The sequence below is a fragment of the Nyctibius grandis genome, chromosome 7 (genome assembly GCF_013368605.1).
Source record: "Nyctibius grandis isolate bNycGra1 chromosome 7, bNycGra1.pri, whole genome shotgun sequence".
Lineage (NCBI taxonomy): Eukaryota > Metazoa > Chordata > Aves > Nyctibiiformes > Nyctibiidae > Nyctibius > Nyctibius grandis.
The window spans coordinates 9239128-9383306 of record NC_090664.1 but is presented as its reverse complement, the minus strand read 5'-3'; the positions used below and the strand labels follow the sequence as shown (position 1 = coordinate 9383306).

Genomic DNA, 144179 nt, shown 5'->3' with positions numbered 1-144179 from the left:
CCAGTGAGAGTGTGCGCCACATCAGTTAACATAGGTCATGAGGGTTAGGTCTTAAGCTGTTGTGACTGAAGGTTTTCCTCCCCATCTAACCCATACATCAGATTAGTGAAGCCATTTAAAATTACTCTCAGTCACAAAAGAGAACAGTAATCGGGGCACTTTAGTCTCCAAATCCAAATGAGTACGTCTGAGATGGAGCTCACCCCTCATACGGCGGTCGGGATCTTGCTAATCAAGATGGGTTAATGGAAAAATTAGTTTGGACTGCTTGTGAGTTAATCCACAGCAAAAATCTAAATTAGCTGTCTGGGTACAGAGAGCATTAGGATATTTTATAAACCTTTAAACTGCTCATGCAGTTCATGTATTATTCTGCATTTTAAATCAGTCTCATGCAAATCAGCCCCACGGGAGGAAAAAGAGTTAGTTCGATCCTGATTTCTAACCTGCAGTTTTGCTTAAATTGTGTTTTTCCGGCACTGATTTACAGTCCTGGAGTATAATTCTATAAGCAGAACCTCAGGTGGACTAAAACAACATGGTGGTTATGGCTAGGGGAGTACCGTAATTCGGATCTGCCTCCACTTACGCTGCAGTAAAGGAAGAACTATTTTTGTCCTTTCATTTTGCTTTGTTGGGTGGACTTCAGCCTGCAGAGGAAGTAGATCTACAGGTAAAAAGAGATAGTTTGGAGCTCCCTGAATATATTTCTGTTAAAGCATAAACGTGTTCATACTTTCAAAGTGTTTTTTAATGTCTGTCTGCCTAACTCTGATCTGTAGTGGTTTTCGTGCAAGTGGCTGTGTGCCTCGTTATGAACATCTTGATGGTTTCTCAGCTCTAATTTCTCTCTCAGTTAACCAGCGTTGTTACCTGGATCAATTACCGTAAGGCCCATGATCAGACATGTGCCTGCACGTGTGCACGCTGACTTCTCAGTGTATCTCAGCCATAACTGAAAATTAGCCACACATACATGGAAAAATTAATCCGATGAGCGAGTCCTCTTTCTTCTTTTCCCTTGTGCTCCTTAAAGACCTTAATTAATCTCAGTGGAGAAAAAATAATAATCAACACTTAAACAATGAGTTTTCACTTAAGACCCAGGGGGGATATTTTTTAAGCAGCTCATGGTGGTTTAGTCATGTGCAACTCATTTGAACTCAGTGAGAGCTGCATGCCTAGAACTATGCAAAGCAGTTTGCCATTTGTACATACAGCAGTGTATAAACATTAAGTGTGAATGCTGTCTGCTTTCAGGTAGTTTTTCATCCCACATCTTGCACATGAAGAGGCACCAGTTCTGCTGAGATGTTTAGATGGGAAGATGTCAGAAATTACAGTGTTTTACTGCTGGCAGCTTCGCAGACAGAACACAAATCTGATAGTTTCTGTGAAAATTTTCACGTCTGACTCAGTATCTTTTCCTTTGTCTATTAACTTACCTATAAACTCTTCTAACTCTACGCAAGTAGTGTCGTCAGTTTCTTGATTTCTTGGGTGCCTCAAGCATAAGTGGCTCCGCTTAATGTGGCCTCAAAGTACTGTATTTAATTCATGTCCTGTTACTCTGCCCAAGAGTGCTCTGGATTTCAGTGACTGGTTCTCATTTAGACCATCAGTCTAGGCTAGGTCAGCATTTTGATTCAGGTTAGGAAGATACTTTTGAAGGGAATCTCCTGCCTGTCCCCACTTACTGCACTTTGGTTCACATCAGGGAGCTTTCTCAGTGTGCAGCATTTGATCCCCGTGGATGAAACTAGGCTGGAATCTGCACCCTGGGAACACACTGATGTACCCCAGCTGCTGATGGGTGCTAGACCTAATCAGAAGTAGCCCCCCTGAAACACATACAGTGTAGACATTGGGTCCTGAGCACCTCCTGCTCCACTCTAGAGCTCCCCACCTATTCCACCACACTATTTGCTAATGTGGGTGTTGGCTCTTGCTTCTGGAGTCCTCTAGTGCTCTCAGTCAGATTGGATTGTCTCAATGTTCTCCACTCTTAGTCAGCATTTCTGGATGAGATAGGTGACTCCAAACCAGTGGCAGTTTCAAGCTTCATGGCCACACCAAACCCATTATCATTCCATAGCAAAAACTTTGCTGCTGTAAGATTTATTACATATATATGCATAAGGCGAAATGCAGATCAGAATTTTACCTTTGGAACTGGGTTGGCAAGAGAATTAATGAACGAATGTGCAGCTCTTACTGACACTGGATACCTAATTCAAAGGTCATCCTGCCCGTGTTAAAATCATAATTACCAGCAAGAGAGAAAAACTTATCCATTTAGCTCATGTTACATTTATTTTAATTTGCTTATTTCTCAGTTTTCATGCGCTATCAGATTTCGAGTCCGCTGTTGTCAGGTGTAATCACTTCAGAAGACTTGGTCAGAAGAACCAAATTACGAAATTTTCAAAATCACTCTTGATATGGTTCTTCAAATCCTTTTGCCTGTGATAGGAAATGCAGTTAGGTTAACTTGGTAAATGGTCGAAATAATTGAATAAAATCCTACTTTGAGTGTAGAATACAGAGGTTCAAAGCAAATGGTTTCAAATTCGACGATTAAAATAGAAATGCTATATAATGGGTCTTGAAGGAACAGGAAAAGAATTTCCTTTCATTGTGGTGAAATGCTGAGTTCTTTCAACTTCCCTTCCAGCGATTCTGATTTTTTCATCATTTTATGTTTTAAACCACAATTTAGATTTAATACTATGCCAAATGAGATAATTTATCTTTGTCTGACTGCATATTTCTACTTATCTACTTAACAGATTTCTACCAGCTCTGTCAACCATAAACACGACTCTACCCTTATACAGATTTGTTTCAGTGCTTGTGGCTGTGTGATTACCTCTCCCATCTTTGCTCCTGTAAGCTTTCTTTCATACATAATGGATTACAGCTCAGTCATGACTTCTCAAAAAAAATTTTTTTTGTATGCACCTGATTATGCTGTTGGGAATATAGCATCCCTTCATAATCAGCAAATGTGTTTCAAGGATACAGCAAAACTGCTACCCTAAAATACTTTCCACTGATACTGTGCTTAAGTACCTTACAACACAGAGTGTCCAATTAGCAGTTATTTTTTTGTGATATAAATAAACAAGCATAGTATTTTGCATATTCTCAAGTTGTGTAAATATACATGAAATGGATCGCTTAGGCAGGTCCTGTTTTCCCCCGCCTTGCTCCCACTCAGCATGTGTTTAACATTGCACCTCTGGAAGTGGTTCCAGCTGGTCTTAATCTTATTCCATGTTTCTCACGTGTACTTCAAACTATTTATGCTAGTATCTACACTGGTAAATTAAGCACGCCTGAGAACAATCCTGAGAGCTGATGCCAACTGGCATGAAGAAGTGGGCTGCTGAGGCTTACTGACATCTCTAGGCTGGGAAACTCTCCCAGCCTGCAGAAGAGGGTGGCTGGGTCCCCACTGTGCTCGGCAGCAGTTTGGTAGCCCCACTGGAGCAGCGCCAGTCCTACACCTGGGAACCCTTTCACTTTTGGATAACATGGACAATTGCAGCCCAGGACCTGGGGATCTTCCTGAGTCTTACTTAATTAACTAGTATAGGCATAGCTTTATTCAATGTTTGTGTGCTGTTTGCCAAGGAACTTAGTAAGTTCAAGTCCGTAAGTCAGATTTGCAGTTTAAGATTCACGTTTCTGTGAGATGGTAAGGTTTCACAGCGTTTCTGAAAGAAACTTGTAAAATTTTTCATGCTGCCTAGTTATCATGAGAGGGGAAAAGTGCTAATGGTGTAAAGGGGATAGAAGTGAGATGAGATTTTGCATGGCTGTTCTGTGGAGCACTCTAATACTCAGCAACCTCAGAAACATTAGACTTGGAGATCAGCATCAGTGCTCTGTGGTAGAAAATGGTTACGGAATTACTCCTTTTAGTTGACTTACAGTGCTAAGTTTCTGTGGAAATGCACTTCATAGGACCCAGCATGAAAGATCAAGAAAAATTTCTGGCTTTGTACCAGAATCAAGGAATAAAGAGAAATGGACCTATAATAAACCTCAGTGATTGCTGTTACAGAGTTCTGTTTGCTGTTTTCTATTGCAGTGTTATGATTGACTTTGATATTGAATTAGTGGACAGTAAGAGAGCTCGATGTAACAGTTTTTGTCTCTTGGATGGGGGGTTTGTACTGAGATAATGAAGAAAGTAAAAGTGTTACTTTCACTCAGTCTGCTTGAGGAATGGTTTTAGTTGCCAAATCATTCTTATCTCCAGTAGGGAAAGGAAAAAAAGTCTTTAAACATCCATCAGAATATATGGCAAATAGTCCTCCCTTGCAAATCAATTATTTTAACACAATGCATTTTTTAGAAATAGTTTCCATTGGTTAACAGTATGTAGCGAGCCAGAAAGTTCTGACTCATTTTTTTGCAATGATGTATTGTAATAAGGCTTATTCCTGTTTGAAGTTAATATATGTCAACTGACATTTATTTAATTTAGGCAAAAGAATTGCAACAACAGCAATAGGTTGTATTCTGTTGTGTTGCATTTTTGGTCCACTGAAAAAGATGGTAACAGGAGCTGGTGGTGTTTTTTGCTGAATAAAGAAAAAAAAATGCCGATCAGTTACTGACTGGCTCATCTCTTTTGGATGCTATCACCTGTGTTCATCATCTTCCCATAATGAACAAGATCAGCTGAGAAAGATGGAGAATGTTTCTGCAATGAAATAAAAGTGAGGAGATCAGTTAATGTTCTGCTGTTAAACATCCTCTCGATAGGGAGCCTCTGGCTCAGTTCAAGATAATAGACAATGAAGCTCTAAGACAGGAGCAATTTAAATTACATTTTAATCAACTCTCAGGAGGGAAGGCAGCATTATGTGAAACCATTAATAGAAAAACAGCAATGTTTCTTACTCTGTCATTTGTGTGCATTATGCCTGAACAATCTGATGAATTAACAGATTATCTCCTAATTCATTCAAACACACTTCTGTGATGCTTTGCAAAAATCCAACCCTGCCTTCATGATGCCTTTTCAGAGCAGTAACATCAGATAACCAGAGTCTCTGATCGAGTTCCGTTGCATTTAAAATCTGATAGAGGGGTGAGGGTTAAGGCAGCGTAAATGTAGGAGGCAATGTTGTTCTCACTGCTGCATTGTGCCTTTGAACAGAGACATTTTGGCTTCCTTAGACTTTTACGCACCCTGTCAATGTTGCTGGAAAGACCTATAATCTGTGCCCACACTAGAGACTTGGCCCAGAGCCCAATGAGTAGGCTGTGCTTTCATATAGCTTGTTCTTTTTCCAGAAGGCAAACTCAATCAGCAAAACACACCAAACGTAAAAATTATTTAGTGTGAGGTATCACTGACAGAGACGAAATAGCAAGTACGCTGTGTTAATCCCACTTCCCAGGCTGTAAATGGAAACTGCTGATTATGAGCAGCAAATCAATTTGCTAACTATGGCTCTAAAAATAAGGTGTGCTGCAAATAGAAAATTAATGGGAAATGGATAATGTTGAATGGATTGATCAATGGAAATGTAAGAGAAGACAAATGATGTGTAACTTTACTTTTCCCTTGGCTAATCAACTTCACGCCCATATGTACCCAATAAAGGGAGAGGGAGAGATCCCATTAATAAAAATTACACAACCAAGCTGAACACTGCTCCTCCACAACCCTGAGGAATTAGTGCAGGAAAGAGAAAAAATGTTTTACATGAAAAAGCTTGTATTGCTGAGAGTCTTGGTTTAGCTGAGATAGATCCGCCGTGTGCCTTACATTATCCCCAGACCCACCAGTCTGTAGTGAGGAGATACTGGGAAAGGGCACAAATGTAGGCAGGGGCATTACTTGAGGGAGAAGGGGTGATGTCTAAGGAGCTTACACTGAGCTAGAGGAAGAGCTAGAGAGCTGGGTCTGTTTAGCCTGGAGAAGAGAAGACTGAGAGGGGATCTTATCAACACTTACAAATACCTTAGGGGCGGGTGTTGAGAGGATGGGGCCAAACTCTTCTCAGTGGTGCCCAGTGACAGGACAAGGGGCAATAGGCACAAGCTGAAACATGGGAAGTTCCATCTGAATATGAGGAGGAACTTCTTTACTTTGAGGGTGCCAGAGCACTGGAACAGGCTGCCCAGGGAGGCTGTGGAGTCTCCTTCTCTGGAGATATTCAAAACCCACCTGGACGTGACCCTGTGCAACGTGCTCTAGGTGAACCTGCTTTGGCAGGGGGTTGGACTAGATGATCTCCAGAGGTCCCTTCCAACCCTTAACTATTCTGTGATTCTGTGATTCTGTGAAGTATTAAAGGGTGACCTGTTTAATTGCTCATTGCCATTACTGGGTTTAATTTGCAATGGTGACCATGATCATGGTTTCACCTCCCATGCTATCCCAGTGACTGATTTGGAATTACTTAGGGTGAAAGAAAGTGAAGAACTTTGCCTCTTAAGGTTGGGCAATGTTAGTGAAATTTGTAGGAAACAAAGCAAAAGTAGAACGCCTCAGCTCAGAGATGCAGTTGTGCTGCAACCCAGATTAGTCTGAATGTCTGCAGTTGTATGGTCTTGTTTTGAGTTCCCTCCTCCTCCTTCTAGAGGGGGAACAGCTGGGTGACTCATGACCTCTTCTGGGAGTCAAGCAAATATGTCTGCATGGGGCTCCAATGCTACTCTTGTGCTCTTTGAGAGCTCATGTCTCTACATCACGCTATGTCATGTCTCTGTTCCTAATCCGAAAACCGCAGCAGTGTTTCTCATTCTCCCCAAGCATGGGATGGCAGAAAGTCCAGATAGAATCTACTCTTTTTGGAGCAAAGGTCTATTTTTCAGATAGATAGTTTTCTTTCATAACAATGGGGTTTTTGAACATATTTTTCATTGAAAACGTTGATTTAATAGGTAGTAAACTGTACTAATCTCTATAAAACTGAAAACACTAAAGACATTCAAATTTTTGGAAAAAAGGGAGAAATCTGGGGGACGTTTGTCTTCAAGCAATTCACAACTAAATCGTTTTTTTTGTTTTGACATTTGAAGATCCCTAAAGTCTAGTTGCTTTTTTCCTTTTTAAATGGAAAAAAAACCCCCACATTTTATGCAAAGACAATTCAAAGCCAGTCCTCCATTTCTTTCAGGAAATATTTACCAACTTCTGACCAGGAGTTCCTCTGATCAGGAAGTTCAGGATTAAGTCCAGCACAGAGTGAGGTCCTGCCAATGTGGATGCCAGTGCTGTCTTCTGTAGGCTGCTCCAGGCACTCCAGCCACTCTGGGCAGCTGACTGTCTTTTTGCAGACCAAAGATTTTGCCAGCCCTCTCCCCAAAGCAGGCATGTCCTGGTGAAGGCTTGTTGGCTTTATGCCACTGACTGCAGTCATCACTGTGTAACTTCATGTTAAGATCATTCTGTTTTCATGAAGCGGGTCCAATCCCAATGCCATCATGGCAGGTCCCATCCCACGGCCATCACGGCTTTGCACAGGCTTTCCACCGCCAGGTATATTTATCAGTGGCCAGAATCCTTTGGCAGAACAACATGTCTTCACCATGTCCCTTAATCTTGCTTGTGGTGGTAATAAGATGTGCGAGGCTTAAAAAGCAGTAATTGTCTTTCCAATAAATATTTAATTGTCCTACATGCAGAACCAGTTTATGATTAATCCGTAATTGTTTTGGGGTGCTGAGGTATATTCTGAGGAGAGATATTTGTTTATTTGTTTGTTTGTTTGTTTTCCTAAGCATGAATGAATATAATAAACACAGTCACCAGTCTGCAAAAGGTCAGTGTTGATAACCAGCACAGTGAGAGATCCAGCTGAGATCAAATCCAACTTGCATCTAATGCCATCAGTTTTCATGGGGCTTCACTTGGTTACTTGGGGAACAGAGGGAGAACTGGGGAGGGGAAGGTCTGAGATGGAGATCCAGTTATGTGCATGAGATGAATGGGTGACCTTACAGATGATATGTGCAGTTGAACAAACCAGACAGCACTTAAACAAAAACCTGAATGATTTTGGAAGCTCTCCCTAGGAGTGATGCTTTGAGAGGGTATATAAGTCAAATGACCGTGACTGTCCTCTTCATCTGGCTCTAAAAGCTAAGCAACCTTCAGGTTCCCGCATCAGAAGGTGACCATACTCATCTGACATTTGTGTTGCATGAAGTGTCTGTGTTATTGCCAGCGTCTGGATATAGAGAGCTTTTAATCTGGCATGGCATGTCATCCCAAGGAGAACACTGCGCCTGAATCTTCAAAGATGCTCGTCTCATCGGCTTCCAGTTGTGTTTATTGGCAACCTGCAGCGTGTTGCCATGCAGCTGGTATGCAAGCTGAGAACACAAACAGCATAGTTGGGAGACGACACACACTGCTCCCAAAAAGAAAAAAAAAGTCTGAAATGCAGCAGCAGCAGAAAAACACACGTTTTGATGAGAATTCCATATGGAAACAAAGCAAAACAGAGAACCAGTCTCCCAAATTATTATTTTTGTGGCAAACCTTCCCTCTTTCCTGATGCTTCCTCTTCAACAAACTTCAACTGTAATTCCTCACCACTGACTAAGGTGTTTGGCAACCTACAGGCACTGGTCTAGCCTGCAGATGGCCTTTTTGGATGCCGCCGTCCTGCAAGGAAGGGGTGCCAGGACCACCTTTGCTTTGCCGTTACTAATAGAGGCAGCTCTAGTAGTCCTATAGCTCTAAGGCAGCAGCATCCATCAGCTCAGGGCTTTGGCCAGGACACCCCAGCCATGCTCTGCATACACAGCAATGAACATTAGAGCACAGGCTACTGTTTTGAGAGCAACGCCAAAGGTGCATGTTTTCTTTTCTAGATGTCATGACAGTAGTTCATGAGAACTGGATTTTGCTCCAGCAGATACAGCCTGCTGACACTGAAAGCACTGCCTGTTTCTTTCCACGAATTGCATGCAAACTACTCAATCTGCTTTACTCTCCTGCTTCCCTCTGTCTGCTAAGGACTGCAAATTAGGTGCATGCCAGGAAAATAGACAGAGGTCATATTTTAATTTCATCTTTCCAGAGAGACCGGCGTGTCAGAAAAGAACAGGAGGTCAAAGGCAACCTTTGCCCCCTCCAGTGTGCTTCAACCTCCTTGACTTCAGAGATGGCTTTTCTCGTCACTGCTTGGCCTTTCCTTTACTATGTCAGCATCTTCTGCATCCCTTGGCCAAGCATGTCTTACAATCGTCTTAAGCTCTGCTTTGTGAAGGCGGGGTATTGTCAGTGCTCCGTGTCCAGATGAAAAAAGTACTGGCGGAGGGTCTGACTGAAGTGAGTGCCACAGCCTTCCCGCTGGAACAGGCTTGGGCTCTCCTTTTGTAAAACCAGATGTCAAGGATCAGACATGTGAAAAGGCGAGCAGTTGTAATTTAGTAAATAAAATAAGTGGATATCAGATCCCCAGATGGAGTCATTGCAGTCCTAAGTGCTTGAAAATCATTAGTCAGGCTCCGAGAAATCCTGAGATTGGCTTAAATAATATGAGATTAGAAAATGCATTTGGGGTTCATTTAGTTGCCTTTCGATATTAAGGTTATTAGACATTGGAATGGGCTGCCCAGGGAGGTGGTGGAGTCACCATCTCTGGATGTGTTTAAGAAAAGACTGGACATGGCACTTAGTGCCATGGTCTAGTTGACAGGGTGGTGTCAGGGCAATGGTTGGACTCGATGATCCCTGAGGTCTCTTCCAACCTGGTTGATTCTGTGTGATTCTGTGTGATATTGAAGCACTAAAGGCTCACATGGGTTAGAAACATATTTTTATTAAAAGGTGAAGCAGAGCTTTTCAGTGGGGCTGCTTCTGTGTTTGAAGAAAGTCACAAAACATGGCAGGAATCCCTGAAACAGTTCCCCAAGTTTTCGATCTGGGAAGGAGAGCAGCATCAGCTTTCAATGGGTAAGCACCTGGCTCCCCTAAATCCACAGGCAGCTGCTCCAGATGTACACCTGAGCGTGCAAGACCAGAGTCAGAGTAGACTTCTGCTGACAAAAAATGGTACAAAAAATTTAAAATTAATCTTTTCTTTGTTTACCTTCCAATTCCTTCACATCCCTCTTCGTTTTCTATGTCAGGCAGCAAAGCACAGGACAAAAAAATGAGGAGTATTATATAATGAATTTGACATTCATACATTTGGGGTCATGTTTTTTGCAGTAAAGATGAATCTTTCTTGTCAACTCCATTTATATGTTGGCGTGAAGATCCCATATGAAGATGAGGATTTTCTTCTGAGATATTCACATGTCTTCGAGAAGGATAAAATCTGTTAATTGATGTAATCCCTAGTAGTGGCACTGAGGTACATTTTGATGAGCGCAATCTGAGAATTTTAAAAAAATCTGTTTCTTCCTTATTGATGCAAACTCATTATAACTAAATGCACAGCAGTTTTAATTAAATTGTCAGTGTAGTGACAGTGATGTTGAGAAGGTGGTTGCACAGTCATTCCTTTTTAATGATGTCGCTTCTTGGTAATTGGGGTAATTCCAGATTTATGAGGATTAGAAGAGCCATATACCCTAAATTCTTTCTTGGAGGTTCTTGTAAGAGGCTGAAAGTATTGTGTCATTGCAGTGAAACCAGAGGCAGGGTAATGACAGATAGATAATTCTCCCTTTCTGAAATCATGTCTTGTGTCTTCTGGAACATTTTCACATCTATTATATGTGCAGCTAGAGAGAGCTCAGGCTGCCCGTGGATTCAGAGACTACACTAGCACGGAGATGATGGAAGAGTGTTTCTGAAGTAAAAACGGGGTGCTGCCTTCAATGGTGAGACAGCGTCCTACAGTAAAACCTTGCCTGCTTTTTAAATGGGACTGATGATTTGGGGTACTTCAATCTAAAACATCGTGAAGGTTGGGGAGTATGTTTTTAGAGGACAGGTAGTAGCAGCCTGTTCAAAATCAGAATGCTGTGACATTTCTGACATTGATGCTCAGAAATGGAGGCATCTGTAGCCAGAAGAGGAGTCAGTAGATGTGCCTGGCAAGCTCGCTTCCTTTTATTCGCCACATTTTGCTTCACAGGCCGTAGTCTCTTTGCGTACAGAACTTCTGTTCAGCGTGTACGCTTGTGCAGGCCAGCGGAGGAGGCGAAGCAGTGACGATGCCGTGTGCTCCTGCCTGTAGCCCCACCGCCGGTGCCTGCCCCAGGCAGGGTTAGCTCAGTGTTGCTATCCCCCACGTGCCAAGCTCAGTGCTGCCTGCCCACACCAACAGGATTTTCATTAATAGCCATACAGTGTGTGGCTCATTGCTTCTCCTTTAAACAGCAGCATGTAATTAAAGCTGGTAGAAAGCAAGCCTTGAAACAGGAGCTGAGAAATGAGGTCTCTGGGTAGGATGAGAGGGAATGGCCAGTGCTGTGGCTCTGTCTTGCATAGCGGGGGACACCACACACTTAACCCAAGCCCTGACATCTCCTGGCTCCATCTGTGGTTTGAATAACAGCTTTTTCATACATCAGAGTGAAGGAACAAGGTATAGCTGTATAGCTGTCATTCTTGTTCCTCAAGTGCCTGTCCCTCCTGCACGGGGGGACAGATCACCATGCACTCACCACAACATGCACTGAATTACTTTATAACTACTGCCTGCCTTTTCACATGTCCAATTCTTGACATCTGTTTTTACAAAACCAGACAAAGTCACACCCTAACTATCTGGATGGTAACACATTCACACGCTGAAATTGTCAGCTCACGTAAAATTTCCACTGATCCCAATGCAACTCTTATTTGGGGGATTGAGGGTTTAATTCCTCAACGTAATAAACACCTGCCATAGCAGGTGGAAGCCGTGAGAGCCAGGCGCTGTGCTGGGAAGCCCTGGGCTGCAAGCGATGGCAGCACAGCCCTTCCCAGCCACACCGGGGCTGAGGCCGCATCCAGCGTGGCTGGAGCTGAGCAGGAGTGCTGGCGTCTTCCACCAGCCCTGCACTGGGGCATGTTTTATCCACCGGGCCAGTTAGCTGATGAGTACAGACATCCTTTCAACGAAAATCTCATTCGCTCAAGAATGCCTCACGTTTCTAAAGGGAAATGCATAAATGAAAATATAAACAGCGAGCAGAAAGTGGTGATTAATGTCCGGCGCACACGTGCAGCATCGCTGATAATGTTGCCTGGTAACAGAGGAAGGGATGGCAGAGCCCTGCCAGGAGCCAGCGGCAGCCTGCGAGTCCTCTTCAAGGCTGAGCTTTTGCCCAGGGGAAAGAGAGAGCCCCACAGAGAGCGCTCTCCTCCTTAGCGACCCCCATATACAGACATACGTGCATGCATACATGCATACATACATTTCTTTTGGGGCTGCAAAATGCCATCCTGAATAAATAAATACACGCCGTCTCTTCTCATCTCGTACCAGACACCTGTGTTTTGCTGTGAGGTGCTTACAAAGGCCTTTGAATAACAGTACGTTGCAGCGAGGAAAATTTTCACATCCTGTTCCTTTGATCATGACGGCATGGTGAGAAGGAAGCAGACTGTCTTCATTTCTGTAACTAGGTAGGGTGCCCAACTTGACAAGGAAAAACAGTTCTTACCCTGCCAATTTGCTTTTTATGACCTAAAGAACATTAGAACAATTTATGCATTTGTAAGTGTGTGAGAAACAGGCTTGAAAACAAAAATGGCAAAGTCCTCAAGAATCAGCATTTTTTTTCACTCCTTAGCATATTCCATTATATGAAATTATAATCTGTTTCCCTTAGTTTTCTTTAGTGTGTTTTCCACAGTTATAAGGCTGTGGAAAACAGCATTTTGGGTTCCTCCTGCAGTACATGAAACTGTTAGATAAAATTTGTATTCAGTCAATAAGCAAAAATATTATTGCAGCAACTACTAAAGTCACAAAAATATACACTCCTACATATACACTCCTGGCAGGCCCCAGCAAAGATTTTTGGTTCAGCCACTCTCAGTCCTACCCGGTGCTGAGAACTCGAAGCCCAGGATGGAGTCCACCCACAAACAACATGCATGGTCAAGTGAAATGTGCGCTCGGAAACAAAATTTCCATCTCGTAAGGACAGAACTAATTGTATTAGGCCTTCTAATGCTGAGACAAGTCAGTCAGATTGTATATGGTTCTCATCAGCCCTCCCAGAGTTCAGAATAATCTTTATCTGCAGCTGAGTGGCACCCTAAAAGGATGTGCATTTTCTTTTCTTTCAAAACCATCTTGTGAATTCAGATAAATTCCTTCCTGCCAGAGATGTGGCTGAAAGTGCTGGTGGCCAGCACGAACTTGTGGGAGCCATGTACATATGCATCTGTATAGACTGATGTTTGTTTGCAATTCATTCAAGAAATAGTTTGTGTCTCTCAGTAACTCCTAAATGTTTTATTAAAATGTTGATGGCATTGGCTGGAAATGAAAGGATTTTTTATTTATAAAAAGCCTGTAAGTAATAACCAGTTCATGCAAAGTAAACCGTGCAACTGCAGTAAAGCCTGAAGACCTTTTTTAGCATCTACCTCTAGCTATTTCTTAGAGTGTAGAAGACTGGAATTAAGAAAACCTATTAAACAATTGAATGCCAGCTTTTACAGTATCTGTAATCTAATAAAAGATTAACCCCTCACAGCAGATCTATATATGTTGCCAGTAGAAGGTTTGTGACTGAGCCGTTAGAAGTGTCACTGTCATCACAGGCTAATGACTAGATAAATAAAACAAGCTTATCATAAAAGAGTTTCAGAAGGCTTTTTTATGGTAATAAAAATTAATTGCCTACAATCAAAAGTGAAAATATGAGTACCCAAGGGAGATCCATTATTTGAAGGGAATCATAAAAATTGTTTGGAGAATTAAGAAGTTACAGCACATACAATGTGATGATACCTTTAACCACAATCATAGTATCCTATGAAAAGGACAAATACCAGCTTTGTTTTTAAATTATGGCAGCACTAATTGAGGACAATAAAGAATAAAAATGTAATCTTTTAAAGGCACTTCCAATTTATAGGCTGCATTATTCAGAGGGCAAGTGCTGAATCCACTGAAAACAGTTTCATGTTTAAATTCCTGACCCATACAACTTTGCAGGAATGATATGCAGCCCCAGGTCTAATTACTTGCGGTACACGGGATCGATGGATTTTCTGTTCTTGGGATTATCACAGGAGCAATGAATAGGGCATTTCTGAGCAAGAGACCTAGTGAAATATTACCTGGCGCATTGAGTAGCCATGAGATTGGAGGGAAGGTTAGATACCCTGAAAGGTATTTCTGCAGCTCTGAAGCCATGAAATTGAACAGCAGCCAACCCCTTTAAAAGACTGCGCAGTAATGAACTATAAAAAGGCGGGTAGTTCAGAGAAATACTGCTTTATAAACAGTAGGAGAGAGAGTTTGGCTAGCAGACAAACTCCTTCCAGCATCATGATGAAGCACACATCATCTTCCTGCTGGGATGCTGCCCATTAGCATCAATCCAAACCACAGTGCTTTGGGTCTTCCAAAGGAGCCTTTTACGCTAATGACATTAACAAATATAAATTCAGATTGCACCTTTGAACCTTATATGGATTCTTTGTGTGTTTTATTATTACTAAACACAACTATAATCACAGTACCAACATATCTGAAGGGGGCAGTAAAGTTAGGACCTGGAAATACAGCACATTTCCACAAACTGGTGTCAGGTCGATCATCCGATCTTAGTGGGAGCTTCAAGCCGTGGCAGTTGGGTTGCTGTTAATAATGCAAAATATAGCTCCATGACTCCATACACTGAGGAAGAAAATGTAACCAGCAAAACCTGTTTATTTTCCCCTTCTCTATTTGCTGTGGTCCTACTGTAGTGTTTTTTCCAAAGAAGAGCTGCGATTGCCACACAAAACACATGACAATGTTGACAGCTGTAAGGAAATGATTTGGTGGAGGTTGTTGTGAATGATATCCTCTCTCGTTCTCAATGTAGAGCACAACCTGGTTTGGTAGGGTTTCTCTCTGACCACCTGCTCACTTTGAACGTTTTCTGATGATGATCTAGCAGACTAAATGCCACAATATGAAGCAGGTTGAGCCATGGCAGCCATGGGGGAGTGACAGAGAAAAACAGGTAAGCACAGCAGGATGGACTTATGTATCATCTGGCTTCAGGAGTTTTCTGTTACCTGGGTTTTCTCATTTTCTCCAAATTACTTCTGCTGGGGAGGGATTAACCCCCTGGAAATCAGTGCACTTTTGTAAGGTGCTAGAATACATATTAACATACTTAACTTTAGATGTTCACATTTGATGATCTCTGTCTAGGAACTCGCATTTTGAATTGGGGTGGGAGAAAACTTATGGAAAAGTTCATTTTTCTTTTGCATAAAATCTAATACATTTCTGATTTTGGCTATTTTGTTAGAACTGTGCTCTTTGGTCCAAATTTTTCCGTCATTGTACATCAAAACATTAGTTCCTAGGAGCTGAATTTGGTCTGGAAAAGGGATGAGTCAGCGAATTAAGAAGTAGGAAAATTTTTCTGTAACATATTTCATCCTGAGCATTGAGAAGTGTGTAACCTTTATAATGCCGAATTTAGAAGCACGTAGACCCTGTTTGCCTCTGTTTTACCCATGGTTGGTCCAGCTTATTTTGATTAGCCAGGGATCATTCAGATAATCCTTTAAAAGTTTGTCCAGTTTCATCAGTCTTTGTGAGCCTAGTGGGCCCACCTATTTGGTTTGGAAAGCACCAAAATCAGATCCTTAGCAGATCTCCAGTATGGTTTTGTTTCTCAGGAGCTCAAAATTCTCACAGATAGAAGAGTTTATCTACTGATGGCTAAGGTATGGTTTCACCTTAGTGGAATATTTGACTCAGAGTTTTGGCTATTCCAGTTCTTCCTGGATGCTGTTATCTGCAGCACCACTTAATCTGGAATATAAACCTGATGGTGACCTTCTGTGCAGCTATTAATTTCATTTACCTTACAGCTGCACTCTCAAGTGCCCGTGATTTTATGGCATACTAGAGGAAAAATGGCTCATGAGGATCTTGGGTTCCCAAATCTTGGTGTTCACTTGTATGTCAAAGCTGTTGAAACTGGAAAGTTTCTCATATTTTGTACGTATCCATGTTCCATATACCCCCACCACCTATAGCATAATAACAAGAACAAGATGTGGTCCTAGAAACTGACAAAAATGCAAACCTCAAAGCTGCCAAATTAAGTAAATTTGTACGAGAAGCAGTGAAAGCATCTGCAGTCTGAATCTCATGAATTTCATAAGGAAGAGAATTCCACCAAATTGGGGCCAGGCACATTCCAGATGGCACAGATGGTTTAGCAAGCGACAGATTGGAAACAGAACCCAAATTATGAGCGAGTACATAAACAGAAATCAAAACTTCTCCAATAGGTAGGAGTCGAAGTCTGAAGGGTCTTCAGAAACAATAATAACATGTTAATTTTAAGCCGCAAAAGGTAGCCAAGTGCAGTGCCTGAATAAAGATGGAAGATGACAAGTTGTGAGAAGAGCGCGCAACTTTTCAGTAGCTGCCAAGTTTGGAGTAGATTCTCAACAAAACAGAGGGGCAGAAAATGGCCCTCCAAATGCAGCTATAATCCAACCTGGAAACTGCAGATAAACAAGTCAAGATTTCGTTAACTGGCGCATTGCAAAACTGGTCTGAAAGCTGGATGGAAAAAATGACACTGTTATGTCTTTTTCTAATCAAAATGTAATTTTGACTGACTTGTATGAGAGCCAATTTATAGATGGGTGAAAATGTGCAAATCATAAAAACAGTAAGTACCCACGACCATATGAAGAAAATGTGTGAAACCAATAGGAACGATGAAAGAAGAATCAAAGATAAGAATATTTCAATATCAATAAGGGAGGGAAGGAAATCACAGCAAAGCTAACCCTCAAAACAGCATATGGGGAAAAGTGAGAGGAAACTTAGCTCAGAGTTAAACAAAGACTGATTATTTTATACTCCAGTAACACAAGCCACCATATGTGCTATCTTGAAATTTAAGACAGCAGAAAATTTTAATTAATAGAATAATAATGCTAAGTACATTGTAGGGGCAGTATAAGAACTTAATGAGTGTGAAAATACTGATTATAGTTTGTATGTGTATATGTACATATGTGTGCACATACATATTTATACACACAGACATGTAATATGGCACGTAATATGCATGCATAAAATTTTACAGCTGCAAAGGTCTCCCACTCCCTTTAAGCCATTGGTAATAAAGCTTCCAAACAGCCATCCTCTTGGTGACAATGCTGTCACCCATTACTGATGAATCCCTGGATATTAAACACAGGCTATGGTCCTTACTCATGTGTGTGAATTGGTTTTGTGACCCAGTGAAGGATTTCTGTAGAGTCAGAGTGATGGGGAACATGCGGTGGAGCTGGCATGCTCTCTCTTAATGCCTCCTAGACTTTTCCTGGCGTTATGGACAAGGAGTATTTTGCTGGGAAAAGGTAATAATAATAAAAGCAGTGTGGTTTGGTCTTTCAGGCATGATCAGCTCTTCCACGTGGTCCTTTTGCAGAGGGGCTATGGGCATACTCTCTCTTCCTGCTCTTTTTTATGGAGCTGAATGTGTTGCACCTCCTAGAGCCACCAACAGCCACATACCATGAAGAGGCTGGAGCACTTCAGCAGCTCTGCTGTGTCCCACTATGCACATGTACATTCCCCTTCGATTTTCAGGGTTGCAGAGTGTCATTTAATCTGATTGATAGGTTTTGTTTATGCTTTTATCTGGCCAAGTGCACTAAATGCACATCCCTGGGAGCCAGGTCAAGCTCTGGATTTGTTCTGGAGACACGGTTTGGTGGAACTGTCTTACAGCAAGAGTTACTCCATAGTATGTTGGTGCAAAGCTGTATCATAGCTCTTCTGTCACCCAGTGTCAGAAAACCATTTTTTCGAAGAGAGTATGTGTAGCCTATGAAGAGACCATAAAATGTCTGTTTGAGAAAATTAAGTGGGAAAAATAAGCATATTTAAGATGAGCAGTTTTGCCTGCTGGCCAGGCACGTCACCTCTTTTTTTCATCTTTTCATCTGGTCTATTTGCAACGCCATCTCTGTACTGCCTCCCTCGTTTCTTATTTTCTTGTCAGTCTCTGCCCTACTCCTTGCCCCACTGCCTTTCTGAATTTCTTTGATATTCAGATCGGCTCAAATATGCTCTCAGATCAAGCAGCGAAAAAAAAAAAAAGCAGTAATTTAAGTCACAAAGGCCCGTGCACATTATAAATCCCAGACAGGCGCTAGAGGTTTCTCTCCATATCTGCCTGCCTCCCCTCCAAACATCACCAGAATGTTTTCGGGGTCTGATACCGCCAGTCTCCTCTATTTTTCCTGAATAAGGGAGAAAAATCCCCCATGGGGAACACAGAGACCCCAAAGCCTCTTGTCTCCTCTGATGTGCAGCACGTGCCAATTGCACAGGAAGGAGGAGAGGGATCATTGCTGGGAGGGGAAACATGCGCTTTGCTCCTTGGGCGTAGGCAGCAAGCCTGAAGCTTAATGAATCAGCGGCTTTCATCTGAAGAGGGGTTCATGCAACGTCCTTAATTGGATTTCTCTGAAGAACTGTAGGTCCTAGATCATCATCTAGAAGGGGAAGGCAATATATGGTGTCGCTTAAAGGGAAGGCAAGGCACTGGGTTTGCGACAGGGCTACAGCCCGTCAGCACCAGCGTTGTGTGACAACTGCGATGTGACAGCGGGCACATCACACAGGGCCCGCCTCAGTGGCTGCATCTCAGGCACAGCAGGAGACCCTATTAAAAATATGAGAAAACTGCCAGCCTTCCTGCAAAAACACAGCCTCCTGTGCAACAATTCGTCCTACCCCAAAGGGATGGCAGTGTCACTGGGGGAAATCTGTATTCCCACCTCACTCCCCTATCTCTTGAGCTTGCTAAAGTCATGCTGTCCATCTTTGGGCCATGCAGGGCTCACCCCACTAACCCCATTGTCTCCACAGTGCACCTTATGTGGATGCTGGGGGTGCTGGCAGCTGGTCCCCTGGGAGCACCTGGCCGTGCCGTAGAGCCTGGTTTAGGGCTACCCCAGGGAGCAAACAACTGATTGCTAATTAAGCGTGGCTTTAGGCTGTGGTCAGTACACTTTTGAGAAGATGATTAAAGGAAAAATGCATTGGCATGTTCTCTGTTTAGAAAAAAATGTTTAAAATCTCCATGTCCCACCATCTGGGGAGGTGGTGATGTTCTTTCACTAGAGGCTTGTGACAACATGCAATGGGCTCTCACTAAGCAAGAAGAGGCAGACACCGAGAAGTTTTCCTGTTGGCTGGGAATTGCCCTGCAATTCCTGGGACGACCATATTTTGCTCCCATTGGAGCTGCTGTTGACTTCCAAGGAAGCAAAGAGACAAACTGGGGTTCTGTGTGTACAAAAGGGTGTTTTTGCCGGCACCGGCTTTGTCAGAAACCGAAAAGCGTCGTCACACCAGGAGCAGATTATCTCACCTGTCCTTTTTTTATTATTATTATTCCCTCTGCTATGACTGTTAATTTATTTAAGTAATTTTGTTCTTTCCCTTTCCCAATTCCACTTCAGATGCTTGATCCTGCCTAATACTTTATCTCTGACCTCGCAGTCTGTTACCATGGAAATTTGGCTTTGTAACCTCGCTGATGGTTTATGGAGAAGACAAAAGATAGACTGGGTAGGAAATGAACCTTCATTTGCTAAAAGGGCAAGACCATGATTGTGGCTGTAGTGCTACCAAGCCCGAGGAAGCCACTGGAAGCCAAGTCCCAACTCTGATTTTGCCACACAATGCCTGGGATCGGGCTCTGGCCCGGCTTGTGTGTGACAGCACCGGGAAAGGGGTATAACTGGCAGCCCAGTGCTGGAAGAGGGGGTTCAGTCTATGCCTTTGCCCAAAATGGGTGGTCACGTCTCGGTGGATTGCAGACGGTTGCCATAATTTCATCATCATACGGGCCCCTGCTGTGAGCCAGGGCTGCTTGGGCTCCAGTGGTCTATACTGCTGCAAATTCAGTCCTTGATTTACCCGAGCCAAAGCACAGAAAGCCCCCTGAAATACTTGCATTTCAGTAGAAGTTCTTAAAGAAATCTGACAAGAAAAGGCTCTCTATTAGCAAAGCAAGGCTAGATGTCCGTTTAGTATTTTGGCTTATTGCACCTGATGTTTGCTGTAGGAAATTGTGAATGGTATCCCTTGGCCTGCTTGCCCCCAAGGGATTACGCGATGATTTCAGTGGGTTTCCAAGAGGGTGGGTGCGCAGTGCTGCTACCCCTGCGCAGTATGCTGCACGTGTTGCTGAGGGAGCGTGGATCCAGCCAGGCACAGAGACGTGCAGCACTTTGCTGATCAGCCCCTGAGATCCTCACAGCATCCAGGATGCTGTTTGACATTTCGGTAGAATCTAAAGACTCGCAGCATGTGCCCAGAGCACCGTATTGATGTCACTTTGCTGGATGTGAGCCAAGCATCCAAAGGGCAATGAGTTGGCTGACAATCACATTGCATCCTAGTCTCTCCATATGACAGAGCTTTCCATTCCTGTTCATGATGCTGCCACATTTTTTCTCTGAGGGCAAATGTGAATTAAGCAGAGCAGCAGAAGAGAAAGAGACTAGTCAGCATTCATCAGGGAAAAAAAAAATCTGTGGTGAAAAACAGTAATACTAGTGATGATAAACATAAGGAGCAACTACCACCACTGCAGGATCCAGTCTGCTGGGTCTGATAAAACTTTGAGGCCTGAGAACCCCAATAAGCAATGGGAGTGCTGGAAAATTAATAACCAAATGAGGATCAAGAAGCCTTGGGGTGGCAGGGACTTCCATATCCAAACGAGCAAAAAGAAGGGGGAACCGCCATATCACCAAGAGGTGGGGCCTCTTTGCAGAGGGAAGATGAGAGCTGCAGCAGCTGGAGAAAGTGCAGCTGGATGCAGGCAGCATTTACCAGCTGGCTTAGCATCCAGCCCTACTGAAGGGCAGAGCAGTCCTCATGCCATGGAGTTACTTGAGTTCCCAGCACAATTTCATCCTCTTGCCAAGGATTAGAGCAGTGCGGGGCCACTGCCATTCTGTGGGGACAGAGTAGGGCCCAGGTGCTTGTACAAAATGAGAGCCAAACTAAGGGTTTTATCTAAAGCCACTTTAGATTGGTGGAAACCCTTCCTTTGATGGCAGTGGCCTCAGGATCAGACCCTGAATGTTTGCATCTTGCCTTGAACAAACCTGAATCTTTTTTAACGTGGGGTCATCCATGTTATCCTAAGAATGTGCCAGTATTCCCAGCCCTGAAATGAACTCTGCTTTCCTTCTGCCTGGTGGTTTCCTTCCCCAAGATAACCACATCTTATGAGGAGCGGCTGAGGGTTTGTTTAGTCTGGAGAAAAGGAGGCCAAGGGGAGACCTTATGGCTCTCTACAGCTACCTGAAAAGAGGTTGTAGCGAGATGGGTGTCAGTCTCAAGTAACACGTGATAGGATGAGAGAAAACAGTCTCAAGTTGTGCCAGGGGAGGTTTAGTTGAATACTAGGAAAAATTTCTTCACTGAAAGGGTTATCAAATATTGGAACAGGCTGCCCAGGGAAGTGATTGAGTCACCATCCTTCAAGGTATTTAAAAGACATGTAGATGTGGTGCTTAGGGACATGGTTTAGTGGTGGACTTGGCAGTGCTAGGTTAACGGTTGGACTTGATGATCTTCAATGTCCTTTCCAACCAAAACGATTCTGTGATTCTTATCATGGAGGTGTCACCAAGGTCCTTTTCCGCTGTGATTTGTGCAGGCATGGAGGGATGGCTCTGCAGGAGTCTCCAGCCGCGCCTGCTTCTTCTGGGTTTGCAGGGGCTGAATTTGGTGGTGTTGCCCTGAGCTCTATGGGGCAAGGGCTCCCAGTTGCTACGTGCCTGTACTGGCCTTAGGCTCATGGAAACTTGCTCCTGGCTGCTTTTTCCAATTTCTTGGTCACAGCTTGGTCTCACGAACAAGGCAAGCAGAGCATAGGGAAGGAAGAGGGCTGTGATGCACTCACCCCGTCCAATTTCTTTATTGAACGGACGACATTAACCGGCTATTGAATCAGGCATTGTATTTTAATGGAGAATATAGTAACATTGCTCATGCAATACATTGCTCATGCCGTACATTTCCCATCACCAGTCTGAAATAGAAAACTGATTGATATGATCAGTATTTGACTGGCAAAGCTGTAATATCACTAGCCGAACCAGAAGCACTTTCAGCTCAGTGGCAGAGTCCTTTCTTAATGTAGCTATACAATCCTTCAAAAATATTTGCACTGGATTTATTTCCAGTTGGATCTAAATCCTGCAGCAAACTCTAGATTTATTACCTCCATCGTGTGTAAAATACCTTCTTTATACCTCACATCAGCTTCCTTTCAAACCAGATGGTACTTACAGTTTATGGCATACCACATTACAGTCATTTACCATCATACATATTGTGTTCTTCCATGGCTTTAAATGTTAAAGGACACCTTTCTGCCCTGTTTGAAAGGAGGGGGAGAGCAGAAAACCCATGTATTAGCAAAATTGCTGTCATTTATTTCATCACATCAAGGCAAGCATGGTTGAAATAACCAATCCATTTGAAGAGAGGTGATATACATCATTCATTATTTGCTGCTTGCTATGGCACGCCACTGGCTCAGCACATATAGACTTACGGATTTGATACATGGAAAGCTATAATGAATGTGCAGTTGTGATGAGCAAAATTAGTGCTAATATTTACTGCTCTACAGCAAGTGCTATGTATCAACTGTTTCCCCCTCCCTTCCTATTTGCCCCCCTCTGTACATGCAGGCAAATGTTCCATCTATTTAATTTCCATCCCAGCTATCACTCAGTAGCAAGCTAGTCAGCTGGGGCTCGTATCCTTTAGCAGAACAGAAATAGAACAGAAACCTGAGGGAGATTGGTTTGCCATGCCGCTGTGCCCTTGTGTCTTGGGCTGCTGTTGTGCCTGTGTGTGAGGGCAGCTGCAGAAAGATGCTGGCTGTGTACTTCTCTCTCCACCAAATATTTTAATCCAAATATATTGAATCAACTGGAGGATGTCTGGCTGTGCAAAGCAACAGTGAAATTTGGCACCAAATGTTTTGAACTATTGTAAAAATATATCTTATACTGATGTATATATATTATACTGTTTATATTTATTTCTATATATCTAGATAGATATAAACCAGTATATGTAGTAGGTAGGTAGGTAGGTAGATAGACAGACAGACAGATACGTCAGTGTATCCTTAAAAAGCCAGCTGGTTACAGCATCCTGTAATGAGTCCCTCTATTTAAGCTCCTGCCTCATTCATTGCAGGGTCAGAGCAGGACATAGGCAGGCTGGATCAGCTGTGTCCTGCCCCGCTTTGGGCGGGAGGAGGCCAGAACACCATGGGGACAAAACAGACCCTGTATGTCACCTCCCAGGAGTTGCAGACAGCCCTTCTTCAGCTTCACAAGAAGGCTCCTTTGGCAACTCCTGAAAAGACAGGGGTGGGCAAGGCAACAGGTCTATGTCAAGGTTTGGGTGGCTTTCCTTGTGTGTCTTGATGTTTCTTTGCATGCAGCCTCTGAGGTTCCATTTGAAGAAAAACAGAAACGTCTCTGTGATGTCCAAGCCTAGCTCTTCACAGTTGCTTATTGACACAGTGGGGCACGCTCGAGGTTTGGTTTTATAGTTTCTGGACTGATTAACCACATGTTCAGGAAGTGAATCCATAGAACAAATTAACCCCAAGTGATGCATCAGTACCCCCTACGCTGCAGACATCATTCCTGTGTTCTTATTTTTGCTGTATGGACAGCAAGAGCACATTCTAGGACTGCTGAGTCCAGGCCAGGACATGCTACTCATGCACATTCTGGGCAGTTGAGCCTACACTAAATCACCTGCCCATTGGAAAGCGTCACGTGCCTGCTAAATTTAACTCATTTCGTATGAAGTACAACTAAGTCTTACATATTCTCTGCTGGGATATATCACACAGCTCTGATGACTGCCTGTCTCTTCTGCTTCTCCCTGAGATCTATCTGATCTTCTTTCGTACTTTAAAAAACTCCTTTTTTTTTTTTTTTTTCATAAAAAAGACCTTCCTCATCCCCTGTCCTCTAACTCCCTGGGCAAGACTGTGTCTGCTTTTTTTTAAATTGTTGCTACTATTGCATTATATAATTATTTTCAGAGTTTGTAATGTTTTTTTAATCAAATTGCTCTGTCTTTCTGAATGCTGATTTGCAGATGCTTTACAAATACCATTATTCTATTATTTTTAAATAGGAATGCTGTATGTTCACTGAAAGTCTGAGTGCTAAACCTCCTATTAATTTGTCTTTCCAACTCACAGCATTCCCACATCAGCCATAGTAGCTAAATGGGAGTTGCATACATGCACCTTGGGGAGCAAAGCCCCATAAATATGCATACACTGTAACTAATTTCTGAAGAGGAACAGCTTCACTATTACATTTAATTTCTCAAAACAACCAAAAGATAATGGATCAGAATCTGCTCTTGGCTCTGCTTCTGTAACCCCTGTGACTTCAGTGCATTGCAGGTGCCTTGTGGAAAGGCAGATCCCACTCCTTGTGTCTTGTTAGGTCCTGATCACCATCAGAGCATTAGGGCAAGACAACTTGGCAGGGTATCCTGATGGCACAGGAGGACTACGCAAGCTTTTTGTTGTAGAAGCATGAAGTGAAAATGGCAGAGTAGACACCTGAGTCCTTGAGAAGCTGCTGTCTTCTGCCCACAGCGCTTGCCCTTGATCACCATAAAAAAAAAACATGTTTCAGCATCTCAGCATCCCCCCTTTCTGATGATCTAGATATGGGCATTTCCATCTCACTATTTCTATATTTGCCAGGAGAGCTTGATCAGGAGCAAAACAAGTCATTCATGGCTCACTAGAGCAGTGAGTGGTTGCATTTTTTGACAGCGTGACAACTGAGTAATAACATGTTTTCACATGGTGGCCCCACGTGATGTCCTCGGTGTCTGCATGCTGTACTAGAGATTCCCTGTCCCAGGGAATGACATGCGAAACAGGGTAGTTACATGGTATTTCATAACCACTGCCTTTGGCTAAAGATGTGCATGCAGTTAGGCTGGTCATAAGGTTTTCAAGTGCAAATAATTTTTAGCAAAAAAGGGACAACTAGAACTAAAACAGCTTTTCTTGTCAGTCTGTGTATCTTATATGCAACAAAGCAAGTTGGTTTTTAAGCACCAAACTCAAATTCCTCCTTGAAACCTCCATTATGAGCATTTGGAGTTGGGGCTTTTGCTTCCAGTGGCTCAAATTTTTTAAAATCTACTTTGCTCTTATCAAAGCTGCAGAAGACAAGCACGGATGCAAGTGTTCATCAGAAAATGGATGGCCAACTACAATGTCCCTGCAATGCCTAACGCAGTGAGGGCCCCTCACGCAATCGACATGTCTTGATGTGAAAGCCATAAATATATCGTATGATGATAAAAGCCCTGGGCAGGCTTTGCGAGCAGCAGCGTGGAGTCCTGCTTGCATGGTTCTGGCTGTGGTCTGGGCTGTGAGGCTGAACTTGAAAGATGGGGCTGCCAAAGCAGGCGGGGAGCAAGGATCTGGCTGAAGTCTTGCAGATGTTCCCGATAGTCATCGTGGCATCGTTCCTGTCTGCCAGACATAAGAAACAGATTAAAATTACCCTAAACAGCCTATGATTATCTGATGCTAAGAGCAAAAATGTCTCTTCTAGGAAAGAAGAAAGCCACAGTCCCACTCAGGAGCATGTAGACTCTTACAAAGCTAATTTATGATGGAGGCATGGGAATTGCTAACTACTCCTGTGGAAACAAACCACCGTTACGGCTTCGGATCGATTTTGTTTCCAGGCTTATCCCAATTTTCCACTTGTTTCTAATTTTCTCTAGAAAGCTCCTTGAGGGGTGGCAGTGTACTTTTCAGACTTGGCCTCAGCCTAAAGGTGAATATTTCGAGAACTCTCAGCAAAATCAGCCTGGCTGTTTTTATGATATGTGGGCGTGAAGAGAAACCAGCTATTCCTATTTGTTCCGGTTGCAGCTCCTCTGCCCTCATAACTCAAGAACAGCTGATGCTAGGAAATTTGAACTTAGCTTGTTTTATAGACCTCAGTGATGAAGGAGAAAACAGTTCATGTCTGAAGAAAATCAATTCAGTATTTCCAGAGTTGGCAGCAATTAGAGTCGAAGGCCAAATTTTGCTTGGAAATACAGCAGTGTGGCCGCACTGAAATGCCAGTCCGAGGGCAGAACTCATTTTGGCACATTTTGTACATATTCATGAAGAAATTTGTTTTTCCTAGAATGTTAAACAGAGGTCAAAAGGAGGAATGTCAGATTTATTCTCCACGAAAGGCCCAGTTCCAGCTCTGATGCCAATCCATGGGCTGAAGTATAAATAATGTGCATTCAGCATGGAGTAAATATCTCAGCCATGTCAATGGGAGGTTTGTGCAATGATCAGAAATAGGATCTGGCCATGTATAGCAATTAACCTTTGCAGATAACATTATTTATTCTGGACACATTTCTTGTATCCAGTATCGCTTGGTAAGAAAATATGCATACTCTGCCATTTTCCATTTTTATTTTTCCATGTTCCCCTTTTCCTTCCTCTGTCTTTCTCCCTACTCCCTGTCTTAGGACATCTCCTTTGTCCTTCCTTCTTCTTTTCTTTCCTTACAGCTGTGCTCTAAGCCTGCTATCTGCAGGCGTCTCCCTAATATCTTCCCTATTCCAGGGAGTGAGTTAAAGAGTTAATGCTGCCATTTAAGTGTAAGTTTTGGGCTTCAGTTTGACATGTTGGTGACAGTAGAAAGAGACAAACTTTCATTTTTTAGAAGCCCAGAACACAAGTGTAGATTACATCTCATCAAAATGTTGTGGGATCAAACACGTAAATCCATTGAGGAGGTTTGAACCAGGCTTGGGTTTTTTTTGTTGGGTGAATTTTGTTGTTTCTGTCAAGCTGCACCCTTGCGTGAAATTCCACATAATTTCCACACAAAATTCCACCAAATCTGCCCCGTCATCTTCAAATAAGCTGTTTGACCCAAGAGAAATCACTGTAAGTGTAAATGGTTAAAGGGAGTAGACATGTTAGAACCCTTTAAACCCACAGCATGTTCACAGAAAGTGGATTTTTCCAGTCCCTGCCCGTTATCAGATTGTCACGTGCTATATCAGGCAAACTGCAGATGAACAGCAGTTATGAAATCAAGTCTTCCTACTCCTAAACCATCACAAGAAGCCTCCACAAATGGCCCGGCCATCCCCTGACATCTCTTGATGCAATTCTCTGCTTGGTCCGACAGCCGCATGCTTCAGCAAGGCCCTCTGGGTCTAGCTGAGGTCAATGTGTCAACCAGGGTTCCCGTCTGCCCAGTTCAAGATGACTTTACCTCTTGTGAATTGGAGTCAGAGCGCTCAATCCTTATGCCTGAGCTGAGCTTTAGTCATTGTGACATACATTTAGAGTTAAGCAAATGCGATTATGGCTTCACTTTGCATGAGCAGGCATCCTTTTAAATGGATTTTATCTTCATAAGCTGTATGCCGTGCGTACATGGTAGGAGATTTTGCCATATGCTGAGATGATGCCTCCATGTGAGATGATTTTGCCCAGGGTCTATAAGAGAGTAACAGGGAGACTCACAGGTCTGGATTTGTATCTCCTCTCCAATGGAGACCATGCTGTGTGGACACTTCAGACCACCTCAGTGTGCTCCATCTGATCCATGCTACTGTCTTTCTTGGACAGCCTGTGTCAGTAGTTTTTTCTAACTTCCGACAAATGAAAGACCTTGATGTGTTTACTGGAAGAGAAGCCTAGACCTAAACTATGAAAGATGGCATTTTTTCTAATCTGTTTATCAATAAAAAGAGGAACAAAAAATAAACACAAAATATATATGTGTATGTTAATTAGAAATAACACTGATACGCCCAGCCTTATTCCCCCACAACTGATGCTATAGCATGCCTGTGTCTGTGGGTACACGGAAGGGATGGTTTGTCAGTCCAGAGATTTCAGCTTTGGACAAGAAGACTCTTCAGCATAATCATACGCACATCACGGACAGACATGTAAATGTACACTGCCAGGCGTCTGCTAGGGGTGGATTTGCATAACTGCCATCAGCAACTCTTATTCTGTGGAGGGTGAGTTTGATCATATTCATGCCTGTGAATGAATGAATGAATGGGTGATTCATTTTTTTAACAGAGATTACAATTGGTTATTTTGTCCTACCATCTAAAAATATTATTCCGTTTCTCCCTTCCCTTTCTGTCCTCCTTTTCCTCCTCCCCCTTGCAATCAGCGTGTTTGTTTAAGGCTAGTAGCTCTACAGTTCTGTCTCAGGAGGGCCATGTAGGGAGAATCACGCATTGACATGATCCTGTTAATGAACTGTGCCACCATGATGAGGCTGGAGCTTTGGAGGGGTTGCTCTGCACTGCTGGCTTTAAGTGTGTGGTGAAAAATACAGTGCGCTTGGCCTTGCAGCTTTCCAGGTACAGAGCCAGCCTCAGGAGGGCTCCAAGTTGGCAGTGCTTTTTGGGTTTCAGTAGGGACAAAAGAATCACATGAGCTGAGGGTCCTTTGCTCTAAAGTGCCTACAAGTTGGTCAAGAACGTGTGTTGCCTGGGCCAGGAATCAAAAACAAAGGGCTAGGTGGGGCCTGCTCACCCCACAAATCCTGCTGCAGGAAAAGCCAAACAAACCTCTTCCATCCATCCATCCATCCATCCATGCTTCCATCCATCCATCCATGTGGCCGGAGAGCTGTGATCCACTGTCTCTTTACCTCCATCTTTTGTGGAAAAGTTAATGCCCTGTAGAGTTAAAAAGCCTCTATGGAATCACACAGGACAAGTTTTAGCCTGTTGTAGAAAAAGATCTGTATCTTTACTAAAACTTAAAGGATTTTAAAGAACAATTTCTACAGCAACCTGCTGTTTTCATCCCTGCTAAGATTTCCCTGTGATTTTTCTCCCAGGCCCGCATATGGGCAGCATGGCAGCAAGTAGGAAAATCCTGATGCTATGTGCATCTGATGCCCGGCCCCAGAACTTGTGATGCCCTCTCTTCCTCACTAGCCCATTGTGCTGGAGCCACAAAGGGAGCAGCCACAAAGGGAGCAAGGTTCAAAATGTTTCCCTTTCAAGCAGCAGCGAAGCAGAGCAGCTCTCTGCAAAGTGACTCAGCCTGCCTTGGGCACGTCTCTCCTGTGGCCCTTCCAGAAACCAAGAGGCAGAGCTTTCCAGCTTCACCCGTCCCTGTCCCACACTCACATCAAGGTCTATATAGACAGTGCAATAGACCTGTTAAGATAACTCGGTGCTATATGGATAGTCCTCTTAGGTCAGAGGGGTCTTGTTGAGGGAGGTCGTGCTCTCCCTGTGCCTCCACAGCCACTCTATAGGTGACTGGGCAATAAAGAATCAGTGAAAATTATCTGCTCAGATTAAAGCTTGGTGACAGTTGTTTTGTTTTCCAACAATTCCACATAATTTTTCTTTTTTAAAAAAAATATTTCTTTTGTTTTCAGAGATCATTTTTAAAATATCTCATAAGAATTGTTGTCATCATATCCACTTTCTAGTCATGCTCTGCTGACAGCGGGTGCTCCAGTGGTTTAAGGGTGTTTGTGTCCATCCACTCCTGAGACCCTACTGAGTGAGCAGATAACGAGCACTTTCTCTGCTTTGGTTCAGAGCTGAGCCTTACATTGCTCCTTCTGCTCCTGACTTCTGGAAATATCACATCTGGACTGACTCCAAATCTGAAAGTTTTAGCCCAGTTAAATAATTATTGTGACAGTTATGTGTCTCTTAAAACCACAGGCTTATTAGGGAACCATAATTTTGGTCGGTGCCTTAAGTACATTCTTGCCTTTTACCATCTTTTCAGTCCTTTCTAAGCTATTCCACGTACGTTTTTAACATGTGCCAAAGATTTTACATATTAAAAAAAAAAAAAAGAGAAGGTTTGGGAGCAGCACTGGATAAGTTAGGTAACATGATGTAATTTCAAGGAATAAGTCTGGATATATATTTTTCCCCCTGCATGGTGAGTGCCACGTAGCTTGGAAGATCAGTTACTGCCTTGGACACATGCATGGTAGCTAGATGATTTTTCAAGAGACATGGTTAAAAAAAAGAAGTAGCCAAGCCTGAGCCCAGTGCAAGGAGTTATACAGCCTTTGACTTCAGTTATTTACTAAACCCAAAGATGAATCTGACTGTAGGAATTAAAAATGTGTCAGAAAAAAACCCTGTAAAGCTTCCAAGGCACTGCTGATAAATATGAAACGTTTGTGTCTTGCTAAATGTATTTTTTCATAATTACCACTGTATGGATTTGTATTGTTAAAAGCCCTAACAGTGAGTCTCCTGTGATGGATGCGCTATAGAACAGGACTAATTGGAAGCATTAATTTAGACAGAGGCAGGAGGTGACATGGAGCTCTGAATAAGAGATGCTTTATATTGCCATAGCAAGTACAAAGTAATTTGCAAGCTCAGATCACACCACCTTCACAAACGAATTCTTACAAACTGTTTCTGTGTCATTTTTTCCTCTTTTTGTTTTATTTCTCTCCTGGTAGATATCTCAGACCCAAGGTCATCTTAAAGAAACAGTTGTAATGCAATAGAAACGTTGCTGTAGGTGCTGCTGTGTTTCTGGCCATGTAATTGACAGTGAATGAGCATGCAGGGGCAGCTCCCAGCAGGGACACTTTTGAATAAATAGACACTAAATAAGCACAGCGGAATGGGAGAGTAATGTATCTGCATAAAAAGCTGCATGCTCTACATCCCCTCAAAAGTCTGCTGTGGTTTAGGCCTGAACGGCAGAGGTACGCATCGATTTTTCTGCTGCCTCTGCTTTATCTGCCTGCTCCCACCCTGGTCGCGGTTCAGTGAAGTGTTGATCATGTGTGACGCTTCTGGCACGTGGGTGATGCCACCGACGTCAGATGGAAGCGGCTCTCGCTCCAGTGTCTTGCTGAGGCAGCGCCCAAAACAAGCAGTCAGATTCTGACTGCTTCAAAATACAACCTTAGGTGGGTTTCTTGTTGTCTCAGGCATTTCAGCCACTGACCTTAGTGCATGACATATAACTTGGTTTTAGCTACTATATACGAGTTACTGTTTGTGAATAATCTTGGGCCAAGCAGCTGTTTTCCACACCTTTGGTATGCAAGTACTGGAGTTTTATTTTAATATCGTATTTGGCTGAAACACTGGTTTCCAACAAACCAGGTAAGGGGAGGAATTAAGGACCCAAGCGGTGGTGGTACTGGGGTGTCATGATGGCTGCAGGTGGCCCACCCAGCACCTAGATTTGAAGAGAACAAAAGATAAGCCTCTCCGCTCCTTTGACTACTCCTTCTAGTTCTCAATTGCCGTTCATCTTCAGATTGTTTCTTATCGCTCATTTGGCATCATTGATCTTCAGCTCCCAACTGTGTTTTACTTCCGCTGGTTGCTTTAGTGTTTCCTATGTTCTCCTCTCAGAGTCATTTGTATGATGAATAATCTTACTAATTGCAGAGGAGTTGTCCTGGATTTACCCCGGTGCAGCAGAAGTCCCCATTTGTCCCAGTGGACTTCTCCTGACACTGCTATCAATGGTCATGGAACTGACCCCTCAAGCAAGCCTTCTGTTATTTATTTCCATCCCGTCCTTTCAACTCATATTGAATGGGGCTGAAACTCAGCACTTTACCTTAAAATTATGTCCTCTGTAGAATGCTTCTTGATACTCCTTCCTCTCGATGTCCTGACCTTTACTAAGGCTGTTGCTAATATATTCTCTTAACCATGGTAGTTAATGCAAAGACTAATGTTCTCCTGCAGCTTTAACGCTGATATGCCACACTTAGTGCTCTGGCTCCAAACAGAATTGCTTTCCAATATTGCACTTTACTGTGGGAATAATTTTACTGCTCGGGTACAATGACAGCTGAGAATGCTTAAAAAGAGAGAGAGAGGAAAGGGAAAATGTAATAAGGCAAAAGTGTGACAACAAGACACTTATGTCAGTATTATCATAGAATTTCATGGGAATGTAACATCTGACTGCCACACAGCTCTTGCAGCATCTGTCTGTTGAGGACCCAGAGAGATGTTTAATTGCAGTTCATTCAAAGTGCTTGAACAGAAAGTTCTTCATTTGTCATTAGCTCTGCTGTGCCCTAGTTTCAAGGTTATGTTTTGTATATTAATAAATTAAGTCCAGACCAAGGAAAGCCTGGATCAGAGCAGTGTAAGCAGTAAAAACATGTTATTAGCTATTTCAGAGATGAGTTTGTCTTTCCAAATGCACCACTGGGTACAATTGCACTTGCATCGTTTCTGAAGAAACAACCCACAGCTGTGTTTGAAGTTAGTTGCCAATGCGTCAGGAAATCTCAAGCCCTCCCTGGGACACAGGCAATCACACATATTAAGGGCAGTGCAGCAAAGCCAGGTGCTACCACTGAGGCAGGCACTGAAATTACCAAAAATCGAATGTTCCTGTTACATGGCTGGCATTTCTGCACTTCTATCAGAAAAAATCAATAGCCTTCAAGAGCAGAGCAGTCAGATCACAAGGCTAGAGACACATCACACAGCAAAGCATTAGGACAAGCACCTCAGACTTTGCTCCTGCGATGCTTTCTCAACACAGGACACCCAGGCTGCACGTTTAGTGTAAATGCAGAGGTGTGTGAGCACTTGGTGCTCTTGGTAGCCATCCAGGGTTGCTGTGCAGCATTGCACAGCTGCTGTGCTCCTGGAGTGGAGATGGTGCAGGGGAGAAGTAGGCTAAGAGCCGCTCTCTGCTTTGCCTGCTGACTCCAGCCCCATGAGCAGTAGCTGAAGAGTAAGTACTGTGCTTTTGGAACTATGTAATAGCCTGACTGAAATCAAATGAGGCTCCCAGTGTAGTTGCTAGAGGGGGAAGGAGAGAGATAAGATGTCCACATCATATCACCAGCAACATAACTGGTATTAACGAAACAGAAGTCAAGGATGAGTGAACACTGAGGCTGAGCTAACTTTCACATCAGGAGAAGATCCCTGAAGGGCTGTGTGCTGACAGGGCAACATGGGAAAGCTAGTACGTTTAATCTCTTCACAAGGGCTGTTCTGTGAATAATCAGAAGTTGTTAGGGTTGTCAGACCAATTTCCTTCCAAAATAAAATTTAAGTGTGGAGGTGATGACATTTCAGGAATGGGTGAAATAGATTCTCTCCTGAATATAAATAGAGGCCGGTTTAACCAGAAAGGAGAGACAAAGAAAATACCTTACTTGTAAAGTACTGTGCAAATAATGCTGCTGTAGGGGTTATGCTTACCGTTATTACTATTAGTCCAAACTGATTCTATGCTGATGGTGCAAAGAAGTGCATATGACAGTGACAGCCTGTCACGTTTAAGGCAGGATGAAACTCTAATGACTGAGTCCACTATGAACACTTAAACCATTGAACGTAAATGATGTTTCGGATGTGCAGTGTGTTCCCAGACAAGACCAATACATGTTCAAAATGACATTCAGAAGTAGCACACATCATATATTGGTAGTGGAATATTTAAAAAAATGCAAATATGCATGTAAAAAGAGATCATCCACACAGAAGGGTGAACCATTGTACTTTGTTGTGTAACTGCATTCGTGCTGAATAGGAAATATGAATTGCAGAAATGAATGAACTGCAGAGTTGATGGAGCATATTTTTATAAAGTGAGATCCTCTTCCTAACTTCATATGTATTTCCACTTGAATTACTGATCCCCTGACTAATCAAGGACGCTGTATCACCATGTCATCTCACCCTTATGTTCTTTGTGTGTGATATTGCATAACTCCACCTCTTGAAGCTAATTCAGGAGCAATAACACTAAGTGAAATATAAGCAGCAGAGTCCTGCTCTCATTAGCAGAAAATATATCTGGCTATGGCTGTGACCTTACTTACAAGAACATTGGATTTACTACACCAAGTTGGACCGTCATTCCTTCCAGACTGATACCCAGCATCAAAGAATAGCAAAAAATCCACCTCTCAATACCTGTGCAATCTTGCAATTCACCTAACAGCACATAAACCCCTTTCTTCATCTCTGCAGTGAGCAGCTGATATTTTCAAGAAGGGAATTTGATCTTTCCCTTTTATCTTTGTATGTCCAATGGAACATGCACCCCTGGCATTCTTGAGTTTCAGGCATGCACCTCCATGCGTTGCAGGCCATGGAGGGGCTTTGCTGACCCCTCGGGCCATGAGCAGAGCTCCTTGCAGAGCAGCTCACAGAGCACCTGTGTGGCTCAGTGGAGTTGGGCCATGATGAACAACCAGGTTGTTCTGAAATCAGCCTCAGCTGAATCCAGATTCAAGTCAAAGCAGCTAAGAGGCAATACAAACTTTAGTTCCAAAAGCCAAAAGAAAGCTGGTGCTAGTTTGTAGGAAAGATTAACAGACATGAAAAGTAACAGCTCACTTTCCCTAGCAACCTTACATCCACTGCAGAGGCTTTGCTAGCCTTGTGTAATCCAGCAGATAATAAGAGCAGCACGTTGCAGCCTTTCTGGCTGATTTATGTGTAACCTTACATCCTCGGGCTGTGCTCACAGGAGAAAATCTGGATGTGGAAACTCTCACTACCTTTTATAGCCCAAGTCCACATGGGGAATTATTCCCATTCAAATCTGACCCTTTTTCCCCCTAAACCAGTAGCCAGTCCCCCATACTGGAAATGCTGACTCCCTGATTGTGACCTGACTTGGTTCTCGCTTGCCCAAATGATAAACTGAGACAGTGAACAACTGCACAAGCCCCTTAACATGTCATTTACTCACTCTGAGGCACAGTATCCCTTTTCCTTACCTTAATGGGCAAAACCTTAAATGGTCAAAAATCAGAGTAAAGTTTTCCTGCAGGTAAATATAATAGTTAATTTCTAATTGTGTTACCTGCTCACATAACAAATCAGTGGAAGCTCGTCATTACAAGCTCTCATTTGAGATCAAGCACAAGGATGACCAGGCACTTGGAGGTAATAATGTATTTGAAGGGGGCGTAAGTAATAAATCATCCAAATTACTTTCAGTGAACAGATGAAATGACTGAAATACCTTCAGGGTTTGTAGAAGTTAGTCAGCCTATGCATAACTATAACATCCCTTCTGGCTGAAGTATCAACATTTCTCTACCTACTTTTGCAAGTAGGGAGAAAAAAGGTCTGCATTGTCGGAGCAGAGTGATCTGCAAGTAGGGTGCTCTGCTCTGCCTCTTCAGCAGTTGTCATACAGTGTGTTACAATTATTTGAAATCACCCATGGATCAGAAGTTACTGGGAAAGAGAGACAGAGGGATAAACATCCTGTTCCTATAAATGTTTTCTTAGAAAAGACAAGCTAAAATTTACTGTGCTGTAATGAAAGTGTATCCTGAGTCTAGAATAAGCGTCCTTGATTTGATAGGTAAGTTGGTGTAAATTACTAAGAGCTGGAGGCTTAGTACTGAAGAAATTAGGTTTAGAAAAGACATATCATCCAGTGCTGCAATCAAAAGCCTCTGACTTGGTTACCTCCAACTGCAAGTGGGAGGATTTTGAAAGGAGTACAGCAGGTTTAGGAGCTGTGATTTTTTTGGAAAAAGGCTTGTGCATGAAGAAGTGGCTCCTACTTCCTAATGCTACCTGATGCTTTCCAGTTCAGCAGGCACCAGACGTCTTGCCTTGCAGGGGTCAGGCGCAGCTGATCAGTAGCATGCTGTTTCTTTGAGAGGCAGCAGCTCCTAGCTTCAGCTGAATTAGTGCTTGCCCACTTACCCTCTAATATGCTTCCTAATGCATTACCATGGAAAGGCTGCCAGGCCCTGCTCTAGTCCACTCTCCATGCCAATGAAGTGTTGCTTTCTAAGGCTTGTTGTCTGACATTCAGTAGAAACTGGTCCTGAATGTCCAAAGCAGTGGGATTTCCTCTCCTGGAAAGTATTGCAATACAGAGACTACATTTCACCTTTTCAAACATAATTTTTATTTATCCCTTCATTGTACTAAACAAATCCTTGGATTGCTTTATGGTAATGCCATCTAAATACAGGATGGCATTACCATAGAGGGATACGAGGTGGGATTCATCTCACCTAATGTTCATCACCTGAAAGATGGACATCTAGTTAAAGTTCATCATCCTCTATGTGACCTCTTTTGTTAATGGAGAGAGGAGCCTCTCTGGGGTACTAGTCAACCTGTGGATAGGGTGAATTGCTTGCAGGGCCATGGCTACCTTAGACTAGGCATGTAACTTTTACATATCTGGAGTTACTCACTGTTTTGGGGGGTTGTCAGAAACCTTTTTAAGATGGCTTTGAATCTTCCTTTCCCCCTTCTTATTGCTGCTTGTGAAATGGATACCCTTGCTTGAGTCAGCATCTGTGACACCAACTACATCCTCTCTTTGGCAAGATCCTATTTTAAGCTTTCCATCAGAGGCCGCAGCTATTTGTGTCATTGTCAAAACTTTTCAAAAGGTCCGGTGACATTGATGGTAGGTCTCTTAGAAGCCAAAGGTTCTGCAGTAACGTAAATAGGATCAGCAGCACTAAGTGCAGGTGAAAGAAAAGCCAGCTGCACATCCTTTCTGTCTCCCTTGGCAACAGCATCCTGCCAACAAAAACTGCTGCCAAGTGAAGGCTGGAAAGGAAGGGATGTGCATTTGCAAAGCTGGGGCTGGACAAGCTTTGTGTGAGGGGGGAGCTGTCAGACCAAGGAACATTCGTGTGCTTTTAAAATTATTTTTGGTTTGTTCCATGTGTTTTTGGACAAGGGAATGCACAGAGCCTCTGTCTTTATGAAGAGTTTTCATGTGAAATTCCAAACGAAGGTCTCTGCAATTTTGAGCCATATGTTTCCATCCATGACAGCACACAGGGAAGAAATCTGTGGTGAGTTACTACTTACAGATGTGGCAAATCCTCCAGCAGAGGTTAAAATATGTGGCATGGTTCTCTTGTTACACCAGCTGCAGCTTCGTGCTAAATCATTGTTTCAGCAGCAAGCTCTTAATCAGCCCTCAGTTCTAGAAACTGCTAAACAAGCTGATATTTGTAAGGACTAATTTTTTTTATAATGCACTAAATATCTTTATTTAGAAAAACCTTTGGACTGGAAACAGTAAGGGTGAAAAGTGAACTGCAAATGGCAGGGAGAAAAGGAGCATCAGCACGAGAGCACAAAAATGCAAAGCCGATCTAAGATTATTGTTTGTACTCTGTCTTTCCGCATCCTCCATGAAATGATCATGGCTGTAAAAACAGAGTTTGTGTAACTGTAGGTAAAATATACTTGTGATATAACATATGCAGCTGCCTAGCCTTCCTGATAGGGACTTCAGTCCCCGAAAATCAGTACTGGGGTCACTGTCAGAGGCTCTGTAGCTGCTAATGCTGCCAAATCTCAAACCTATTGTCACAGCATCATTCCTTTCTGATTTGGCTGTGGCATCAAAAAAGAAGTCTGTCTGCAACGTGCTTGTATCCAAGGCCAGGAAAAGGAGGATCTTCTCACCTGGTATGAAAAAAAAGAAGGAAGTCACATTTCTCTCTAGCAAAATATTAGGAATGAATTTTGGGAAAAGCCCATATAACAAACTGCTTGGGCTGTTGCGGCACCCCTGGATATGACAGGGACTCTGAATCAAAGACTGACTCTGACTCCTGGAGGATTCCTATACTGCTCTCAAGAAGCCCCCAACTTGTTGCCCTCTTACAGTCTCCCCGTGCCTTTTGAGGGATTGGTAGTTGGCTGCACAGGGCACATTTTTGTGCTCTTTGGCCAGTGTGTTCTTCCAGACTCGCAGCTGTGCCAGAAAGAAAGAGAGAAACACAAAAAAGAAGACAAGAAGAAACAGAAGAAGGGAGGCAGGATTATGGTTTTAGAAATCGCAGGATCTGTGGACTTCTTCGTGGTTACAAAGCAGAAATTCATCATTCACCACTGAGGAGTGAAGCAATAAAATACAGAATATGCATTTTGATGCCAAGGAAGGAGAAGGAGAGAAGAGGATCACTGTTTCATTCCCCATATTTTCCTCTGACAGGTATATTAATATCATTAGAGATAACTGAATGAAGTGGGAAGTTTGGTGGAGGTACAGAAGCAGGAGGTAGGTCTGTAAAATCCATCCACACACAAAAAGCCAACCGCTGCACTGGAGGGAGGGCACTCTGCCTTCAAATAGGGGCTGAACAGCCTCACAAGGACGTGCAGCTGGAGTGCTTGTTGCTGTTTTGTTCCCAGAAAACAAGAACTGCCAGCAATCCTCTGGCATCTGAATAGACCCATGTCAGACAAACTGTATCTGGACTTGATGGGAAATCAAGCTGGAATACCAAGCAGCCCTTCAACCTGCTGGCAGAGAGGGGGACTGGCTCAGTGAGTAATCTTGCCTTGCAGTGCAAAGGTACTCCATAAAGGAGCGAGCCCTCTCGCTGCACAGCCCTGCAAGACACGCCTGCCTGGGCTGTCTCTGTCCTCATTCCTCCAAACCAGTTCCAACAATAACAGCAACTCCTGCGTGCAGCTGCCTCGTTAGGGAGAAGATGTATTATTCTTTTTTCTACTGAGGGATGAAGCTTCCAAATCTGTGTGATGTGAGCAGGTGAGGATGTCTGCTGACAAGTCCAAATGATATTTTCAGGTAAGTGATTACCTTGAACAAGCAGCTAGAATCAGGCTCTCTCTTTTTATTACCCTCCTCTCGGTAATTACTGTTGTCCTAGATTGTCAGTAAGCCTTTTCACAAGGTTCAACAGCTCGGATGTCTGTATATATTTAGCTGAATAGGGTATCTGAAGCATTTCTAAAGCACCTATTCCCATAGTATCTGTGAGTCTCCAGTGCAGTGTGAGAATGAATTGGGAGCTGCCTGCTCTGTAACTACACGACACTGTCCTATTTGTATCACCCATTGTTTAAGACACCGGAGGACCAGAAATTAATTTTGATTTACAGACTCACTCTCTCGAAGCCTGTGATGGAAGTGCATCTTAGAGGCAGTAATGGTGTTCTGCAATATTTTTGTATTGGTAAAGGACCGGGACATTCTTGCCACATGAAAACTGTAGCAGCTGTCACTGTTGTTGCATAGGGAGTGTCAGCAAGTACTGCTTACTGTGTACATGTGATTTCCAGAGCTTTTGCTGATGCTGTTTTATGTTACTGCAAATAGAGCTGTTACTCTGCATGTCTCATTCTCTGCATTTTACCAAATACCTTGTGTTTTGAAGTTGGGGTTGATCACCCTGTCTAACACTTACAAGGCAAAACTGTCAATAACTTATAAGTTAGCATCTGGGAGTTCTGGCATGACAGCCACTTATACACAGGCAGGGAAGAGAAATTTCTATGCAGAGTAACCTACTTTTTCTTCCCTCAGTTCTGCCACCAGTCATGGAGATGAAATTTGCTTAACTCTTTGTTTGTACAAAGGCTGCTTTATTGTGAGTGAAAACCATATTGCTTTGATAGATTACAAAGAAAATGACCATAACAAAAATAACAATACATACTTTCTGCACAGTTTCTGTCTATTAAAGATTCATTTTGCTCCCAGTAACATTTTGGGTTTGCTGAAAGACACATGAGAAGTTAATAGTGTCATGAAGAAAGCTTTTGTTACAACAACAACATTGCTGTTGTTTTGATCAGGTTTTGCACAACCTTCTCTCACTATTAGTAAGTCGAGACTGTTAGAAGTATGCAGAGGCTTCGGCAGCCCGTACGGTGCCCATGTGCACCCCAGCCCTCGGTCTGTAGCTAACAGGTCCTTTGTAGGACGGCTCCCTTTGCTTCCCGTGCCCACGGCAGTCTGAAATAATGAGTCCAGCAGTAGGTCTCTGCAGAAAAAGCTCTTCCTGACTTCCTACAACAAAAAAATGTTGCCAAGTACTGCTCAGGGTGGGTCTGTTTGTCTTGCCGGAAGGTCCGAGGTAGCAGAGACCAGAAGGGGTCAAACACCAGACTGAGCTGGTTGTGCATATTCATTTGCTAAAGAAAATGTGGATGTACAGCTCAAAAGTTTCCACTGGATCTTTGATGATTAGGACTTGGTCCAAAGCCCGCTAAAGTCATTGGGAACCTTTCCACAGGCTTTAGATCAGAAGTTATGTAAGTTTGTGTTGTTTAAAGGAGATGCCCTGGGGAGGCTGAACGCGTGAGCTGACTCGACAGCCGCATGTTTGCTCTGCCGTGTCATGCAAAAAGGCTGTTCTTGAAGTGCCCATGAAGTGTCCCGTGCAGCACCAGGCAGTATTAACTCCTAAATGAAGCCTTTTAATGTTGTCCTATGCCAGTGTTGCTTTTTAACCCCAGACAGCAACTAAGCACCACGCAGCTCCTCACTCACTCCCCCACAGTGGGATGGGGGAGAGAATCGGAAGAGTAAAAGTGAGAAAACTCAAGGGTTCAGATAAAGACAGTTTAATAAGTAAAGCAAAAGCTGCCTGTGCAAGCAAAGCAAAACAAGAAATTCATTCACTACTTCTCATGGGCAGGCAGGTGTTCAGCCATCCCCAGGAAAGCAGGGCTCCATCTCACGTAATGTTGACTTGGGAAGACAAACATCCCCCCCTTCCTCCTTCTTCCCCCAGCTTTACATGCTGAGCATGATGTCATATGGTGTGGAATATCCTTTTGGTCAGTTGGGGTCAGCTGTCCCAGCTGTGTCCCCTCCCAGCTTCTTGTGCACCCCCAGCCTCCTCGCTGGTGGGATGGTGGGAGAGGCAGAAAAGCCCTTTACTCTGTGTAAGCACTGCTCAGCAATGACTAAAACATCCCTGTGTTACCAACACTGTTTTCAGCACAAATCCAAAGCACAGCCCCATAGTAGCTACTGTGAAGAAAAATAACTCTATCCCAGCCAAAACCAGCACACCAGGACACTGGCTCCTAGCGGCAGTTCCTGAGGTCCTGAGATAAAACAGTCAAAGAACATCAGCTGCTGGGACCCGAATCACTTTGTTTTTCTGATTTGGAGGGAGGCAGTTCTGCCTCCTGCTTGCAAGTAAAAGACCCACGAGGAAGTTCCTAAATGGCAAGACCCTGCGGATTTCATAGTCTGGGAAAGCAAAATATTCCTAACCCCTGACTTTTCTGAGACTCACTGAGGACATCAACCGCAGTCTTCTAAAACGCTGCTGTAAAGGAACCCCTTCATTTTCTTCACATACACAATTGTACACACCTGGACTTCCCATGTGAGTGTACGATAGGAAGAAGCACTGCAGGGAGATCCTGTTGAGATTTGAACCATTGCACCATGTTGTCAGGAAGGAGTTTTATGGCTAAATGCACATCAGCACCCTCTGTGTACACTCTGCTGTCACTCTGCTGTGCTTCATCCTTGAGTTAATTCATTTTGTAATTAATACTCCTTTCTTGGTGCACTATGCAAGACCACAGGATGACACAGTTCACACCACCGAGACGTCAGGTCAATCAACCTTTTCATTAGGGTTGAATGGTTTTAATGGAGTCATGAAATTGACTCCAAAAGTGGGAATTTGATACACAGCATTTAAAAGCCAAACCAGTTTGACCCACCCTGAGCATGAGCTCCTATACCTTAGAAATGGCCCCTTATGAAAAAATGCAATGGTGTGAACTGACCTTTGACAATATAGTTAATTATTATTATTTGCTATAATGTGCTTACATCAGTCTATATTACCATTATGCCAGCAAATAGTAAGGACTGCCAGGCCTTACCCCAAAGGGCTCATGCTCTAAGTAAGATCAGTCCTAAGAGTCTCAGGCAGCCAAAACTGAAGGATTTTGCCAAAGAGCTGCAGGACTGTGCTTTGAACTGACCAAGAGCATCTGCTATGTACCCACCTGGGATATAAAAATGTTGGCCGTCACAACTTGATAGCAACCAGAACGTTTTCTTTCAGTGGTAGAGGTTTTCTTGAGGGTAAGCTGAGGCACCGGGGGATGATTGGCGTTGTACCCACCATGGCCCTTTTCTCAGTGTGAGTGCATTTGTGAAGCAGAGACAGAGGTTGGGAAGGGAAGACATTTGAAGGGGTCGGTTAAGTCCATTTCTATGAGAAATGCCTCCTGTGCCTTAGTAGAGAAATTCAGAATATCATTTTTCTAGGCTTACGCCAAAGTTTCCAAACAGGGCTTAAGCCTAGGATATCAGGGACCTCAATAAGAGTCCCACTTTGTAACACATTACATATCCTGAAGTGACAGAAAAGTAAGTGGGAGCTCTGGGCAATCAGGTCACCGCAAATCCAGCCAGAGCACGCTTAGGTGATGATGCAGAGCATCTGAAAATACCGATTTCAGCTTTACTTTTGCCTTCCAGTTGGCTGTTGATCAATTATAAAGCCAATTAATTCTATGTAAAAGGGCCAGCAGTGCCCACTTATTATCAGCTGGTTCTCCCTAAATATGCAGCACTGGCTACTTTTACAATGATCTACTAAGCTGAATATTTTTTCAGTAGTTAGGGGCACAGATTAACTCTAGATGTCACTGAAGGAGTTAGTGTGGTCCATTCAACCAGTAAAAAAAAAGTCCTAAGAAGCTGTAGCTTATGGGGCCACAGTGGCTCTGCAGAAGCTGTTAAAGGGAGTCCAGTAGATGAGCAAAACCTCACTGCCAAAGCCTGAGACAGCCAAATGTCATGGGGGTTATTGTTTATTGTCAGATAAATTACTTCTGATGTAGTATTTCCTTTGAATTCATACTTTGCAGGCCACCTAAAGGTACTAATGAAATGCGTCTGGCTTCCCGTGCCTGATGTGTGGTGACCTGCTACCACAACAGACTGTCCCAGAGAGATTATAAATCTTTATAGTAGCAAGCTTCTAATTTATCAGTATTTCAAGAAGTGGAGATGGATATTAGGTAGGTTTTTAGCCAAAGATCAGGGTTTCTAACCCTGGGGCACAATATGCAGAAAAGCTGACAGCTTCCTTATTCCTTAAGGAATATCCTGGAGAAAAATATTAACTCAATAGAGATGGGTGGTTTTTTGCATGTGAGGTGTGAGAGAAAGTAGTTACACAAAGAACATCCAAAAATTTTAGCAGGCATTACAATCATTATAATCTAGTTATCTCATAAGATCTATCAAGGCACTTTGTCTTGTGTGCTCAGAACAGCAGGCCTAAAGTTTCCTGAAACATTATCTCCACACACCAAATCCAAAATAAATCATCATCCTTTCCTCTTTGTTCTGTGGCAGCAGCTTGTCTTGGCATGAAATATTAGCCATATGGACACTAGAATATCTGCTTTGACCTTGACCTCAGAATAAGTGCTGCCAAAAATGTGAAGATAACTCCTGCCTTTCATTTCCAAGAGTGATGCTCCACGAGGCTAGCACGATCTGCTCTCCTGGTTGCATCTCAGCGTACAGAATACGTTTTTCTCTTTGACTAGGTGTTCTACTAAGAGCATATTGTCTGTGGCTGGCTAGCAGCTGGGAAGCAGTGTCTGAGAGGATGGTTTATTTGGCAGAGATATTTATTTCAGAAATTAAAAAAAAATATGAGCTAATTTTAGCATCAGGCAGTGGAAAGTGCATTGCTTGTAATTGGCTCTCACTACGTTATCAGGTCAGTGTTTTCGTCTTCTGGATACACTGCGAAGTAACAGGAGGCTGCTGGGGACAAGATGGGGTGAATTTTTGATGGTTGCAGAGCTCTGCACTGTTCTGGTTCAGAAATGATGGTTAGTGATCAAAGTAGAGCATTTATCTGGGTAAGAGGAATAGGTACTGCTCCTTTGGTGAGCTTGTGCTACGTGTATTGCATTGCTTGTGAATGGGTGTGAATGATTCAGAATAAACACATTTCATGGCATTTCCCTCTGACCAACGTGCAGCAGAGCCCTAGGGCCCAGGGGACACCTGATCAAAGATTTTCTTTCATTTTCCCAAGTCTTTGTCTTCCTTTTCTGCTGGTGCCCGTAACACATATTCCCAAGTAGGGTAGAACTAAATGGCATAACAATGCTCACAGAACAAGCTGGCAAGCCTAGAAAGGGGAGGAGGGTGGAGAAGGGGGCAGGAAGGTACTCCACAGTCTTGGCTGGAAGGTGATCATTACCCAGGTTGGAGTCCTGCAGCTTTGACGAACTCATCTGCCTGATTCATTAAGACTGTGACAACGTCTTTCACCTTGACACCGCTGGTTGAAATTCACACTAGCGCAGTGCTAACGGTGCCATCTGATGATGCTCGGTGGACTGTGCAAAATGGATTTATTCCGTGTGCTTCCTAGTGGGCAGAGATCCACATTACACTCGACAGCTTCAACATATGGAAACGGTGACGTGTGATTGATGTGGTCCCTGCGGGTCACGCTAACTCAAGGCATATTAGCCCTGCATCCCAGGGAGGCTTATACTGCTGCAGCTGCCCACGTCCATTATCTGGACTAGGAATAAATGGAAGAACTGATGTTCCCAGCGGTGTGAATCTGGCACCTCATGAAACGATGCGCACCACAGAGGGTGTGGGGGGGCAAACTTCGCACAATCCAGTCCCACAGCACGTGTGAGCACAGAACAGGTTACAATCAAACATTTGCGTAGGGGTGCGAAGGGCAGTTGTGTTCGATTGAGTCAGACCCCTAATAATCACATGGCATTTTCAAACGGCTGAGATAGATAGCTATGTTTTCTTGTTCATTTTTAACATTTGGGAGTTTTCCACATCTCATACTTCAAAATAAGTGACTAGATTTTCCGAAGTTGCTAAGTAAAGGACAGCATGTATAACCCAGGAAGCGCTCTCATCAGACATCCCTTCTTGACCTAATTTTTGGCAAGGGCTAAGCAGCTACTCTCTCAAAATACAGATTGCTTAATGGCATCCAAGACTGGAGGGAGGCAAATTTAGGATTTTGCAGCCAAAAGATTGAGTGGACTGAGGTTCCCCATAATGATGCAGATGTTCATCTGGAGGCCTCCTGACTAAAACAAAAATGAAAATGTCTTTTGTTTCTACCCCTAAAGAGTAGGATGCTTTGTAGCATCTACAGGGAAATCACCCACCTGTGGCACTTTAAAGCACTCTCCTGAGTCTATACTGCAAGCTCCCCTCTCCCTTTACTGCAGAGATTCCCCGCAACCTTCCTGTTCCCACCTCGTCACTCCCACAGCCATGGGGCCACCGTAGCCCCTGCAGATTTTCCTTTCTCTTCCTACTTTCCCAGAGAAGCCAACAAAGTTGGATGCTAACTCTTCTGTCCTTCTGCAGAACATGGAAGGTATTCCTTCCTGCCAGACATGGAAGCCACCCCATTCCTCATCTGCTGGTCCCTCCCTGGTGTCTCAACCTCTCTCTGTGTTTTTTCCTCCAGGTGTTCTACTGATCTTGGCACTGACAGAAGAGCTGGTGTTTTCTGTTCAGGTACTGTCTCCCACTGTCTCCTCCTCTCAGGGCTTCCCGATGGACACTACCACTATCACAGCCATGGGAACAACAACTCGCCACAAAGACCGCCACGCGGCAGAGCCCCTTTCCACGTCCACTCATGCCATTCCCCATCCCGTCAGCCTGGCGGAGAAAGCCCCTTCCACCGGGCAAAAGCAAGCAAGCGGCCCCCACGCTGGCGAAATGGAAACGTATCATTTATACAACCAGAGTGCTTTGTACTCGGGACAGACTCGCCCCAAGGGGAAAATATTCCAGGTTTTCAAAGGCAACTTCACGGAGTCCTCAGAGCCTTACCTAAAGACGGCCCTGCACTCTCCCTTCCCTACCCTGAGGAGCCCTTTCACAGACCACCCATTTCAGTCCCAAACCACAGCGTCCAGCGATCCCAATGGCACGGGGCTGGCAAGAACTACACACTCAGACCCTTCTCCCCACCGTGACTCCTCGGGAAGCCTTAGGGAAGCAGAGCAAGGGGACGGGGCCAAGCTAGTGGTGCAGGAGGCAGATTTTGCCACCACAACTGCTGGACCATCAACTGATCCTGAAGCAGTGTCGGTGCCTTTTAAACCCACCCGCTACGGCGTATGGGATATGTTGAGCAAAAACAACTCTTGGGTAACCTTGAATCTCAGTACAAATGTCCCTGTGTTTGCTGGCTCTGGATCCGCAACAGCAGCAGCGGGTCACTCAGTTCAGACCAGTTTTGACGTCAGCATCTCCTCCCCGGCAGCAGGAGACCCCAAGGGACCCACTCCAACACAGCACGGCGCGGCGACTAACGTGACCTTGCTGGGCAGTGCTCTCTCCGCAGCACCTGCCACGAGGTTGTCCAGCTCCATTTCCACGGCTGGCTCCACCGCCACCGGGAACTTCCTAAACAGACTGGTTCCTGCCGGGACCTGGAAACCTGGGGTGCAAGGAAATATCTCCCATGTCACCGAGGGGGACAAACCCCAGCACAGAGCAACCATCTGTCTCAGCAAGATGGACATTGCCTGGATCATTCTGGCCATCAGTGTACCTATATCCTCATGTTGTAAGTTGATTGCCACTTTGTTTTGCTTTCTTTTTCTCTTTCCTTAAAATTCAGATTTCGGCCCATGATTCAAGGACCAGGTGCAGAGCTTGAGATGGATGAGAAGCAATCACTACACAGCTAACGCATTCCCTGACCAAAGTGCTTAGCTCCAAAATGCAGGCCTGTCATGTTTACCCTCAGAGCATACTTGTTCCATTGCTATGAGAAACCACCTAGTCTTTTTGGGCCATTTGAGGGTGTAACAGAAGGCTGAACAACTCTAGTCTTTAATCTAGGAGCCGCTATATTCTCCCCTGGAACCGGGTTTAAAAAGCCCACTGCTAACCCAAAAGATTAATGACCGTTTTAACGACTAATACCTTAGGAAACACCAGTTTTCCAGCACAATAAAATATTCCGTTGCAGGCAGTTCATGAACTATCAATCAGATTTTAAAGTTTGATAACCAAAGTACTCGTTTCCTGCATTTTAATTACAACCTTGCAGCTGCCAAGGGAGCAGGAAGAGTTTGAAATCTTGTCCTTCAGACATCAGGAGTCAGCCACCTGTGGGACCAGGGCAGGTTGAGTTTCCAGAGCTGGCTTAAGGTCTCATCATTTGACTCAGTTACAAAAAAAACACATGGTTGAATGATGAGAAAGCTTGTGAGTGGATGCCAGGGTGTCCCCTGCTTAGCTGGGTTATAACTGCAAAGTAGGACAACATATTATCCCGGGTTTCACACTACAGAGCCAAGAAAGAGACACTGAACGGGTTGCGGGGTGATTGTGGAACAAAAACATAAACATTTCCCAGGCTTTGCTGCCTGCGGAAACATGAAAGGGTGGCAGCCAACTGCATTGAGTGTTAATCCTACGAGCTACACTGAGGACAAGGTTAGATGAGCTGGCTGAGCCAGTCTTGCACACATCTCACTCCTGCCAAAAAGGACAGCGCTGCTCTCTCCTGCCCTCCCCGAGGCGCAGCCACCTGATCCTGCCCCTCTGCCTCTGCCTGGGCCTGACCTCACACCTCTCTGAGCCACCTTCAGATTGCTAAAGTGGCCAAAAAATATCCACTTTGCTCTTTGGTACTTTCTGTCCACCCCGTGAGCTGAATCAGCTCCCCGCAGGGTCAGATGAGCACGAGGCCTGGCGCGGATGAGGCTGCAGGGATACACCTGGCAAGGCAGCGGCACGGATCCCTTTGGCAGCTGCAGGGTATTGGATTGCCTCAGCATATCTGTTAGACTGGTACCTCTGGGACCACCGGTTCTGCTGTTGCCAATGTGGTTAAAACCACGAGTGAGAACAAAGCTTAAACCCAAAAGAGGGACAATCAAAATAAAGAGAAACCAAAGCAGAACTGTGCATACATACTCCTGCTAAAGATGGAGAGGAGAAACTGGGATGTAGCAAGGACAGCATGATGAGAAGCAGCGATAGCTGGTGAGTTGATGAACAGTGCCTTGTCTATCAGTCAGTAGAAACAGAGCATCAAATACATTTCTCCAAGCATTATGTTTTGGGCCAGTATTCAGAAGGAAAGCTGATCCAGATAGAAAGTGTCCAAATAAAAAACACAAAATATTATGCCATACAACACCAGCATAGGAAGCATAACCAGTGTGTAAACTGGTGTATGTCTCTGCCTGCAGTGTGCCATATATAAGCTAATGACTAATGATAGTTATTATTATTTTTAATAATAATACGAAGAGTCTGTTGGCAGCACTTCTAACCCACTATTCATTAAATATTGGTGTTTAAACTTTCCTTCTTATTTGCCAGAACAGTATGTGTTCATATGACTGTGCCTATCCTGTTTCTTATATTTGTAAGCTACATTTCGTAAAAGACAAGCGTTATTTTGAAAATTACCTATACCAGCTCTAATGCAACTGTTTAAATAATTCAAATATTTAAGTAAGTCTTGCTTTCAGGACCAGATTTCTGAGGATGGTCTTCAGTGGGACTCTCCTTTTAAAATCTGGGGATTCTCAGGCGTATTTCAGAGTTGAAATGAATGGTCGGCAGGCATTTAACTGGGGTTTTTTGGGATCTGGCTGAAGTGCCTAGGGAATTGCTTTCATCCCAAAGTTATGCTGTTTAAACTGTGCCATGGTAAGTACTATTGTACAGGCATAGATTATTCTTAGAAGAAAAATAAGTTATAACAACCTAAAACACTTTTACCCAGATGCACAGGTATCGGTCGTGGCTCCCCTCTGCTTTGCACACCGGAGGGGCCTGTTATTTCCTGACCCTCGGGCATCTGTGTATCTTCAGGCACGGGTGTGCGGAGTATGGTGTGTGGTGTGGGGTGTGTGGTGTGGTGTATGGTGTGTGGTGTGGGGTATAGTGTGGGGTGTGCGGTGTGGTGTATGGTGTGTGGTGTATAGTGCGTGGTGTGGGGTGTGCGAAGGGGACTGTCGCCACCTCCCGGGCACAGGCGCCTGCAGCTGAGGACAGAAGGCCCTGCGCTGGCGTTTGCTCGTCACTTCTGGTCTAGAGGGGGCTGATGCTAAGAGGCGGATGAAGAGTACAGCCATTTGGATTTCATTTCATCTTCAAGGGGTGAAAATGTTATCAGTGAAAGGGTCTCACAGATGTTGTGGGCACAGATTGAGAAAACACTGTCCCGCTCCTGCCTTGGGATGCTGACAGGTGAAGGTATGTAGGATATCGAGACTCAGCCCCATGTTCTTAAATACCTGAGCTGCCTTAGGAGGGAAGGAGCTGCAGAGAAAGTCACTGAGGACTCCTTTCCTGGGAGGTTATTGCTGTCCCGCAGCTGTGGGTTGGCACCTTCAAGGCTGCTGGCCAGACCCACCGAGGGGGACAACAAGCCCAGAGCTGCTGCTGAGACAGCTGTGAGAAAGGGTAAGGCCCTGCATCGGGGAGAGAGGCAGCCCTGAGACAGGGAGGTTACCAGCACACCCTGGAAAGAAGGGGAAGGAGGTGAGGAGAGGCAACGGGAACCTGTGCAGGCTGCAGAGATGCAGGAAGCTAATTAACTCGACACCCTCCTCCTGCTAATGAGGAGTCCTCTGAGCTGGCTCACTGACCTCTGGGCTGTTTGAGAGCCCTTGCAGAGCTGCGCAGTGGCCAGCACATCTCTCCTCTGCAAGGAGCCCTTGTGCTGTTTCCCTGTGTGAGGGGTGGTGAGGAGGCTTGAACAGCATTCCTTCTCAGGGGGCTTCTGGGCACAGCTTGTGCTGCCTGAAATCCTCGGAAAGGAAAACACACGACGATGCTGCAGAGACACATCTGTCCCTCTCCGACGCGTGGCACAGTAGGGCACTGCTCGCCGTCACACCTTTTATTGACAGGCACCTGTTAAATGAAAACCTGTGGGCATTTTAACTTCCATAGCAGGGGAAGTGACCTGCTAGAGATTGGCCACAGGAGCCCTTGGCTCCTTGTCCCCACTGGAAGAAGTGACTGGGATGCAGCACTTCTCGTGGAGGAAAGACCCTGCCGGGGCTCCTCGCTGGTCCATGCCTGCTGTGGGGATTTGCACCTAAGAGCAGGAAGCAGCAGAGCGTTTGCCCAGCATCACGTTGCCCTGGCATCTGAGCCCCACTGAGGACTGGCAGGTCCTGCCAGCCGAGCTGGTGGCACGGCTCAGTGGCTATAGCACTAGCCTGAAGACCTGGGCCTCGGGAGCTTGCCTGCTGAAATAAGAGATGGGATTTAGCCTCCCTGTCCTTACAGTACATATTTCTTTAAAGATGCGTAGGTTTCTGAGTCCCACTGAAGTCCCTTAAGATGCTAGCCAGAAAAATAATGCTTTGAATAGGGATGTGTGAGCCACACCTGCTGCGTGAACCTGAAGAAATCATTTCACCTTTTGGCATCTCAGTTTCACGGTGTAAATAACAGGGGTGATGTTGCTAATGCCATTTGAGGGCTGCAAAAATGAAGTATTCTGTATCAGTGCATTCCCAGAAAAACAAAGTCATATATAACACTGATACCGATATTTTCTGCATGTCACAGTTTGAGTTGTTTTTGCGGTGTCCTTCAGGCAGCCTGGAACATATTTGTGCACGTGCGTTTGTACGTGTGTGGGTGCCTGTCACTGCGACGCAGAACAAGACACAATATGAACTCATTTTAAAACCCACTTTCCTGGTCCTTGGGTTCCCAGTACTTCACCTCTGTAATTATGGAATGACACAATAAAACGTGGAAGAACAGAAACTTGCAAATCAGATGCGCAGAAATCAATTCATTCAGTCAGTTCTGCTGACACGGGAGAACGTGAGAGCAGGGCTGAGCCTCCGAACGCAGGCGTCAGCAGAACTCAAAGAATATATGAAGAATTGCCTTGGACCTAACCCCACTTAGCTCACATTTCATGCACTGGGACACTTTCCAAAATTATCTCACCCACTTTCTCCATCACAAAACTTACGAACGTTTGCTTCCCAGTCTGAAGCGAGAGATCCCAAGCCCTGAGCCTAATCCCCAGGTGTGAGCTCAGGCTGAGCTGGAGAAGAGCCTCCTGTCTCCAGATGTAAGCAGCCGTGGTCAATAACCAAACCCATCATGATACCTGTATCACAACTAAGGCTGTACTGCCGTAGACAGCCACAGTAAATGAGGGAAATTGAAAGAAATACAAAAAAAAAAATCAGTGTTTTAGTCATTGAGGCAAGAGTTCTGTAGAAACTTAATGTTATGATCTGCAGGCATAGGGAGAAGTAAATTAACATCCTTTGCTCTGAATATTTCCTGACTTAAGTGCTTGCAACATTCAGGTCTGTTAACAGTGTGTTTTATGTGGGAGCTGGAGAGTGGGAGAAGGGGGTATGCAGCTATGTAAGATCGGGAAATATTTAAGTGAGTTGAAAGACAAAAAACTATCAGGAAACCGTAGGGAGTTGGTATGATCTCATAACACTGCATTTATGAGGCCAGTATTGAATATGGTGTATAATCCTAGTGGTTTATGTTTTTAAAAAAACATTGGAATATCAGAAAAGAGCCGTGCAAATCATTTAAGAGCTGAGGAATGCAACATAACTCCACTTGTGTCATCATATAGTCCAAGAAGAGGCTGAAGCCCACATACATAGGGGACATTGCTGATAGCATAGTGGAAGCTTTTAATAAAAAAGGCAAAAGGAGATTGAGAAAGTGGCGGTGGAAGCTGGAGGTATTTAGACAACGAGGGGAATGTAAACATGTCCCCACAATGGAATTAAGCATTGAAACAAACTTTGTGGGAGTGGGATGGATACCCGGTCACTCCTTGTCCCTAAATGAAGCTGGGTAGTTTCCTATGAGATACGCTGTACCTTAAGTACAGCTTATGGTTGAGTTAACAGGTGAAAGTCTCCTGGTGTGCAGGTGTTGTGCAGGTGAGAGTAGATGATGGACGTGTTCCCACCAGCCCAGAAACCTGTAACTCCGTGAGTATCTCATTTTTCCTGTTTGTGGGATGTATTGTGTCCTGTTTCATGGGTGGGGAGACAGATAATGCAGACATAATTTGCCTTAGGGCCAGAAAGAGGCCAGCGTCAGAGCCAGAGCTTGTCAGCAGATTAGCCCCTGAACGTGTGGGTTGACTTTTCTCCCTCCAGGCTAGCAGCAGGTCAAAGGATTCAGGTTAGAAATGCTTCTGAACTCCCTGAACCTCCAGTGTCCACAAAATTACAGAGACCCATGATATTTCCTGACGTGTGTTGTGATCTCCATATGGGGAGCTTCAGGCTAACACAGGGACAATGCTGAAGTGTCCTTCTCTTGGCACTCGCTAGTGACTTTAACATGGAGCAGGCAAAGGGAAAAGTCGGTTTAGCTTTCCTGACTCCCAGAAAGCATCCAGGTGAGTGCTTAAAAAACAGAGAAGAGTTAGCCCTTTTTCTGCCCAAAGGGTTGGCCACCTCTGAAACAGAGGTGACACATGGTAGCACTGAACACCAGCACTTCTCATCCTTACGAGGACATCACATAATATCGCAGGAAAGATAAGCAGGGTATTGCAGCTGCTGTTTCTCTCTTCAGCTCTGTTGTTATTATTGCCATTTCTCCCTTCCAAACCATCTCTGCTCTCTATGTATTTCATCTACTTAATATGTCCTCGCTGGCCATTGCAACTGTCTGTCTGGAAAGAGTTTTTCCTGTAATACACATAATTCTAATCATGGGAGCAAATTGTTCCTAGTGTTGTTATGGAAGTGAGCGGTCCTATGTTAGCTACATTAATTTCACTAAAATATGCCCCAAAAGGGTACTTAATAGGAGATGAAGAGGGAATAGCCCCATTCCAGCCCTGCTGTCCTCTCTTTCTCTCTTAAATCAGGTCTCTTCTGCTTTGAATTAGGGCAGCTTAGGTAGACAGCCTTTTGCTAAAATATGTTCTATTATTTAAGGAAGCTCAGGAACCCATTTTCCACAGTCGTCCATCCATCTGCTTGTGTGTGCACTAAGGTTGGAGGCCAAGAGTGTAATTGAGGGAGAGTGCATTATTGTTACATAGCAACCATGTCTGCACATGGCAAGGCCATTTCCTGCTGGAAGAAGCAGAGATCTCTCTCAACCCAGTGTCACTGGCTTTCCAGCCCCCAAAACCCAAATCTGATACTTCTCTGTCAGCAGCCACAACATTTTATGAGCTGTTAAACCTCAGGCTTTCACAATATTTGCACAGCGATAGAGTTGGCTTTACTGGGGCTCTCATATCCTCAGGCACCTCCAAAAATGCTCTGTGCCTTAGGGAGCACTTGTTGCTGGAGTACCGAAAAGCTCCAAGGTCTGTTGGCTCATGCCAGCAATGGGGAGGACTAAATGTAGGTCCTGCTTCGCTTTCTAATCTTAATGAGCCTGCAGGCTGGTCTGGGATGCCAAAAGGGTAGCAGCAAAGTAGGGAGCAAAGATGCAGCCCTTCTGGAGGATGGGCATTTCCCTGGGCAGGGAGAGCAGTTCTGGTGGTCCCCACAGAATCGTAGAATTGTTTTGGTTGGAAAGGACCTTGAAGATCGTCAAGTCCAACTATTAACCTAACACTGCCAAGTCCACCACTAAACCACATCCCTAAGCAGCACATCTACACATCTTTTAAATACCTCCAGGGATGGTGACTCCACCACTTCCCTGGGCAGCCTGTTCCAATGCTTGACAACCCTTGCAGTGAAGAAATTTTTCCTAATATCCAATCTAAACCTCCCCTGGCACAACTTGAGGCCATTGCCTCTCATCCTGTTGCTTGTTCCTTGGGAGAAGAGAATGACACCCACCTCACTACAACCTCCTTTCAGGTAGTTGTAGAGAGCAATAAGGTCTCCCCTGAACCTCCAGGCTAAACAACCCCAGTTCCCCCAGCCGCTCCTCATCAGACTTGTGCTCTAGACCCTTCACCAGCTTTGTCGCCCTTCTTTGGACTCACTGTAGCAGCTCAATGTCTTTCTTGTAGTGAGAGGCCCAAAACTGAACACAGTATTCGAGGTGCGGCCTCACCAGTGCCAAGTCCAGAGGGACGATCACTTCCCTAGTCCTGCTGGCCACCCTGTGGGCGCAGCAGCAGGAGTCGTGCTGTCGAGCTATCAGCAAATGAAGTTATTATTCCTGCTTTTCTGAAACATGCAGGAACAGCGCAGGAGATTTTTCCATTAGTTTCGGAAGAAGATTTATAGCATATGCTCACCTTTCCCTTTGAATGAGACATAAACTGCCTGAACTCAAACCCATTAAATTTTTCTTTTCTTAGTAGCTTATTCTTTTGTTTTAAATAGAGCTCTAGTCTTGCACTTTTGTATTGCCATTTTATGTGAGTAGATGGGATAAGAAATTAGGCCCGTGCCATATAGGTAGCTGCAATGTTTGTCAAAACATACAAAGCAGCTTTGACCTCTCTGCAGTCTTTTCTTTCCTCTGGGCTATAATTCTAATAAATAATCTTGGCTGTAGCTGAGAAAATAATACATTTTTCTGCTTCATGAATATTTTCTCTCTTCTTTTCTACCATGAGGGGTTTAGAAATAACGGAGTGAATTTATGGCAGGTACAAATCAAAGTAAGTACATGTCCAGCTACCTGTCTGTCTGTATAAATCGGGTAGATTCCAAGCACAACTGGTCAGTTAATTCCACAGGTGTAAGATAAGCACACTTATGCATTACTCCTCTGAACAAAACCTTGTACACGCCTTAGCTTCTGCCTCAGCAAGGACCAGTGGGACCCTAAGTGCGTCACAGCGGGTTTGCCTGGCTTTCGTAGAATTGCCAAGATTACCCACCTGAATGGCAACAGAGAGGACTAAACCGAAAGCAATTTCGGAAAATAACACTCCACCAGCTTTGTGTTTGGCTCGCCCACCGGGGGAGCGTTATCCTGCCATCTCGGCGGTCAGGAGGGTCCCTGTGGCCTTCAGACCAGACAGACAATTGTATCAACAAGTTTCACTTGCTGGTCACTTCGTCTTGCCTAACTGCTCTACTTCAAGCTCAAATATTTCAGATTGCAGAAGCTTAAGTGTGCTCCACAGATAAGAAAAAAAGCCAGGCTCAGACACCACCGATGCCCAGGCAAGCGTGGGGAACAGATTCTGCTTATCAGTAGATCCCACATCCTGACACAGCTGATGGACACAGGCAGGGAAACCGCAGCTCTGGGGTTAATGCTACCCTGGAAGCGTTAGCTACGCGAGATGGGTGCCGGAGGGGATCTCCACGCCCCCTCACCACTGTCTCATCCTGCTCAGGAGCCTATCTGTTCGCCTTGCTGGTCGCTGATATTTTGGAGCATGGTCACAAAGTACACAAAATCCAAGTTATGAATAGCAGGTGACAGAGGCAGGGATCGGTGGCACTTCAGGGCAGAAGCTTTTGGTATTGAAGATGTGCAACTACGTGTGTTTATGAATTTGGTATTTGACCCTAGGACAGGTGTCTCTCACTGCCCATTTGCTAATGTGCTCATTGCATCTGAACACACTAGAAGCAGAAAAGATCCATGCAGAGACATCCTTAGCAGTCCCTGGGGAGTGCCCTCTGTCCTAGAGGGTCTATAAATCCCAGCTTAGGCATTGAAAAACCATCAGTTACAACACCAAAGCTTTTCATTAGCCAGGCAGCCACATCTTGAAGATTATAAACTCTTATCAAATAGACAGTAAAAACTGCATACCCTGCCAAGCCCAAAGCCTCATCTGCTTGGCTCAGATTCTGACTTAATTGTGTGGGGTTTGTTAGCAGACAGCTAGATCTGACTGAGAGTGAATGGTATGAATGAAGGTCGCCAGCTCTCTTCTTAAGTAACATAAAAAGCAAATCCATGGTACTGATGAGTCCTTATTGAAAGGAAATAACCAATTTTTGACATGTTTCTATTGACAGCAGTTCTGCTGACAGTATGCTGCATGAGGAGGAAGAAAAAGACATCTAACCCAGAAAACAACCTGAGCTATTGGAATAACGCTATTACCATGGACTACTTCAACAGGCATGCTGTAGAGTTACCGAGAGAGATCCAGTCCCTGGAGACTTCAGAGGTACCTCACATGCAGAGCTAGTGTCTGAAAACTGTAACTGAAGCCAGCTGGGAGAAGGGGAGGGGAAGTCATATTAATAAAGCATTGAAACCCTTATGCATATTTAGGGAAACAGCTTTTTGAGAAGGACTCACCCCCACATGTGTATAACATGGGATGAATATGCCACCAAAACCAGATTGCCATCCTCTTGCCAGCCATTGCAGATATGTTCTGTATGGCTGCGGGGTCGTGGGAGTTAACCACCTCCAGGTGAATTTGTTCCTGGGTGTGTCTTCCTTTTGAGCCTACAGCCATACCATGACTGCTTAGGAGAGCTCTTTGGGCTGCCTTGTTACTGACAGGCGGTCCTTCTAATCTGTCTGCTGTGCGTGTCCCACACAGCCTCATATAAGGGGGGTAGCAGGAGTTAATAATGCAAAGAAATTTTGTGCATTTATGTCTCAGGAGCTGCCTATACCTTCTCAAATACCAGTTCAGGGGGTGAGTCTTCCCAGTATATAAGCAATCAAAACATTAAAGTATGAGAGTGTGTAGTGGTGGTGTATACTCATCAGCCTTTACTTAAGGGATCTGACTGGTTCAGTGGGATTATTCATATGTGGGCAGGTGATGCTACTTGATAGAAATGTATTCCCTGGCCTCGAAGATAAAGAAGAATAATTTAGCTTAGTTCAAATGTATTTAAAACCTAGAAACAGTGGAGAGTTTGGGTTTATGCTAAAGTGACTTTCGGATCAGCTAGCTGACTAACTCATCTCATTAAATAAAAAAAAATGTGTTTAGAAAGGAACCTCTGAGATGTAACTAGGCAAGCACTCACAGTTGCTTCATTAACCCCACTTTGCTGACAATCATGTTGCTCAAGCTAAGGCAGGACTTGGTCTAGACTTACCAAGAATTGAATGATAGGCCTGTTCACATCTAGGATGGTCTCCTGAAGCTGTCATCTGAGTCATTTAAACCTCATCAAATTATGACTGAACTGAGGCATGCTCGGGTAGCTTGGAACCATATATGTGGTTTTCTGACCTTAAAAAGAAGCTGAAAATGCATCTTTGAGGAGTCAAGCCCAGCTGATAGACAGGAAACCGTTGCAGTGTGTCATGAAAGTGAAAAAAAAAAAAAAGCTCAAGTTCTGCTAAGGGACCTGAAGTTTGGTGCGCCTGACCAAGAAAGAATCAGCCTGATTATCAGAGCTCTTCACCCAGAGCTCCTACTGCCTGTAGAAGGGCAAAACCAGCTCACCAAATTTAACTCTCTGGGAGCCAGAGCCCCCAGAACTCCAGCTCTTTTGAAGGATTGGGAGAAGCAATAAAAATAGCAGTCCGTTCCCCCCATGCGTTCGCACAGGGCAGCACAGTGCCCTGTGTGCTCAGGGAGGGTGAGGCGTGTGAAGTGCTCACCCTGTTTCTCTTTCTCCTAGGACCACCTCTCTGAGCCACGCTCCCCCGCCAATGGCGACTATCGCGACAGCGGGATGGTCCTCGTGAACCCCTTCTGTCAAGAAACGCTGTTTGTAGGACATGAGCAAGTCTCTGAAATATGACCCCCACAGCTGCCCGTGTATTGCAGTTTCATCTCTACTGTCTCCAAATTATAAATAAATATATATATTATAAATATAACCTTTGTGTAACCCTGAATTACAAGAAATGTTTTCAGCTTTTCTTTTCTCCCTCAGAATTGTCAGCCCCTTTTTTATAAGTGTGGTAAAACTTTACAGAACAAACTGTGGCTTTATAAAATAAAGGTATTTCTAAGCAAAACACCTGTCAGATGGACTGTTTTCTTCGCTGTCATTTACAATCTACGGCTAAATATACTTGGTCTGGAAGAATATTAGGTTAGGCTGGTTTTGGTGCAGGTGGCATGTGTTGGGTACAGCATCCTGCGTCCTACGTGACATCACGCAGCCTGGCCATGAGCATTCCTGCTCGGTGACCATCCCTCCTCCTGCTGTAAAATGACTTTTGTCACTCCTTTTGTTTAGACCGCCAAGCTAGAACACAAATCAGACAGAACCAGTCCGTATGGCTCGTGTGCCAGTCTTGGTATCCTTTGTGTGACTCCAGCACTGCCTAAGCACCAACTGGGATGAGCCCTTTGGAGTCCCCTTTCCGGTAGAAACCAGCCAGGGTCTGCCAGCTGGGCAGGGGAGCTGGGCTACAGTGGGATGATAAACCTGATGCACCCACGGGACCCAGGCCCATGGAAGACATGGGCAAACCCATTGGGGTAGTAATGTTGCCCTATGACCTTTTTATGTTACCTTCTTCAGACTTCAACAGGAGAGCCAAGGTCCAGCTTGAGCTCCAAAACTGTTTTACATGAGGAAGAGCAAGAATGACTTCTTTTGCTGCATAAACGTTCTAACCACACTACACATTGGACTCACAGCTGCTCCACTCCAGCCCACTGAGTCCTGAATTATTTCCTGCAGAGCAAACAGCCTCAAAAGAAGGCACATAGAGTATCACCTTCAAAGGAGCAGAAACCTCCTTTGAATGTATCAGAAATCTTGAAATCTGGTGACTAGGGACTCGCACCAATTGAATGCTGTGGCTTTGACCACATTTCTACTTCTCCACTTTTATTTATCTTGGGTGCTTAGACTGCTGGTGCCATTGATCAAGTTTCTTCATACCCCCTCTCCTCTCTGAGACTTTCCTTCCCCACTGCAAATGCAGTGTTTCAGAGCAAAATGGCATTTCGGCCCTACCCAGTTAAGCGCTAGACTGCAGGCTGTAATAGTGTTAGGGGAATAGTAGGGGTGAACGAAGTTTAAATGGTGGATTAAAAATAGGTTGTTACAAGGAGAGGCTAACATGGAATGACTTTGCCTGTTATCGTGGGACCTATTTTCAGTTTTGCTTCTCAAATTGCCTTTTTTTATCATTCAGCAAGTGAAATGGCCTCCATCCTTTGAGGCCTCAGCTGTCCTCTCCCCACCTCTGCCCATCAGTCCTTGACAATTATTTTCTGCCTTCACTCCTCACTTCATGAGCAGCATGCTGTGGGGCAGCAGGGAGTCTACCCCCAGCTCCGTCTGGCTGCTCCGTGCCACTGGCTGCTCAGGTTTATTGCTTGGTTGCGTAAAAAAAAGGAAGCTCAGGCAGGACAGGGTTAGTGTAGCATCATTAACCATATGCCTTGTTCAAGGTGAGCCACAGCTGGTACCAGAAAAAGGAATTATACCAGCTGCACATCTGGTCCAGCTGTTCCCACCTGCCAGCAGTGTCCCGGTGGCTGCAGTTAGTCAGAGCAACCTGACAACTTTACTAAATGATGGCTGGAATCGGACCAAAGCAAGGGTCCCCCCAGGATGGCGGGGCCGCAGAGACATTGCCATCCCTCCTTTCTCTGTCCCACATCTGCGCTTCTACTGTGCTGAGGCACAAATCTGAATGAGGGGCCACAGGCTCCCTAAAATTAGAACATTGTAATGTCATAGAGGATCTTCCAGAGGTTTGATTTTTCTGCTCAGAATCAGAGAGTAATGCGCCGCTTCCCTACGAGGTGACCAGGGCAGGCAGGCAGATGTGGCTCTGTACAGACATGGATGGGCACTTTGGGAATATATCCTTTCACTGTGGGATAAACGCTATGCAATATGGTATCTGCGATCCTCATGATCAAATACTAGACGTCCTCCTGGAAATCACTGGTTGATTATAAAGTAAAAACTTCCTGAGGGACAAGAGCACAAGCAATCCCATGAGGACCTTCATCTTCTGTTCAACAGGGAGGTGGAAAGACAGTACGAGGTAACAGGGACCTAAATTCAGTTCTTTGCCAAAAAGTCTGTGTTTTTACACTTGTTTTCTGTACATGGTATGGCTTTTGCAAGGCAGATTTTTTTTTTTTTTTTTTTTTTTTAAATTTGACACAGAGTAAATACACTGAAAATGTTGTGTAACAAATACTGGAGGATTCCTCTCATTTAGCCAGCACAGTTTGCTTGGTAATCTAAATGCAGAATGCTTAGAAACTAGCCAAAAAAAATTTGCAAAGCTGTGAGATGCTGCGCTGTTCCCAGCCTTCACGCAGCCGGGAAATGGTGACCTGACTGTAGGCAGTCTCGCAGCTCTCAGACTTAAAAACAAGCGAAACAAACTCCAGGCATCAACCCAGCAAGCCAGGATTAGGCACCTGCAGAAGACAAAACCTACAGCGCATTCGGGCAGTGCCCAACATCAGCACATTGCAGGTGTGCCTACAAAGATGCGCACACGGTAGTCCTACACTGGAACACGCCTGGCATCCTGGCTGTGGAGCATCCCTGTACTATACATTGTATAGTGAAGGATCCCGCTGTACCATGAACATGTCCTACCTACAAACCACCCACCTGATCACTAGTCACTAAAGAGCAGTGACATAAGAAGAAGAGCAGGGGAGAACTCCCCCATCACCTGCAATAAGTCTCAGGGATTGTTTTGCCCTTTTCCTTCGGTTCACAGTTATAGGATCATAGCATCATAGAATCGTTTTGGTTGGAGAGGACCTTTAAGATCATCAAGTCCAACTGTTACCCTAACGTTGCCTCACTTTGTCGCCACGTTACGCAGTTGAAGTGAAACAGGCCCTTGTTGAACAGACCAAGCGCAGCGGATAACGTGACGTTAAACCGCCTGAGCAGGGGTAGACGTGAGGGTGCTTGTCCCTAGCGAAAATCTGCTGGGTTTGGGGCAACGTGCCTTGGTCGGGTGGTGAAGCCAAAGCGCAGAGAAATCCAGAAGCTGCAGCAGGGCCGAGGGAGCATTCGAGGCTCGGCAGCAGCAAAAGGCTGGCTCGGCTTGGCTCGGCCGTGGCCCTGCTGGCTCCTCAAAAGTTTGGGGTTTGCTAACTTTAGGTAACGTCTTGCTGCAGGAGACTCCGTCTGGAGCAAGCATGGGTGCAAGCAGCTGATGCATTTGTAATGTATGTCTAGATACCTGTGGGTATAAGGGTAGGAAATCATCTGGGTGTCAGCGTAGAAAACACCGCTGGTATTTTAACACGTGCATTGTACTGAATCCCCATCTCGCTGTCCCTGTAAACACCATTGTGCTTTTCATCTGCCACATTTGCAGCAGCAGCAGCAGGGAGATTTCCCCTGAAATGGGATTGCTGACCCAGCGGCCGCCCGGACAATGTGACGGGCGCTCCCGGGCAGCACAAAGCCCCCCCTTCCAGAAAGCCGCCGCACAAAGCCGAATCCCCGCGCGAGCCCCAACCTGCTGGGCTCGGCACATCCCTCCCGCCAGTGCGGGCCAAGGCGGCCGGGCGGAGCGGCAGCGCTCGGTGGGCTGGAGCAGCACCATGCCCTTGCCAAGGCGCCGATCGTCCTTCTTGGGGCAGCAGCCCTCTCCCTCCGCAGCCGAGGGCTCGGGGTCGCCCGGCCGTCGGGTGAGCGTCGGAGGGACCCTGTCGAGACCCCCCGGCGTCTACGTGGGCACCGTCCCCACCGGCGGCGTGAGCAGCTTGGGCACCCGAGTGTCCCGCAGAGCCCTGGGCATCAGCAGCGTCTTCCTCCAGGGCCTGCGCAGCTCCGCCGCCGCTGTACCCCTGGCCCCGGGGCTCGAGAAGGGCAGGGGTCTCGCCTACGAGAGCCTGAATGGCTGCTTGGTGGAGTACATCGAGAAGGTGCGAGCTCTCGAGCAGGTCAACCAAGAGCTGGAGGAGCACATTAGAGTCTACCTGGACAAGAAGGCGGCCAGCGTGGGCACCTGGGGAGTGCTGCGGGAGAACTGGGAGGCGATTTACCATCAGGTGAGTGCCGGAGCGCTGTCGGCAGTGGGGAGGGACGGGGGGAGCTTCACGAGTCATTAGCAACCCTGAGCGGCGAAGGTTGATGCTGATGATGAATGCTGCCTGATTTCAAGGCGCGGTGCCCTGGATGGAGGGTTTTAAATCTATCTTCATGATAATTAGCATTATCATTTCACAGTGTGTTGTGGAAAATGCCTATTGAGCAGGAGAACTGCCTCAGGCATCCTGTGCATGGGGGCGATTGAAATGCACCCCAAGGCGCGATAGTCTGGGCTGATTAAAATGGTTGATTTTTTTTTTTTTAATTATTTTTTTTTTTTTCTTAGCTGTGGTTATTACATTGAGCATCAAAATTATTAGAAGAAACTGCTAGGACTGGATTAGTTTATCCCTCAACATGATATCATTACAAGCACGTTGGTTTTTTTTTTAGTTAGCAAGTCAGATTCCTACTTTATTCCCTTGTTTGCTTAATCACATTTTCAAAAGCTCAATTTATTTAAAAATAATCATTACATGGCTACAAATGAGTGACTCCTTTCCTTCCCTTTGCTGCCACCCCACCATCCCTTCCTCCCACCTTCTCTGTACGGCACAGGCTGCGGGTTCTCTGGGAACGTGTCTATTGTGGGGGTGCGAAATGGTGTTTGCAATGACCTCATGGACAAGAAACAGTTCCTTTTGCTGACCGGTGAGACGAGTAAGACTTTGCAGGCTGATGTCCTGCTTGCAGCGAACACAGGGCTCTGTCCCCCGAGGTCTCTGTGCACCTCGTGAGTCCCGGCTTCTCGACTCCCAGCCAGCAGGAACGGATGGGACCCCGAAGAGCTGGAGCCCAGCATCTTGCACATCTCTCCCGGCAGCGCTTGTGCAGGCACAGAAAACGCCGCTGGTGGGTCTTCAGAAAGCCTGAAAGACAACTTTAAGTTCCCTGGGACAATTGTGTGTTTTACCTTGGGCCAGCCAGAGTTTTACTTGCTGGCATAGGAAAAAGTGTGCGTTCTTACAGTGCGCTGCACTTTTAGGGCAGGTCTTCACCCAGAACACTACAAATGTCTGAACCCTGAATGTGGTGGCACAAGCCGCTTGTACAAAGATCACGTCAGCAGAAACACCCAGTTAAGCACTGACTTTTAAAGTTGTCATCTTTTTGTATCGGTAAATGACATCATTGCTGCCGCTAATCCTATAAAGCTTCCTGAAGGGACTAGCTGCTGAAGGCAACGGGTGCTCAGAATCTGGGGTGCTGACAAAAAGCCATACCCTTGAAACTATCGTCTCGCTGAGGCAGATGGGGACGTTGATGTGAGGTGGGGGGTTAATGCTTTGCAGCTGCTATCTGATGTTTTCCAGACGAGTGTCCCATTTTGCAGGTGTAGATGTCACCTGTAAAACCTACCAGGGCTTATGGTTAAGACCAATAAAGTAGGACCGTAGGTACTTAAGGAAGGACTGTTTGATTTTTCTTTATAGGAAACCCCAACATTGTAGTGCAGATGAACCTACATTTAATAATTTTTCATCCAAATTGCTTTCCTTTTAACCTTTCTTTATATTGTCATCCTGCCACCTTGCCTCTACCTCCCTTTCTTATAAGTAAGTAAGAGCAGCTCATAATGAAATCTAGCTTGAATATTGGGCTCTTCCTATATGAAAACAGAAAAATAAAGCTAGGTAGTAATAGCACTTGCAAGTATCGTAGCAAATAGAAAAAGATTAGCATCATCCATCTCTATTTAACCATTAAAACACATTAGAGAATACATAAAGGTTTCCAAATTACTTCAATTACATCAATAAAAGAGGCATCACTTTGTGGATTTTGACTTGCTCAGGTATAATCTGAGCTGTTATGTACAATTCTGACTAACAGGTTTCTTCACTTTTTTTTATACTAAGCATCTAACCAAAAATGAAAGTAGGACCTCATCCAGCCCAAACACCAAATTAACTCATTCATCCTGGAGCTAATTGGCAAAGGTATGCCAGCATCGACACTGAAACTGTCACATTTATTAAAACAACATCAAAATCAGTTGCTGCAGAAACAGCTGCAATCACACCAAGTCTGTACCCTCCTGCCACGACGCGGCCCAGCAGGAAAAGTAAAAGGTGTTCAGAAGCGAGGTGTAACAGAAATGAGAGATACCTGGCAGACACATTTCTAGATGTAATTTTAGTAAATATATTTAGCTTTTCTGTGGATGTCCACATCCCCCTTAATGTGACATATCCTTTTTTCATCCTCCTGCAAAATCTGAGGATTCATTATGATTCCCGGCCAGTCCCTTGCGTTCAGCTGGGCGGGATGCCTAGCAGCTGTAAAACCCCTTGGTGCCGTTCACATGAAGCAGCTGTGAAAGTTTTGGGGCAGAAAGCCAGCTGAGCAGCCACCTAGTTTAACCCAAACACCCACAATAGGAACCGTTTTTGAACAAGAAGCAGCAAAGAAAAATACACAGTTGAGGGGGGTCTAGCCAGGAGCCCCTTCCTCTTGCCCTGCTAGGGAGAAGACAAGGATACAGCCATGTAGGACTCTCCTGGTCCCAAAATCAGAACTGTGACAGGTCCATCTCCACAATGGGGTAGGAGAGACCTCAGCAGACCCGAGGTCCCGTTTCCCTCCTGCCTTTCATGGGATGTGCTCCGGCATCCCAAATTTCAGGTAGTTTTTCTCCCAGCAATAACAACTGGGTGCCAGCATTTCTCCCAAACACAGAGCTAGGGGGAAAAATGTGGCAACGAGTGACTCAGAAGGTAGGAGTGGAGGGTCCTTCAGCGGGAAAAACACTTGTGTTTCATTGCAATTGCCAGAGCTGTTACTGCAGCGGGGCATCACTGACAGGAGCTGAGTGATGGGAAGCCACTATCCAGCTCAGAGCACTAATTATCTGCCTGGGCAGCTGGTTTTTAGCAGAGCAGGTGGACACATGCTAATTGGGACAGGCACAAAATGGGAGGATTTTTTTGCAGGAAACGAGGGAAATGAGAAATCCTTGCATAGAGGAATTCATGTGACAGAAACACGAATTCGTCTCATGTTACCCCAGGCATACTCCTTTTCTCCAGCTTCATCCTGGTCTTCTTGTGGAAAATTCTCTCTGTGATCAAGTGTGTCTCTTCTGCAGAACAGGAGGTTGTTTGTAATGGTAATTCCTTCCCAGGGAGCACGGCAGCACCTGGGAAAAGTGGACGCTTGAAATAATCTCAGCGAGTTTGCAGGGAGGAGATGGCAGCTCAGCCTCCGTGACTGTTCAATTACGGCTGCGTGGGAGACACAGAGATTTATTTGGCCTATGAGATGACACATAGTGCAGTTCAGATCACAGGAGTAAACACAAAAGCAGAAGAAAGAATCAACGTCCTGGACCAATTTTACCACTGCTGTGACTCCTGTGCATGGTTGGGAGCATTTGAAAGATCACCAGAGTTTTTCTATACTTCAGTTTGCACCTGGCCTTACTGTCAGCGTTTACTCAGTGTTAGTATTAAGCCTGGAGAACATACAGGGCTGACAGCCCGAGGAATGGCCGCATTTGGACTTGCACACTGTAATCTATTTGCTGCGGGGCCAGGAGAGCTGCTGAGTATCATCTGTAACACACTCTAACGCACCACAATGCATGATTAGTATCTGCAAATTGACGAAATAGCATTCTGCCACCGCTCTAAGGGCACAACAAACTCCCACAAAAAGGCACAGGGCTTGGTCAACCGCCATACAGAGGATGGCAATAAATTAGTTTTAATTATGTCCTCTCAGCTGCCTCCGACAGCGTAACATTGGCTACCTTCACTTACAGCTGTGTTAATTCAAGAACTGAAAAAAGATCAGGTGTACGTGCATCACAGATGCGTGTGTTGAAAGACAATACATGACTTAAAGGAGCTATTATTAGTAACAATATTTGCATTTTGATAACACTTCCCCTCTTGGCAGTTCAAGTGCCACATGAGCATCAGGGAATTCAGCCTCCCAGAAGCCCTGTGGGGCAGGACAGCGTCGCCTTCTGCTTCACAAGAGGAGGAGGCACCAACTAAGTGTTTGCAGCGTTGCGAGCCCTCTCATTTCCAATGGACACAAAGAAGGGTGTTGCCTAAACTGCTGCATCGTGCGTTTTAGTACGTGTGTCAGCAAAACGGCTACGAATCCGTCCCACTAATGCTGCGTGTTTGCATCCAGCTGCTGATTATTAGAATTAAATCAAACAAAAGAGCCACTAGATGGAAGTCTTACATCTCTTCTTCTCGAGCCCAAGAAAGGGCTTTCACAGCTCACGCGAATCAAGAGAGAATTTTTCAGGAAACCTGGTTTCTACATAGAAACGACGTGTCATTATTTATCCTTCAGGTTCGCTGTCGGATTTAAAGCAAACACAGCTGATTTCCAGGAGGGCTGAAAGGCTAATGTCTGTTGCCTCCCACTGCAACGCTCATCCCTGAAGCCTTCCAAACATTAGACTTTTTTATACCATTTTTACTTACATGGCACAGTTCAGGTTTGGGGGCAGTTTTGGAAGGCCCTGCTCTTTCTCACAGGACGTTTGTCTCTGAATAGGGGAGTCAGGTATTGACCGAGTCCTCAGGAATATGGTACCAGGGCTCTGGTAGAGACATCCACTTGGGCAGGTAAGTCGTCACCTCAAATGCCTCAATAAAACCACAAGATTACTACTGAAAAGCACTTTTAAAACACAGTTTGTCTCCGTATAGAGACAGAAGCCCAGGCAGCGGCAAATCACCAGCTATTCCCTGGTTCTGCTTTCATTGCAGCCCAAAAGCCATTTTACATTGGATTCAGCCTCTAAACTTTGCCATTAACATACCTCTGAGTGGCATTGTGCAGCTCACAGGTTTTAATATTTCTTTTGGTTGTGGGATGTTCCCAGTTGCCTGAAAGACATTCATTTTCATCAGCCTTTAGGTCAGATGTTGTAACTGTGGGGGCTCACTGCCAGAAGCAAATGGCCTTGTTTTGACAGGGCAGGGCAAACCATGGGGCAGCATTTCTGCTCCCTGATTTGAGTCAGGAAAACAATAAAACCTTCTCTGAGAATACATATATTTATGAGTTGGCAGGAAGAGAAAATAATTTCTGTAGGGGAAAAAAAAAGAAAAAAAAGAAGAAAGAAAAAGAACAACCAAAAATTCAGAGACTGGATCAAAGAACTGCCTCTACCTCCATGCTGCTGCCATGTAAAAACTAAATGTCTTTTCTCCATCTTTCAGGAGAAACTCAGGTCTCCTGGTGCAAGGGGACCCAAGGACAGCAGAGCAGCACAGCCCCAAAGCTCCGGCTCTGCCCAGCCACTCTGAAATGCCACAGAAGGGATGACCCAGGGGCTGGGGAGTTAGGCCAGTGCTGGTAAAGTGGGGTTGCAAAAAAGCAGAGAGAAGGAAAAAAGGGATTGAACAATGAAGAAGAGCCAGTTCTGTGTGCAAGAGAGCATGTAAAGGTCTTCTGTACTAGTGTGCTGCATGGCAGGGCTGGCTGGTGTGCCATCAGATACCATCTCTTTGTCCACACCTATGGCTTTCGTAACATCTCTGACTCCTGCGTGTTCACTGCGCTCTCTAATTTTCTCATGCCTAAACTGGGGCTTTTTTGCCCAGTGGGGGCATTCACAGGACCTCTCTCCTCTGTCTAGATGCTATTTTCATGAAACATGTTGAACTGCCTGTCCCTGAGATGACCTATCCCTCTACCTTATCAGTTGGAATTGACCAAGAAATCCCACAGTTATTAAAGAAAAACTGGCCGCCCATGCAATGGCATGAGTTCTGTTTCCGTTGGAAGCCAAGCTGAGCTGGAGCTGGCAGGAATGGAGCTCCAGCCCCAAGCTTGCAGTAGCAGCCACCTTCCCTTTTTGTTCCTAACAGTAGGTGAGAAGTAACCAAACGACTCGTATTAACTCTCATGCCTCCTCAGATTTAAAAGATGTAGAGTGCTTTTAACTTCATGATCCATTGTAGACTTCTCAATGTGGGGGATGGGTTACTCCTCCAGATCTCTCCTTATCAGACGCCTTCACACATTTCATATTTGTTTGTCCAAGCATTTGTAAGACATTTGGAGCAGTAAGCTGCTTTTCGTGAGAGTCAGTGTTAATTACCACATAGAAATGCTTCAGTCTTGCATGTCCACCTCCACCCCATCACCAAGCAGCAGGCCAAAGAGCAGGTAGGACCACACTAAGGCAACGATCCCACTTGTGGTACTTGAGATGATAACTTGTCTGGATGCAGCCTTGATGTCTCCACGTTGCATGGCCTGTTTCACCTCAGGGGAGCAGAATGCTTCGGGGGATTTGCAATCTCATTTAGTTACAGACTTAATTATCTAAAGAAAGATTTCTGCTTCAAGAACTCTCCTGGCCCACTTAAAAAGCTGCTCTTACTCATGTGGTGGTTTAGTTTCAACTGCAAATCTCCATGGGTATCTCCCGAAAAAGACCAAAGAGATGTTAAGTTTAGCTCATCCAGAGCAACGGCATGGACCATGGGATGGCTGAAGCCCCCAGATAGTTATTTGCAGAGATGATCGCTCTAAGCCTGGTACCGAAGTCAGCATGTCTTCAGTTACCTCCATAGCTCAGTGTACATGTGACTCCAGGACAGGCAGTGGTGTTTTTTACCTTTTTCTCATTTTATATAACCTTCTTGAATCACAACAAGCTCCTATGTCACAAGCCTTTCAGGTTTGCTCACCCCTCAAGTGCCTCCTGGGCATTAAAGATACCCCCCAGAGCCATAGCAGTGATACCACAGTCTTATTTGCACAATCTTTCCAAAGCATTTCACATTCAGTGTAATAATCTTTGAAGACTGCCTGCTTCTCAGGTCTCGTATCTATCACAAGAGCTTGCAGGATCCCATCAGAGAAGAAAAACGACGCTCTGGGAGCTGAGGACGGCTCGCAGGCAGCATGAGCAACGAGTATTCCTTGGCTCACTGAAGAGGACAACCCTGAAGAGGACTGCTGATACGGGAAGTAGAATAGGAACTGCATAAGTGCTACTTAAACTCTATCTAGATAATATAAGTGGGACTTAAACGATGCACGTACCTTGCACACACTAATGAATTTTACCCCTTGCGACCAGCTGAGAATCAGAATAAATGTGTTTCCACAAGAAGATGAATGCTTAGGAGCAATGAACAGTTTGATGACAAATTACAGCCTATTTGCAGAGAATTTGTGAATTTATATGTACAAAATTCATTGATTAAATTATCTGGAATGAGTCACTTGAACAGCCCTAGGCTAAAGGATTATTTTCAGAATCAAAGCTATACGTCTGCTTAAGGTACATGTACAGTGCATGTAGCTAACATGCTGAAGCTCTTCATTGCTTGAGCTCTCCTGTCTTTTTTCTTCTAGGTGGGCGAAGCAGTCCTTGAAAATGCTCGTCTTATGCTGCACACCGAGAACATTCAAGCCTCTGCTGAAGATTTTAAAGACAGGTAGCCTTGTGGTGGCACCCGGCTGGCCACTCTCTTTGAAGCTTTGCCTTGGCAAACGCTCACTCTATAGGGCAGTAATGCTTAGTGAGTAGAATGGGCTCATTCTTTTAAGTTGAATATTCAACCACCTGAATTGGGAGGGGTTTTGTAACAGCAAAATAATTATGATGTTAACTAACAGTATTTTGGAAGATTTTGAAGATTTATAGTAACAAAAATGTGCACTAGCAAAATTACTTAAGCTATTCTTTGATATACAGACATTGATCTCTTACTGAGAGGTCACTATTCATTCAAATTTGGGTTGACATTTTATAAAGGCAGACATTCATATGATTATCAGTTTTAATTTGCAGTGCCACACAGGAGGTTTTGGAAGTAAAAATCATTCTACTGCAGCAGCTGAAAAGCAAAAACTGTACCACTACAAACGTCAGTATGGAAACATTAGATAAGAAAACAGAAATGGGCCACTGATTTTCCTTGTCTTTACTGACAGAAATGAATAGTAAAAGAAGATCTTAAATACTGACAAACTACTTCTTGAACACCTTTCTGTTTGCAAAGCCTAATATTCATGTGCATGAAGCTCTTTAAATTTTACTCAGAAGGCCTGGTGATCCTTCTAGCTTTTATTGGTAATGGACTTGTTCATTTACAAATAGCTTTTTGCAAGATCTAACACACAAACTGTATCTCAAGCTACTTGACTTTTATTTCCTATCATTTTTATCGTCCCTTAAACTTCTGTCTGTCTCCCTGGTATTATTTTATTTAATCGTATCAAAACGTGTGTTAAACATGTTTTTAGGTTCGCCTTTTCTTTGAGAAAGGTACAACTCTGAGCTACTCAATTGATGGCTTTATAGCCAGCAAGCTACACTCATATTTTAAGTACTTTTAAAAAATATTTTTTTAAAATGTCAGCTGACTTGGACAAGCAGTCTACATAACAAAAACAATGTCAAATCAATCCACTGCACAGTAAAAGCTCCTAATTCTCACTGGGATCAGCTGCCACTTTCCCAAGCTGTTGAACTCCCAGCAACGAAGGTGGCTCTCAAGGGGCAGAGTGCAGGACTTAAGTTTATGAAGGTAGTTCCCATCTAACCTGCCAACCCCCTCATCTAACCTCCCTGGCCACCAGGTCCCCAGGTTGCCTGGGTTTGACACAAAAGCCTCCCACCCAAGGAGATTTGCCACAGTTTTCCCTACCATTGCAGCCATGGGTTAGAAACGAGCTGCTTGCTTTAACAGCAATTCTAGTCGACAAACCAACCGCTCAAATTTCCTATTTATTTCAATACTACTAGGATTTGGTCTTAAGGATGGGCTGAGACCCTGGAACATAGATCAGACTTCTATCAGCATGGTCATTAGCAGAAGTAATGCCTGATGTGCATGTGTTTTCTTTAACCATAGCTCTGAGAAGTTTTTATGTAGACGAATAAGCAGTTATTCTCATTTTAGAGCCAAGCAAACAGAGAAAAAGCCACCCATAGTCACACTGTATATAAATACTAGATCTAGCAAGAGACCACGTGCCTCTCTGTGCTTATTCAGGAATCCTATCATCAGGCTGATAACCACCGTAGCACAGACTGCTTACTCGGCCTGTTTATTACACTCTGGGTTAATGACAGGGTACTTCAGGCAGTTAAATTCAAGTATAGCAAGACAAGGTGAGAGCAAAGTCTATCTGTCTTCTGTGTTTCTGTGTCTCCGTCTGGGACACATGAGCTAATTAGCACAATGGTGTCATTTTAAAAAAAAAAGCAGGTGTTCCTTGCTGAGCTGTGCTATATTAAGGTTTGGTTTTTTTTTTCTCTGCAGGTATGAAAATGAGCAGCCATTCAGAAAAGCAGTGGAAGATGAAATTAATTCCCTATATAAAGTGATTGATGATGCTAATTTAACTAAAATGGATCTGGAGAGTCAGATAGAGAGCATGAAAGAAGAACTAACTCTGCTGTCAAAGACTCATGAAGAAGTAAGTCCAGACTCGGGACACCGCAAAGCCAATCTTTGCCTGTTTCATCCAGTTGGTATCACACATCTAGTGCAAAGCAAGCACTAAAAAGCTTCACCTGCCATGTCTGGGTGGGGGGATTGTCCTGAAAACTGCTCCTATTTCTCTCTTCTCTGTTAACTTAAAGCACTAACCTCTGAGGCATGATCAAATTACTCACATTTAAGTTTTAACTCTTTCTCATCTGATAAATATGACATGGAAGAGAGGTCATCACTTCGTTTCTTGCCAGACACCACACAATGGTCACGGGGTTGCACAGTCACTTATGTGGACATCTCAACAGTGAGGTCTGATTCTCAGCCAGAGACATAAGGAGAAAACGCCTGTGCAGGGAACAAGCTCTGGTCCTGCTGCACTAACACTGAGCATTAACTGGGCTCTTCTGAAAAACTCCTGCTTGGCTTAGGAAGCTGCTCGGTTCCCAAAACCGAGTCTCTCCTGAGCAACGCACCACTGAAGCAAGTCACAGGGACAGGCAGCTGGGAGGGAAGCCCATTATTACACAATTTTGCAATAGTTTTCCACTTACTCATTACATTCACCAGCACTATTTGCATGAAGGTGGTTTATTCCCTTCATCAGGGGATGATCAGACCCAAATCAGCATCTCTACTGATGGGGACTCAAATATCAAGCTACTACTAATCCCACACAAGGGACAGCAAGCAATTGTGCTGATGCCTCAAAAGAAAGAGAGAGCTTGAATTGAGATGGCTCACGGAAGCAAGGCACTATCCTACCTTACATTTCTTATGCGTTATTTCTCCAACCACAAGATTTCAGTGACATTGGCAGGCATATGGAGACTTGGCTTGCCAAGATGAGGTTGCTTCATCCCCTCCCTACTTTCATAAGTCTAACCCCAAGGTTGGCATTTTGCAGAAAATAATCAGTGGCTTCCGCACCACTCCATGGCATGAGAAAGATGGAAGTTGTTTTAGATAAGAGGGAAACCAGAAAATTGATAGAAATACACAGATCGCCTTTAAACCTCCATGCATTGCAATGATTGCTGCGAAACCAGAGGAGTTGGCACTGATGCTGTTTTCTGTCCATATATTCGGCGTAACGAGAGTAATAGCTTTCCAACAGCCCCTCTCGTTCTGCATTTAGCCAGCGAGAAGCCCTTGCAGGGTGGAAGGATGCTCCTTTCTTTACCCATTGACAGTATCTGAGCATTCGCAGAACCACCCCAGCACAGACCTGGTTCTCCCATGGCAGTGGCACCAAGGGGAAGCTGCTCAAGAGAGGTCACAGAATAAAGGCTGGAAGCAACTATTGCAATTACTCCAGCTGAGCTCTGGCACAATAAAGTCCCAAGGACTCTCCTGAACTAATCCAAACCTTTCTTTCCTCCAGTGCCCCTGCTAGGAAATCCATGTCAAGTCCTTTTGAAGTTCTGTGCGTGCGGAGTGGGCACATTTCGAGGCTTTCGTTCTTGCAGGTTCATATTCACATATACTTGCCCATCCATCTTTTCCAGTACTGTCACTGTCATGGGCCACTGCCTACAAAAAGAATTCCCAGATGCTTTTACACCACTTTTTTTTTGCTTATGGCAATAGCACATATGAACAGATTGATGTAAAATGATTGTAGTGCCAGACAGTTCAGATACATGTGCAAATCTCATTTATTCTTGTGTTCCTGAACACAATCTACAACTGATGCACTACCTTTAAGCAGGCAATTCTAGACACACTAATACTCTCCTGCTTACATGAGTGCTTATATGTAAAGAATGAACAGAATGCTGTCACAGAGAAGGAGAGTGCTCTTCATCTAACGTGCACATGCATAAAAGCACACATGTGGCTCACACAAGCTGCAAGGCTGTAGAGCTCCTGCTGTTCTGCACTACTTGTTGCATCTCCCAGTAGATGCATGTCTATGTTATTGCATAGTGCAATATAGTTGTGGTCCTGGGTGTGCAGCATGTGTGTATGTCAAGCTCTGACTGCTGGAGACTCTTGCCACTGTGAGAGGGCTGCTCCAGGCAGTCCAGGGCTAGTGCAGGGCTTCAATCTCCTTCTACCAAGGGCAACTCCAGCAAGACTCCCCATGTAGAAGCAAGGCAAATCCACATCTGAAAAAGAAACCCTCCAGTGCACTAAATCATTCATGTAGAGACACCTTTTGGGACAAAATTTAATTACTCACTCTGTTTGTGGAACCAAAAAAGCTCTTCCTCGAGCCTCTCCAAAGCTACCATTCAATTCTCCAGTTCACCTTCTTTTATGTCTGTTATTTTTGTTCAAGGATGTCAAGCTGTTATACAAGCAGCTTGCTGGATCTCAGGTGGAAGAACTTGATGTTCCCGTGGGAAGCGGCCTGGATGACATACTGGAAAAAATCAGAATCCACTGGGAGAGAGACATTGAAAAGAATCGTGCTGAGGCAGGTGCCCTGCTCCGTACCAAGGTAAGCACTCTGTAATCCACTTCAACATTAAGGGATTCGAAGAAAACACAAAACCTGTCTAATACTCTACATTAACTTTGAGGGCTCAGTGTTTCTTTTTTTCTTGGAACAAAAAAGATGGTAAAAATCTAAAGGATTTTGGTTCAGATCCATTGGAAAATACACTCATAGATATCAGTGACTTTCTTGGGACGCAGAGTCAAGTAGTGGTGGAAGCGACCCTGCTGATATCACAGATATCTGTGGGAGTCTTCTAAGGACTCTGAAATGTTGGCTGAGAAAAAAAAAAACTTAATCAGTTGATACCTTCTGTGTCAGATAAGCCACAATCGTTACCTTTCTTACTACAGCCATTCCTCCACTGACCAATTTACCGGGGTCTATAAATCAAAAGGGCTAAATACATTTCTACACTAATTATACAGCTACAGACTCCTCATGGGTTTCTCCTTGAAATTGTTTCCTTTGGCAGTGGTAGGAAAATCGGATATTAACTTAGAAATGAAAAGTGATGATAATAGCCATTCCCTTTAAAAGTTCTGTCCTCTCCTGAGGACAGGACTCTTGCTGAGTCTGAAACAGCCTTTTAATGCAGCTTTTTCTCTGTCATGAAGGATCACTCATTTTGCAAAGTGGCTGGCTGAAATAAGTATTTTTGCAGAGCTGAAGCATTAAGTTCAGTGCACCATCTTATATTTTAGAAGCCATCCCATTCTGAGTTGGCTGTTACAGCAGATTGTGGCACACCAAATCGTAACTACAGCTGTGCTATAGGAATATTTAGCAAAAACACAGGCCCTCCCCATTCCACGGTACAGAGCTGCTCTGAGAGGAGTAGAGGATAGTGAAGCCAAACTGCAAGAAGAAAAGCAAGTATGTTTGCAAAGATATCTGCAAGCTCTACGTAGGTGTTTATTTCCAAAATAAAGAAGAAAAATCCTGTGACAACAGTGATACCAAAGGTGCTAGGGAATGTACAAGAAGCCAACCAGAGGAGTTTCTCTCAGAGACGCCATCAAGTTTATGAGCAGGCCAGACTGTTACTAAGCAAAGTTTCCATAAGGTTAGGCTGCAGGGGCCTGATTTTCAGCTTGTACAGCCCAAAGGAAGTCAGTGACACAGTGAAAAACCACATGAGCCCAGAGAGTGCCTCCATACAAAGCATATGAAGCCCTGAAAAGGCAGAGCATCCTCAGCAGCCTCCTAAGCTTTTCCAGAAAATCTGTTCCTGGCCCACTGCTGGGTTTCAGCAAAATGAACATTACTCTGATGGCACCAAATTCTTCAGGGTCCCCACTTTCCTGTCCTGCTTGTTCCTGTTCCTCCTCCTCCTGTGCTAACACACCCTCACAAGTTCTTTCATCCTGTTTCTTGAATACCTTCAATATCTGGTCTTTCAACTGCAGAGAGATATCATTTGGGGAGAAAACTGCCAGCTCATACTAGACTGATCACTGGATCCCACTAGCGTGTCTTTGATTGTGGCCAACACCAGACGCTGCAGAGCAGACATAACCTAACCCATCCCTACTTAGTCATCTTAATCTAAGCTCTTACTAGTTTAAATTGTTCCTGTTTTGGTTTGTTTTCTTAATGAGAGGAAGAATCAGAATATCACAGATTTCTAGAAAGTTCAGTGGCAGTTCAGAGGAGGTTCTGGTATGACATTCTAGGGTTTTTGTCCCCAAATAGACCTCTCATTAAACCCAGATGACACAGTTTTGTATCTTACATGGTTTTGTTTCTCATACAGATCTATTCGTATTATTACTATTTATACAGATAACAAGAGTTCTGCTAATTATGTTCAACCCTTTTTTCAGCTAAGATTGTGGGCTTATGCCATCTTATGTGGCTAAGTTGCACCATTTGGTTACTGGTTGCACCATTCCATACTGTGAAAAAAATTGTCCTTGCTCTTTTGCGACATCAGAGGAGAGAGAGCAGTTCCCTCCTCTCCTTTGCTCTCCATTACTGTTTTCTTCAGTCTCTCTTTGTGAGTTTTCCTTGGGCCATAATGCTTGAATCTCCTTTCTCTGCACCTACTCTTTGGTGTAGCTCTGACCACTTGAGACCAAGGTATTTCAAATGGTGTCCTAGCACTGACTTAGATGTCGGGGCAGTACTATTATTATTTTCTGACCAATTCCCTTGCCTCATTTGCTTCATCTTCTGACTAGACTGGCCATCTTGGCTAGATTTTTCACAGGTATTCAGGCACCAAAACATACCAATTTATATTCATACCTAACAGGGTTTCACATGGTTTTTTTTCAGATGAGTAAGTAACCTCAAAACTCCAGTCCATTGGTTTGAGCTCTGCACTTTTTTGTCCATAATGCTCAAAATCTTTCCCTAAATTGACACAAGTGATTTAAACACTTGTAAGGCACGCAAGCTGCTTAATATTTTCCCCCGAAACATGCTTTACTTAATGATGTGGTGCTGTTTATTCATGTAGTTTGATTCCACGCATCCACCCTTGCTCATTGCTAATCTATATTGTTTTCTGCCATCCATAAATCCTTCTAGTTCTTGATTCATCCCAAGGCAGTAAACCTTCAGGCACCAAGCTGTTAAACTTCTGTCATAATGGAACTAGACCTTAATCCTCCTCTTCATGTCCTGTCTCTTGACCAGCTGTTGATCCATGGCAATGCTCTGCCCTGAGCACATGATTACACAGGTTCCTCTATTGTCCCCTATGCTAGATCTCACAAAAGGTTTTGAAAAATCTTGTGAATTATGTCAACTGTTTCTCCCTTCTTTGCTACTTTGCTAACACATTCCCAGAACTCTTAAGAGCTTACCAAAGTCCCTTTCCTTCTGCAGATATCATGCTGATCAGACCCTGGATGTTGGTTTTCTATCCCCAATCATCCTTTAATTATCTTGATTCCATAAAAAACAGACTAATGAGAGATTCTACACTCTTGCACAATGCCTAGCTCAGAACTGTAGATGTGCTTGAAATCCACACATTCCTAGGAAACTCAAGCACCAAAATGATAAAGATTTAGGAGGATGATTTCATCCTCTCCCTCCATTAATTCAGTTGTTTGTGGGCACCACTATTCAGTATAGCCTTTCCCTTGTGGAGCATCTCAGGAATAGGAAGAGCAGAGCCCTCAGAAAACACGAATTGCCTGGTGAAGAGGGCACAAAGACTACGTCTGCGCTTCTCTACAGAAGGAACCCCAAAGCTGAGGCCAAGTGCCATGCCCAGCAGCACCCCCGACATGGACTCTTGAGGTGACTCAGCTGGTAATCCTGTAAGGAGGATGGGGAAAACTTGTGTGTACCAAAAGCTTTAGAGCTCATTCAGTGTGTGCTCACTTGCTGTGTCATCCTCATTAGTTTGGGCCTGATATGGCCACCTCCATCTACTCCATCTGCCCGTTCTGTCACTCACATCACTAACGTCAGGTAGCCGTGACAGCTTAGGATAACTCCTGGAGGAGTTTCAACATCACCTGTGGTGAAGGCAAGTTGGATTTACAGGTAGCATTTGGGCCACCAGCAGAGTAGATATGAATGAGAGATGCCAGGCTTCAGATAATGGGTGTAGGCTATAAATATAGATGCAAAGGCACCCTCCCTGCCCTATGTATCTCTTTAAAAAAGAGGCATTTATAGTCCTCGTACCATAAAAACGTGCAGACTACACTGTCAACACAACTTAGAAGACACAAATTACTCCAGAGTGGCAGGTCCACGATCCCCAGGCTGGGTTCACCAGGACTACTGAGGTGGAATTATGTCTCTCTGAAGCACAAGCCCCTATAAAGTAAAAGACCTTTTGCACCTGAGATTGTTTCATTCACAATGACCAAGGTGTGGGGTTCACATGATGGTACAAAAAAAAAATTATAGAAATTATTTCTGGTGCATGGTCCCAGATTTTTTTTTACATTTTATCTTTTAAAAGGAAAGAATGCATAATCAGAAAAGCAGGACAGGGTCAAGATTAATTTTCAGACTGGAATGGAAGTATTTTGCATACTTTAACTTTACTGTCAACCAGAAGAAATGTAGGTTTTGACTGAAGAATTGTATTTGCTAAAAAGCCCAGAGCTCTGGATTGGAAACCTTGATCTCACCCCTCATTAAAATGTATAGAAATTTTATTTTTACTAAGGTACCTTTTCCTTCACCTATTTTCAAGGAGCCTGAACTAAACACATATAAAAACCCACAAGAAACAAGAGCATGAAATTGCATAATAATATCTTAATTCAATTAATAGAAATTATTTTTCTGACATCTGTGATGTGACTTGTTCTCTGAGACATAGAATCCTATGTGAAAAATCAAGGTGTGAATACTTCTGAAATCCAATAGACTAAGTGAAAACACTTAACTTTAAAAAAAATATTGTAGTATAACTACAAAATGAAGAATTACAGCAATGTTTTCTTTTTATAGGTCATTTTAAATGTACTAGCATGAATGCCGAACAGCTTTTGTTGACATAGATAAAATATATACACTTATAGGTATGAGCCATTTTACAGTAAACGCATAGAAAAAAAGATAATTTTGACACTATGAAGTACCCAGAATTGTTCAACCGAGGGGTTTAATATACAAGAATCAAACTTAAAGTCAGAAACTGTAAAAATATGAACTGTTGGTTTGGTACGTAAGGAAACTAAAACCTAATTTGAGTAGGCTGTGACGACAGACACAATCTTTTACCATCAGCAGGCTGAAGCAACGGCTGCCGTGCGAACCCAGGAGGAAGAGCTGGTGGAGGGCCTCAGAGCCGAGTTCCATGAAACTGCCTGCAAAATACAGAGCTTGCAAGCAGAAACTGAATCTTTGAGAACCTTGGTAAGTAATGCTGGGTTTTCAATGGGTGTATTCTGTGTGAATTCAACATGCCTTCTGTGGAAAACATTCCCGTCTTGGGATGCAGACTTAAGAATAAATCACGTTTTCCAGTGGATAACGTTTCCAGAGATGCCAGACATTCCTGGGCTCTTCTTGATTGACGTGGTGCACTAAGTGTACCACATTTGACAACCAGGCCCCAGATTTCAATCCTCAGTGTCTTCATACTCAATAATAATTTAACTGAGATTGCTGGGTGGGCAGTACATGATAATGTGAAGAACATCTGTGCCTTGTAACCACAGTAGTTCAACCTTTGTAATGATAATACACATTTTTCAAAGTATCTAAAGAAAGGAATTCTCAAAATATTACATCTCCGCTTAAGTATATTCAATAGAGATATTGGCCAAACCTTTGTAATGATAATACACATTTTTCAAAGTATCTAAAGAAAGGAATTCTCAAAATATTACATCTCCACTTAAGTATATTCAGTAGAGATATTGGCCAAACCTGAACAAAAATCACTATGAAGCATATGAAAAGTGACTGTTTTCATGTCTGCTGTCCTGCCCTTACAGAAGAGGGGTCTGGAGAACTCTTTATACGACGCCAAGCACTGGCATGACATCGAACTGCAGAACCTAGGCTCTGTCATTTCCAAGCTGGAGGCAGAGATGGGAGAAATCAAAGTAGAAACCGAGCAGCAGCAGCGGGATCGTGAAAATCTGCTGACCTGCAAACAACAGCTGGAGAAAGACATTGCTGCATATCACTGCCTTCTGGATGGAGAACAAAGCAGGTACTTGTCCTTAAAAGCATGTGTGCCCCTAGGATGGAGAACACGTGCTCCCTGGGAAGGGGTTGTGAGGTTGCTGGAAGCAGGAGGACTAGGGTGGTTCTCGTGTTTCATAAGGCTGGGTGGTAGATGGTGAGGTTTGGAGAAGCTGCCAAAGGGGAAGAACACCCCAAATCCAGTCGTGCAGAGATTTCTGATGTATTGGAGATGGGTCGTTTCCAGCACTGCCGCGGAAGGACGAGGCTTAGGAATACGCCAGTAGATCTATGAGTTTCACTTCCCTGAAGATTTGAGATGTGAGATTAAAAAGCTACTACAGCATCTGGGGGCGACATTAGTGGCTGCAAAGCAGCTGCGTTGTTGTTTCTCGCCTTGGGTACATTATGCCTTCCTTCCTCCTCCCACTATACCATCCAATTATTAAAGCTGTGATCCTGGGCAAGCTCCCTTTCTAAGCATGCAAGTTCCCCCCAAAGTCCAAGGACAGAATCTGGCCCACTGACTGTGCCTTTTGTCAAGAAACATAGTTCAGACTCTTAACATTTGTCCTCTGGGAATAACCTGTAAAGGCCTTTACAGAGGTTGGTTTGCTTGGTCGGGCTTTTTTGAGATCCTTAATCACCATTAGTCATGGAATCACTGAGAATCTGATCCACAGGTTTTGACTTGCTCTTCTGCTCAGGTCAGGAAGAAATTTTTTTATAACCAGATCTTGCTGAAGTTGATGAGATTTCACCAGTTGAACTGAAGATAGTTCTTGGTTCAGCAATTCTCCTGTTTGTAGTAGTGACCAATTTTGTTTTCTTTTCTTTTTTATTACGTTCAGCTGATTATGAAACTCCCAGCCCCCAGAAGACCATTGCCATTAAAGCAAAAGAAGATGTCACTGCCGATTATGTTCGTGGAAGCTAAAAACCCATCAAAGCAGCCTGCTTTATTCAGTTTGATTCAACAAGCAAAGTAGGTTGTAGCTTGAACAACTTTACTAGACCCTCCTCATGTAATTGCTTTGCTTACAGATTTCAATTTACTCATGTTGTTAAAATTATAATAAAAATAAAGAATATCAGGTTTTCCGTTTGACTTTTTTTCCTTCCAGTATTTTTCATGATAGCTGAAGGGGGTTGGATTAAGAACATAGGCCCTCCACTTCCCAGCAAGTAAACTCTTTCTTTTTATAGCACAAATATATCAAGACAGAATCAATCAATCAGGTTGGAAGAGACCTCTGGGATCATCGAGTCCAACCATTGCCCTGACACCACCATGTCAACTAGACCATGGCACTAAGTGCCATGTCCAGTCTTTTCTTAAACACATCCAGAGATGGTGACTCCACCACCTCCACGGGCAGCCCGTTCCAATGTCTAATAACCCTTTCTGAGAAGAAATGCTTCCTAATGTCCAACCTGAACCTCCCCTGGAGAAGCTTGAGGCTATGTCCTCTTGTCCTATCGCTAGTTGCCTGGGAGAAGAGGCCGACTCCCACTCCACTACAACCTCCCTTCAGGTAGTTGTAGACTGCAATAACGTCACCTCTGAGCCTCCTCTTCTCCAGGCTAAACAACCCCAGCTCCCTCAGCCATTCCTCATAGGTCAGACCCTCCAGACCCTTCACCAGCTTGGTCGCCCTCCTCTGGACTTGCTCCAACACCTCAACATCTTTCTTGAAGTGCGGGGCTGAACTACCCCTCCGCTGTGCACACAGCATCCATGTGGAAATGGCGAGCGCTCTGTTGTGTCACAAGACCGTCAGCTCACTAGGGTGAAACCTAATTCAAACAATGCTGAAGCAGTTAAAGTGTGCTATTAACTCGACGCAATTAATTTTGCAGTACGTAAGCCAGCATAAGCACTAATGTGAGCATCCCAGCAGTAATTAATTAACATGTTTTAACTCTAGACTAAACTTCTGGAAAAGCTGAAGGTGCAGGAGAGCAACAGCAGTTCTGTCTGCAGTCCAGGTCACATCCTTTTACTGTATACTGAGAGTCCTAACCAGGGTGTCTGTACAAATGTGATACTTTTTGATATATTGATATATTTTGGTTTTTTTTTTTTTTATATACTTGGCTCTTTCTTGATATCAACAACCCTTAAGGAAGGTTGGCCAAACCTCTTTTGAACAGGCACCCACATAGCATCAACGTGTGGGTGACCCTAGGTAGTTTCTTTTATTTTGACGGTATCATAATGAAAAAGATTTGCCATCTTTCACTTCTGACTTTTATATTTTAAATATTGATATCCTCATTGTATTGCATTTGCAGTATGGTCGCATAAAGTGCTGAGATGGATCCTGCATTCTCAGAGAAACATAATGAACCTTGGCCCCTATCACACAAAATCTTAGGCAGATGGCTGGCTTTCCTTCACAAGCCCCTCCACAGGAACGAAATTAACCATTCACGTCTGGTAGATTAGGGCTTTACAATATCGACGGTGACACAGGGTGACAACATAGTTCAAAGACTACTAAGAAATGGCATATATTAGAGAACATAATGGCACACAACATACATGAGAGGTAGTCTGTAGATATTTTGATCTTCAATTGAAACATTAGCTAACAAAGCTACTTGTTTTTTAATGACTGATAAAATCAAACACACTCCAAATCAACTATGCTTGATCCACCAGTGAATAACAGGAATCAGCACACAAGTGTCGTCTTTCCTTTCCTTGCACATTCCCCCACACATGGAAAATCCCTCCCAATACAGTTACTTGACAAACAGTTCCTCATTTAATCTCTGCAAAAAGGCCATTTGACATGTACCACCTGCAAGATTTTGATCAAAAAATTACTGCATTAAGAGATTACCCAACAATAACCAAAAAAGAAAGGCAGACGATGCCATACTCCCTTTTTTCTTACAGAATGTAGCTTCACAGCAGTGATAGTACCTTCTTACATATCAGTGCAGAACTTACCAAGCTGAGACTTCATCAAGATTAGTGATGATGAGAGAAAATATGCACAAATGGTGGTACAAGAGATGTGACGGCACAGGCCCTTGGCTTGTTGTTAACTGGATGCTGTCTAGGAATGGTCACTTTTTGATACTAGTGAAACACAACCTCCTCCTCATCCTTGACACATAAGAGAGAGCAGTTTCTCTATGATTTGAAAAAGAAGTGGGAATTTACAAATTATTCCTCTATTTCTTCATAGCAGCCCCCTGAAGGGTTTTCAGATTTTCTATCTCGTGTACCATAATTATAACAGCAGCTTCTATAAATAATCAAATGAATCCTATAGCATAAAAATATACAATCTGGCATCAGATCTCTTTGCTATTTTCTAGTGATGTTTCAGGTATGAAAAGACACTGCTGGCTATCCCACTGTGAAACTGTTCTTTATAAATGTCACTGACAGAGATAACTGGTGAAATTACAGTCTACAATCATACTGTGATGTGAAACGAAGGATTTTTTAAAGTTTCTTATATGCCATTCCAAGTTCTCGTTCCAACAAAACTTGAATCGTAGGTTTAAATGATCCAGTATATTTCATAAAAATTAAATTCCTACTGAGATGTTTATTCATTGGAATGGAAATAGTTTCTTGCAATATCATCAAGGTATTCCAGTATGGGGAAGTACCTGGAAAAGGTGGAAGCATCTAAGCATAAATAATGAATTTCCAGCAGCTTTTCTCTCTATCCCTAGCAAAGACCAAAAGCCACTGAAAAGATTATTTTTGTGAATAGTTCATCAGAAGTTAAATGCAGCACATCTGGCCCTTCTAAAACAAAGCGTTTTCATACTAAGCGCTAACACTCTTGGAAGGATGTGTCTCTACTTTTAGATATTGCTGCTAGCTACCTAGCTAGCTACACAGCCCCTCCAGCATGCCTTGCCAACCTGAGTGCTACCTAAGCATTAACAGTCTTCACCATCCCGGTGAGACAGGAAATTGAGAACATGAGAAGCTAAAGGCTTTCACAACTATTTGCCAGCACTAAGGCACGTAAACTGATTTATCTTTATGTTTATCCTCTAGCCTGGCAGTTGCTCTATTAAATGCATGTGAGCACGTTTCCAACTGGTTTTCCTAAGAAAACAAAAAAGCAGAACACAGATTTTATTACCTCCTACTGCAGTACCTATCACACCTATATTCCCACGTCAGGATTTGTGGCATTTGCTGTTACAAAGACTCAGGATGCAGTCGGAGGGTACAGAGAATACAATCTAACAGCCAGCTGCTGCGTAAGAGAACATTTCTGCTCACCCTCACTTGCTATGCGTTCCCATCACCCTGTGTTGTGTTAGCACCAACACCAGTCCGATGTCTCAGGAGACGGTTCAGGAAGCAAAATCGGCAGAAAATCAGCCCTGCAGAATGCAGGGAAACTTTCCTGCCACACAGCTCCCCGAATCAGGCCACCACAGGTCAGACATGCACCAGTAGCAGCACAGGGATGGAAGAGGGACAGAGACTAGTCAGGGACTTAAAGGACGGCCACCCCCCTTGGCAACAGATAGTCACCAGGTGGGATTAGCTGTACCATCAAATCATATGTGTACTTTATCCTCCTCCTCAGCCAGGCACAGCTTCTTCTGCACCACAGCTTGAACACACGCTGCTGCATCCTCGGGGGAAGCAGAGGGTGCCAGCCCTATGCTAGCCCCTGCTTCATTTCGGATTTCACACTGAGTAGCAGCACACCACACCAGCTAGGAAGTGGTACTCTAGCCTATCATCCTACTGTTTACATTTTAGCATAAGCATTATTATACTGATTCTACTGGTTAAAAGACTATTTTTAAGGTGACTTCAAGCTGGCATTGTGTAAAATTTAATACTGCAAGAAAACACCACGCACTGCTGCCACCACTGCCTGCTTTCAGATGGCAATTACTGGTGGAGAAAGGGCATGATAACACTTCTCCCTTCTGGCTGTAGAGGTCTGAAATGACAGCAAACTCTTAGCGCCCCAAAGCTGAAGGGAAGGTTAAGCTCCTAAAGAGAACCGAGGCCCATGCTGTGGCAAGGACTCCACCAGAACCCCTTCTGCAAGCTGCTCAGCACCTAAGGGAACCTCCTCCAATTTCCTTAAGCAGGCATCTGCCTAAGAGTTATCAAATGAAGTGTTCTTCTGCTTGTGCTCTGCAAACGGCAAAGCAGTTTGCAGTGCTATAACCTTCATGTCGCAGAATGGAGATAATTAGGTACGAAGAAGTAAGAGTAAGACAAAACACCGGGTACTGGAAACAGAAGTCTGCTCCTAACTCTTGCCCAGGATTTGCATCATCACCCACAACTCACTTTGGCTTTCCTTTTTTTGGTTTCCCCACACAAATAGTGGCCACTGAATCGCTTCTCCTACGTGCAGTAGTGCTTCACTCCTCAATTTTTATAAAATTTACCAAGATGCACAGGGAACAGCATCATGGCAAGGCTCATCATAGCTACAGGATGGAGAGGAGAGGTGGACAGGCACCACCGTATGCCACGACAGGCACGCTGTACCGTGCACTGCTAACATGGGGGAGGAAAGAGACAAAGTCCTCAGAGTCCTCCAGGTAAATCTGTACCTGAGCAGAGGCATTCAGAGCAGTGTGTATTGCCAAAGGTTGGTCGCACAGGTCAGCGATACACAGTGCAGTAGAAAGGTGTGTGCTGAGCTCATGCTCCCATCACAGCAATGTGGCATTCTGGCTATACTCCTCGCATTACAAACATCATTTCTGCCAGTCCATGCCTGCGAGCCATTCTTCAGCCAAAGGTCCTCTGCGTTAAGCACTGAGGATGGTTGAAGTTGAGAGAGGAAAAGAAAAAGAAAAAACAGAAATACTGACCTTTTTTTCCTGCTAATACCATAAAAGCTAACGCAATGCACTCACAGAGAACTACAAATGCCGTGCATCAGCACGTTTTCACAATTTTACATAAAAATAAAACTAGAGGTGGGAGAAAAATCCAAGCATAACTGCATAACTAATGCTTCCTTTAAAGTGCCAACTGTGACATGTCTTTAAATCTGGATCTAAGCCTTCCAAGGCCTAAAATGTTGCTGCTATTTTCCATGGTTTCCACTGAATCTGTTCCAGACTTAACAGCTGAAATGTTTCTTGGGACTCTGCTCCTGACAGGTATTAAGTTTCTAATCCAGAGTTGGGTCATTCCAGCCTTACAGCAAGGGGCAAGTGACACAGACGCTAAAAGCAACAAAAAGGCATCAGGTTTGCATTCTTCAGCCTGATACTAGGGGTTATCCATAATAATGCAATGAAAATATTGTACCGGCTGCTGAAATTCAAAAAAGGTGTAGCTTAGAATCGGACACAGCACTGTACTTAGTGGCCATTATTAGCTTATCTACCACCAAAGCTGAGGGATACGAATTGTCTGCTTAGTTGCATATTGTTATCAGTGCTGAGCCTGCAAGTCACAGCGTGGTGCAGTGTGGAGGTACGTCAGCTTCCTGGGCAGGAACAGAGTACAAATGCAAGGGAAGGCAGCGCTTCGACAAAAGGAACAGCAAACACTCTTCCACACCGAGCTCTCCTGTGTTACATCTTCCATGCGACCTTCAAGCAACCAAAGGGGACAGCAGGAGCAGGAGGGGAGCCCAGGTGCACCAAGGAAGCACAAAAAATGAGACTAAGCTACCAAACTTGCTCTCTACTTTGGTAATTATTCCTGTCACAACACAGAAAGTGTCATTGATCACGCAGCATTCTTGGTGTTACCAGATGAATTGTTATGCTTGCAATTTTTAGTTCTCAGGGCCTGCTCTGTGCGGGATCAAATCCTGTAAGTGCACCAAATGTCAATGGTAGCAGAGAAATACAGGGAGGATGCAGCATGACAGACATAAAGAGAGGATTGTAACGAATCTCCCAAATGGAGGACACTTGACTACAGTGATTCAGTTATTCACAGCTACAAAATGCTTCACAAAGACATAGAGTATTTGACCTCTTTCTGCAATATCACAATGGCACCCCCGTTTTTTCAAACAAGGTGAGGATTATGGGTGGAAAACACTAAATAACAGTATTTTCACGGACACAAATTAAAGAGACAGTCAAACACTCTCCAAAGTTTAGAAAAACTTTTCATGTATATGTTAATAAATACACACATATGCAATGATTTCAAGTATCACAAATCACAAAATGATACTAAATAAAGAATACAAACATGCTTACTTTTGTATTATATAATACAAACCAATGCTTCTTTGACGAGTAATTCTCGTTTGGGTTCACACCTTAGCAGTAGGAACATCTGTCTCCTTTTGATGGCTGAACAACAAAGTCAGTCAACAGAAACAATGTTTCATGTAATTATTTATGACTCATGACAGTCTGAGGCTGTTTTGCAAAATGTCCTGCCTCAAAACTTTTGACGTGTTCTGAAGCCACGGTGAACTTTTTAAACACACATGTTTTTTTCCAGAGCTCAAGGTCACTACAGTACCCCAAGCTCGTGGTGACAATCTGCAGACACCCACTGTGAAGTTTGTTTTCCAGCAGATATTCCCTCGGCTTCACTACGAGTCAGGAAAGCAGCTAGGAAGTTCACATCAGCACATCCGGACATCCTAGACACAGTGGTGTTTCAATCTTACTCACTTAACCACACTGTTTCCAAGATAAAAGCTAAATTACTTCCTCGCATCCTTTACAATGACCGCGTAAGAGCACGGCCCTCTCTAGGGCGCGGGGTGGCCGAGCCTTAGTCATCTCAGTCCGCGCCAAGACCAAACGCCGCTTCACCTCACGGGCGGGGAGCAGGGCACGAACCGAGCCGCCGCTCGGCAGGCTGAGAGGCCCCGTGAGCCGGGGGGCCTGGCTGAGGGCAGGGGCCGCTCCAGCAGCCCTCTCCGCCTCCTCGGAAGCGGCTTTCGCAGCGCTCTGTGGGGACAGCCCCCTCGGGCTGCCGTTCCTGCCCCTCCTTCACTCCGGGCGGGCCCTGACAGGCAGAGGCCTGCCCCCGACGCGGGAAGCAGCCAACGGCCCCACACACGGGTCCCCTCAGGGGAAGCCGGAAGCGGGACAGTCCCACGTGCGCGCGGCAACCGGCGGCGGGCGCACGCTCCGGGCCGCCCCACGCGCCGCCAGCGACCCGCCCCGCCCCGTGAGCCCGGCCGCTCAACCGAAGTCCGTGCTCAACCCCCCGCCCGGCTCGGCCAATCCCCAGCCGCGCCACCGCCTCCCCGCCCGTCACGCATTCTCACGTTGTGACGTCAGCGGCTTGCCCCTAGAGACTTCTGACTGGCCGGCAGGCACTTCCTTCCCGGCCGCTCATTGGCCGGGGCGCTGCGGCGCATGCGCGGCAGGGGGAAGAGCCAGAAGGCCCCGCCCCTTTTCCCCTCAGCCCAGCCCCGCGGTGGGCCGCCCCCTCCCTGCTCTTTCGGGCCGTGTCAAGCGGCGGCCACCAACGTGGAGCGCGGCAGCCTCCTCCCGTCGGGCGTCGGGCGGGCTCGGCCAGCCGCAGCCGTTAGGCGGCCGCGCTCCCTCCCCTCGGCGAGGGGCAGTCGGTAGCGAGAGGCCGTGCCGCCGCTGCGCGGGGCTCACCTGTTGGCCCGGGCCGCCGCTGCCCTCTCCTTACTGCTCCCCCCCTGCCCCGCCGTTGGGAGCGGCCGCCTCGCACAGGGCCTGGCCGGAGCCGCCGCCATGGCGGAGACGGAGGAGAGGAGCCTCGACGACTTCTTCGCCAAGCGGGACAAGAAGAAGCGGAAGGAGAAGAGCAACCGAGGGGCCGCCGCCGCCTCCAGCGCCTCCAACGCCGCCTCTAACGCCGCGGGGGCGGCTGTGGCGGCCGGGGGAACCCGCCCGGCTGACGGCAGCGGCTCCGGGGCCGCCGCCTCCAACGCCAGCTCCGCCAAGACCACGACCAAGGTGCGGCCGGGAGCGGGGGGGGGGGGGGGGGGGTGGCGAACGGGGCTGCTCCGTCGGTGCGGCGGTGGGGGGAAGGGTCACGGCTTCCTCCGCCGGCTCGGGCGGCGCCTTCCTGCCGGCAGGGGGCGCCGCCGCCGCCGGCCCGGAGGAGCGGCACCGCCCGGCCATGCGGGCTCCCGGGGCGGCCCTGCCCCGCAGCGGGGCGGCCTGGGGCTCCCGGGGCGGCCTGGGGCTGGCGGTGCTCCCGGGGTGGCCCGGCCCTGCCCCGCAGCGGGGCGGCGGCCGGCTCTGCTGCTGGTGGGGGGAAGGCCGGCGGGCTCCGGCCCGGGCGGACTCTCGGCCTCGGAACGGGCCTTGTATCCGCGTGCGGGGCGGGGGAAGCGGGGCCGGTTCCCGGGCTGCGGCGTCGGTTCTGCACAGCCCTCCCTGGTTTCTGGGTCTCGGCGCAAGGTAGTGGCCGGGACTAGGGATGTGTATCAGGTGCCAGCCTTAGGCCACCTGGGTTTGTGGCGCGTGGCCTGTGGACCTTGGCGATAAGATCCCCTTGGCTGTGCAGACAAACGCCGGGCTCTTTGCCTTTCTGCCAGGAAGGGCTTTACTGCCAGTAATTTTTTTCTACCGTATTACAGGGAAACTGTTAGAACGCAAGAGAAGCTTAAGTGCTCGTAGTTGAGTTAGTGCCTTACAGCTGGCCGTGCTGTATCTTTTAAAATGAATTTTAAGAAATAGTCTGCTGTTTCCTAGTGTTGTTTAACTTGGGGAGCTTGACACCTGCAGTAGCTTTCTAAGTAGACCAAGGTCAGTGGTAATCTTCCAGCTGTTCTTCCGCTCATTTGGTTGTAAAATAATATCTGGTTTTGACTGAAGCTTGTACTTGGATTAGAAATAAAGATCATTAAACATGAAAGGTACATTAGTTTGGAAACTGTGATGTTTCCATGGAGATGAGGATATAAGAAAGCTAAAAGATTTTAGGGCTGTAGACTCACACTCTTCCAAAAGACTGAATCTTCAGCAGATGGTGCGATAACATGAGGTCACTTTCTACTTCTGCTGTTACTTTAAAGCAGGTCAAAGTTTTCCTGCTAGAGGTTGATAATATAGAAGATCCTTGGACAGGGCTCTTAAAAGAAGCTGTTTTCTCAGCTGTTCAGAAAGGGGTTATGCCATTGGCAGATCTTTCTTGCAAGGTCTTCGTATTTAAAGTAATGTAACTGCATTTCATGTAGAATGTAGGGATTATGTAAACTACTAATTAGGCTGTGTATGCCTTAAAACTGTGACTAGGAACATGGGAGGACTGCTTATCTGTTCTGTTCCGTTTCTGGTCTACCTTAGTAACCCCAGAATCTGCTGATTACACAGTAGGACAAAATTGGCTCCGCTTAGGTGGGTTGCTCTTTCCCCAAACACGTAATAAAACTCCTGTTTTAGAACTTTAAAGTGGTGCTCTCCAAAGACTAGTATTCTGCTGGTTTTGTGTACTAAGAGATTGCTGTGAAGAGATTTTGAAGCTGACCTTTTTACTGTTATAAAAACATTGTTAAGAAAACAAGAAAGGTTGTAAATGTGGTTGTGAATGTGAAAAAGTCAAATTTACCAATATTAATCTTTGTCATAAATCCATTGTAAGCTATTGCAAATGCTCTTTACTGTTTAGCTCGTGGAATAGGTGATGGAAAGTAAATCTAAAGCTTCATGTGCATTCAGGCTGTCATAAAAGCTTACTGTTAGTAAAAGGCAGAGGTCTTGCCCTTGTATTTCCCTGGTCTTGACTGCACGGTCCTGTTCCCTACTTTGTGTTGTCCCTTGACTTCCCGCTCGATTTTTACTGAGGTGATGGGGTTTTCTTTCACTTGAGTGACTTTTCTGCTGTGGTGTTTCTCAGCTGTTCTAGTGAGTTAAAAGTCAGCTCCCAAGTGCATCCTAGATGACATACAGTAGGTTAGGGGAGGAGGGAGTGGAATCCTTTGCCTGTTGGCGGTGGTGCACACAGATCAGTTTCCCATGGAAGTGCACCTTGACCCTTAGTTTTCATTGTATTATCTTAGTTACATTCTTCTTTTCTACTTTCAATGTAAAGAAGGTAACAACTTATGTTTTTCTCTTCTTACAGGAAGAGGATGATTGGAAGGAGTTTGAGCAAAAGGAAGAAATTGATTATAGTGGTCTTAGAGTTCAGTCCATGCAAATAAGGTACTACTTTTTTTTTTTTTTCTTTTTCTCTCCAGTATAATCATCACCTATGTCTAAAAAGTATGGTTTTTCTTCCGAGCTGCCTACATGGAGTCCAATTACAGAGTCTGATGTGTTTCTGATAATGCAGAAGTTTGCTGCAGGGTAACTTAGGTTTGACTGTTCTCTGCTGACATTCTCTTTATTTTCTAAATCTCTGTTGATACTCTAGGTCTGTCTGTTTTGGTTGGGACTCAGATTTTTATTACAAATGCTTAACATTCCCCTCTATAAAGATAATAAAGTAGGAAGTTCTGTGAGAGAGGAGTGCAGGGTAGTAGTTCCCACTGAATCATTTGACTGCTGCAAGGGTATCTGACTCAAGCTGTTCAGTATCTCAGTTTAGGGAGTGACTTTCTGAACCACTGCACTTTTATTTCAAAAAAACGAAAATATAGTTGGTAAAACTAGTGTCTCATGACAAGATCCTACAGGACTGCATTTATGAGTCTTATCCAGGATTCTTTGTTTGCTTTTCCTTTAGATTGTTCCTGTAGTCTGGTCCAAAGTAAGTCTGCTTAAGTCTGTCCTGGTTAAGAAAAACGATTCATCAGGTCAGAAAAAGGATTTTTATGACCTCAATCTTAGACTGAGAATGTCACATAATATCCTCATTGTCCAGGTATTGATGATGTTCAGAATAATGCCATCTTAAAGTCGTCGTACCTCTAAGCAGTGCAATAGATGCTTTCTTCACTCTTTGAGCAGGTCTTACATATTCTTTGATTTATTTATTTATTTTTTTAACATTCCCTCCCCCTTCAGTTAACTAGTCCTTTTAGGCCCTTTGCATGTATTTGGTCCACACGCTCTCCGTACCATTGAAGTGTCACAGCGGATAATCACGTGTCTGAATGGACAAGTAACAAGTGGGCTGCTGCTTCACTGACTGCTAGTACTGTTTGATTGAAAAGCCAGCACTTTGGTTTTCCAGACAAAGGTCGGCATTCTGAATGCTTTTGATGCTGTGGCAGATTTTCAGGCATGTGGACGTTTCTGCCACAGGATTTTGTAACTGCTCAGTTAGTGGATTCAGAGGGAGAGTGGAGAAGTAAATGGAAGAAAAACCCACTGGAGATTATAAATTATCCAGCTCTGGAGATCTCTTTGCTGAAAATGGGACACAGAGTATCTGGTTATCAAAGTTACGTATACTTTGTTCTAGGTAGCCTGTAGGCATCTGCTTTTGACTGTAGTTTAAAATAGAATAATGATGTGTTTAGGCCCTTGGTCCAGGTTACTATGATTGTTACTGTAGTTGGATGAACAGTGAAAGGTCGTTTAATTTTCAGAAATGGTAGGTATTTTTAACTGTTCTCTGATTATTACTTATATAGAAAGCTTACCTGATCATGATTAGTAGCATTTGGTGTATTATAAACTACTTCTGTATTCACACTTTGCTGCTGCTGTTCAGATCAATGTTTTGGGTTTTCTTAGCAGCCTCACCCTCCATGTATGTCTCATTATACCACACAACTTTCTGTAGTAGCTTTATCTAGCAAATTATTTTGAGTCTCTGACTATTTCTATGCAAAATAACAGTCTAAATAAAATACAGTCAGGCTTTTGCATAGGATTTATCTTTTAAAAATGGCATATTTTTCTCTCTATTTATTTGATTGCCTGCTTTAAAAAAATCTGAGTTGGTTATAGATTACATTTGTATGGGTAATATAAGAGTGTTTCTCAGGTGGTTGTGGTTATAGGGAATGGGAGCTCAGGACTTGCTTTCTGTCACTACTTTTCCGCAGTTATTTCCTCTTGACTAAAGCATTTGATGGAAGCTGGACTTGTAGCCCTTTCCTGCTTTATCTTCTCATCACTTCCAAATGCATGACTGTCTTAGTATGAAAAAAGTCGTTAAGCTCAAAATAAGAAATCGATTTATTTGATCACTTAGTGCAGTTTGAATTTGTCGTCTTTTAAAGAACTTTTTTTCTTCTCAGTTGCCAAGTTATGTAGCAGTGCGCCAAAAATTGTTCAGGTGGAAGTACTAATACAGTGATTACAGGACTAATGTAGTCTGGTTAAATCTAGTATCTTCGGTACAGCAGCCGTGAAGTCTTGTCTATGGCGATTGTGTAATCTGGCAACTCTTAAACCTCTGTTTGTAAAATGCTACTTACCATTTCTCTTTTATAGTGAAAAAGAAGATGATGAAAGTGAAAAAAGAGAAGAACCTGGTGACAACTGGGAGGAGACTGGTGGTGGTGTAGACAGATCATCTGGTCCTTGGAACAAGTCAGCTCCGGCACCAGCACCTGTCGTTGAACCAATTGGTAAATTTAACTCAGAGTTGTTGCTTTTTCCAATCGGAAGCGTATCAGGTTGAATTAAGCTGCTCAGAGGGTAGAGCTCAAGGAGCAGTTCCTATTCAGGCACCTTCTAACATACTCATGGCTTGTTTGACATACTAGCAAATGACAAAATTGTCCTGTGAAGGGATCTGAGGAACTGAATTGATAGTACCCTCAGATACTTTAAATAAACACGAATGGAGGGGTTTTTATTTCTGACTTTGAAAGCGGAGGGGGGAAGCATTCCATCTTTGAAGGAGATCCCTCTACTTTGCAATCGGCAAAATATCTGTTGGAAGCATTTCTGCTGATCTAAAAATACTGCTTTGACAATTAAGTGGATGTTCAGCCAATATCTGATGTCTGATATGGCAGTTCTTGAGTAGGGTTCCATGGTTAGTAGTATGCTTTTCAAATGAGTTCTAAGGTACAGAGAACATGACATTAGAAAATTGATTCTCTAACTGGGATAGGACTTTAGTTTTGATTAAATGCAATTTATTAGCATCAGCAGAGATACACTACTTAGCCATGATCTGAGTTTAGACTACTCCCTTCCATTGAGAAATTCATTGAAAAGTGGCTTGCTGTGTTTATTCTTATTTGTGCAGGCAAGGAGGTAAAGCTAATTAATCAGTGTTATTTTATTGTAGATTGTTACCTTAAATATGAACTATCTGGATATTCTTTTCTGCATCTGGAGAGGTGCTCTAAATGAGATTTGGCAAATATATAATTATGTGTTTCAGTCTCTAGTTTTAAATATAAGCTGCTAATAAATTGCAAATAAGAAGCATGAAGTCCTCACCAGTGATTTTGGTTCCCTGAACTTTATGAGGTAATACACTGGAATCACGTTTTCATTTGACTACTAAGTATAGGTTAAATTAGGTGACACCTGATTTCCTGCTTTGTCTAAAATATTTGCTTCCAGAGCTTTAAAAGATGCAAAAACATACTTGTAAGATTATTTTCTTTTTTTATTCATGGTTTTTGGTTTGTTTTTTTTTTTTTCCCCCAGATATGAATGCAAACATATTCTCTTGACTAAATCTTGTTCTTATAATTAGTTACAGAAACCCCAGAACCAGTTCAGACTGGTGGTGTATACAGGCCGCCTGGCGCCAGGGAGGGCGGCAGGCCACGGAGAGCACAGCAAGGACCACCAGAAATCTATAGTGATACGCAGTTTCCATCACTGCAGTCCACCGCCAAGCTTGTAGACAGTCGAAAGTAAGTACATTCCATTAATTCCCTAAGAGACATATTTTAGCTTCTTTCTCTAAGTTCTTATTTTGTTTTAGGTCTTAAGCCTGAATCTTTCCACAGAGGAAAGATATAACTAAAATTATTCTGTTTGGCAAAGAGATGTGGGAGAGGTCTTAACTGTATTTTCCAACTCTAGGAAGGGCTTCCCACAAAATAACTTTTGTGGGACATAGCCCAGTGAGATAGCCAAGCAAGACTGCCAGTTACCTTATCTTTGACTTGCTGAAGGATTTCCCTGAAGCAGAATATTTCTGCTCTTGGCAGCATCTGGTTCCCTGAGATACTAGCCATGGTGAGGCTCTGTGTTACTACTGTCAGTAGACATGAGTAGGATGTCTTGAGCACACTGCCTTCTCATTAGAGATGTGAAGGTAATTTAAATGGAGGAATGAGGTTTAATACAAATGGAAATCAATAAACTTGCTGTCTGAGCTGTGGTTTACAATGATGAGCCCCCCCAATTTTGATGAAGTGTTTTGTATTTTGTGGTGCTGAAGACTTGAGTCTCACCCTGCTTTTGAGTCCTGATCTTTCCATAACCTCATTCCCTACAGAAGACACAGCTAGGCCAATACCTAATTCCCTTGGGATTTTTTGGGGGGGGTTTATTTCTGCTTGCCATGTTATTGACTAATACAGCCGAGCAGAAGCTTTGGGTTTTGTTTTTTTTTTTTTTTTTTTGGTGTGGCTTTGTCTGCTTGACAAATGAGACATGCTGTCATTGATGCTTTAGGGTTAGAACAGTGCAAATTGAGCTAAGGTGAAATCCTGAGTGAGCGTTCTAGAAATGGACTTCTGCTTTCTAAAACCTATTTTTCATAAATGCATTTAAATTTACTTTTGAGAATGTTAATAGTGAAATGTAGAATATAATCTGAATTGTACTGGGTGATGAGCTTGATTCTGGAGATGGAAGTTTTACAAGATTTGCTTGGGAATGTTTGGCTGTTCTGTTAAAACTCTAGACCTTAGTGTTCTGTGTTCATAATGTTTTTGTTGGGATGGGGTGGAAATCGACTAGAAATTCACAATTCACAAGCTAGTGATAAGATATTTACTGATTACATTTATTTTCCCTTAGGGATAAAGAAATGGAGAAGAGCTTTGAAGTAGTAAAACACAAAACTAGAGGTAGGGATGAGGTCTCAAAAAACCAGGCACTTAAACTTCAGCTAGACAACCAGTATGCTGTGCTTGGGGATCAGTAGAGCTGCATACACATTACAATTAAGGAATGCTTTTTTGGTAACCCTTCTACTAAGGTAACTAAACTACAGCTAACGGCTATGATGAACATGCCACCTTATTTCTGCTGGATCTACTGCAGCAAGTGCAGACTACTTTGACGTAAGTGATTGGTTCTCCTGCACTATGGAAGCATAATATGTTACAACTTCTCCATTGGATATGGGGCAAATTAATGTCAATGGTTTGAACAAGAGTCATCAGTGTTCTTTAATTGCTCAGAAAGATACCTACAGCCAGTGGTCATTTCAAAATCTTTTTATGTTCAGATACTGAGCCTTCGTAAAGGTTGACTACCTCAGACTTGCTGCACTCATTGTGGACACCATGTGGATCACAACTTCTGGAAGAGAAGGTTACAGCTGTTTTAGTGGCCATCTGAAACTTGAAACCAGCTCTACTGGATTCCTGTCAGAAATCCTGCAGAAGTCAGCCATTTGGTTCCAATTTGCTATAACAAAGATTTAAGTGACCTTAATGACAAACCTGTTCTGTTCCCCTTCTGAGGAATCCTGTCACGTGTAGCCATAGCCTACTAGAGACTTCTGGAGCGTACCATACCACTCATACTATCCAAGTATAACAGAGCTGTAGTTTGTTTACCTTTTTAGATAGCTGTACTGAAGTAACTGCAAAACAAATTAAAACTCATTCAGTATCAGATTTGAGGAATGATGGGTTTGAATGGTCTGTTTGCATTAGCCATTTTCACAGTTGTCTGTTTAAGCGTTTTTTTTTCTGTTCTCCGCAAAAAAAAAAATGCCTGCTTTGTTTCTGGTATCAAATTGCAGTATATTTAAATAATTATGAGATATTATAGTGAAATAGGGTTTATTTTGTTTCTTGTCATGAGGTTTGTCTTTCTCACCCTAAAGCACTAAGACTTAAGAGTTTTCATTTGACACAGAGGTATCCAGACTCCAACTACAGTCTTCAAAATCTCTTTTAAAAATGAGATACGTGGCAGTAGCGATACTAGGTAAAAATTTCTCCTCTATTAAAAGTAGCTATTTGTTTGTTGAAGGGGAATGGTTACTTGATAACCAAGATAGCTTAGTATGCACAGGGATAACTAAAGCTGGTAAGCCTTATTTGTTTGGCTACTTCTGTGAAGCATGCAGGCTTTTTGAGGCAGAAATCCTCTAAGTAAAACTCAAAAGGTGTTTATTCAAAGTCAGGAAGTTTAGTAATAATGGAAGGCAGTGACTTCTTTAAGTTGTTGTCATCTCTGACTTAATTTAGTGGAACTAGGAAAAATGGCACTGATACGCTAAGAATATAGGACATTGTCCGTAACTCTGATTCGATGAATGAAATCTGTCAAGTACCAACAATGTCCTGCTGTAACTGTTTTTCTCTTCTCTGAATTCTTAAGACCAGAAGCAAAATGAAGTACAATAGTGGCGTGCTCCAGTGTTGAGGTTTCTCAGAGTAAATGCCAAAAAATAGACCCAACATCTGTAAGAGTTGCCAATGGCAAGAAAAACAAGGGAACAAAACAAAACTTCTTTACGTGTGTGGGAGTACTGTGTATGTGCAGAAGATGAGGATAGTGCAGGAATTGCCTAGTAGGGTTCCCTTTGACTAACTGCTGACTCGCTTTAGATCTGCTTCTCTGAGGCCAATGGGAATTTTGCTGTTGACTTCAGTGGGGCTGGAGTTTCACCTGGTTCTTTTGTGCACAGACTAAAACTGGCCTTGCCCTTGCAGAGCTAACTGTCTCTAAAACTTCTGCTAGAAGCTGCTGTGAAAGAGAGGGCTCAAGAGACTATTCTTAAAGTTGGAAACTTCATTTGAAAACAAAACCCCACTGAAAGACTGATACCAATACCTTGGACTCTGAGCCATGTATCTTCCTTGAGAATACATTGTTGCCAGCAAAACTGTTGATTTGTCACTAAAGATTTCTGTGGAATTCATGGTAAATGGACATGTCACTTGATGTGGTAGAAACGTGAAATCTTAAAACGCTTTTCCTGATGCCCTAAAGTGATTGAGATCACCAATGCATGTGAATCAAGTTTTAGTCTACTATACGAAGGGTAGATGAGACTGTCCATTGTACCATCTTTATTTGAGGTTTTTGGGCATGAATTCTGTCAGTTCATGAAAACCCTCTAACAGTTTCAAATTAAATAAAATGGAAATATACATGGATTCTGGAGTCTAATGAATCTTTACCTTTAGTTCTAGCTTATGACCGTACAACAGCTGAGGAACTGCAGAGTGTTTGGATCTCTTAAGGGAGAGGCCATGGAGTGGGTAGTCAGCCTTACGGTCAGCTGGGCTGTGTTTGAGAGCTTATAGCAGTGCATATTAGTATGACTTTTATTTATACATAGAAGTTTAGTTTGCTACCTGTCAGAGTGTCTTCTTACTCCCACCATATAGGACTGGCTTGAGATTGTGAATTGAGTATGAATGAAGCTTTGATTTGCTTTTCACTTGAAAGTAGCTCTGCTAAATTAATAAAAAAAAAAAAAAAACACAAAAAAACAAAACTAACCTCTGGATGGTTGCTGTCACCGGAGTCCATCAGCTACTAATAACTAGAGATGTTATTTTGGGGGCTTTTCTTAAGCATATCATTCCAGGTTCTTTCTGGAGGCATAAAGGAAAAAAATGCAGAAATGCAGCAGGTTTCCATAATACAGAATGTTAAACTATTTTGAAGTGTTTCTTGTGTTAAATCTCACTACCAGCAACTGTCAAAATGCCAGTTGCCAGTATCTTCCTTGTAACAATTAATTGTTCTGCATGCCTGAAATTTTGAAAGTCGGTCCTCCGTGGAAGCTCAGTATGCTTTTGAGACTCTGAAGTCCAGCTTTATCTGGTTTGTTGTTGCATTCATTCGAGGCATGCTAAGAATGTCCATTTCATTCCTTCAAAACGCTTGTTGAAGGCTCATTCCATAAATGAAGGATTGTCAGTTGTAGAAATGAGATAAGTCTTGATACCAGTCAGTAAAACACAGTTCTGTGCCACTTCAGGAACTTCCTAACCTGCGACATGCTTTTATGGTGGGTTAGTTATTAATTTCCAATTTAAAGGTTCTATTTTACTTTCTCTGGCTTAAAATACAAACACAGCCATAAAGTTACCAACTTGCTAGTAAAACATTTAAATGTCCAGTACTTATGGGGAAAGGAGCGATTTGGATTTGTGGTTCTTGGTGATACAGTCTGTATTTAAGGAATGTAAAAATGCCAAAAACTAGATAATTTTAATAAAGTTGGACTTCCCAAATGCCTGCTGTAGGAATCTGGCATCTGTATTTACTGGAGCTAATGATAAATGTAGGAGAGGATTAGTTTTGCCCGCCCCCACACACTCCCTCCCACACACACCCCGGTTTAGCTGTGCCATATTTCATCTTATTCACAAATGAAGAGGAGTTGACAACTAGAAGCTACTGTCTCCTGCTACTTCAGTTTTGTCTTTGTAGCTAGCTTTACCAGTCATGTCCAAAGTAATTCTCTTACAAAACTTACAAATAGATGAATTTGTAATGGTACAAATTGTGTTAGAGACCTGACACCATAGGGACTAGGGGTTTTGGTATTTGACTGCATCTGTTGTCTCTTGGAAGCTCTTTCAGCACCACATGGCTGAGACACCTGTGCTGTTCAGGTCAAGCAAATACAATATAAATTTGATAGGGCTGCACATCTTGGAGTTTGCTTATCGGGCATTTGCAGTAGTTGTGTCTGTCTTTCTAATTTCAGCCTGTTTGAGCAGTTGTAAACTTGCTTGTGGTTTTCTGTCAAATACCATAACTAAAATGGAGCAGATGATTCTTTTTTAGATTAATTAGGACTTCCTGTGTTTAAAAGGTGCAGATATATAAATTAGGTATGTATAAAGGCGGAGGAAATCTGATATCTATTTGCTGATAAATTCTTCAGAAAAAGTTTAAAAAGTCAGCTTGTCCGTATCGATGTTAATATGAGAACCTGCAAGCTCTAGCAGATGGAAGAAGAAATGACAGCAGAAAACAGAACTGAGGAGTCTAATATTGATATGGATAAGTCATAACTATCATATATCTAGAGTTTGGCTTCTGAAGCACCAAGTATCGTTCCACCGTGTTCTGTTGGAAGTGAACAGAACAGGAAGGAAGATTTTTTAATTTTTTTTTTTTTTTTTTTTTTAATTGAGGAGAGTGGAAATTACGCAAACAAAACACGGGAGGTATAAGAAGAGAGGGATTAGGAAGGCCGTTTTCTAAATGATAGCATTAAATGCATAGCCTGCGGTACGGAGTGGAGTGTTAAGTGGCTGGATAGGAGAAGTGCTGCGTGAGTAAGCACTGCTTTCACAAGCTACAGATCCATCTGATTTTAAATGATCAGAAGTATTTGAAGTTCAGTACTTGGGGAAGGCATCACATTTTATTTTTTCCCTTTAAAGAAAAGAATCAGGAAAACCTGTCCAGAGAAAAGGTAGAATTTTGCGTTGGTACAAAGCTGTCTAGCCCGTTGCCTAAAGAGAGAACGAAGAAAGGACAAATTCCAGGATAGTTCAGCACTCTTATTGGGAAGTAACTTCTTTCATATTTAAGAAAACAGTTCTTCACTTCTGTGTGATAAAAAGCTGAGACACTGATTCAAATTGCCATGAAGACATTTCTGGTTTTTGTGAAGCATCTTCTAATGGTATGTGTATCATGGGTTTATGTCCAGTTGCTTAGAATATATCTTGATATAGCAAGGTTAATGAAGTTCAGTGGGCTGTTTAGCCAGAATACAAATATTAAAAATGTATCACAGGATTAATGAATCGCCAGAAAAAGTAGTGCATCTGGAGTGCTGGTATGGAAAGTATAAACTAAAACAACTGTGTGCCCTGAAAAGAAGCAAGCCCCTTGTGTAGCAAGAGCATAGGACCAAGAGAGTGGGATTTGGCCTTGTATTTCCAGTGAGCTGCTGTGTTAACTTCAAGTAACTTAGTTTCACTTTGCCTGTTTTCCCAGCTGTACCAAAAAAAAAATCCAACAACCTACCTCACAGGGGTGTTGTGAGGCCAAAGCTGTTCTTTGTCAAGGGCTGGGGCTGATGGAAGGTGTGACAGAGGACTAAAAATCTTTATTACAAGATCTTTATATTAGCTTTCAGTAAAGTATTTTAATACTACTTTAGGAAAGGCTTATTTCTACAGAATGTAATATACGTTCTATTCAAGTATTGTGTAATTAGACTTATTTTAGTATGTATGGGTAAGGAAAAAGTTCAGGCTGAGCAATCTAACTCGTATTTCCTCTCATAATTATCTGTGCAACCCAAATGGTATATTAATATGAGGCTTTTCGGTTTTATGTGGAATACATTAAAATCAGCATTGCTATATTTTGTAAACCCCATGACTGAAATAAAATCCTGCTCACAGTTGATAGCCATCTCTTATAATGTGGCTGTTTTAAAGTTTGTTCAAATTATGTGAACTAGAAATGTTCACTCACGAAAGTATGTATTTGTGTCAGGATACTAAGTGGTATTTTGTAGTAGGAATGTAGTTTTCTTGCCCTGGCTGCATGTAAACATACATTTGTTCTATTCTTTATCCTTTTCTCATATTTAAGTTGAAGTAGCACACAGGTACAATGGAAATATGGGACAGAGAGTAATCTTAACTTCAAAACTTTTAAAATCTGGTATTAAGGCAGACTATGAAGGAAAAAGATGAAGGGAGTAAAACAAAGGGAAATAGTTGCCCATGGAGAGGTTTCTGTGAAACAGATAAAGAAATGATCAGAAGGTAGAGCTGAGAGGGTAAGCAGAGGGATAGGTAGGAGAGGAAGGAATACAGACACAGAAGAGGCGATTACCCTATTTACGATTATCTCCTGTTCTATCAGTTAACTGCAGCTGAAGGAACACAAAGTAATTTTTATGAATGTGCCCTTGTCTGCTGTCGCTGGTGATTTCAAGGTTCATCGCTCAGCTTTTACAGTGGGCCTCCACACAGAAGCAGGGAACATGATGGTGGCATGCATGCAGACAAATTGGACCTCTGGTGGGTACTGGACGGAGATGAGGCCTGGCAGCTATCTTCTCTTACTGGTATTTTTATCATTGCAGCACCTCTAAGACAGTTGTTAATGTGCATCAACTGTGACAATTCTCTGTCAGAAATGATTGCTGTTAAATTTCAACAAACTACTGCAGTTGCTTCAGAGGAAATGTTTAGCTAGCTGAACAATAAGCATTAAAGAATAACACGGGGCTTTTTGGAATATTTACGGTGATGATGATGACAAGCGATACTGAGGTCAGCAGATTGGTAGGTGGCTTAAAATGAGTTTGAGGTATATATCCTCTTATATGGTGGGGAGGAGAATTACTTTTAAGATGTATATCATCTATTCTTTTCCCCTCTTAACACATAAACTACCTTAGTCTTACTGTCTTTCCAGCTAGAGCTGCTTCTACCATTCTTTTACCACTTTCCTCCCTGTATTTTTCTAATATGTCACTTTTTTTAAGGCGCTGATGAAACAGCAAATATTCATTGAGAACCTCTAAGAGAAATACATGCTGTAATATTTTTCCATATTGTTCTGTCTTTAATACAGCCTAACATCTTATTCGCTTTCTTGACTGCAACTACACATTGAGCAGATGTCTTCATCAAGCTGTCCATGGTGATGCCTAGATCGTCCCCTTGAAAGATCACCACTAATTCAGAATCCACCAGAGCATGTAATGAGTGGTTTCAAGCCTTTCCTGTATTAATTACCTTGGGTTTATTTTCTGTTGACATTTACTTGCCCACTGAATTGCCAAGTTTACAGAGTGAGTTAGCTTACCCTGGCAATCACCATCTTCCCCAGTGCTGACAAACCTAATAACTTCCTATGGGCATCGGCTTTTGCCATCTGAAATACTGAAGTCTTCAGTTTCATGTATGTAATACACTCTTCTTACCAGTGATTAGCATGGCATGCTCTTAATAACTTTCACTCAAATCTGACCTTTTCTGTTCTGTTTCTTGTCTCCTATCTTCTGTATTTAATTTTCTTTCTAGTTCAGTTATAGCATTGAAGTCACTGAGTTATAACTGTCTGCTTTATTTCAAATAATTTGCCTACAGAAAAATGCTAATTAAAATGTTGTCATAAGCTTCCTTTTTTAATTAAAACAAATCACTTATTCTGTATCTTTCAGTGTGTACAACCATAACAAAATGAGTCAAACCATAAAAACAGGCTTATACAAGAGAACAAATGCATTGAGAAACAGGTAAAACATATATGAATCTGATCTCCTAGAGCTTAACTTCATTGATTTCTGTGGAGTTATTTGTGTCACTTGAGATCAGTTTCATCAGAGCTTGATTTGAGATCTTCTCACTTGGAAGTCTAGATACAAGAAGCCAGAATCAATTGCAAGTGAACAGGCCCCATAGAAAACTTGTGTTCAAGTTCTGGGTTACTCTGTTCTTTGTTTGTGGCAGAGATGAAGCAGATGTTGTTGGTCTCTGACCAGCAACCAAATGGACTCCGCCATGCTTAGTCTAACATACCTGTTGTAATATTTAACTGGACATTGAAATGAGATTACAGCATTTGAGATGAAGATGAGTGCAGCAACACTGGGGGGCAGGCTTCATCTTTGTGATTTGTTTCATCTCTTCACTTTCTCATCTTGTACTTTAAAGAATCGTACACCTGTAAATAAGGTTAAGTCTTTAAGGGCTGATGGCATTTACCAGTAATGCTACGTTTATAAATACAAAGGAGGTGTTATAAGGGAAGACTCAAGCCTGTTAGGATGTATAGCCTACCACTGAAGAGCTACATTGTCTCGGTATCAGAACACTGTATCATATAGAACAGCTGCTTTCCAGTACTAATAATGATACGTGGTTGAGGATTTTGCATCCCAATAAATTGTATGTTAGGTGTCCTATTACAGCAGTTACTAGTACTCTGTCAAAAACAATTGTGGCTGCTGTGGGTTTATAAAGTTTCCAAATCGGAGCTGAGGTTTTTTTGTTAATTTGGAGGCGGGGGGGGGCAGTTGGGGAATAGAGCAGATGCAGCAATACAAGGTAGTTGTTAGAATGTAGGACTTTGTACCTTCTCCCACACATCTAAAAGACTTGTCTCTGCTGCTACATTCACCAAAGCCCTGTCTTGCCCCTCTGAATCCGTACTGTGTTACTTACTAACCACCCAGTAACCTTCGGGATTGACTAGTTCTCTGTGCACGGTCTCTTGATTAATAATCTGGGAATTAGGTAACAGGCAAACTGGCTTTGTAAACTGGTATGACAGTGTTTTCTAGATAAGTGGCTCTGCTAGATTTTTTTCCCAGCAAAAATAAGTTGATTTGACCTTTCCTCACCCTGGAGTATTTCCTCCTTCTTTTGTTCATCTACATTATTACCATGCCAAGGCTTTCTAGTCAGGTACCTGAATTATTCACCACTTATTTAGAAAGCAGCTTTGTAAGCAAGAACTCCTGGGTCTTGATCATGCTGTATTTCTTCAGTCAGGGCTCTAGCATCACAAACATGGCTCCATCTGTTGCAAAATTGCTTAGCAAGTAAATGTGATCTCCTTGAATTTAAACCTAGACTCTCAGAGGCTACATGGGAGCTTAATTCCCACAGAATACAGCAAAATTAAGGCAGTAGCACTGGTCACAGTACAACACAGTTCAGGTGTGACAAGGAGTAGGACTGCATGACTGGTAACATGCTAGCTCAAACAAAATGGTCTTATCTGGACAGCAGGTCTAGCCTAAAGCATTTTTATTTTTTTTAATTAAGAGATAACTGAGTGAAGAATAGTAAGAGATCATCTCTGTAAGTGAAAAAAATAGGAAAGTGAATTTGCTTTCAACAATGTATCAGAATGGATCACTACCAGAAGAAATGAAGATAAAGCCCTTTGAGTGCTCATTGTAGTGCGAAAGAATGAGACTGACTGGCTGGGAAAAGGGTTGGCTGGGAGCCCATGGAGCACAGCAGAAACTGTTTCAGCAAAGCAGAGTACAATATGATCTATTTCTGAAAAATCCCTGTGTGGCCCCCACAGTAAACACGGGAACCTAATGGTGCCTGTATATTTATATAATTATATGTTTATAGTCATAATTTAAGTTCAAAACCTGAACTATATATATATTTTTTTGTCAGTAAGATTTTTTTACCCTGGTTTACCTATCATGGCTTCTGCATACGACAACTTCTAACTGTGCAGTGCACACACCTGTTGTTGTCCTTCCATCCCTTGTTAGAGTAACAGTATCAAACTCTGTAAAGCACTTTTGTGATGTTTCCTGTGAAGAAAGCTGAAGAAAATAAATTTATCTTAACAGCACCAACTGAATTTATACCTCCAAGTTTGTCTCGCTTTTGTTGTGTTCACCCCAACAAGCACAAGTGACTCGGCACACTCACAGCAGTCAGCGTGACAGACAGCAGCGTGCTGGGTGTCAGGGCGCTGTTCGAGGCTCAGCACAGAAGAGGGGCTGGCTCTGGCTCTTAACAGCTGCTTTCTGCCTCTGTTCCCTGCAGTGCTTCCAAACTGTCCTTCCTTCACTGCAGCTGCTCAGTGCCTGCCTTCCCCCTGGCTTAGGGCTGCTGTCCACCAGGGCAGGGCACGCCACAGCCTGCTTGTGGTATATACATACGTGCAAGCTGAGCAGACAGCTGGAGAACAGGTAATGACCACATCTCACATTACTGGTTCTGCTGGGGGTTGGTATGTGTCTGATTTTAGCTGCCCCCCTTCTGCCCTGCCCCCAGGATTCACAGCAGCTGCAGGAACTGTGTCTCCAAGACTTCTTTAAAGCTTAGCTAAGTGGGTCAGGGAGTGGTTTCTTACCAGTAAAGTGAGAACAGCAGCACAACCCTTCCACAGCAGCCCCTTGTGAGGACCGGGAAGAAAAGGGGAAAACTAAAGTCACTGGACCTACTATCCATACCGATTTAAAATGCCTGCAATGCAAAGCAGCATTTTGGAGGTAGAACAGAGAATTGCCCGTGAAATACAAAGTTAATTCAAAATGTGATTTAAGGCATTAACAGAAGCATTATTTTCAGTATGTGGACTTGGAGCAAGTCAGAGATTTTTGACATCCACAAATAACAGAAAAAAAAAGCATCAAGCTGTTAAGATCAAGAAAAGCAAAGCAGGTGATAATACTGTAGTTGCTACAACTCAACATAGCAATCTTGCCACAGCCTAAGTAAGTCCCCACTAATAGGGGCACAGATTTCACTTTTTAAAAAGAATCAAATCCCTCACATTCATTGGCATCTTTCAATCCTTCTTGATAATTCCTTCAGGTCATCCCAACTGTGTGTTGCAGAGCTGCACTGAAGTACGAAGCAGAAGCCCAAAGTACAGCCATACACATAAAGGCCATCTGCCTTCCTGTTCTCTCTCACCTGGAGATCCCCACAGCTCAGGTCCCCCCGGCAGCAAGGGGTTAGTTCTCCCCAGCCCAGAGCAAGATTCTCTAGATTGCACAGGGCTTAGGTGCTTGTGGCTCCTCCTCTCTTGTATCTGTAACTGATACTGATGCAAAGACTTTCTTTAAAACAAGAGTATTCAGCAGCTAGAAAATAAAAGAATATACCCCCCATCAAAACAATAAAGATGTAAATTAAATTAATAATAGACTTTAAAGATGTTACATACATTTCCCCAGATGACTCCACTGGTCCTGTGCGACTGGAGGTTGTGCTTTTCTGTTCAAACAGGCTGTAGCAATTCTAGCTGCTTAAATACAGCTCTTTAGATTTTGTAAGCACAAGCACTTTTACCCAGACTAACAGTGCAACTCACACACAGTAAACTCATTGAATAGACACCCGGGACCCCATAGTTACTAAAAAGTCAAACAAACAGTTGGACAACCACAATCTTTGACAAACTAAGAACATTTCCAGCTGCTGGAAACTAACAAACAGCTTTGTTCTGCCTCTGGTTCCTGTCATGACTCAAACAGGGAGCACGCTCAGACACACTTCACCTCTTGTCAAACACTGTTGGTTCTGTGTTTGCTGAACAGATTCATTAGCACTCAGAATGGCAGTACCTCAACAGCACTTCTATTTTATAGAAATAATATATTACACCCTCTATTAATAAAAAAATTATCAGCCAGTTCTTTTTGTCCGGTTTCCCTTTTCCCCTCCAATAGAAAATACCAAAAGAGGAAAAAATTCATGTAAAACCTATGTATGTCCATTACTGTGTGGGAAATGCAACAGAATTCTTATCAACCGGTATTTTCCCCACAATACGCAGAGAAAAGATGTGATAAGTTAAGAAATGCTTTGTGAGATGCTATGATTATACAATGGTGTCCCTAAACAAAATCATTAGTGGGATAGTTAGGACGTTTCGGAGTCAAAAGTATTTTTTGGATGACTTCTTGCCACATGTTTAGATGCTACTGGTAACTAAAGCAATCTTTCCGAAGAGTATTACTGCAAAGTTATTGTAATCTCGGGACAAATTAGAAATGGAACTCAAAGCTTTTAATTTTTGTGGTGAGAATGGAAAAATATAAATATGAATTTAAAAATGTACAAATTAAAAACAACATGGAATTTGCTCAGTGTATTCTGGATCGCTTGACTCTGCTCATGTCTCCCAGTGCTTTTCTTTTCTGGGATACTCCAGTTGTGAGTTCTGTGTTACTCTGAAAGTAGGATTCAGCTTCCGGCAGGCAGTACGGCTCCATTGGGGGAGGTGGATCCTTCAATAGAGAAAGACAAGAAAAAAAAAAAAAAAAAGTGGTTTAGCTCAAGTCTTCATTCAGCTCAAGAAGCTTCTAAGAAGAAAGAAACAGCTCATTAGTTTTCTGAAACTGAAAATAACAGAACAAACGCTGCACACCTACATTTTGAATAGGTCTTGCAAGCTCCCTACCATGCAACAGATCCCACTGCCGGCACTAGAACAAGTCATGTTAGAGCAACTAAAATTTGAGGTCACAGTTTGAAATACTCAGCATAGGCACTTGCGGCCACAATTCCTGGCAAAGGCGGCACAGGACCGGCAGAGCCACAGTCCCCTTCAGAGGCTTCAGGTGGCTGGGGTTGCTGGAGGCCAGGGGCCTGCCCCATGCACCTGTGGGGTGGGGGGAGCACCCCGAGAGCGCCTTCGGGCAGGCATACCTGGATGAGGTAGTCAGCGATGTACTCCGGTTTCAGGCAGTTCACTCGTTGGGCTGCTGCCTCTGCTACATTAACCCTGGTGTCATCCGGCTTCAGCTTACTGAAGTCAGCAAAGAGATGAGTTGCTTCTTTAAAGAAAGACACAGAATGACCAGAAAACACCTACAGATTGAAACATGACAGACAAAAACGAGTTTATTTTTGTGTTTCTTCCCCTGGAGAAATGCAGTTCATGACCTATAATTTCACTCATCAAATTAACTAGCACACCAATGGGAAATAAAATACCACTTACAGCTGCATTCTCTACCATCATGTACCTTTCAAGAAGGGTGATCCTTCTCATCAGAGCAGGGCACAGAAATTCTACCTTCAGTTCCCACCAGCACTAGTGACTTGTGTGACCTCAGACAAGCTGCCCTGCCTGACCATATGCGAAATGAAGATGACATAGCTTTTTCCTCCCACCCTTTGACCATGTCTCAGCTATCCTGTCTAAGCAATTTTGTTGGTTAAGACATTTTACTCACCTGGAAAATGCCCAGCACAGAGTTTAACAGAAAGAAAAAAATATAAATAGAAACATGTATTTATTATTTATAAAGAACAAATACATACTTTTGCTCCTCCTGACTGAAGAAGGCGCCTGAATCCTGCTTCCTTGTTTTGGTCAACATTCAGGATCACTTTCCAGCCACTGAAAGCTCCCTAGATAAAAGACTCAATTTAGTCAAAAGTACATCGGTACTAAAAAAGTACAAAGACTTAATGGATCTATAATTTGCCCCTTTTGTGAATATCCATCAGATGAAGATTTGCTATCACCTAGTTTTGTCTTTTAAGTGTCAATGGCAGAAAAAACCCCACATAACATGCAGCTATTGGGCCAACACCACACAGACAGGCAGCTTGCCACCAAGCCCTTTCACCTGCATAGCAAGATGGGCAAACCGATCTATGAAAAGACCCTTGGCAATGAGTATTTTTTTCCAGAACACCAGACATCTACAGAAACACATCTTAAAAAAAACGGTTACTTAGAAACAACATTTTCCCTCTACTCCACGCACTATGTTATCTACTCAGGTACAGTAACAGCAGCTAGGGCCAACTGGTTGCCTCCTGCAAGCACTCGCTCTGGTTTCCAAGTAGGCAAGGGGCACAGAGGATTTGTTACAAGCATTCATTTAAAAAGGCTGTGGTAAAATACAACAATGCAAGTCAACATTTATTCTGATGCGACTGAAACATCAGTGGTATTTCTACTTTTCAATGAATACTCAACTGCAATGCCTGATCTGAGAGAGGAGTTAAAAGGCTTTAGGGACCCCAACTGCCACTTGCAAAAATCTCACTGAAAAACTTTGGAACTTACACTGTAAAAATCACAGAAGGTGCTTTAGGAAAGGTGCAAACTTCTGCCATGTTTGAAACACAACAGTATGCTCACTGCTCGAGCTATAAAAATGCTGTCCAGAGAGCTGTATTCACCTACACGGCACAGCACAGGATTTGTAACTGTTACTGCCAGTACCAGTTGTGGTTTCCTAGTAAAGCCGAGTTAGGTTAGCTCCCCAGTCAGAGATCTGAAGTGTAAACATCTTCACGGCCAAGGGACATTTACATACGTAAGTAGCCACATTCCAGCTTTGCAAAAAATGAACAATGGTTCAGGAGGAGATTAAGACTTTTAACATGCCAGCACTAAAAGTTTTTTTAAAACAAAATTACTTATCTAGAATACATCCAGCTAAGCCATTTTGTTCTTAACAAGGCAGATTACCTTTCCCTGCCAGTTAAGTTTCTGAGTTTCTTGGTGACAAACCCTGTCCTGTCCACCCACGCCGTACAACTACATGAGTATCTAAATACCTCAGCAATACCATACCTCAGCAATACCAGTTTCCTGCCTCCCTTTATGAATTTTTTTCCTCCACCTCGTGGCTGCAAGTGCTAGTTTCTTCTGGTTTACATTGATTCCAGGCAAAACATTAAGTATGGAATTACTTCCCCACTCATAATCTTCTTCCTAGAACAATCATAACCTTGAATTACAAAGCAGTCCTGCCAACTTTACCAGCAGAAAAATGAATAAAAAATCCCCACACCAAAACGAAAAAAAAAAAACAAAAAAAACACAGAGCAAATCCCGACTCACTCTAGCTTTATATATTAATTTTATCTAGCCAAAACAGCTCTAGTTAAAATTAGATATAGCTTTTAATTGCACATACATATCTAAATGAACCCACGTTTTCTGTGACATCAAGTCACATTGTAGACAACCGGATTCCTCCTACAATGGAATTCAACAGCAAGGCAAAGCAACTCACTACTCTGGACACAATCGACTCTACATTTCTGCAGTGTCTTCCAAAACAATGGAAGTTGGTTTTGATACATAAAGATATGAACCAATCTACAGGCAATATTTTAAAGTTAGCCTGGTCAATGTAAAAGAACTGCTAGACCCAGGAGAAGTGTGAAATAATGGTCAGGGAGGTGAGGAGTTGGAAGAGAGTGTTCAAAAATGTTTATGTACGTGGTTATAGAGTTGGATCACTTATGTTCATTTATTGAAAGGATCAGGATTTAATTCCTGGTGTAACAAGATCCACATAGCTTTAGCTGATATCAATGAGAATTTACCAAAAGGTACTCATGCTTCAATTTTCAGAACTAACTATAAAAATACAGGTATTTTATTTGTCCTATACCAGGAGTTTGGTCCAGGACTAGTTTTCAGAGTCAGAGTTTTCAGAAATTTTTCGCCAAAAATTTCTCAGACTTTGGATCCTCTAAAACTCCCAAGGCTTGGGCACCCTAAACTGCTAATTGCTTTGGAGAGGTTAAGTCCTTTCCTAGTAGTGTAAAATAAAAAGACATGAGAAAAGGTCCAACATACTCATTTCTCAATAATAAGGACACATGCCTGAACAAAGCAGCCAGCTCCTCTACATGCCTCCAGGTAGGAACGATGAAGCACCCACTTTCCAGCTGCCATCGAAGCCAAGAATTTTTCATTTCGAAGAGGATGTCCCACAATAATGTGTGTGCAACTTGGATCAAAGCACTGTTTCTCAAGTACTGTTCCACCTTGGAAGCGAGGAATAAATTTGATTCAAAATATTTAAGGGTCATGCTGTACCACAGAAGGGATCAACTCAAAGTGAGAATTATTTGAATTCAGATAAAAATATACTTAACTCAAATTTACATTGAAAATATTATCATTGAAGTGACATGGGCAGAAGTGGGCAAGAAAGGAGGAGCAGTCAGGAAAGAGTGGCTCTGATAAAAATAAAGTGCCGCTGTAACACAAACAGGAATGAGAGACACCAGAGGACAGCAGTCCTGGGCACTCCCAACAGTGAAGAATGAGGTCGTTGTGGAGACAGCTAAAAGAAGCTGCCAGAAGACAAAACCATTGCTGTTTTGTCTTCTGATCACTCACATAATAATAATATATTCAAAGAATCACTCACAAGCACAGAAAGTCATAAATTTGAGACCTCAAATCTGATGAGTCATTAACAGAAGCCCTTTCTTTTCCCCAATGAGCCACAGCTGACCAGCTTACAGACACGTACTATTCTTTGCATTTTACAAATATCTTGTACCTAATTCCTCAATCAGATGGCAGTAATCAAATCTTTCTTGAGGATTAAGAGAAGACAGCTGAAATTTACGGTGTTTTTCTGGTTCTTCATCAGCCTCCTCATCTTCCATAACAGCCTGGAAATACAGTAACAGATTTTGAGTATATGACAGAAAGATTAGGTTGACAGCTGACTATTTCTCTGCCAAACATTCTGAGTTATTTTTATATTAAGTTTTCTTTTAACCAGGAAAAGCAGAACCAAACCTGTCAATCACTTGACAAAAGCTTGGATCTTATCAAATCAACGTTAGGCTCCTGCTTAACATCCTCTTGGTTCCCCCTTTCTTCAGGGCCCAACTGAACCAATCTGTCCGAAAAACTAATCCTTCATTCATATCCACTGAATGCAAAGTTGAACACACAAAGAAATCATCATCCATCTACCACATTGCCTCATTCATTCAGACTTCCTATAACTTCAAGGGCCTCTATGCATTTTCACCACAGCCTATTTACTAACATGACATGATATGCCTCTGAAGACACAGAGCTGCTGAAGTTTGAGCATCAAGTGATATACTGCGGGCAAAAGACTAAGCTCATTGTCCTAGCCCCTTCCAAGTTCACTATAACAAAGCAGAATTTTAAACCAGGTTTTTGGCAGAAAAATAATTTTCAGTTTGTACCTAAACATAAATTCCAGATACCACCAAGGAAATGAAAGTCTGAACTTTTTCTGCATCATCCCAACATGGCTGGAACAGCTCCAAGTAATACACATAGTAACTCTCCACTCCAAAGCCCACCTCAGCATTCCAGCAGGAACTAACAGGACAGAAAGCTTTATTTGTCTAAACAAACAAGCTTTATTTATTTGAACAAACATTATTTGTTCAAAATCTCAAAGAAAGGAGGAAAAAGAAATAGAAGTGCACAGAAGTAATCCACTTCAAGATTTTAAATGCAGATATTCACCTATTCTATATTTACCATCAGGTTTGAAAGTTCTTGGAGTGTCACTACATCTCTCAGAACACAAATCATCATAAACATTTCTTCACATAACAAACCTTTTCTTTGGGCTGTGGTGCCACAGGAGGGTTAGCCAGTGGGAAAGCAATGCTGGGGGCCTGTGGAGTGGGTATCAAGTGATCTTTAATCGGTGTTTCAGGATCTCTACATACAGGATTTTTTAGATCTTCAACCAAATCTCCATCCCCAACCTCAGGAACATCTGTGAAAGTAAAGTGGTTTTGCATGACTTGTCTTTGGCTGAATATAATTATGGATAAAGTTAAAAAAAAAAAGTAGCTATCCTAAAAGGACAAAACACAACTGCTGCTACAACATGCACAGTTATATTTCTCCATTGCCTTTCTTAAAGATGCTCTTCCTTATACCACAAAGCACCAATTGCAACACTGCAGACTCATGTGCCTGGATGCTTTGTTTTGAAAAAAAGAAAAGCCTCAAATGGCCTAATTCCTTTGGCTAAACTGCACTGATTCAGTTGAATCAAAAATCAGTTGAATGCATTTAGCTGATTTTCTTCAACCTCCTCCAGGACAGGACCAGTTTTCAAGAAGACTGTTGCCACAAGCAGAAACTCTAAGTAGAGTGAGGGAAGGAGTTGGAGGCAGTGGGGAGAGAGAAAGGATTCCGCTGTCTCTCAGGAGGCAGGAATGGGAAGAAAGCAGAAACAGATGAAAAAACGTAAGTATGTTGCTTCCTTAGTCCTAGCAGTAGACTAAAGACTTCAAAAAGAACAGGGAAGATAAACACAGTATCTTCACTGAATCCTGACCTAAGCATGTCCATTGGAAACTCTGACACATCTGTTTTTCAGGCTCATGAGTATCTTCTTCCTATATCACCATTCTTTACCTATGAATATTTCCACTATAATTAAAAAGATTCTGCTACTGGTATTCCCATTTGAATTCCACTATACCTACCTGAATTGTTACCTGGAAACCAGCTGTGGTTCCAAGTAAAAATTTGGAATATTTCCTAAAGTTGATGCAGACTATTTTTAAGACAGGTGTTTGGTCTTTGACTACAAACGGCAAATGGATAGGAAAGCTTCTCTTTAAAAAACAGCAACACATAATGGAGCTCAAAGATGTAAAATAGTATTTTTGGCATTCAGGAAATGCCAATAATGCTCACTTTTTTTTTTTTTAAAGGAGAATTCAAACACTACTGTATTTTAAAGATCCCAAAGATCAAATGGATGCTTTGCCAAAGAACAAGTATATTGTATTTCTGATTTTACCTATACCGGCGATCTCTGCATCAGCTAAAGATCCTTTGAAGGCAGACTCATCCACATTCTTATTGACATTACTCTGACCTTGCTCAGTGTACTGGGAAGGACTATTAGGCCACTGAAAGTTGCTGACAAGTCTTGCTCTCTCCTCCCTCGCGGTAGGATCGTCCCAGATGATCTGCTCACTCTGGGATGGCTCTGTGTTGATATCTGTGTGTGCCTGACGGGATTGCCTAAGGAAAAAAACACAGATACCTTAAATATTCATTTGTTTTACAGAAGACTACCATACTAGAAGGCAATGTGATAATGAGCACATCCACCATAGCGTCCAAGGGACCTCATTGTTAGAAAGCAAGGCTAGGAAAGGGGAAAATTTCAGTATAAAAGCAACTCCGGCAGCCTAGCTTTGCGGGCCTAAGTGTCAGCATGGCTGGAAAAAGGCAACCAAAATATCAGTAGGAGATGTTTTTATTTTGTGTCATATTGATAAATTATTCCAAATCAGTGTACTCTACTCTTTACTGAACCTATTAATTTGCAAATAAACACTGAGCTGAAGGAATCATTCGCAAGGTTTCCATTACTTTCTCACTGTAGTTCAGCATTGTTAGAGCAAAAATCCTATTCTCTGGTTTAGAGAGAAAAGAAAAGAGGAGAAACATTCACAGAGATGCTTTGCAGGAATACCTACTAATCGTATATGACCTATGTACTGAAATACTGCAGCAATGGTTTCTTCAAAGTCTTTAAGAACATTAACTAATCTGAAGAGAAAGAAATCAGTTGGCATAATTCAATTCAAAATTAAAAAGCAATCATACTATTCTATGATTTTTTGAAAAACAAAAAGATACCCAGTATGGATTAAGATAACATTAATTCTGCCTTTATCTAGCATGTCCAGTTAAAGATTCTGAATTGCAAGAGAAGCAACTTAAGTACATCAGTAGAGAAAGACAATACATCTGAAAACCCTGGGAAGCTATTCACATTTCACTGACTGTCTAAGTATGCACAGGGAAGACAAAATAAGATACTCTAAAACACAAATCAGTACCTTAGAGCTTCCAAGACCCTACTGCGACCATTTCGCACGGACCGTGTGCTATCAGGAGTGGTTGGAGAACCATCAAAACTGTTCCTTGAAAGGGAACCTCTTTGCCCTTGTGGTTTCACTAGTGATGTGGCAGACATGATCTCCTGCAGCTGCCTTTGGAAGTCCTCTCTCATTTCCAGTGCTTGGGTTAAAACTCAAGAGAAGAAACAAAACTCACAAGATCAAGACTGTTGTATTGTAACACATGAAAAGTAACTGAAATTCCAGTCAACTTTCGCTCCCCACCACATTGGGACAAAAGCAATACATTAAGAAGGGAAAAGATATCTGGGAAAAAAATTGTAGGAAATCTACATATGCCCCGAGTTTTCCTAGACACAAGTAGAAATCTCTATTTGGCTCCTTTCTGAATTTGCTCGCATGACCCTACTTATAGCCACAGTTCTCCCGTAACACATTTACTTACACAACAAAAAAGGTACACTCTAAAACAGTGATTTGTCATGTTAAAGACAAACTTCAGTGTTTCAAAAACAAAGAAACAGCAATTAAGTAATTTGCAACGGATGATCATGATTTTCTTATGGGCTGTCAGTCTTAACAATAGAGAGCAAAACCCTTCCCTCACATCCAGCAACAATAAGGGCTAGCTGTACTTGACTGTACAAGTGCCTAGGCACTAATTTATATACCAGTCAAGTACATTCAGCACCTGGAACTGTAAAAGGCTTATATTGATAGTTTGATGTTCCACAACTATTTTGAAAACTGTGATTTACATTTACCTCCTTTGGATTCACTTGTTACGATTTGTTCTTCCCCTGTAGTGACTGTTTCCTTTATTTGGTCAGTAGTTACATCATCTTCAGCATCATCTTCATCCACTGGAATAATCTATAGACAAAGAAGACAAGTAGAATTCTCAAACACCAAAATTTTTTGCTTTTTACATGTTACACTTGTATAAGCTCTGAAGACTATTAATCTTGCCTTAGAATAAATCTAATCTTTCTGCTACTGCAATGACCGTAAAACAGCGACTAGCAGCATCAATGACAACATCTATTCTGCAGTCTAAACGTCTAGTAAGGCAAGTTCACACCTTGGATCTCTTTACCTACAAAAGAAGGCAAAGACTGGACCTACATAATTTCAAATTTGGAAAGAGCTTCTAATCCTGAAATGCCTGTGTTTCCCTCCACCACCCTAGAAGAGGAATATTACAAATGCAGAAAAACCTCAAGGAACATCTGCGATAGCTACTATTAATTGGTAGCTAAACCCGATTCAGGGCATCACTGAATAAGCATCAACTTTTTTATTAATATGTTAATATAATAATTAAGTTAACTGAATCCAAATAGCTTCATAGAACATAGATTCATATCACACATTATACCTCATTTTCCTCTGCTGGTCTTCCAGTTGATGGAAGTTTACTGGAGGAGGAGAGCCTGACATCTTGCACTGCACTGATGTCCAGGCTCATTTTGGGATTGTAAATGTGAGGAAAGAGAGATTCAGGAAGCCGTTTATATTCTTGGGCACTCTGTAATAACACCAGTTAACATAAGAAAGATGAGAAACTGATCACGATAAAGGAGAAATTGCACATCTAAACATAGGAAAAGTATAACAAGAACACCACTGACAGAAGTACTTTACACAAGAGAAAAATGTGGCGCTCATTCTGGGAAACGTGTAGCAGAAATGTTGAATGGAAGAGAATTTCTTTTCTCCTCATGCAGAACAATGTACATCAGTGAAAACTGATTGCTCAATCTATAATGCAAAGCAGGATGCAAAACATCAGTTCCTATATATGTTCAACAGAAATTCAAACAGAAAATCAACTGCCATATAACTGGTTTTAAACCTCTATTTCCCTTCACTTTTAATAAGGGAACAAAGTGAGCTCCATACCTCTAAAAGCCAGTGTTCTGAAACAATATGTATACCCCGTTCTTTAACAGATTTGTACTCCTTATTGTTGTCATTTTGTCCTCCCTCGTAGATGAAGTGTGTTACTGTTTCATCAAAGCACCACCTAGAAAAGAAAACGAAATACAACTTGAAGATATAATTTCCTATCAAAAAGTATTAGAAATCCATCCCGGAAATTGTGTTATCCCTTATTCATGTTAAAATATTGTTTTGCCCATTTTGTTATGCTTAAATAAACAATTTCTTCCTCAAAAAAAACCCCACAGCATTCAGTTTCAGGACAGAATAATTTCAGGGTCTTATGAAAGCATTCCTGAAGTAAAACTAGATCTGATAAATACATGGAAGAGGAGAGGTTTTGCTTTAGTTATTGGTTTGTTTTTATTTAAGTGGAGTTTCAAATCAGTTTCTGAAAAGAACCGGTGACCCAGGATGAGAGAGCTTTTTCTTTTGTTGACATATTGATAGCTGCAAGTGAAATACCGGCTCTTAAAGCTTAAAATAAACAAAATGCAAGATTGTAACATTTAAACCAATAAAAACTAGTATTTGCTATCTAATGCAAATATCTTCAGCATTTCTAAGCTATACCAAACACAAGAGCAACTTCCTCATCCACACTGTGAATGATAACACTTATCATAGATCTCAGTAACAAAAATATAAATCAGATTTAAAGGGGGCAGAATTCTGTCTTAAATCACCTGTCTCAAAGGTTAGTTTGTAGTTTCTCTTCGTGACGACCTATTTTTCCTAAGCTTTTCTAAGCACAAGAATTTAGCCGTGCTTACAATCTGTAAAATAATGTTTTGAGCCAGGGAGAAACACACACGCACACACAAATTCAGATCAGATTCAAAAACTAAAATAAAAAGCAAATTTTAAACTACCCAAAAGCTAGAAGTGTTTCATAGTTTTCTTCAAAAAAGAAGAAAAAAATTTTCTGCAATTCAGGAAGACTTCAGCACAGTCTTTCCAAGATAGAATTATCAAGAACACAGAGACCAGGGAGGTGGGGGTGGGGAAGATGGCCTTATTTCACATTAGAAGCAGACGGCCTTATTTTGCAATAGAAATTGTTTAAGGTGGTGAAATCTAATGTTCAGCTATAGCAAAAGGTCATATAGATAAGCGTATTAGAATGTCAAGGCTCATATTTATTATAAGTCACATCAGTGTAGAAGCTTAGAAGCTGTTTGTATCAGTTGATACCTGTAGTCTGCCCCAAGAGAAGCTGCTACTGCGTTCAGTTCACTTTGCTTCTTACTAAGTTTTTTACTAACACATATAACTACATCAGCTAGAGGCTTGGGATCTTCTTCCTGTTCAAGCAGCAGGGAAAAAACAGGAGAGTCATGTTTGGAAGGTTTCTGTATCAAAAACAAAAATACTTTAATATTTAGTGTAGCATGCAGTAAAATACGCAATAACAACAAAACAAGGATAAACACATTTTCTCTATTTTTGCTGCTCCCAAACTCCATGGTCAAAATCCAGCACTATAATCATTCCATGCACTAGGAATCCAAAGACAAAAGATTCACTCTCAGCCAGTCTCCCTAGAACATATTCTGCTCCTTCCATTGCAGACTGAGCACCTCCTGAACACTGAAATTAGGGAATTATCAAACCTGATGCCATAGAAGTATTTCATTACACTGGAGTGAAAAAAAGTAAGAATAAGGAGCTACAGAACAAGAAGTGACTTCTTTGCTGAAGGCCATTAGCTTTCTTGCCTCTTCTCTACCATGAAGTGTACTAACATGGCAAGCAATACATAAATGCTCCCTTTCCTCCATCTTTTTCTGTTTTCTCTCACTAGGGTAGATTAGACTGAAGAGGCAAGATGACTACAAGAAAGTATAATGTAAGCAACTGATCACATCTTGTGCCTCCTAGTAAGCAGGAGAGCAGCACCTTAGAGAGGAAAACAGGAAAAGAAAACACATGCATTAAACTGTACTAACTTCAGTACAATACAAAATATTTAATCCTGCTCATCTGGAATTTAAGTGTGATGAAATCCTCTCATGCCAATATTACAAAGTCTAAATTGGTACATATTTATATGCCATGTTACTTAGCAACTGCTTAATATTCAAGACAGGAGTACAGACAGTAGAAAAACGTTTTAAAATTCTTCACCTTCCAGGAGGAAACACTTCTTTACCTTCCTTTAACGGTCATTGAAGACTGCATAATGATACGATTCCTACTCAAATAGATCACAAAGCACAATGCGCAAACTCCTTTGTAACTTAAATCACAAAAGATATGGCATTTTCTTAATTAAGTCTATGCTCCAGAAACTCAAACCCAAAATTTCCTACCGCTTCTGGCTGTGCAGCAGTCAGCTGAGGGCTGGCAGTAAGAGCTACTGCATGCCTTGTGCTGTTTGCCAGTGCGAATTTCAAGTTTCTGCCAATGACTTCAGAGAGAGGTGTGCTCAGTTTCCTTGTTTTTTGATCAGGACCTCCTGGAGTTTCCAAAGCTGCCAGAGCATCCTACCAAAAAAAGAAGCAACTGACTAACTTTCATGAATGCATTACAAAATTCTCACTCAAGTGCAAGCTTCACAAATATAGTCTGTAGTAAGATTTCATACTCCTAAACCAGGACGGTGTACTACAGTAGCAGCTAGCAAGGGCAACTGTAGTATCATTGCACAAAAGCAGTACAAAACAATCCCAATCTTAGAGCTTGAATAAGCAAAACAGGAAGAAGATAGATTATTAATCTCCCTTTTCACTGCCATCAATGAAAACTGCCCTCAGTGGAAAAGTCAGTGGCCAAACACAGGTATTCCTAATCCCAACCAATTACTTTAATTTACTAATACCTTCCCCCACAAGAGTTGCATATGAGTATGTGATTCTATCTGCACTTTTAAAATGCCAAGTTTCCTACTGCCCTTTTTTAAAAAAGATAAATTTTGGTCTAGAATATCTTGGTTTTGAAGATTATCAAAGTGGTGCACTATTAGATTTCAAAAAGCAGAGTACCAATTGAATCACAGAACACACAATGGCTTGGGTTGGAAGGGACCTTAAAGATCATCTCGTTCCAAGCCCCCTGCCACAGGCAGGGACACCTTTCCACTAGACCAGGTTGCTCAAAGCCCCATTCAACCCCGCCCTGAACACTGCCAGGGAGCGGGCATCCACAGCTTCTCTGGGCAACCTGTTCCAGTGTCTCACCACCCTCACAGTAAAGAATTTATTCCTAATATCTAATCTAAATCTACCCTCTTTCAGTTTAAAACTGTTACCCCTTGTCCTATCACCACACTCCCTGATAAAGAGTCCCTCCTCATCTTTCCCGTAGGCCCCCTCGAGGGGGGCCGCTATAAGGTCTCCCTGGAGCCTTCTCTTCATGAAGCAGAACTCACTAAAGAGAACACCAGATTCTTCTGGGTTTGTAATACATGTTTTGTTCTATTGTGGGCACAGGGGTTAAAACCAAACCAAAACAAAAAACCCATAACATAACAACCAACCCAGAAGTAACCCCCCAAAAAAAAAACTAACAACTTTGCAGGAATTAAATGTATTCATCTTTCAGTTAAGGCCTCAAAAATGGAAAATAAACCTGAAGCCTTCCAAAGCACACTTGAATCATTCAAGAGCTATTCCAGCACATATACTCCCTATGTGTCCAGGGTTTCTTTGTTCTATTTTAAGACTAATAGTTTTTCTAGCCTTTTGTGGCCTTCAGAATGAGACAATGAACCCAAAACCCCAATGCATTTTTCAAATTGCAATAACAGTTTTGTAATTGTTATAAAGCTATTACATTGAAACATGTCATTAAAGTAGCATTTCATCACAAAACAAGCAAACACTTGTTTCCAAATATCTGGAGCAATTATAAGCCTTCTTATTACATTTCTCAGTCTTCAGATGTAACGAACACAGATTGTGTACCATGAGGTGTAGAACACAAGCGTATCATGCAATAAGCACAAGGGAGCTTTGTTAAGGACATTAGAGCATCTACTAGTCAATAAATTTAGTCCTCAGGTCATTAACTAGAAATATATATAAATAAACAGAGCCAGTTTTCCTGGCTTTGATCAAAATTGAAAGTCTGTATGTTAACAGCATAAAAAGGGGCAAGCACAGGTTTACGCGCATCTTTAACCCTGCTGGCTCTACAGACTAAAAAATTTTCAAAGATGATCACCTTTACATCAAAAGAAGGCTTGAATAACTTATCTTTGGAAAGAAATTTTGACGGTGTATCAAGATGTAAAGATGGTTCTTTCTGTGGCAGTCCCCCTTGTGCAAGAGGGGTTGTCTTCTTCCCAATATGATGAGAGATTACAGCTTGGAAAGCTTTACTCTGGAACCTGTTGATATCAAGAGGAGTCACAGCTGGTTTCTTTCCAGCTTCAAGGAGATAAGTAGATTGTTCTGAATCAGGAGATTTAACAGCTGATGGTGTCTTGCTAAGCTGAGTAATGGAACTCTCCTTATCTGTAAAAGAAACAAAGAAAACATAAGAAAGCAATCTGATTTTTCTTTTGAACACGAATCTCACATACACTTTTATTTGAACAACAACTGAAAGTTTATCTGGCCTTTCTTTCCCTAAAAATATAATTCATATCCCCCCCCAAAAAATGCTCTAAACTGATGATTATATTTTTTAAAAGCCAGTATCTTAAGTGTCTCTTCCAGTTAATTACTTAGTTTGAATTACATTGGTACTCAGCTTGACCCTAAGCATCTGAAAAAGAGCGAGCAACCCCTGGCCTGCTCGCACTGTTTGCAGTCCCACACATACCTTATAGCTCACAGATGTTGTACAACAACTATCAAAATACAAATCCAAGAAAAAGATGTAATACACAACAAATCCTTCCCTTTCAACATTAAAGGTAACTATTCCTCCCTGGCTCCTTACTTTCCATGCAACATAAAATTTCTTTCATGTTCATGACTCTGAATCACACCTCTTTAGGTCACTATGTACACTTCCAGTCCCTTATGCCTTCGGATTAATAGGACCAAGATTTAGCCAGGAATAAGCCCTTAAAGCTTATCCATCATAAATGCTTCTAGATAAGCATGACTCATCATCTTTATAGCTCAAAAAGATTAGTACGAGAATTGCTTTTACATTTTACTGCTCATTTCCCCTGCCCCCCCTACTTTTTTCCCTTAAAAATGTAATACACAGATAAGATGTGCCTATGCCAACAATATACCTTTTGTCCTCTGACTTAGTGACCCATACAATTAATTCACAAGGGCACTGGTAAAACAGGTCTGCTAACATTCAATATTAAATTACTGTAGTCTGCATCTTAATGTGGAAGAAATATTGCCAAATAAAAGGTCTGAAATAACTGGAAAACGAGCAGAAGCATCAGAAGATGAAGTAGGCATGAAGGACCGAACAGAGGGGCATCATGTCATTGCAGACTAACAAGCAGGAAGTTCTAAGATGGATCCATCATCAATTCCCATGCAAGCTACAGAGCAGCATGTGTGTCAAAAAGGACAAAGCTGAGACACTGAGCTTGATTCCCAACTGACTTATAAACACAAGACTCCACTAGCTCCCAGAGACTTGCAGCCAACACACAGTATCATTTCTATAAGCACTACTCAACAGCAGGGGAAAAAAGAAAAAAAAAAAAGGAAAAAACACTTGGAAAAATATCCTTCAGCTCTAATACTTTGAATGTGTTACCAAAAAAAATTCATCACACTTGCCTTCTTTATCGTGAACAAACAGTACATTGGCACAATCGTATTCCCTAACTTGCTAATAACCAACCTTTAGCCTCTGCATTTTCAACCAAGAACTTGCTTTCATCTGCTTTCTTCCCCGTCCTTGCAGACTGCAAAAGCCAAGCTGCAGTGACTGCCGGCAAATTCCACTTCTTCGCAGCTTCGTACTTGGAACCATCCGGTTCTCTCACCACAAGATGGGTACTGGCAAACATTCCCTTTTTTGCATTGGCTTTCCGCACAAAGAATTCTTGGACTCTAAAATCACATTAATAAAACATCAATTTTGTTTATGACTAAATTAATCTAGGGCACGTTTATACTATTATAAAATGCATTCAAGCAACAGAAAAAGAACCAGTAGAATTAATTATCTAAGGCTATCCATTTTGTACTTTACAGCCTAATCTATACCTACAAGCCAAAAAAAAAAATAAGTTAAACAGTAATGTTTTGCTTCTATCAGTACTGAAAACATAACATTTCTCATACTCCAGAAGTCCTCATATATCCCATTTCCAAATCATACACTGGGCCTAACATTCTTCTGAAAGATTAATGGGACAGGCTGGGTTCCTTTCTGGAGCCAACCAGCATAATTTCCAAATGAATAAGAGTTTTCTTTATATTGCTGTTCTCTTATCACCAAAGACCCGATCTTCCAAGAAGATGGCAGGACTGAGAACTCACCGGTAAAGAATTCAGTTCAAACAGACCACAAACCAGATCAAATTATACTCTAAGCTATACAGTTTTGGCACTCCAGGACTAAGCATGTTTTTCTTAATGTTTTTCAAAGATCCTGGTGAGTTGGGAGCAAATAGTTCACCATCCCAAGTCTTAAGAAATGGTGCACCATCACTGGTTATGAGGCTGAACTGGATAGTACTGAAGAAGAGGAACAATGGTCTGCTCCTGGACATCTGAAGAGCAACTCGGAAGGCCTGACATCTGAAAAGATGACTTTTTTTTGCTCTGTTCTACAGCACAGCAAAAAGTTACTGAGACTCAGTCACTGGGAAATATGAGACTCAGCATATTCTGGTAGAAATTAGGCTGTGTGAGTACTGACTAAATTTCTCCAAAACAGAGGAATATAAAAAAACTATGTAATAACATCTAATTGCTGCAGCACTACATTTTATAAATGAATAGAATCCAAAAGAGCTTTAACTCTTAACATTTGTTACTCTTGTAAAAGAAGAAATTAAATGCATAATGGATTTCATCACATTGGCTAAGAACAAGAAGAAATGGTGACAGAAGACACACCTTGCTCCTAGCAGTCCTGCCAAATAAACCAGGGAGTCTCTCTCTGCACCAGTGAACTGGCTAAAAGAAAGAACACAATCTTGCAGAGGGGTAACTCCTTCCATTACTGGGACTGGTGTGAAAAGTGGATTGGACTGGGGATCTAAAAGGAGCTGCTGTTCCACACATGTTATCTTAAGGAATGTGAAAGAAATAAAAATACAAATCAAGACAAATAGCAACAAAGCCAACAATATTTCAGCAACTGTACAATAGCATTTATGGGCTCAACAACAAGCAATCCTGCTTCCATCATTACATCTGAGACAAATTATTTCCCATTGAATCAGACAAATGCTTTTCTAGATCATTTTCATTTTGTCAGGTTTGACATACTGAGGCATTATTCAGAACTTTTCAGTTACTGCTCTTCCAACCCCGGAGGCTCCCTTAAAGTAGTTTACGGCATAATCTCAGGGTCTGTATAGATTTACTACACAGACAGTTACCTAGTACTGAAAAATACTAACAGCAGTTAGTCTACGTCATGTGCCTGCTCTTGGCACATACAGTTAGTATTTTTTGACTTTGCGCTATAAAGCTGACTTGCTCTTCTGCCACAAGTTAAAAAGCTGTAAAAAGCATGAAATAAGAAAAAGCAAGCACAAAAATATCAAATGAGATCATTATTAGTTAACTAGCTAAATTCATTATTTAGAGAGAATGCTGTCAGACTCTCATATAAGCAGCCTTTGAGTCATGACAATGAAGTCCTATTTAACAAGCCTGTAGAAAATGAAATTAAACAGATAAAAGATACCTTACAGATGCAGAGGCTTTAAAGCATACTTTCATTTAGTACATTTCAAATAAAACTAGGCTAATCTCTCAGTATCTTTCTTACATTTAAGCCACCAACAACTCTGCATCCTGACAAGACATATTTCTAATATGGATACCTGTTTGCTCATGGAACTGAAAGCATAACTCCCTTACCAGCCACGTATTTGTGACAACATCACCAACAGTCAGCTTCACCGTGCACCCCAATAAAGGTACCACAGCATAGTCTGCAACAGTTCTGCTTTGCAGTGGCAGAATTTTCCCAGCATTCTCCTTTATAATATCTGCAATGCAGGACTCGTCCTCTCCGCCAAAACCCAAAAGAAGAAATCTCTTTCTGACAAATAAGCCTTCTTCAGCCAATGCAGAAGACTCTCCCAAAGAACCACCACAGACAGAAGACTGATTCTCTCCTTGAACAGGCAAGTGAGTAACATCATTGAAGGTACTGGATGTTAGTTTTTCAACTTCATCTGAAAGAAAAAAAAAAAAAAAAAACAAACAGCCAACCAACCATAGTAATTACCTGACAAGAATATCAAAGACAATTCAAAATAGTTTCATGAAGAAATGACAGTATGCTGCTGTTTTCAGCCAGATTTTAGTTAAAAACTGCTCTGTAAAAGCCTGTTTAAATTTGATTTCTAAAACACAATATAGAAGTTAACATACTAGATGTGGATAGCTTTATAATAAGCAAATGCTGCAAAACTCCAATGCTAATTATGAGCAGTTAAACTTTCTACGGTATGCTGACCCTAGAACGTACCTAATGTGGAATCATTATTTACATATTGAGAGAGGAAGTCATCTTCAGCAGCTTTCCGGTGCTTTATAATATTCACAGCTTCTTTCTTCAAGAGATTATTATTTTTGGGAAGAACTGACTTCATTCCAGGTTGCTCCAAAATTGGGTTCTCTAACAGCTGGTAGTTTAGAGGGATATATTGCTCCACTGGATGTAGATAACCTTTTCTAAATGACTCCAGCAACCATTTTGCTGTCACTACGTGAGGCCTATGAAATAAAGTGTTATACAAACAAGTTACAGCAGGTTTCAGAACTGTGATTCTTCTTTCCCGCTCTGCAAATACTAGTGTATACACAAGTGGAAGAAATATGACATTCCTGAATGTTTGTAATGACAATACTAAGCAAGTTTTGGGCACTTTACAGACCTCAAGATTTTTTTTTTTTAATTCTTGCAGTCTGAGAACAGAGAATTTTCTATAATGTAAATTATATCTGCCACTGCTGGGTTGCCAAATCCTTCCTCCTCAATATATTAACAAATACATGCTAACACATCTTTCCACCAATAAGAATACTTGTTTTTCTATTCACTGAGGTGACTCATGGCTACTCAAAGAACTATGCGAGGATGTACTTATGAATACTAGCTGTAAGCCTCCTCATTTAAGTCAAGAACTATTTAGGATTTTCAAATCAATACATGTTTTCCTGTTTACAACATGGTGGGAGAAAGAAAACAAGGCTGAAGTAGACTTTAAGCAATAAAGTTATCAGAACCTGTGAGCTATCTTGTCCAAAAAATGTTTCAGCTCATCATTTTTTTCCCCCAAAATGACATGGGTAACATCTTCATTAAGTTGATTAAATCGAACACCACCACCGCAATTAATAAGCCTTCTCATCTTGTCCAACTTCCTGCCACTGAAGCCACACAGATAGATCTACAAAGAGAACAGAGTAACACATTTTTTTTAAGAAAAAAAAAGGAAAAAAGAAGAAAAATAAAGTAAGATATTTTGGTATAATTTGTTCTGACTGCTGTAGAACACAGAAACTAGTGGTGCAGCTTCTGAGAAGCAGCAAAAAAGCATTTAGAATTGGGTTATTTATCTTTGCAAATTAATCTAGCAAAACTACAATATTTACTAATGAAATGAACCCCCAGCCAAAGTCATACGACCAAAAATAACCACCCCCACCCAAAACCACACACCAATTCTAGAACTCATTCACTATAGTGTTTAAATATACGTCTATAAATATATAATTTTATATTTATACTACATATTTAATACAACTACATATACACACATATAATATATAGACACACATGCAAGCTACAGCATGTGGACACAAAATAAATCTGGCATTTGCAACTGACCAAGGAAACTACAATTGACTCAAGCAGCAATTGCCAGTGCCCCAACCTAGTTGCTTTCACAGGGTGAGACTGAACATTTCAAAGTATACATTGTTCAACATACCCGACACCCATCTAACAAATCTTCAGGTGCGTGAAAAGAACTTATATCCAAGTTTTCCAGCTCATCAGGAAGAGGATCCAGTCTGCTGCTCATACCAGAACTACATGCTGTTTCATTAACACCACTCAAATTGATATTGGAAATGTGGCTGACGTCCGAAAGGGTATGATCTTTAAATAAAGTTAAAAAGATGCATTAGTTGTGGCTCATCTCTCTCCACTGCCTCACTAAACAAAATACAAAACTGCCACATATGATCTTCTTGTGCTAGAATGAAATGTAAAGTCTGAAAAATAAAAAATACCAGGTAAGTATACCTTGGTTAAACCAAGGGTTTTATTTACGCACAGATTGAGTATGGTCTTACTAGCAAGAGTGCTTATGCACCTTCTGTTTAATTCCCACATGGATGTCATCTATGAGACAGTAGCCAATGAGAACAGTTTTCAAGGCTTTTATTACAGTTTTGTGGCCACTTATTAGAAATACGCTTAAAAATACAGAGTAGTAAAGAGAAATCAACTTGAAGCTCAGTAATTTAAGAGTTATATTCAGTTTCCATAATACCTATCTTGAACTCCCAGTGCTCTGTTGGTAGTGCTAACCCAGTGCTCCTGCTCAGGTAGACACAGTTAAAGCTGGCTGTGTCTTTCATGCTACCATGTTTGCTTACAAAATGCTTTTAACTTTCCTTCTGTTAATAGCATGGAGTAAGTAAAAACCAATATATAAAGCAAAAATAAAATAAAATTTTAAAAATCAGCATTTGTTTTCCCCCGACTGCTGTAGATTTAATTTGTAACAGACGCTTGTTCTAAACTACAAATGCATGAACAGTCCTTTTTTAGGACTTAGAGATATACACCACTAATTCTTAAGCAGATAATCACATGCCTAATTCAAGTTTACTTTTTAAACAATTATTCACATGTTTTAAGTCTACACACGTTGGCATATTAAATGTGCATACGAGTAATCTGTGGTGTTTTAAGCACAAGCAGAATCATAACCCAAACTGTCAAAACAGCATTACCCTGCTAATTTGAAACAGTTTTTCCTCCTTACTACAAATGTTTCCTACCTCACTTTAATATATTTTAAAAGGTCTTACTTACTATCAGGCTTGCTGGCATGATTCGTAGGTGTTGATGTACTGGGCGTGTTACTCAGTTTTGATCCAGCCTCTATTTTATAGATGGTTTCATCCTGACAGAAGCCTTTCTCAATGCTGTCAGAAAACCATTGCACAGACACACAGTGCACATTCCATTTTTTGGCACATTCATACTTCTGACCTTTCAAAAGCAAACAAAATAAAAAACAGAAGTTACTAAAAGGCTAATGCTTCAAACAGTGATTGCTGAAAGATGGATGGACACTGAGAATATTTAAAAATTCAAATAACTGATTTCAATATGCAAGTTGTGTTATCTTGGACCCTTCTGGTAAGCTGCTTATTTATCCTTTATTTAGAGTAAAAAATCTCATCGATGGCTAGCGCATGGGTACAGTATGACAGGGTACTAAACAAAAAAATATTAAAAGAAAAAAATAAAACGCTTTAAAGCTTTCAAGAACAGAAAAAAAAAAAGTTTAAAAAGTCACAGGATATTTCCCCATGCGGAAAGGGAGGGAAACTCGGGGAAAAAAGAAAACCCTTCCCGTTCTTCTCACAATAAAACTACAATCCTTTCACCTAAATTAAGTCCTTTCAGCTCTCCCAAAAACCTTAGTTTTTCTTTGTTCTTCCATTCCCTCTAAGATTCTCCCTTTTCTTCCCTTAAATACCATCTGGGTCTCCATTTTTTTCCTCTTTGGTTCTCTTTCTCATGCCTTTAGACCAAAGTAACGGTGCCCTGTGTTACTCTTCCCATCAACAGTGATTCTCTAAACAGAAGCAGTAACACCAACACTGAAGCAAACATAGAAACAGTTCAAACTCTTATGCTTATGCATATTTACACCATTCCAACTCAAGAAGTGAAAATAATATTTACGCTCTAAATTCTACCTTTTGGCTCTTGAACTATGAGGTGAGTACATTCATTCATCTTGAGCTGGCCCGTATATTGCCCACCGTGTTCAGCAGTGAGGCGCTGGACTTCTTTCCTGTCTGCAGTACTTAAGCCGGTTACGCAAATCGTACAGCCAAGGAATATGGGACAAGCGTAGTCTTCCATGTCAACATCAGTGTATCTCATGATGCTAAAGGAATGAAAGAGGAAAAAAAATAAATAAAATATTTTTTTCTTTCAAGTAAAATCAACCAGAACAGAAAGCAGTCTGTATCACCATAAGAATTACCAGTCCCCAAAACAAAATAAGTTTTGTTTTGTTTTTTTTTTATACCTTTGCTGAGACTTATCCCACAGTGTCTTAACCCAAAAGGGAAGCAAAATAGGTTTTTTCAGAGAAGCAGCTACTAAGTATTTCTTGCTGCCAACTTCTCCAGCTATAAGATGAGTTACCGACACATTGAGGTCTCTGTACACACGTCCACCCATCATCTGCACATATTTATGAACTTCTTCCTGGGTGGGGAAAAAAAAATATAGAAAACTATCACAAAAAAAGAACCTACATCACACTCACGTTCACCTTAAAAAACAAAATCACAGATTTCAATTGTCCATAGTTTCTCCTAAAACACTGTTCAGAAATACAAAATGGATATATACGGAAGCGACAAAAAACATCAAATGTAATTTCCATTTTATTTGCATTTATGAGAAGCTGAACATAATACGTACCCTTAGTAAAAATACTACAATCATACCATATAAGTAAAAATTTACGGATGGTTGGCATTTTAGCCAGAATAAATTAGAGATGTTGGAATAAAAAGTAAGCTTCTAAGATAAACTATTTAAACCATAGCTGACTGGATATTAAATCTTTACCACATAGTTTCGATTAACCAGAAATAGAGCATGTTGTCTGCAGCATTATAGCTGCAGACAAAACAGCAAGTTAAGTGATCCGTCTAATCAGTTAATAAAAATCCCTAAAACATACACTTACTCCCATATATAAGCATATAAGATTTCAGTTGTATTAATATGTATATGCTTATGTCATATATACATGTGCATGTATAGATACACCACTACGCACACATTTATGTACTACATATAAGAAGACTCCCTCTTACTCCATGCAACTCTCTACATAAACTATACATAGTCTACAAACTATAGAAAGACTAGATGTATCTAGACACAGACACAGTCAGACTGGTCTATAGTATGACTGATGCCTTAGTAATGAGCCATCTGAAGCAAATGTCAATGATAACCAGCTAAACAATCCATTACGTATAACACATTTACCCTAACATCTTTGTCAAGGCTGGTACAGGATACTGTTACATCGGCCATGGTCATATTGTACACAGGATACTCAGCTCTTGGGACACATCGCTGGGACTGCATGCAGTACAGGACTACCTGTGGTCCAACAATTCTACAACCAAGCTGCGGTAAAATAACAGGGAAAAAAAAAAAAAAAGAAAATTAGCAGAAGGTACATTGGTGTAAGGAAGGCTTTTCTTGTCCCTGAATCCTGAGGAAGGCAGGGCCCTTGGTCTGTCCTCCTCCTTTAGCATCTCCAGGTAGTTGACAGTTTGTTTTTACTTTCTCCTGCGGATTTTCAGTACAATCCTTGCAGGTTTTCTGGCCTCAGGAAAAGCAGCAGATGCTATAGCTAACACATCTGAGAATTCCATCTAGCCTGTCTTTGTCTGATGAACTCCTTGCAGGTCAAACAAAATCATGCTACTCAGGAGGTAAAAATGTGTGAGAGCCAGCTTAGAGACTCCAGCAGAATCGGAACTGATCATATTTATTTTCCCATGTGCTTCAAAATAATCCTTAGGCTTTCCGAGTCATCTTCTTCCCTAAATACAGGATGCAGTGAAGTTTTAAAGATTTTATTGTGAATACTTCATATTGCTGTATTTCAGTGCAAAAAGAGAGAACATACAGAGTGTAAGTATGGACACGAGTGCTTCTAGAAAAGAAAGAATGTAGCTAGAAGTAAGCTGATGGGTAGCATACCTTTTTGAGATGATTGAAAACAACGCCTCTAAAAGGATCACAAATGTAAAGGGATTTATCATTTTCTTTTATACTGAGTGCTGTTTCTTTTTCAAGGATCTGGAGATGTTCTTCTGACTGAAATTCTTTTATAGACTGCAGGTAAACAGTGCATACAACAACATTTATTTAATTGACAAGTCACAAACAGCTAGTCCTGTGGAAACTACACAAGTGCATCTACTTGAAAGAGCCCACAACAAAGCTGCCATGCAAAAGTATATTGGCAGAAGGGCTCAAATACCTCATAGGTGTCCCCCCACCCCACCCTGCAACTCTTCACAATACACAGACTTAAATGTTCATCATACAAACTTTCAGGACCTGATCCTGCCACACAGTGCCTTCAGCTCCCACTAACCTCTAAAAGTAGAAGACAATCCACAGTGTCCTTCCTAAGTTTGCTTAGTGCTTAGATGAGTGACCACCATTTAGACCTTCCAAGCTACCTGTCACTTCACTAAACGTCAATAGGTTTTGAAATGATAATTATTTCTTGTTCAGTAAGTAATTCCTTCAACAAGTGTTTTTGTTCAACAAACTTTATTAAACACTAAACACCTCTATTACAGAAATAGCTTTATTTCCAGATATATACATAAGCTACATCTAAGTCAAACACAGAAACCACTTAATTAGATAATTCACCAAGCTCACTGAGAAAGATGATCAAACCTACTTACCTCAAGAGCTTTAAAAAAATACTCCGAGTTCCCAGACGACTTTATGAATTTCACAAAAAACGGCTCCTTACTACCCTTCATCCTTGAACTGAGAAGCAAAACCCAGTAAGCGTCCTGACATCTGCGGCACAGGCCGGCTCCGCGCAGCGACGGGGCACACCGCCCACCTCCAGGCGCTGCGGAATCCCTCTCGTCCCCGTCCCTGCCCCCGCCGGCCCGCCCCACGCTGCCCAGCCTCAGCGCCGAGCTCAGCCGGAGAGGGGCGGGAGAAGGCGGGGGAGGCCGGGCCCACCGGAAGGCCCTTTCCCCACAGAGCCCCCTCCTCACGCCTGGGTCCGCTGCCCCCCGACTCGCCCACCTCAGGGCTCCCGCGCACCCACCGCTCCCTGCTCCGCAGCGGGTGCTGGGCGCTGCCGGTTTAACCCCGCACCCCACCGCGGCCCCGGCCCCTCACCCACCGCCCCGTGCCTCCCCAGCGGGCGGGAAACCGCCGACCTTCGCACTGCGCAGGCGCAGGGAGAGGCCGAGCTGACGGGGGCGGGGCGGGACGCGGGAGAGCGAGGGAGGTGCACGCGCCGCGGGAGGTGTGGGCGGGGAACGGGCGGGGGGTGAGCGCGTGCACGTCGGTACGCGGCCGCGCGTGCGCGCTCGCGGCCTTCCCCGGTGGGGCGGGAGCTCGCTGAGGGCGTGCGGGGCCTGGGGCGCTCTGAGGTGAGTAACGGGCGGGGGTGCCCGGCCTCCCCTGCACCGAGCTGCCGCCGCCGCCACCGCCTCCTCCTCCTGCTCGTCCTTCTCGTTCTCCCGCTGCTGTAGCCCTGCGGCGTACGGCACCTGGTTCCTCGTCAGTGCAGTCCGCTCAGCTTTATGCCCCCAGTGTGGCAGCGGTGGGCCAGGGCGCAGCTGAAGACATCAGGGTGCCCAGGCGGGCCTTAGTGAGCGGTAAACTGGAGGAGATTCCTCTCCGGTCTGGGAATTGTTGCTGCCACAGGAGGTGGCAAGAAAGGCTGCTTCCCTAGTCCCGGCATCCTCCACATCTGGCACCTACTCTCCAAAAAACCCCCAAGTTCATCAGGGTGGCTCGTTTGGAGGAGACTTGGGGTATTGGTGCTGCCAACTTCTGCTGGGGTGCAGTAGGGGTGGTATTACAGCTTCCAGGGTCTGGAAGAGGTTGGAAGTGTGAGCATGCCATTTCCATCGAAGTTTCAATCCTGATTGTCTTTCCCAAGGTAATATGGTAGGGAATGAATTTTTATTGTAATTTCCAAGCTATGGACAAGAATGTCAAATGTTCTCCTTGCAGAGCAGGTGGCTGGAATCGGGACAACATAAGTGCATGCAAAACTTGTGCAGGAATTAAAATAACCGTCACTTCTCCCATGTCACACTGTTACATCTGCCTGAATCACTAAAAGGTGACCATGCCCATTCATCCAATGGACCTTCATTCTTAGAAGCCACGAGTATTTTCTAAGGCTTGCTGCTGTGCCAAGGTTTAAATCTGAGCTGACTATTAAACTGATGGCAGATGCTCTCTATTAACCCTCTCCCCCCTGCACCAGAAGGGGAAGGAAAAGAGAAAAGGGAGAGAGACTTATGGGTTGGAAAGTTAAAAGTTTTAATAAACAATAACCATGAAAAAGAGTATAATAATAATAATGGAAATAATTAAATATATACAAAACCAAGATCAAGCTCCCCTGGTGACCGTCACGTCACCACTGGCGCTGCAGGGCAGGCTCCGGGAAGGCCCAGACTCAGCGACAGATGGGAACTGGATTGCAGAATGCATGGATTGGGATCGAGGGCAGGAGAAAAAAGGACAGAGTTCTCTTCAGACGCTGGCTGTAGAAGGAGAGGGCAGCCCTCGTGATCCTCCAGCTTTAAACTGAAAATAATGTGTATGGGATGGAATACTTTGCTGGTAAATTTTGGGTCATCTGTTCTGTCTGCTCCTCCCTGGAGGTGCAACCCTTCTACCGCTCTTCACTTGTAGTTAGTGAGGAATTTAGCAGTGACCTTGGTTTCTATAGGAATAAGTCTAAGTAAGAGCCTTTCTCCATAACATTCCTACTGTTACCTCGGTGATAACTATTAACTTTGAGCGTTATCAGTCCTAGAAGCAGACACTGCCTGCAAAACATGCAGTTAGTTTCAGAAAGTGCAGTTACTTAGAAGAAATTTAACTGAAAGGAAAAATCACTGAAAGGAAAACTGGGTCTGTTTTAGTCCAAACCAGGGCATGCTCTTTGCATAATATTGATGCTACCCGTAGTGGAGGTAGTCATTTTGACAGATCTCTTAGGAAAATAAATGTTTCGAAAGAGGAAAGGACCAAAAGCATTGCCGGGGTAGTGAATGTTCGGTGGCATGAAATCTTAACAGTGTGGCCACATGATGGCACCGTACCCTTAAGAACTGAAGGGAAGTGTGTGCGTAAGTCTACAGTAATTGGTAAATGTTAGCTCTTCGGTCACTAGGACAGATCCTAAACACAATAAAAATTCTTTTGTATGCTTATTTTTTAAAAAACACTTAATAGTAATCTTCTAGGATCAGAGTGAATTGTATGAGATGGTGCTTTTCCCATCTATAAAAATAAACAAAACCAAATGTAATGACAACCAAAACAGCATCTTTATTATTAGATTATTAGTGACACGCAGTTAAGAACACTGGAGTTTTCTTGATGGTCCTGTGTTATTTGATGATGCTGGTTCTTACTCCACTTGTAAAACCCTGAATTTGTCCTGCCTGCTCTCTCAGCATCATGGCAACCTGTTATGAAGAGGAATTTCTCTTCTTTTTTCAGTCTTCTGGGCTATTCTAAAAAAAGGGGGGGGCAGGGGGGAAAGGATCAAGAAGTCATACAAAAGGTAACCAACTTTAATGGATTGTATAATACAAAATATTATTACAGTCTATTGGCAGAGTCCTTAACTGGATGCACCAGCAGCGCTACCAAATATTGTGTTTTCTATTATCTCCTTGAATTGGATCATGGTTCATACAGTAGCTGAAAGCTGGCTTGTTCTCATTCACTGAAGTGTGGTCCCTTCTCGGTGAAGTGATAGAAACTCTTAATAAGCTGCTGATCCACTGGGCCACCAGTCTCTTAAGTTCCACCTCTTCCCTTTGGAAGCTGCTTGTTGCTTGGGAAGATCCATGCTGCAGAAGAGAACACTGCAAAGGATTGGGGCTGCTTTTTGACATGCCTCTCAGAAAGCTTGTCAGTGTGCTCGTGCACATTTGGTTGTTGTACTTTGCTCCTGCAGGACTGGTCAAGATACATACTCTGCCTGGCATCAAAGCCCTCCAGAAAAAGTAACTTTTTAAAGGCAGAATAAAATAAAAAAATATTTTCGTAAAGGTACTCTAGAAGGAAAAAAAAAAGCCAGCCTATCTAGAAGTTACTGCATGTAGCCTCCCATCTCTTTAAAAAATAAATACATATATTTGTCATTTTATGCTGAATTTACCCAATTTCTGCTTATACTGATATAGTTACCTGTTTTAAAAGCATATACAAAGTCCAGAAAGTAACTGATGCACAGGCTCTTAAAAAGAGAGTGCAGCTGAAAATCTTGTAAATTAGAAGGTGTAGTATACTTTTGTTACACTTCCCATGTGGATGTAGTCCAAAAGTAGTGCTTAATATGACAAAACTGAATAACTTAAAACAAGTGGTTTGACAAGCAAAGATTTCCCTATTTCACTTCCTCCTTTCACAAGCACTTGGTGATATAAAATGTCTTTGGGGCTGTTTGAAACATTTGCTTCTTTGAAAATATTATTTAAAAGGCTATCTAGAGGAGCTGGGAAACAGAAATTGCCCTGCTGGATAAGAACAGCAATCAAAATATTCACTTTTAATTTACTGTCTCCAGAGTTGTCCAAAACCATATGTCTAGGGGGAAATATAAGACATGCTAGAAAGGACAACTTGGCCAAAATCAATTAATAACGTGACTCTGGTTATGATCTTAAGCACGTGAGTTTCCCCATATTTATTTCATCTTTTTTATGTGTTCAAGTGCTTTGCAGAATCTGAGCTTTAAGGGGAAGCTCAGTCATATTTGACCGTCAGTACTACTAATTATGGAAGCTTTTGCTCTCTGTAAGACTCCTAAATGGCAGAAAAAAAACATTGTCATAGCCCCCCAATGATACTTGCTTCTAAAACAAAAAAAAAAAAAGTTATGCTCTATGCTCTTGACTTTGTAGAACAGTGAATATTTTTACTTATTCGTATGTTTTGATAACTTAAATGTCTATGGCATATGCTTATCTTTAAAAACATCTGGTTCAACCCTGTTCAGAAATCATTTTCACACCTCTAATGCTGTTGTGGTTTTGCAGCCATTACAACTGCATTCATTTCTTATTTAAAAGTTTTTCTCTTATGTGGGCTAGAGAAATGGCAAGCAAAATCACTGCACTAAAAAGCTAAAACCCTGTTGACTCGTCCATATTTGACCTAACCTAGTTAAAGCTCCATATGCAATACTTTATTTTTAAAATATTGTAAACACATTGTTTTTCTGATCAATGATATGTCATTATATTAGCTTTTTAGTATGAATAGCATATAAAACAGCAGTTGATTAAAAGAGAGGCTTCTGAAATATCAAACTCTCAAGTCACTTACATATCAACACCTAGTAGTTAAAACTATTATGAGAAAGATCCAAGAGTTTGGTACTAAACCATATGCAAAGGAAAATACACCTTGAAATATCAGAGTCTCTTCTAAACACATAAAATTTTCCCATACTACTGTAAAGATTCCATATCACAGACCTCAGTAATTTAGCATTATTTACAGAGATACACAACCAGGCTAGTAAAAGATGTGACTGAGACTGAGTTTAAATGAGTGAGCTATTTTGTGTAAGGTACAGTCAAGAGATGCTTTCAAAGAGCCAGTGTCAATTTCTAACTTCTAGTTCACTTCAAAAAATCAGTTTATGAACCTGCTGGCTTAGGCCCTCAGCCTTTGTGTGGTTTTGGGCCCTATAGTACAAAACTGTGCTTTTACATTCACAGAAAGAGAGAACACCTTTTTTCCCTACAGAATCCCATATTAGCATATCTAGGTAGCTAATTTGATACATCCTTTTCATTTATGTACAAATACCCAAATGTATGAGCAAATACAAGTTTTCGTAAATACGTATTCTGTGAATTTTTGCAGCTGCCTTAGAGCCAATATCCAGGACAGATTCTGCAGGCTTTCATCACAGACTTGATTTCACAAAAGTCAATTCCACTGTTTCGCTAGACACAACTTACAATGCAGCAGAAACTTCTTGTTCTCCAGTAGATTGTGTGTAGGTGGAGCTAGCACGTTCAGCTGTGTCAACATAGAAAACGGGACAGAATTTAGAGAAGTGGGATGCAATCTGCTTTCGGAAAAAGCTATGAAGATACTTTCTAAATTTTTCTCCGGCGAAGGCATAAATTACAGGGTTGATACAACAGTGGATCATTGATATTGTTTCTGTCACTTGGATTGCTTTGTGCAGTTGACCACTGCCTTCACAAGTAGTGATGGAAAATGTCCCTTGAAAATCACGCAAGAGAATGCAAATGTTGTATGGTGCCCAGAAAAAAAAGTAGACAATCATGATGATAAAAATAAGCCTGACTGCTTTATGTTTCTTCTCGTTCCGACATTGCAGTAATGTCTTTATGATTTGTGTGTAGCTGCAGATCATAATTAACATTGGAATAACAAGTCCCAGGATGTTCATTTTTAAGGTCAGGAATTGCTTCCATACATCTCTCTGTTCTGGTGGATAATGAGCACTGCAAGTATAACGTGAATTTTCCTTTTGAGTTTTGTGAAATACTGTCCCAGGAACAGAAGCAAAAATAGCAACAGCCCAAGTGACAGCACTGGTGAGGATGCCGTAGGTAACTGTCCTAGCTTTTAAAGCAAACACTGCATGCACTATGGCCAGATACCTGTCCAGGGTCAGCAGGATTATGAAAAAGATCCCACTGTAGAAGCCAAGGAGGTAGACACCTGAGAGAATTCTACACAGAGCATCCCCAAATATCCAGTCGTGAACAGCATAATAAGCCCAAAAAGGGAGAGAAAATACAAAGAGCAAATCAGAAATTGCCAAATTGAGCAGGTAGATGTCAGTCATACTCTTCAATCTCTTGTATTTTACCAGGATAAGGACTACGAGCATGTTGCCTATGAGGCCAAATATCACCACCAAAGAATAAAGCGGCGGCAAAAAATTTGCTGCAAAGTGTTTTTCCTCAATTCCCGTGCATGGTGCCGAGTCGCTGTAGTCGAATTCTGTTGTCAGTGGCCAGTCGACTGAGTCTACAGTGTGGTTTTCCATGGTGTGTTGTTCTGGAAAGGAAGAAAAGGATGTTAAACTAGAGGAAGCTCCAAGCTTGGTAGTGAGGGGAGTGAAACACGCTGATGTCCTCCTCCAGAATGCTTTTTGCTGTTGAGCACATAAGCATTGCTTCGTCAAGGTGTGGAAGAGCATGAAAATGCAGAGCTCCCAGGAAGCCCGTCTATATACCTGTGAAGTCACGTCGCTGCGTGTTGGAAGCGTGCTGCCTGTCCTTTCCTACGTGTACGCTGTCTGGTGCGTTTTCCATCCTCAGTGTAGCCGGTCAGCTGCCTGACCCAACCAGAAGCAGTGGAATGATGAATTTAACCCGAGCAGTGTGTCGTTCAGGGCTGTTGTGCTCAGCAGTGGCTTTCCAAAGGGATGGAGCAAGCCAGCAAGGCAGCACCAGGAAAGCACAGTGACTGGCACGCAGAGCGTAGCGGTGCTTCTCCTTGGCACTTGGCCACCTTCTCATCGTGCCAGCCCGTACTGTAGCCCTCACCCAAGGAGGACCAGACAGTGACAAGGTGTAAACCGGTGCCTGCAAAGGTGCTGTGACATGGGTAAAACAAACTGACTACCACTTGTTCCGGTTGTTCATGACTTCGTGGGAGCCTGTGGGAATGAGGTCACTGGAGGTGTGGAAATGAGCTTTGCACAGTACTAAACTTACCACCTGGTGGACCTGCTGTCCTGGGTGTTGCAGAGCAGCAAGTCGGCAGCGTTGGCGTGGGTGCAAGGGTTGCCCAAACTCTCTGTCCCTCCCATTTTGGTTTGGGGACTGTTGGAGGGACTGGGCTTCCCGTGCAGGAAGGAGTCACAGCCTGGGAGGCAAGGGTGCAGCAGAGCTGTGAAAGCCCTCAGGCAAGTTCTGTTATAGTGGGAGCAGGTAAAGGCTTGTGACTTTGATGTCAGCCCTTTCTGTCGCCAAACCCTCCCCCTTTCCAAGCCCCTGCTAGGGCTGTGAGCCAGATGCAGCAGCATAGCTTTGTGTAATGGGGTCTCTGAAGAGTTGAGGAGATCTGTCTTCTCACAAATGCCTGGAGGAAATGGGAGAATTCCTGCGGGTCCAGTGACTATTTTCTGCTGTAAGCAGAGATCACTCAAAATGTTCATATCCTTATCTTAATTTGTGTCGAAGTGGTTAACTTAGCTAAACCTAAGCTGAGGTCTTGGAGAAGGGACTGGTTGCTAAGTCTTTGACCACTTTCCTGTGACTTTAAAAATGGGGATCTGAGTCTCTCCTGAGCTGCCAGCTCCTGATTTTCTGACATTTTTTTTCCTGACATTCTTATGCTGCACAGTTCAGGTACGAATCTGCCCAAAAATGAGGAAGCTTTATTGGAGCAAAATCTGCACCTTGTAAACAAAAAGAGGTGCTGCTATTGCAAACCTTTTTCCCACCCCTTCCCCAGGTTCTTCCTGAGTCTGGCTCTCAACTCTACTCCTAAAAATAGCAAGGATGAGAACATCCATGTTCAGACATTACTTTGGCATGTTGACTATGGCATGAAGGTTTCTTCTGCAGAACAAGGAATAAGAGAAAACTGGCAAGTTTTAACAGTTTGTGTCTCTGCTTTGCCTAGATACAGTTTCTTGGGGAGAAAATAAGTGCTGTCGAACTCCTCAAAGACTGGCTTTCAGGAAGCTCTGGCAATCTCTGTGAAACAGTTTTTTTCCACAGGTGTGCTAACTACATAGTTATAGCAATACTGAGATAACTGTTTGGTTGGTAAAGGAAGTGGCTGTGGCTCAGGTGTATTGACAGTAAATAAGTTGATTTTGAAGTATCTAAGGGTTTATATTTCTTAAGTACTGTCAGCAACTCTTTTAGGAAAAAAAAGCACCTTTGTAAAACCCTCTTTGATCCAAAACATTAACTTTTTTATCTCAAAACATGACAAGACTTGGGCACTGCACAAATATTTAATATTCCCTTCAGCTAGATCTGCTAGATCTATGTTGCATGCCCTGACAGTACAAGTCCCTGGTACTGCATATAGCTAAATATCCCGTTTCCAATGTGTCAGTCAGTCATGCTGTATGCTGGGATTATGGGATGAGGGACTGGCTGCAGCACAGTGCTACACCCAACACATCCTATCTTCATCATTTTGCACCTGCGTGATGCTCATGTATAGACATAAGTATGAAAAACACCTGGATCATAAACCCAGAGTGGGATTTTATGCGTATGTGATTGATAGGATTCATGCAAACATTATTGCAAAATGCTGCCTCGATATTATTGCGGTAATTCTTTTCGCGACAGCCCCTTCTTCCTGCTAACTGCTATCTCAATGCATTCCCTCCTTTTCCCCTGCTTTCTTGGAATGACAGCCACATCTTCCCTGCGCCTTATCTTCTTCCTTTCAACCCTTTTTGCATGCTTAAATTGTGGTCTTCCCTCTGAGTGGTTCCTTCTGCTAACTGAGCCCCATTCCTCTAGCCTAGCCTTTGCTTCAGAAGCCTCTCCCTGCAAAAGTACTTACTACTCTGAATTGTGTGTAGTATCCAGCACATGCTGACAATGGAAACTACAGATACTAATTTGGAAACCAGAAAAAGGAATTGTAAGTGGGTTTGTGCTTTATCCTGTAATCTCACTGTTTTAGGAAATAGTGTTGGGCACTGGCCAGAATGCTTCACTGGGTTGATCGACCTGGGTTGTTTACCTAATTAGAGATATCTAACTGGGTTTATGTTTCCTGGTCATTAGGAAAAAACCCCAAAGATAATCCCGGAAGATCTCTGAAGAAAGGATATTTCAAAAAGAAGTCTATATGATTCTGAATACAGTTTAGATAAATGCAGTATTTCCAGAAATCTGCAACCTGTTATACAAATTCTGTTGCTCTGGTTGAGACTAGCAGTCATGCAGTTTTCAAGAGAAAAGCTCTCCATAGAAAAGCTGAGCAAACTCATGTCACTGTTTCATGCTGAGTTTCAGGTCAGAATTCGCTGGTTTTAAAGCGGCAAAGATTTTATTAAAGTGAGTTTCGGTTCATTTGCACAGTGCTATAAAATGGTAACAATTAAAAAGGTGTAGTAAACAGAGGAAAAATGCTAAGCTGTGCTTCTTGTAAGCAGGTCCCATGAGAGAGAGTGTTCAAAATACATCAGATTTTTTTTAGTGATTCTGTGAGAAGCAGAAGTACTCTTCACTCAAATAAGTTGTTTTGTCTTTGTAGTAACAGTTTTAAAATCCAGATTTCCATCATTATATATAATGATGGAAAATTTCTTCAGAGAAGAAAATCAGAGAGGCATATTCAGTTTTATTTCTTACTCAGGTCAATCTCTAGAGATTTATTTCTTTGCTTACCTGGATACTGTGCTCAAGTCGTCTAGTGGTTCTGTCCTTTAAAATAGTGTATTCTATTTAACATATCCTGTGCATTTCCCTAGGGTAATTTTTAAAGATGAATACACTGGCAAGATACCACAAATATTTTACACCTCAGGCATTAGACTACCTAAGCAACTACTAAATGTTTAAAAAAAAAAAGCAAAGATGACTTACCATATGTCTTACGGTGCTAGTGACGGCTTGGATTATTACATCAAGAGTAACGCTAAACCGGTTTGTTAGTCATGAGAAGAAGGTCAAAAACACCTCTTCCTGCATGAAGAAGGATGTACCAGTTTGAAAACTTCTAGCAAACAAATCTGTTTTCATTTAAAAAAATCAAGGAGCAGTTCTCTTTTTTCTAAAAATGGGTTATCAGATGTTACTTTTCTAACTCTGTGAGATGTGCAGAGATGTTGAAATTGTGGAGGATCCTCCTAGGAGCTGAACTCAAGGTTTCACAACCCACAGCTGTAGTTTTAGAGAAAGGTTTTTATGTCGTTGTTTTCTCTTTTTCATTTAGCTACCTCTTTGAATCAGAAACAGTTTACATGAGGTTCATCCCTTTACATTTGGCAATAATTAAATTTCTTTTGTGGTTTTGTCCCTGAACAAAAAGTGGAGCTTTTGAATAAAGCTTATGTTTTTATTCAGAATAACCTGCACTTTCTGTTGGCTTGCTCTGAGTTGCAGTCCTTATCTTTTAGGAGATTTAATTGATTCTATTTTTCTCTAACCTGGTCTTTTGGACTGTGTTTTTTATTTTAATCCCTCTCATAAGACTATGACTTAGTCTGTATAGTGAGTCTGACCTTCTTTTAAAACAACACTGTTACTTACTTTTTGGAATTAAGCTTCAGAAAAGCCTGATAGAATCTGATTTCTTATCAACTTATTTCCTCGTGGCTGATTCCTGTGACTTCTAATGTTAAACTGAAGCTGCACCATAAGCAGCTTTTTAGATCCTTCTTAGACATCAAAGAAACCACACGGGAGGTAGGAAAGGTACAGAGAAAGCAAGAAAGAGATGGTGCCTTATCAGGTGCCTTAGAACCCCTGAGAGAGGAACCCTGAGAAGATACCTAATAAAGTGCAACCCTCTGCCTCCCCTTGACATCTTTTTGGAGGGTTCTGGAGTATCTCATCCTATAAACCTAGTGAAGGCACTAAAGGGATGTCTTTCCTGCACTCAGTCCTTAGTATCCTTAAAAGATTTTAAAATGCCAAAAGCCCAATGGAGATGTCTTGCTTTGGACGCCACCATTCTTTAATGGAAGGCAAGGGAATAACAGCTTCCAAGTTACATCTCAGATCTGGGGGAAGACAGTAAAAAGTTAAAAGCTCAGCCTGTTTTCCTTGTCAACCCTTCTTTGCCTGAGGGGCTAATGGAGGTCTTTATTCCATAGAATCAATAGATCTTTCTCTTCCTTTCCTAATCAGCTGTTCCAATGAGCTCTCTAAGGGCTGGAGTCTCAGCATCAAAACTAATGGCCGCTACAGGATATTCTAAGGGTATGTTCACACTAGCTTACTTGATGGACTATATTAGACCCCCTATACAGTCAGTGGAAAGAGTTACTTCTAAAAATGTTTCCACTACACCTAAATCAAGCTTCTAATTGCTGCCAAACCTTGCTGACAAAAAGCTTCACTTTTTTCATGAATTCTTACAATTCTCAAACAGGATATTGTATCAAAAGAATTTTTCAGTGTATAATTCCTAAACAGTCTATATATTGAAATTAATAGACAATTTAAGAATTTCTGAAGCCTGCTTCATTGTTCACTCTTTGGTACATGTTACTGAACCTACTGGAGACTCTAAAACCTTTCATGGTCTCATACTATATGAACAGGGGAAACAGTCTCAAACCTGTTGTTGGACTTGCCCGTTTTTTCATCAAGCATTTGATTCTGAAATACGCTCTCACAAAACTGGTCTCAAACATTTGAACTAACAACAACAACTTAAAACTAAGACCTGTGGTAGGCTGATCTTTAGAAATAGCCCCTTGTTCCCACAGATTCATTGGCTTTATTAATCTGTTTGATTTTGTTGCTTATAGCTTTTCATTCTCATAGCTCAGTCTGATCAGCAAGCGTAGCTGGGTGCTTCATTTACTGATTAGCACCATAAGATTGCAGAGGGTGTTGCACACCAACAGAGGGCCTCTGCCACTCATGGTTATAGCAGCTGGCTAAGGGGAATGGTTTTGGTCTGCTCACCAGCTGGGTCTCACAGCTGGATGAGAGACTCCCCGCAGAGAGTGTGAATAGCTATGACACTTGGCAGCCCAAATATAGGGACACACCTTGGCAGAAGGCACCTGGACTGTGACTTTGTTATCAGCACCTACATGATACGTTCAATTAACTCTACACCAGCTGCAGATGATCAGAGCTGCAGGGAAGTCAGATTTGATCAGGTCTTGCATGTGGCTGTAGGCGAGTCCAGGCCCCTTGTGCTGTTTGCTGGGCAGTGGGGTGCTGGTGGTGTATTGTTCATCAATGCTGTTAGGACAAGATCCTTCTTTTGTCTCCCTCTCTGCTCCCCTACTCCCCTCAGTCACTCTTGATGGGCCATGGCAGGACTCGCTTTCCCATCCAGTCTGAAGCTCCATCACACCAGCCTGGGACTGTCAGTCTTGCTGCTGCATCACCTGCTCCCTGCTGCCTTCAGATTGCCTCAATCTAGTGTGTGTGTCAAGACTGAGGTATGGACAATGCAAGTAGCACACCCATTGTTACAAGTCAGATTTTTTCAGGGTTTCTCAATCCCTTGCCCAGCATCTCTTTGAAAAAGTGCACTGCTGCTTGCCGTGAGCTGCAGCAGATTTTAAGAATCTTTACCTACAGGTGAAGCTCATAATTTTACCAAGAAATTGAAGCTATTGTTCAATAATAAAAGGAATAATACAGTGGGTTGATGTAGCTTGGAATTTTACCTATTATGGTTTTACTTTCAGAGATGAGTAAGAGTTATGTTTAGTGGTGTGACACTCATTCCCTCCATAAAGACATTCCTGGAATGGTAATGGGTTTTATTTCTTACCTGTGGGGCTCAAGTTGATGTACTCAGCAAGTAGATCTGTCAAGGGAAACCGCATTCGTCAATCTCTTCTATCTAGTGACAGATTATATGATTCATCTTCATAGTAATCAGACCATCACACTGAAGTATCCAGTATCTAAGTGATACAGCACTCCCACAAGGAGATGTCATCATTTATGTGAAATCTACACCAGTACTGAAATGTCTACTAGGACACATACCAGATGCTCACATACCAGTATGACATACAAGTGTCATCAAGCAGAATTGTGGGTACAGAAATTTGAATATGCAACTAACA

At 42.8% G+C, this 144179-nt stretch overlaps 5 protein-coding genes across 8 annotated transcripts; 3 read left to right on the top strand and 2 right to left on the bottom strand.

The window, feature by feature from the left end:
* The first annotated feature begins 39527 nt into the window (after nucleotides 1–39527).
* Nucleotides 39528–57596, top strand: TMEM108 (transmembrane protein 108). Its single transcript, XM_068405528.1, is given in 5 exon segments — nucleotides 39528–39548; nucleotides 39550–39577; nucleotides 45455–46567; nucleotides 55893–56047; nucleotides 57474–57596. Coding segments are annotated over 5 exon segments (1440 nt in total).
* A 3755-nt stretch (nucleotides 57597–61351) lies between these two features.
* Nucleotides 61352–80265, top strand: BFSP2 (beaded filament structural protein 2). Its single transcript, XM_068405149.1, has 8 exons — nucleotides 61352–61801; nucleotides 69183–69265; nucleotides 71099–71255; nucleotides 73557–73718; nucleotides 74589–74591; nucleotides 78423–78551; nucleotides 79136–79356; nucleotides 80199–80265. The coding sequence occupies exons 1-8, from the start codon at nucleotides 61352–61354 to the stop codon at nucleotides 80263–80265; spliced, it is 1272 nt and encodes a 423-aa protein (XP_068261250.1).
* A 7438-nt stretch (nucleotides 80266–87703) lies between these two features.
* CDV3 (CDV3 homolog) lies at nucleotides 87704–104597 on the top strand. Of its 4 annotated transcripts, none has more exons than XM_068405274.1 (5): nucleotides 87704–88214; nucleotides 90331–90410; nucleotides 92595–92731; nucleotides 93820–93982; nucleotides 101835–104597. In XM_068405274.1, exons 1-5 carry the CDS (start codon nucleotides 87990–87992, stop codon nucleotides 101857–101859), a joined length of 630 nt encoding a protein of 209 aa, XP_068261375.1. In that variant the 5' UTR covers nucleotides 87704–87989; the 3' UTR covers nucleotides 101860–104597. The 4 variants fall into 4 exon arrangements, with proteins under 4 accessions (XP_068261375.1, XP_068261376.1, XP_068261377.1 ...); XM_068405275.1 differs by having other exon boundaries at nucleotides 95533–104597; XM_068405276.1 differs by lacking the exon at nucleotides 101835–104597 and adding an exon at nucleotides 95281–95524.
* A 2140-nt stretch (nucleotides 104598–106737) lies between these two features.
* Nucleotides 106738–131617, bottom strand: TOPBP1 (DNA topoisomerase II binding protein 1). Its single transcript, XM_068405277.1, has 28 exons — nucleotides 131580–131617; nucleotides 131122–131209; nucleotides 130400–130534; nucleotides 129674–129817; nucleotides 128694–128875; nucleotides 128356–128549; nucleotides 127460–127639; nucleotides 126345–126514; nucleotides 125638–125801; nucleotides 124877–125124; nucleotides 124261–124580; nucleotides 123286–123458; nucleotides 122060–122271; nucleotides 120458–120750; nucleotides 118606–118779; nucleotides 117488–117597; nucleotides 116255–116378; nucleotides 115731–115880; nucleotides 115117–115225; nucleotides 114332–114524; nucleotides 113278–113504; nucleotides 112073–112236; nucleotides 111022–111136; nucleotides 110334–110497; nucleotides 109290–109430; nucleotides 108020–108109; nucleotides 107402–107563; nucleotides 106738–106980 (listed from the first exon to the last, which is right to left on the bottom strand). Exons 2-28 carry the CDS (start codon nucleotides 131200–131202, stop codon nucleotides 106837–106839), a joined length of 4563 nt encoding a protein of 1520 aa, XP_068261378.1. The 5' UTR covers nucleotides 131203–131209; nucleotides 131580–131617; the 3' UTR covers nucleotides 106738–106836.
* A 4789-nt stretch (nucleotides 131618–136406) lies between these two features.
* Nucleotides 136407–137507, bottom strand: LOC137665765 (C-C chemokine receptor type 5-like). The gene has a single exon (XM_068405148.1). The coding sequence runs from the start codon at nucleotides 137475–137477 to the stop codon at nucleotides 136407–136409; it is 1071 nt and encodes a 356-aa protein (XP_068261249.1). The 5' UTR covers nucleotides 137478–137507.
* Between the last annotated feature and the right edge of the window lie 6672 nt (nucleotides 137508–144179).

Bases quoted from the DNA above. Each gene is read 5' to 3' on its own strand.
- BFSP2 (XM_068405149.1), top strand. From the start codon at position 61,352: ATGCCCTTGCCAAGGCGCCGATCGTCCTTCTTGGGGCAGCAGCCCTCT. The intron at 69,266-71,098 runs GTAGCCTTGTGG...TTTTCTCTGCAG, and splicing joins GCTGAAGATTTTAAAGACAG to GTATGAAAATGAGCAGCCAT. The intron at 71,256-73,556 runs GTAAGTCCAGAC...TTTTTGTTCAAG, and splicing joins TGTCAAAGACTCATGAAGAA to GATGTCAAGCTGTTATACAA.
- LOC137665765 (XM_068405148.1), bottom strand. From the start codon at position 137,477: ATGGAAAACCACACTGTAGACTCAGTCGACTGGCCACTGACAACAGAA.
- CDV3 (XM_068405273.1), top strand. From the start codon at position 87,990: ATGGCGGAGACGGAGGAGAGGAGCCTCGACGACTTCTTCGCCAAGCGG. The intron at 88,215-90,330 runs GTGCGGCCGGGA...CTCTTCTTACAG, and splicing joins CCGCCAAGACCACGACCAAG to GAAGAGGATGATTGGAAGGA. The intron at 92,732-93,819 runs GTAAATTTAACT...TCTTATAATTAG, and splicing joins ACCTGTCGTTGAACCAATTG to TTACAGAAACCCCAGAACCA.
- TOPBP1 (XM_068405277.1), bottom strand. From the start codon at position 131,202: ATGAAGGGTAGTAAGGAGCCGTTTTTTGTGAAATTCATAAAGTCGTCT. The intron at 125,125-125,637 runs GTTCTGATAACT...TTTATTTCATAG, and splicing joins TTGGACAAGATAGCTCACAG to GCCTCACGTAGTGACAGCAA. The intron at 110,498-111,021 runs GTACAAGATATT...CTCGCTTCCAAG, and splicing joins CCATCTGATTGAGGAATTAG to GTGGAACAGTACTTGAGAAA.